The sequence below is a fragment of the Trichomycterus rosablanca genome, chromosome 27, assembly GCF_030014385.1.
Source record: "Trichomycterus rosablanca isolate fTriRos1 chromosome 27, fTriRos1.hap1, whole genome shotgun sequence".
NCBI lineage: Eukaryota > Metazoa > Chordata > Actinopteri > Siluriformes > Trichomycteridae > Trichomycterus > Trichomycterus rosablanca.
Genome location: NC_086014.1, coordinates 8,920,031 through 9,029,505, shown reverse-complemented (window position 1 = coordinate 9,029,505; position 109,475 = coordinate 8,920,031). Strand labels below are relative to the sequence as shown.

The window sequence follows — 109,475 nt, the reverse complement described above, 5'->3', positions numbered from 1 at the left end:
TTACCTCGGTTAGCTAGGGACAGGGATGGTGTCTAAAGCACCTTTACCACAGATAGCTAAGTACAAAGTACAAATAACCAGCTACGGGGTAAGACTCAAAGCACCATAACCTTACCTTAAGAGCAAGTACGGGTGTCTTCCCTACGACATTTTATATTTAATTTTAAAATACAACCTATTTACAATCTGTATAAACTATATTGTTAAAAGTATGTGGACATCCTTCTAATTAATAACAAAGTGTTATAACAAAGTATGACTGAGCTTCATGATTTGATGAGTTCAGTGCATAGATTCCTGGACTGATCCCTATTAAACACAGACCTCAGTGGTACTACAGTCAAGCCGGAAAGTCTGCACTCCCCTTTAACCTTCTCAGAGTTGTCGTCATGTTGGAAGGTCAACCTTCGCCCCAGTTTGAGGTCCAGAGCGCTCTGGAGCAGGTTTTCTTCAAGGATCTCTGTGTACTTATCTGCTGAAAAACATCCTCACATCATGATGCTGCCACCGCCGTGCTTCACTGTAGGGATGGAATTAACCAGGTGATGAGACTGTGGAAACTTCAGACCTGCATGTCTGGCATCTCCTTTCAAGAAGGTGTCTCTGCTTACAGAATTGCTACTCACTGGATGTTTTTATTAAATTAATATTACAAATTTTTCGCCTGATTCTGTGGAAACTTATGAAGAAATCCTAGTCTCTTTTTAAGAAGGAGTTAATCCTCATAGAATTGCTACTCATTGGATGTTTTAATTATTATTTTTAATTATTATTTCGCCTGATCCTGAGAGAAAACAGCTCATAGAATTGCTACTTACTGGATGTTTTTTTTTTTTTTTTTTTTTTTTTTTCCACCTGATTCTGTGGAAGCGTAATGATGGTGGCCACTGTGCTTTCTGGGACCTGTAAAGCTGCTGCAATTTTTGTACCCTTCTCCAGATCTATGCCTTGACACAATCCTGTTTCTGAGGTGTGCAGATAATTCCTTTGACCCCATGGCTTGGAGTTTGCTCAGATATGCACTGTCAACTGTGGGACCTTATACAGGCAGGTGTTGGCAACCCCCAATCATGTCCAATCGATTGAATTCACCACAGGTGGACTCCAATTCAATTGTAGAATCAGTATCAGTGAAAACAAAATGCACCTCAGCTCACTTTCGAGTGTCATATCAAAGGGTGTACATAAATTAGCACAGATCTCTAAAAACCTGCGTTCACTTTGTCATTGTGGGCTATTCTGTGTAGAATTCTGTGACAAAATATGAACTCAATCTATTATAGAATGAATCTGTAATGTAATAAGACATGGAGAAGGTGAGAGGGGTGTGCAGACTTTCCGGCTTGACTGTATTTGGCCTGAACAAACTCTAGTGGAATGCCTTCCCTATATCCCTATAAAGACAGGTTCTTCAGAATGGGCCGTACAACATGCTTATAGTCAAGTGTCCACATACTTTCGGCCATACTGTGTATTTCCTTAATTAGTTTTAAATTCATAGAAGCTACTGAGATTAGCTTATAGCTTATGGGGGGGGGGGACTTATGGGTAACAGGACCTTTATTTAAAGTGTGTAGCCATGTGGAGAAGGGGGCGGCCCTATCGTACCAGGTTTTCGGATGTAGAATAACAATAATTTGAATAAGATTCCCTTTAATAAGGGATTGCACAATAACAGAAGTTGGTACAGGGGGTGAATAACTGGAACCTAAACTTTGAGAGTCTCGAACCTACAGCACCTTCAGCTTAAATTAGCTTAAAAGCAAGGAACAGGTGTTTAGTCTATGGCACCTTTATTTTAGACAGCCCTGCACATACACACAGATCAGGCATAATATTATGACCACCTTCCTAATTGTGTTGCTCCCCCTTTTGCTGCCAAAACAGCCCTGACCCGTCAAGGCATGAACTCCACTAGACCCCTGAAGGTGTGGTGTAGTATCTGGCACCAAGATGTCAGCAGCACATCCTTTAACCCCTCTAAGCTGTGACGTGGGGCCTCCATGGATCGGACTTGTTTGTCCAGCACATCCCACAGATGCTCGATCGGATTGAGATCCGGGGAATTTGAAGGCCAAGTCAACACCTCAAACTCGTTCATCAGACCAGGACACCTTCGTCCATTGCTTCGTGGTCCAGTTCCGATGCTCACGTGCCCAATGTTGGTGCTTTCGGCGGTAGACAGGGGTCAGCACGGGCACCCTGACTGGTCTGCGACTATGCAGCCCCATACGCAACAAACTGTGATGCACTGTGTATTCTGACACCTTTCTATCAGAACCAGCACACGGACCAGCCTTCGCTCTCCACGTGCATCAATGAGCCTTGGCCGCCCATCACCCTGTCGCCGGTTTACCACTATTCCTTCCTTGGAACACTTTGGATAGATACTGACCACTGCAGACCGGGAACACCGCACAAGAGCTGCAGTTTTGGGGATGCTCTGACCCAGTCGTCTATCAACTCTGAGGATAAAATGTTCACTTGGTGCTTAATATATCCCACCCACTAACAGGTGCCGTGATGAAGAGATAATCAGTGTTATTCACTCCACCTCTCAGTGGTCATAATGTTATGCCTGGTCGGTTTGCTAGGTACAGACATGGGCCTACAGCACCTTTAGCTTAATAAGCCTGGTACAGGTACAGGGCTTAGAACACCTTTACATAATGCTGGTATTGGAACAAACCCTACAGGACTATTAGTCCTATTAGGTGCAGTCTTATGATCCTTGACTTTAATTCTCCAGGTACAGGCATGGGGCGCTACAGTTCATGTAGGCATATGGCACATTCACATTCATAATTTCTGTACAGAAGTTGGGCACACAGCACACCTTTAGATAGTCATGTATCAGAGACTATGGCACCATTGATTGATGCTGGTTATGGGGATGGGAGGTCAGGTATTGGTCAGGCTTATAAGCATCAGTTAATTTACTTTAGGATAGAAATGACATGATTCTATTGACCTAAATGTGAGGTACAAAGTTTACATACACTTGTAGGAGATGGCAGTGTTGGAATTTCAGTCATTTCGGCAACTATTCTTAACCACCTCCTTGTTTCTACACTCCATATAGAAGCACTTTGTAGTTCTACAATTACTGACTGTAGTCCATCGGTTTCTCTGCATGCTCTGTTACCCCCTTTCATGCTGTTCTTCAATGGTCAGGACCCTACAGGACCACTACAGAGCAGGTATTATTTCAGTGAGACTGACATGGTGGTGGTGTGTTAGTGTGTGTTGTGCTGGTATGAGTGGAGTCCACTTACTGTCCACTCTATTAGACACTCCTACTTAATTGGTCCACCTTGTAGATGTAAAGTCAGAGACGATCGCTCATCTATTGCTGCTGTTTGACTTGGTCATCTAGTCGACCTTCATCGGTGGTCACAGGGGTGGATTATTTTTTGTTGGTGGACTATTCCCAGTCCAGCAGGGACAGTGAGGTTCTTTGCATTGCTGTGTCTGATCCACTCATACCAGCACAACACACACTAACACACCACCACCATGTAAATCAGTGTCACTGCAGTGCTAAGAATGATCCACCACCTAAATGAAGGACAGCATGGAAGGGGGCTAACAAAGCATGTACAGTCAGTAATTGTAGAACTACAAAGTGCTTCTATATGGTAAGTGGAGCTGATAAAATTAACAGTGAGAGTAGAAACAAGGGGGTGAATTTAATGTTATGGCTGATCAGTGTTAACACATTTGGGCACAAATTCCCACAGAGGTATGGGACCATTTACATATTAATAGCCATAGTATTGGAATAAGATGCTCAGCACGCTCATGATCATTTTTCAATACAGTCCACTTATTGTCCAGTCCAGTTTTAGGTCAGGACTTGAAGTAGACCATTGTAAACTTAATTTTAGCCTGACGTTTTGGGTCAGTAATTCATGGACGATCCGTTTTTGAAGGTTCCTATGAGCATAAAGTGACAGTTTGGATATTTCTTCTGGCCTTGGCACACAGACGTCACTTGCTGTAGTCAATTAAGTAGGACGCCATGCCATGAACGTATGAAAGAAGTCATAGACTCAAAGACTACCATGAAATACAGTCCCTGTAAGTGTATACAAACCTCTGACCTCAATCGTAGCTTCCTCTCGAGCTACAAGGGTGATAAAATCAGCACGAATAATACCGTACGCCCGAAACGTTTAAAATCACGTTTAAAAATCGTGTGTCTTGCAAACGGGAGACCCAAGCAGTCAGCCTGAGTCGTTGTGTCTTACAGGCAAACGTTACAGTAGTGTTTTGCAGGCAGGAACATCCCGAGATTGTTATTTACACCGATTGTTTCATACACTGTTTACAGTAGCTAAACGCTCAGCTTCGTTTGCTTAGCCTATAACGTTTATGTGAATCAGGACTTAACGATGGCACGTAAAAGCAGTAGTACTGGGTTGTTTTCAAAGCACAGGCTTAGCTTCGTGTAAAGGGAGTCTTTTTGGAGGACGAGGGGCGTTTTTAACCCGCTAAAATAGCAACACGCATAGCATTCTGATCAGTTTCCTCCTGCTTGGACTGTGGCTCATTTCAGTGTATGGCACTATCACACAAGAAGTTACTTGTTATCGTATTATGATTATTTTTCCTCGTCAAAAAGTTCTGAAAACGCAGAATCCTGATGCGTCCGCCTTCATAGTAAATCCCCCCAGAGGTCATTTGTAAAGTGCAAATAGTGCTTTTGTTGCCTGCCTTCGAATTCACAGGGGTGGTTTCTGCCGCCGTCCTGCAGGGGGCGATGAAGGTCTGGCTGCTTTCGTTAAAGGGCGGGGCTAGCTCGTCATTCCTCGGTTTCGCAGGCCATCGGTTCGGGCGGCTCGAGTGGTTTCACTATTTCTTCGTTGTACACTCTGAGGATGGCCTCGCAAACAAATCGATACTGGCTCTGTGGAGACACGAACAAAAACGAACAAAACATTAGGACAAAGTGGAGGAGAAGGGTGGCCAATTCCCCAGTGGCGTAACTAGGAGCTCATGGACCCCAGTGAAAATTTCATATTTGTTTAAAATTTCACCTATACTGTATATATACAGTATATTGAGTGACGTCCCATTCTTAATCCATAAAGTTTAATATGATGTCGGCCCACCCTCGCGGAAAGCGGTGGCTTTAAACCAGAGATGTTCACAAGTCACAAAATACGAGTCCGAGTCAAGTCACGAGTCAATATAATATACACAAAACATATACTGGAAATGTAGCATTGAAATAAACAAATAACATGTAAGTTCAGATGAACAGATTAGCAACTGTATTTTGCCGTTTTACTGAGTGCCTTTACTTTCCTGGGAACTAGTTAAAAGCTTAAACTGATACGTTTTGTTTTCATCGCAAAACAAAAGCACACGATAAATCACGGCACAGCAACCAAAATCCAAAACACAGCAAAAAAATCATAACCACTGCTTACCTGAGCTTATGTTCTTCCAGATGTTATTACATTTATAACCGTGTGTTGTTCCATTAGGAATATAATCCGTTATTTTATAAATGTGTACTTATAATTAAAAACCTCCAAACTTTTCCCGGTTGTGAAGTAAAACACTAACTTGTTAGAAAACAAATCGAGCGTTTTATTGACACATCATCTGTGTGGCGCAAACTGAATAAATGCAAATAACAGCATTTCTTACTAAATTAAAATCAGAAGGTCTGATTGGTTCAGAAAGCGCTCTTTCAACTATTAGCGCCAATTCTGTAGGAGCGTTCCATTCACATCAGTTGTTCCTGTGAAGTGCACTACGTAGGGTACTCCACCATTGTAAGTGAGATTCCAATCCAAAGGTAACGAAATTGTTTAAATGAGTGAACTTCAAACTGTATAGGGAGTAGGAAGCAACGCTTCATATAGTATATATATATACGTATATATATAGTTGTCACATGTAACTAATGTTAACACATGCTGACGCTAGGAACTCTAGTTGTTTGCGAGTCATGAGTCGAGTCTGAGTCATCTGAAACGAGTCCGAGTCGACTTTGAAGTCGCTACTTTAAACCAATGAAACAAGTAATTTCCTTTGACACGTTCATAAGCCAATGATTGTTACTAGCAAATGTCCAAAACCGGACGTATGGACACCCTATGGAAGAGTCAGGTTTGTCTACTGTTGATTCATTTTCATAATTCCACAAGGGTTAAGGACACACATGGACACAATCCAAACACCCGAGGTGCTTTACTACTCACCGAAGTCTGAATCATCATGGCACGCTGGTCTCTCATGGTTCGAACGATGTCTAAAGGATACACGTCCTGACTCCGCTCGATCAGACACATCGCCGTCTCCATTGTGATCAGGACACCGGTGCGACCGATCCCAGCGCTGAGAAGAAGCAAAGAGACGTGTCAAACAAAGACTGGTGATGGTCTTATATGTACTGTATTCACATGGCCGAGGTGCACTAGCACTAGCACACACTGATCTCCATTATTCCCCGTCTCACTGTGAAGGCACCATTGTTCAGTGGACAGAGGTTGTAATTGCAGCAGTTAAGAGGAATCCCTTTTGGGATTCAAGCCTCGGACGAGCCAATCATTGTCCGTATAGACAGACAGCCTACTCTGTCAGATCTGGCAGGCTAGCGCAGTGTTTCCCAACCTTTTTTTCAGTCACGGCACCCTTTAAAAGTATTCAAAATCTCGAGTCACCCCAGTCTAAAATGTATTAAAAAACGTACACTCTGCATCCCTCGGACTGCTAACACACAAAAACACTACAGGGAGAGACGTACTGCGGTTGCATTGCATTAAGTTTCAGAAAAATCCTCTCTTGTGCAGAGATGTGCCTGTGTTTGTTTCTGCTTTAAAACATACGCGTCATGAACCAATCAGATTTAACATCAATAAACAAGTTTATAGTTTATTTCTCAATTATTTGTCATTATACCACTGGCACTGCTTATTGTCTGCATGGTTTTTCTGTAGCTCGGTTACGGCTCTCAAACTTAAACTCAAAAGAAGCTTTATTGGCATGACAAATAAGGACATTCGTTTTGCCAAAGCAAGTTAGAGAGAAATAATAAAAATAACAATAAAAAATTTGACAAAATTTGATGTTTGAGGCGGCTAATGGTCTACATTTTCATGATAAGTTGACTTTTTTGTATTTTATTATTTTATTTTTAATTTATTTCATAATATCAGTAACGTGAGAATATTTTTGACGGCACCCCTGACGAAGCCAGACGGCACCCCAGTTGAGAAAGGCTGGGCTAGCGTTCTACCCCTGCGCCACCCAAGCGCCTTCTAAGAGCTTTTTTAAATGTTGTGCAAAATTAATAGCTACTGGGGAGACAACACAAACAGGTATTTCTTTCCAGAGTGTCATTATACCTCAAAAAACTAAATAAAAATAAAACATATTAAATAGGATCTGACCTAGAAAAGCAGAAATAACCACATATTTGATTTAAATATGAATTAGTTTTATTTTTCGTTTCATGTCACTTGTTTTATCCTGGTCAGGGTCGTGACGGGTCCAGTTTATCCACTGGCTGCAAAGGCAGAATGGTAAATGTTAATGGGTAAATGTTACAGTCAGCTTCCGGTGTAGTGATGAAGCGTCGCTCCCTACTCCCTACACAGTTTGAAGTTCACTTCATTTGAACATTTTTGTCACCTCTGGACTGGAATCTCACTTAAAATAGTGGAATACCCTACGTAGTGCACTTCACAGGAACAACTGGGGTTGTGGAATGGAACGCTCCTACAGAATTGGCACTAATGGTTAAAAGACCGCTTTCAGACCTTCTGATTTAAATTATTAGTAAAAAATGCTGTTATTTGCATTTATTCAGTTTGCGTCACACAGATGATGTGTAAATGAAACGCTCGATTGGTTTTCTAACGAGTTCCTGTTTTACTTTACAACCGGGAAAAATTTGGAGGTTTTTTAATTATAAGCACATTTACAAAATAACGGATTCTATTCCTAATGGGACACACGGTTATACACTTAATAGCATCTGGAAGAACATAAGCTCAGGTAAGCAGTGGTTATGATTTTTTTTTGCTGTGTTTTGGATTTTGGCCGCTGTGCCAGGATTTATCGTGCACTTATGTTTTGCGATGAAAACCAAACGTATCAGTTTAAGCTTTTACGGGAAATTACATTCATTTGCACAATGACTAGGAAAGTAAAGGCACTAAGTAAAACGGCAAAATACAGTCGCTAATCTGTTGTTTTTTTATCTAAACTTACATATTATTTGTTTATTTCTACGCTACATTTCCAATATATGTTCTGTGTATATTACATTGACTCATGACTTGACTCGAACTCTAGTCTAAAGACTTGTGACTTGACTCGGACTCGTATTTTGTGACTTGTGGACATCTTTGCCCTGCACAAGTGATGCCTGTAGCTTACAAAGGAGTCAAAATGAGGAATCATTTAAGAGTGATTCATTAGTGAATTACTTTGATAATGTGGATAGGTGTCTGCATACTTTTGGACTGAAAGTGAGACGTGTTAATAGGTGCAGGTGGACTAAACTCTGTGTGGTGTAGTTCTGACCTGCAGTGGACTACAACGGGTTCCAGCGTGTCTCCTCGTTTGCTGCGCACCAAGCTAACGAAGTTCAGGAAATCGGTGGAGTCGTTTGGAACTGCGTGATCGGGCCAGGCCAGGTACTGCATCTGACAGATCTGCCGCTCTTCTTTACTCTGTATGAACACACACACACACACACACACACACACACACACACACACACACACACACACACACAGACACACACAACAGAGTTATATATGGGTACAATCTGTATACATGTATATGGTATAATCACCATACAGTTACTTCATTTATTTCCACATATTTTTCCTGGTCAGGGTTGAGGTGGGTCTGGCACCACCTATAAATTACTTCATTGAGTTTCAAGGTACCACTGTATTAAAATTCTAAATTTGTTAGTTCATCACAGGGCAAACACACACACACACACACACACACACACACACACACACACACACACATCCCTGTTGGGCGGTGCCACTAAACTGCAGAACCTGGAGTCGACCCATTCGGACAGGAAGAACATGCTTAAGCCAGGGTTTGGACCAAGGAATCTGAGACCCATGCCGTTGATGGTTCTTTATAAAGCCAAATGTATGTGGACACCCTGTCAAATTACTACATGCAGGTGTATCAGTCATGCCCATTTTAAACAGGGATATACACCGATCAGCCATAACATTAAAACCACCTCCTTTGTTTCTACACTCACTGTCCATTTTATCAGCTCCACTTACCATATAGAAGCACTTTGTAGTTCTACAATTACTGACTGTAGTCCATCTGTTTCTCTGCATGCTTTGTCAGGACCCCCCCCCCAGGACCACTACAGAGTAGGTATTATTTAGGTGGTGGATCATTTTCAGTACTGCAGTGACACTGACATGGTGGTGGTGTGTTAGTGTGTGTTGTGCTGGTATGAGTGGATCAGACACAGCAGCGCTGCTGGAGTTTTTAAATACCGTGTCCACTCACTGTCCACTCTATTAGACACTCCTACCTAGTTGGTCCACCTTGTAGATGTAAAGTCAGAGACGATCGCTCATCTATTGCTGCTGTTTGAGTTGGTCATCTTCTACACCTTCATCAGCGGTCACAGGACACTGCCCATCGGGTGTTGTTGGCTGGATATTTTTGGTTGGTGGACTATTCTCAGTCCAGCAGTGACAGTGAGGTGTTTAAAAACTCCAGCAGCGCTGCTGTGTCTGATCCACTCATCCCAGCACAACACACACTAACACACCACCACCATGTCAGTGTCACTGCAGTGCTGAGAATGATCCACCACCTAAATAATACCTGCTCTGTAGTGGTCCTGTGGGGGTCCTGACCATTGACGAACAGCAAAAAAAGGGGCTAACAAAGCATGCAGAGAAACAGATGGACTTCAGTCAGTAATTGTAGAACTACAAAGTGCTTCTATATGGTAAGTGGAGCTGATAAAATGGACAGTGAGTGTAGAAACAGGGAGGTGGTAAAAAATGTAGCTCAATGGTTAAGGTACTTGACTAGTAATCGAAAGGTTGCTGGTTCAGGCCTCACCACTGCCAAGTTGCCAAAGTTGCTAGAAAAAACCATAAAAAACATGGCACATGACCAGTTTGGTGTGGAGGAACTCCAGTGGTCTGAACGAAGCCCAAACTTCAACCCAAGTGAACACTTTTAGCATCTCGCCCCCATCAATAAAACTTTGGACAGCCCTGTATTAAGTGGATGCTTGTATCGACTTGTATGATAGGGACCAAATCCAAACTCATGACCATGGTCAAGCTCATATTCATGTGACCCAATGACCCTAATCTAACACAAAAGCTGAAAAAAACTTGACAGATGTTGACATGTCTTACCTCCAGATGTGTAAGCGTCAGAGCTCTGAGCAGGTATGAGTTCCCTGAGTTTCCATCCTCGTTTACACACGATACTTGGAAGTCGCCGTAAGTGCCGGTCGCGGAAACGTTCGGCCAGTACTGGTGACACTTCACCTGGAGTACATACCTCGATTAGTCAAACAACAGAATCTAGCATTATAGCCAAAATAGACTGCTGCATGATAACAGACCGGTGCAAAAATAAATAACATTCGAAATGGGGGCAAATACTTTTTCACAGCACTGTATGTCTGTGTTGATTTGTAATTGATGATGTAGTTTATGTGTACGTGGTAGACTGATAGGTGTTGTTCGTACCCGTCCACGTTCCACCTGTGTAGTTAGCATGACCACCAGGGTGGAGTTTTGCTCCCATACCATCTGCCAGAAATCACCACAGGTGTTGGGTAGTGGACCCTGGCATGCAATGTATCGCCTTACGCCACCTCCACCTGGTATCTCCATCTAATGATACAGAAAATACATACAGGGTTTGTTTACACATACATACACACATATTATGCATGCACACACACATATACATACATACATACACATATACATACATGTACACACACATACAGTGTATCACAAAAGTGAGTACACCCCTGACATTTCTGCAAATATTTTATTATATCTTTTCATGGGACACCACTATAGACATGAAACTTGGATATAAGTTAGAGTAGTCAGTGTACAGCTTGTATAGCAGTGTAGATTTACTGTCTTCTGAAAATAACTCAACACACAGCCATTAATGTCTAAATGGCTGGCAACATAAGTGAGTACACCCCACAGTGAACATGTCCAAATTGTGCCCAAAGTGTTTTGTGTGACCACCATTATTATCCAGCACTGCCTTAACCCTCCTGGGCATGGAATTCACCAGAGCTGCACAGGTTGCTACTGGAATCCTCTTCCACTCCTCCATGATGACATCACGGAGCTGGTGGATGTTAGACACCTTGAACTCCTCCACCTTCCACTTGAGGATGCGCCACAGGTGCTCAATTGGGTTTAGTCCATCACCTTTACCTTCAGCTTCCTCAGCAAGGCAGTTGTCATCTTGGAGGTTGTGTTTGGGGTCGTTATCCTGTTGGAAAACTGCCATGAGGCCCAGTTTTCGAAGGGAGGGGATCATGCTCTGTTTCAGAATGTCACAGTACATGTTGGAATTCATGTTTCCCTCAATGAACCGCAGCTCCCCAGTGCCAGCAACACTCATGCATCCCAAGACCATGATGCTACCACCACCATGCTTGACTGTAGGCAAGATACAGTTGTCTTGGTACTTCTCACCAGGGCGCCGCCACACATGCTGGACACCATCTGAGCCAAACAAGTTTATCTTGGTCTCGTCAGACCACAGGGCATTCCAGTAATCCATGTTCTTGGACTGCTTGTCTTCAGCAAACTGTTTGTGGGCTTTCTTGTGCGTCAGCTTCCTTCTGGGATGACGACCATGCAGACCGAGTTGATACAGTGTGCGGCGTATGGTCTGAACACTGACAGGCTGACCTCCCACGTCTTCAACCTATGCAGCAATGCTGGCAGCACTCATGTGTCTATTTTTTAAAGCCAACCTCTGGATATGACGCCGAACACGTGGACTCAACTTCTTTGGTCGACCCTGGCGAAGCCTGTTCCGAGTGGAACCTGTCCTGGAAAACCGCTGTATGACCTTGGCCACCATGCTGTAGCTCAGTTTCAGGGTGTTAGCAATCTTCTTATAGCCCAGGCCATCTTTGTGGAGAGCAACAATTCTATTTCTCACATCCTCAGAGAGTTCTTTGCCATGAGGTGCCATGTTGAATATCCAGTGGCCAGTATGAGAGAATTGTACCCAAAACACCAAATTTAACAGCCCTGCTCCCCATTTACAACTGGCACCTTGACACATGACACCAGGGAGGGACAACGACACATTTGGGCACAATTTGGACATGTTCACTGTGGGGTGTACTCACTTATGTTGCCAGCTATTTAGACATTAATGGCTGTGTGTTGAGTTATTTTCAGAAGACAGTAAATCTACACTGCTATACAAGCTGTACACTGACTACTCTAAGTTATATCCAAGTTTCATGTCTATAGTGTTGTCCCATGAAAAGATATAATGAAATATTTGCAGAAATGTGAGGGGTGTACTCACTTTTGTGATACACTGTACATATATACAGGGGTTGGACAAAATAACTGAAACACCTGGTTTTAGACCACAATAATTTATTAGTATGGTGTAGGGCCTCCTTTTGCGGCCAATACAGCGTCAATTCGTCTTGGAAATGACATATACAAGTCCTGCACAGTGGTCAGAGGGATTTTAAGCCATTCTTCTTGCAGGATAGTGGCCAGGTCACTACGTGATGCTGGTGGAGAAAAACGTTTCCTGACTCGCTTCTCCAAAACACCCCAAAGTGGCTCAATAATATTTAGATCTGGTGACTGTGCAGGCCATGGGAGATGTTCAACTTCACTTTCATGTTCATCAAACCAATCTTTCACCAGTCTTGCTGTGTGTATTGGTGCATTGTCATCCTGATACACGGCACCGCCATTGGATGCACATGGTCCTCCAGAATGGTTCGGTAGTCCTTGGCAGTGATGCGCCCATCTAGCACAAGTATTGGGCCAAGGGAATGCCATGATATGGCAGCCCAAACCATTACTGATCCACCCCCATGCTTCACTCTGGGCATGCAACAGTCTGGGTGGTACGCTTCTTTGGGGCTTCTCCACACCGTAACTCTCCCGGTTGTGGGGAAAACAGTAAAGGTGGACTCATCAGAGAACAATACATGTTTCACATTGTCCACAGCCCAAGATTTGCGCTCCTTGCACCATTGAAACCGACGTTTGGCATTGGCACGAGTGACCAAAGGTTTGGCTATAGCAGCCCGGCCGTGTATATTGACCCTGTGGAGCTCCCGACGGACAGTTCTGGTGGAAACAGGAGAGTTGAGGTGCACATTTAATTCTGCTGTGATTTGGGCAGCCGTGGTTTTATGTTTTTTGGATACAATCCGGGTTAGCACCCGAACATCCCTTTCAGACAGCTTCCTCTTGCGTCCACAGTTAATCCTGTTGGATGTGGTTTGTCCTTCTTGGTGGTATGCTAACATTACCCTGGATACCGTGGCTCTTGATACATCACAAAGACTTGCTGTCTTGGTCACAGATGCGCCAGCAAGACGTGCACCAACAATTTGTCCTCTTTTGAACTCTGGTATGTCACCCATAATGTTGTGTGCATTGCAATATTTTGAGCAAAACTGTGCTCTTACCCTGCTAATTGAACCTTCACACTCTGCTCTTACTGGTGCAATGTGCAATTAATGAAGATTGGCCACCAGACTGGTCCAATTTAGCCATGAAACCTCCCACACTAAAATGACAGGTGTTTCAGTTATTTTGTCCAACCCCTGTATATATACAGTATATACAGTATATATATATATATATATATATATATATATATATATATATATATATATATACACATACACACACACATACGTGTACACACATATCTATACCTAGATTCATACACCTGCATGTACACACACTTACATGTATACATATTATGCGCACACACACGCATTATACATTATTATAATTATCATTAATATCATTATTATCATGTATATATATATAGTGAGTGGGGAAAATAATTATTTGATCCCCTGCTGATTTTGTAAGTTTACCCCCTTACAAAGACTTGAACAGTCTATCATTTTTATGGAAGGTTTATTTTAACAGAGAGAGACAGAATATCAACAAAAAATCCAGAAAAAAACATTAAATAAAGGTTATACATTAATTTGTATTTAATTAAGTGAAATAAGTATTTGATCCCCTAGCAAAACGTGACTTAGTACTTGGTGGAGAAACCCTTGTTAGCAAGCACAGAGGTCAGATGTTTCTTGTAGTTGGTCACCAGGTTTGTGCACATCTCAGGGGGGGTTTTGGCCCACTCCTCTTTACAGAATCTCTCCAAATCCTGAAGGTTTCGAGGCTGTCGCTTGGAAACTCGAAGTTTGAGCTCCCTCCACAGATTTTCTAGGGGATTAAGGTCTGGAGACTGGCTAGGCCACTCTAGAATCTTAATGTGCTTCTTCTTAAGCCAGACCTTTGTTGCCTTGGCCGTATGTTTTGGGTCATTGTCATGCTGGAAGACCCATCCACGACCCATCTTCAGTGTTCTGTATGAGGCCAGGAGGTTCTCATTCAAGATTCTACGGTACATGGCCCCGTTCATCAGCCCCTCAATGCGATGAAGTCTGCCTGTACCCTTAACAGAGAAACAGCCCCAAAGCAGAATGTTTCCACCTCCATGTTTGACAGTGGGGATGGTGTTCTTGGGGTCATATCCGGCATTTCTCTGCCTCCAAACACGGCGAGTGGAGTTGATGCCAAAGAGCTCAATTTTGGTCAAAAACATGAGCCTTCTTGAGCAAAGGGACTTTGCGGGCACTGCAGGATCTCAATCCATTACGGCGAAGTGTGTTACTAATGGTTTTCTTGGTGACTGTGCTCCCAGCTCCCTTGAGATCATTGACCAGCTCCTCCCGTGTAATTCTGGACTGACCTCACCTTTCTCAGAATCATTCTTACCCCACCAGGTGAGATCTTGCATGGAGCTCCAGAGTGAGGGTGATTGACTGTGATCTTGTATTTCTTCCATTTTCGAATTATCGCACCAACAGTGGTCTCTTTCTCACCAAGCTTCTTGCTGATGGTCTTGTAGCCCATTCCAGCCTTGTGCAGGTCTACAATCTTGTCCCTGACGTCCTTTGATAGCTCTTTGGTCTTGCCCATGGTGGTCGAGAGATTTGAACGGAAGAAACTGATTCTGTGACAGGAGTCTTTTATACAGGGACAGGACTAATTTGTGTGCCTCATGGGCACATAACCGGTCTGTGGGGGTCAGAATTCTTGCTGGTTGGTAGGGGATCAAATACTTATTTCCCTTAATTAAATACAAATTAATTTATAACCTTTATTTAATGTTTTTTTTTTCTGGATTTTTTGTTGATATTCTGCAGGAGATCAAATAATTATTTTCCCCACTGTATATACAGTATACACATACATACGTGTATACATACATTCACTCATCTACATGTACACACACATATACATATACATACATACACACACATGCAAACATACATAGACACATACATACGTGTACACACATACATACATGTACACACATATACTGTATATACACACACATGTACACACACGCAAACATACATACACACACATACCTACGTGTACACATACATACGTGTACACACATACTGTACATGCACACATATAAACACACACATATACATATATGTACACACACAAACATTGTGCAATTTGATGCTTTTAATACACTATAAGTTTGAACAAACACACCCCCAGACGTTTGAACTCATTTTTGCTAAGTGCATTATTCGGGGGAAAAAAAGACTAGGGACATGCAAATTAAATCATAATAATACAAAAATGCAGGTTATTTTACTATGAAATATGAAAAAAAAAATGTTGAAATTCCTTTTTGTCTAACAAAAACATTAAAGACAGAGTGATGGTAGGTGTAGCGATAGATGTGCATCCTTACGTTGATGTAGTTTGCATTGATGTAGTCCTCCGATCCTCTCAGAACGACTCGAGTTGTGTCATCTGTGTAAAGAAAACACTTCAGAACTGTGTAAAAACGTAAAGGCGGAATACCAACACAGGCGTGCGTACTTACATGGAGAAATATCTCGATAGCGATTTTTAGAGACGTTCTTGGGCAACTTTGCACAGGACATGGACATTCCGGGTCTTTTTCGATACAGTTGCTGCACGGGTGAGAAAAACAAGATGTTTAAAATGAGGCAGGGTTCTAGTAAAGATTTTGGGAGAAAAAGGATTCGTGTCTCTTATATCGACCATAAATACCAGCCAGGTCTAGGAGTCCATAATCAATGTCTAGGCAGGTTTATTTATTTTAAATGGATTTTAAAGTGACAGCTATTAAAGCTCAGACACAAACGCCCATGGTTAGGTATCCAGATACTGTTGGCACACACAGCGACTTCAGACTCGACTCGGACTCGTTTCAAATGACTCGGACTCGACTCATGACTTGCAAAAAAATGACTCGTAAACAACAAGAGTCCCCGCAGCGTTTCTGGACGTTCACTGGATATTCTCACATTACTGCTAGTTTTTATTAAAGACGAATGAAACGTCGATCCGACATCATTCTGACCGTGTCGTTTTCTGCGCCGGCCGTCTTACCCGCAACGCACGCAATGGATAAATGTCACAGCAAGCTTCCGGCGTAGTGATACAGTGTCGCTCCCTACTCCCTACACAGTTTGAAGTTCACTTCATTTGAACATTTTCGTTACCTTTTGATTGGAATCTTGCTTAAAATAGTGGAATACCCTACGTAGTGCACTTCACAGGAACAACTGGGGTGAATGGAACGCTCCTACAGAATTGGCGCTAATGGTTGAAAGAGCGCTTCCTGAACCAAGAAATGCTGTTATTTGCATTTATTCAGTTTGCGTCACACAGATGATGTGTCAATGAAACGCTCGATTGGCTTTCTAACGAGTTCGTGTTTTACTTCACAACCGGGAAAAGTTTGGAGGTTTTTCAATTATAAGCACAATTACAAAATAACGGATTATATTCCTAATGGAACAACACACGGTTATAAATGTAATAACATCTGGAAGAACATAAGCTCAGGTAAGCAGTGGTTATGATTTTTTTGCTGTGTTTTGGATTTTGGCCGCTGTGCTTTGCAATGAAAACAAAATGTATCAGTTTAAGCTTTTAACTGGTACCTTCTTGTTACGAAAATTACATTTATTTGCACAATGAATAGGAAAGTAAAGGCACTAAGTAAAACGGCAAAATACAATACTAATCTATTGTTTTTTTATCTGAACTTACATATTATTTGTTTATTTCTTTGCTACATTTCCAATATATGTTTTGTGTATATTAAATTGTGACTTGACTTGGACTCTAGCCCAAAGACTCGTGACTTGACTCGGACTCTAGCCCAAAGACTCGTGACTTGACTCGTGACTTGACTCGTGACTTGACTCGGACCCGTATTTTGTAACTTGTGAACATCTCTGACTCACCTCAAACTGAGTAAGAACCGAGCCGCTGCTGAGTCCGTCTTTCAGCAGCTGGAACGACGACTTGCATTCATCGGACTCTGAGAGGGACCCGTCGACAGAACAACTTCCCGAAATGAACTGGAACTCTGGCTCCAAGTCCAGCTTGTCCTCTTCCTCCTCGTCCACATCGTAGATCGCTGCACGAGGGACGAAGAGCAAAATGTGTAGTCAGGACCAAGCACTACTGGGTGCGAACTTGGGTCTGTCCTGTCTCCATAGGACAGTAGTAGCTTAGTGGTTTAAGGTACTGGACTAGTGATTAAGTGGACACTCAAAACCCACAAGTTGACACTCTTGGACACGTGTGATTGCTGTAAATGTAAATGTAATGGCCGCTGAAAAGCCCCACCGTCCCAGCGGAGAGCCACAGACTGGCACGCACCCCTCCGACATGCACACGGTACCAATTAGCTTCTCACAGAGAGCAGTATAGCGTATGGTCAAGCACTACAATCCATGAACATACCAATTCCTGTGTAGTCACCTCAACCAGCCAACAGAGGGCGCAATTGTAGCAACAATAAAGAACCAGTTTGACCAGTACAAGATAAAAAGCAACTATGCATTCTTACCATTGGGTCTGACTTGCAGAATAAGCTCTCCTGATTGGTTTTCACAGCTGGCCTTAATTAACATCACCACTTCATCATGCGTACAGTCGGAGATGTCTCTCTCATTAATCAGCACCACCTGGTCGCCCTCGTTAAGGCGTGGCACACACAGGTCAGCCTAACAGGAGACGAATGTCACATAGTTGTAAATGCGCCAATTTTATACGTTATATATAACATTGTGACTTGACTGTGACTTGAACCTACCGCAGTTCCAGGAGCAACACGGGACACGATGATTGGCATTCTCTGATCAGCGCCACCCTGTGAAAAAATGACAGAAATTATTACAACTAGTAGGTGTTTGGGTGGCGCAGGGGTAAATTACGCTAGCCCACTACCTTTGGGAACCGGGTTTCGACTCCTTATTGATGCTATTGGCCAGTAGGGCCTTTACATACAGAACTGACTGGAACTGGCAATGGATTGGCAATGTGTGTGTGTGTGTGCGTGTGTGTGTGTGTATATATACTGCATATACAGTATATATATATATATATACAGTGTATCACAAAAGTGAGTACACCCCTCACATTTCTGCAGATATTTAAGTATATCTTTTCATGGGACAACACTGACAAAATGACACTTTGACACAATGAAAAGTAGTCTGTGTGCAGCTTATATAACAGTGTAAATTTATTCTTCCCTCAAAATAACTCAATATACAGCCATTAATGTCTAAACCACCGGCAACAAAAGTGAGTACACCCCTTAGTGAAAGTTCCTAAAGTGTCAATATTTTGTGTGGCCACCATTATTTCCCAGAACTGCCTTAACTCTCCTGGGCATGGAGTTTACCAGAGCTTCACAGGTTGCCACTGGAATGCTTTTCCACTCCTCCATGACGACATCACGGAGCTGGCGGATATTCGAGACTTTGTGCTCCTCCACCTTCCGCTTGAGGATGCCCCAAAGATGTTCTATTGGGTTTAGGTCTGGAGACATGCTTGGCCAGTCCATCACCTTTACCCTCAGCCTCTTCAATAAAGCAGTGGTCGTCTTAGAGGTGTGTTTGGGGTCATTATCATGCTGGAACACTGCCCTGCGACCTAGTTTCCGGAGGGAGGGGATCATGCTCTGCTTCAGTATTTCACAGTACATATTGGAGTTCATGTGTCCCTCAATGAAATGTAACTCCCCAACACCTGCTGCACTCATGCAGCCCCAGACCATGGCATTCCCACCTCCATGCTTGACTGTAGGCATGACACACTTATCTTTGTACTCCTCACCTGATTGCCGCCACACATGCTTGAGACCATCTGAACCAAACAAATTAATCTTGGTCTCATCAGACCATAGGACATGGTTCCAGTAATCCATGTCCTTTGTTGACATGTCTTCAGCAAACTGTTTGCGGGCTTTCTTGTGTAGAGACCTCAGAAGAGGCTTCCTTCTGGGGTGACAGCCATGCAGACCAATTTGATGTAGTGTGCGGCGTATGGTCTGAGCACTGACAGGCTGACCCCCCACCTTTTCAATCTCTGCAGCAATGCTGACAGCACTCCTGCGCCTATCTTTCAGAGACACCAGTTGGATGTGACGCTGAGCACGTGCACTCAGCTTCTTTGGACGACCAACGCGAGGTCTGTTCTGAGTGGACCCTGCTCTTTTAAAACGCTGGATGATCTTGGCCACTGTGCTGCAGCTCAGTTTCAGGGTGTTGGCAATCTTCTTGTAGCCTTGGCCATCTTCATGTAGCGCAACAATTCGTCTTTTAAGATCCTCAGAGAGTTCTTTGCCATGAGGTGTCATGTTGGAACTTTCAGTGACCAGTATGAGAGAGTGTGAGAGCTGTACTACACACCTGCTCCCTATGCACACCTGAGACCTAGTAAAACTAACAAATCACATGACATTTTGGAGGGAAAAGGACAAGCAGTGCTCAATTTGGACATTGAGGGGTGTAGTCTCTTAGGGGTGTACTCACTTTTGTTGCCGGTGGTTTAGACATTAATGGCTGTATATTGAGTTATTTTGAGGGAAGAATAAATTTACACTGTTATATAAGCTGCACACAGACTACTTTTCATTGTGTCAAAGTGTCATTTTGTCAGTGTTGTCCCATGAAAAGATATACTTAAATATCTGCAGAAATGTGAGGGGTGTACTCACTTTTGTGATACACTGTATATATATATATATAAATATATATATATATATATATATATATATATATAAATATATATATATATATATACACACACATATATATATAAATATATATATATATATATATATATACAGTATATATATGTGTGTGTGTGTATAATATATATATACATTTATGTGGATATATATACATATTTATGTGTGTGTGTATACAGTATATATGTTTTTGTGTGTGTATATATATATATATATATATATATATACAGTGTATCACAAAAGTGAGTACACCCCTCACATTTCTGCAGATATTTAAGTATATCTTTTCATGGGACAACACTGACAAAATGACACTTTGACACAATGAAAAGTAGTCTGTGTGCAGCTTATATAACAGTGTAAATTTATTCTTCCCTCAAAATAACTCAATATACAGCCATTAATGTCTAAACCACCGGTAACAAAAGTGAGTACACCCCTAAGAGACTACACCCCTAAATGTCCAAATTGAGCACTGCTTGTCATTTTCCCTCCAAAATGTCATGTGATTTGTTAGTGTTACTAGGTCTCAGGTGTGCATAGGGAGCAGGTGTGTTCAATTTAGTAGTACAGCTCTCACACTCTCTCATACTGGTCACTGAAAGTTCCAACATGGCACCTCATGGCAAAGAACTCTCTGAGGATCTTAAAAGACGAATTGTTGCGCTACATGAAGATGGCCAAGGCTACAAGAAGATTGCCAACACCCTGAAACTGAGCTGCAGCACAGTGGCCAAGATCATCCAGCGTTTTAAAAGAGCAGGGTCCACTCAGAACAGACCTCGCGTTGGTCGTCCAAAGAAGCTGAGTGCACGTGCTCAGCGTCACATCCAACTGCTGTCTTTGAAAAATAGGCGCAGGAGTGCTGTCAGCATTGCTGCAGAGATTGAAAAGGTGGGGGGTCAGCCTGTCAGTGCTCAGACCATACGCCGCATACTACATCAAATTGGTCTGCATGGCTGTCACCCCAGAAGGAAGCCTCTTCTGAAGTCTCTACACAAGAAAGTCCGCAAACAGTTTGCTGAAGACATGTCAACAAAGGACATGGATTACTAAAACCATGTTGTATGGTCTGATGAGACCAAGATTAATTTGTTTGGTTCAGATGGTCTCAAGCATGTGTGGCGGCAATCAGGTGAGGAGTACAAAGATAAGTGTGTCATGCCTACAGTCAAGCATGGTGGTGGGAATGCCATGGTCTGGGGCTGCATGAGTGCAGCAGGTGTTGGGGAGTTACATTTCATTGAGGGACACATGAACTCCAATATGTACTGTGAAATACTGAAGCAGAGCATGATCCCCTCCCTCCGGAAACTGGGTCGCAGGGCAGTGTTCCAGCATGATAATGACCCCAAACACACCTCTAAGACGACCACTGCTTTATTGAAGAGGCTGAGGGTAAAGGTGATGGACTGGCCAAGCATGTCTCCAGACCTAAACCCAATAGAACATCTTTGGGGCATCCTCAAGCGGAAGGTGGAGGAGTGTAAAGTCTCGAATATCCGCCAGCTCCGTGATGTCGTCATGGAGGAGTGGAAAAGCATTCCAGTGGCAACCTGTGAAGCTCTGGTAAACTCCATGCCCAGGAGAGTTAAGGCAGTTCTGGGAAATAATGGTGGCCACACAAAATATTGACACTTCAGGAACTTTCACTAAGGGGTGTACTCACTTTTGTTGCCGGTGGTTTACACATTAATGGCTGTATACTGAGTTATTTTGAGGGAAGAATAAATTTACACTGTTATATAAGCTGCACACAGACTACTTTTCATTGTGTCAAAGTGTAATTTTGTCAGTGTTGTCCCATGAAAAGATATACTTAAATATCTGCAGAAATGTGAGGGGTGTACTCACTTTTGTGATACACTGTATATGTGTGTGTGTGTGTGTATCTATATACAGTATATACAGTATATATACAGTATATATATATATATATATATATATGTATATATATATACACACACACATATATATATACACATATATATATATATTTGTGTGAATATATATTTTTATGTATATATTTACATACACATAAATACACACACACACATATATATATATATATATATATATATACACATTCCACACAAACACAATTGGCTGTGTTTGAGGGACGGATGGTTAAACAGGGTCTCCTCCTGCTGCCACTGCAACATGTGAACTCCGAGACTGCTCCATGTGCTCACGCGAGTAGGAGGGGGAGTCACACGGGGCATAGCGGGGGTCTCCATATGTCATACGGCTCTGTGTGGGAACGCAACACTAGCAGGTGACAAGAAGCAATCGCAGACTGTGCACGTGCTGGAGGGGGCGTGTGGTGATCGCCGATGCTGGTTTCTCGAACCCTAAGTTTAGACCGGCTACAAAGCCACGCGACAAAGCGACCGGCTGTCATTTATTTTTAATTAGAGCCGGCGATTTCCCAGCAACAGGAGGCGGAGCAAACGTTAGTGACAAGAAGTGGGCGGAGTTTAGCTTTATGCAAAATAGGAGCGCAGCTTCGTGGTGATTACCAATAGGAATTGAGCATTGAGCAGAGCGGTACCAGCTTTATTTCCATTCATTAATTGGGGCAAACATACCTTGACGTTGAATCCGAAACGTCCGTGTTCATCCGGTTTTATTTTGATCAGGACAAGGTTGTCATGAGGAACAGCACCATTCTGTCCCAAAAATAAAAAACATACAATCAATTATACAGTATTAATAGTAAACAAGGCAAGTGTCTAATAAACAAATCAACACACTGCGACTTCAGACTCGACTCTTCAGACAGACTCGCCAAAAAAATGACTCGTAAACAACAAGAGTCCTTTTTATTTAAGATGAATGAAACGTCGATCCGACATCATTCTGATCGTGTCATATTCTGCTCTCTAATAACGCTCCGGCCGTCTTAACCCGCAGCGCACGCAATGGGTAAATGTTCCAGCCAGCTTCCGGCGTAGTGATGAAGCGTCGCTCCCTACTCCCTACACAGTTTGAAGCTCACTTCATTTGAACATTTTTGTTACCTTTGGATTGGAATCTCACTTAAAATGACCCTACGTAGTGCACTTCACAGGAACAACTAATGTGAATGGAACGCTCCTACAGAATTGGCACTACTGGTCGAAAGCTGGCTTTCTGAACCATTCAGACCTTCTGATTTTAATTTTTAGTAAGAAATGCTGTTATTTGCATTTATTCAGTTTGCGCCACACAGATGATGTGTCAATGAAACTCTTAATTGGCTTTCTAACGAGTTCGTGTTTTACTTCACAACCGGGAAAAGTTTGGAGGTTTTTAATTATAAGCACATTTACAAAATAACGGATTCTATTCCTAATGGGACACACGGTTATAAATGTAATTGCATCTGGAAGAACATAAGCTCAGGTAAGCAGTGGTTATGATTTTTTTTGTGTGTGTGTGTTTTGGATTTTGGCCGCTGTGCCGTGATTTATCATGCACTTTTGTTTTGCGATGAAAACAAAACGTATCAGTTGAAGCTTTTAACTAGTACCTTCTTGTTAGGGAAATAACATTCATTTGCACAATGACTAGGAAAGTAAAGGCACTAAGTACAACGGCAAAATACAGTCACTAATCTGTTGTTGCTTTTTATCTGAACTTACATATTATTTGTTTATTTCTAGGCTACATTTCCAATATATGTTTTGTGTTTATTATATTGACTCATGACTTGACTCGGACTCTAGCCTAAAGACTCGTGACTTGACTCGGACTCGTATTTTGTGACTTGTGAACATCTCTGGTTATAACACAAAAACTATTTGTGGGGCACCCAGGAGGTGCAGCGGGATATTCCGCTAGCACGCCAGTGCTGGGATTCTGAACTCCCCTGAGTTTCGAAACTCGAGTCTGCCATTTGGGAATAGACTGGACTTAAAAAAAGTGGGTGGGGCCTGTAATGCTGTGCAAGGACCCTGGTTAGCACGGCTGTACAGTAAGTGGAAGAGCCCGGAGATCAGGGCGTGGCTGATCGCGTGCGGATTTTGGCCCCGCATGCAAATTCATCCAGGGTGAGGACGAATAAGAAGGGTTGTGGACTCCTCGGACACGACCGGAGTCTCCAGCAGCGGGAGACGAATTGACCATGCTAAATTGGGATGTGTAACGAGGGGGGGTTAGTGGTCTGGTACCCGAGGAGGAAAGCAGGATTCAAGGTGCAGAGCACTAAGAGAGGGGGAAAAGCCCTAGGTGGGACACTCGACTGTGGCCAGCTAACCAGCTACTCGGTCCACCAATCGACCAACAAATGAGTCGAGATGCTTGTTCCCCAAAATCTAGGAAATAACGGCATTAGAAAGGAATTGACCCGCGGGTCCGATTTAGCTGAAGAATCGATTCACCACATGATTCATTTCAGAATGCCCTTGACAACTCCTGTCCACTAGTGTCCACTTGCAAAAGCACGTACAATGGGCACACGGGCATCGTGACTAGACTTCAAAGCAATGGAGAAAAGTCAAGTGGCGAACATGACACCCGGACATGGCACCAGGATGAAACATGGGATGAGCTACCATGCAACATACAGAGGTTAAAGGACCTGCTGGTAATGTCCTGGTACCAGATACTACAAGCCATGTCACGGCAGGTCAGAACGTTTAGACGGCATATTTAAGCAGGTGGTCCTAATGTTCTGGCTCATCAGTGTAAATACTGAGTAAATTATGTATAAAAGTCAACGATAATAAAGAACGTCTCACCATGCTCTTGTCTGTGGTCACAGGTACATCATATAGTTCGCAGGATTGATCATCCAGCTCTAGCTCGGACGGGGATCTGCCGATATGGGTTTTCCGAGACTGTTTCGGTGGAAGTGCAGGCGGCTCTATAACACCGTCAGGTGACCTGCGGGGGTACAAAGTAGAAACGTGTTTATATTTATGAGCTTGTCGGACATCCCATAGTAAACACGGGAATCGATATGCACTCACGGAGCACTTTATAATAAGCTCCACTTAATATACAGATAAACCGTATGAGTAGTCAATTGCTAACTGTAGCCTGTGTTCCTCTGTCCTACATTTATCAATCAAAAGGGACCCTGTAGTGCCCTGTGATCAAAAAATTTCCACTGATAAAAGTCCAGATCAGCAGAACACACCGTGTCTCTAGTTGTCCACCTATAAAGAGCCAAATCCCACCAACACTGCTGCACCTCCTGTGCTTATACATACACAGAACACGACACACTAGAATGCTCCATCACTTAAATATCAACAAAGTGTACAGAGGAAATGTAAAAATGAGCTACTGAGCTACAGTCAGTAATTGAATACCCACAAATACAGTCAAGTAACAAGTCTTTAGGCTAGAGTCCGAGTGAAGTCACAAGTCTTTGAACTAGAGTCCGAGTCAAGTCACGAGTCTTTAGGCTAGAGTCTAAGTCAAGTCACGAATCTTCAGGCGAGTCTGAATCAAGTCACAAGTCTTCAGGTTAGAGGTTTAGTCAAGTCACGAGTCTTTAGGATAAAGTCCGAGTCAAGTTAAGAGTCTTTAGGCTGGAGTTTGAGTCAATTCTCGAGTCTTTAGGCTAGAGTCCGAGTCAAGTCATGAGTCTTTAGGATAGTCAGAGTCAAGTCACGAGTCTTTAGGATAGAGTCCAAGTCAAGTCACGAGTCTTTAGGCTAGAGTCCGAGTCAAGTCCCGAGTCTTTAGGATAGTCAGAGTCAAGTCACGAGTCTTTAGGATAGAGTTCGAGTCAAGTCACAAGTCTTTAGGCTAGAGTCCGAGTCAAGTCACGAGTCTTTAGGCTAGTGTCCGAGTCAAGTCACGAGATCTTTAGGATAGAGTCCGAGTCAAGTCATAAATCTTCAGGATAGTCAGAGTCCAGTCACGAGTCTTCAGGATAGAGTCTGAGTCAAGTCACGAGTCGAGTCACGAGTCTTTAGGATAGAGTCTGAGTCAAGTCTCGAGTCTTTAGGATAGAGTTCGAGTCAAGTCTCGAGTCTTTAGGATAGTCAGAGTCAAGTCACAAGTCTTTAGGATAGAGTCCGGGTCAAGTCACGAGTCTTTAGAATAGTCAGTCAAGTCACGAGTCTTTAGGATAAAGTTTGAGTCAAGTCTCGAGTCTTTAGGATAGAGTCTGAGTCAAGTCTCGAGTCTTTAGGATAGAGTTCGAGTCAAGTCTCGAGTCTTTTGGATAGTCAGAGTCAAGTCACAAGTCTTTAGGACAGAGTCCGAGTCAAGTCATAAGTCTTTAGAATAGTCAGTCAAGTCACGAGTCTTTAGGATAGAGTTTGAGTCAAGTCTCGAGTCTTTAGGATAGAGTCCGAGTCAAGTCTCGAGTCTTTAGGATAGAGTCCGAGTCAAGTCATGAGTCTTTAGGATAGAGTCCGAGTCAAGTCATGAGTCCTTAGGATAGTCAGAGTCAAGTCACGAGTCTTTAGGATAGAGTCCGAGTCAAGTCACGAGTCTTTAGGCTAGTGTCCGAGTCAAGTCACGAGTCTTTAGGATAGAGTCCCAGTCAAGTCACGAGTCTTTAGGATAGAGTCCGAGTCAAGTCATGAATCTTCAGGATAGTCCGAGTCTAGTCACGAGTCTTCAGGATAGAGTCTGAGTCAAGTCACGAGTCTTTAGGATAGAGTTTGAGTCAAGTCTCGAGTCTTTAGGATAGAGTTTGAGTCAAGTCATGAGTCTTTAGGATAGAGTCCGAGTCAAGTCACGAGCCATAACATTAAAACCACCTATTTTTGGTTGGTGGACTATTCTCAGTCCAGCAGTGACAGTGAGGTGTTTAAAAACTCTGATCCACTCATACCAGCACAACACACACTAACACACCACCACCATGTCAGTGTCACTTTGGTCCTGTGGGGGTCCTGACCATTGAAGAACAGCATGAAAGGGGGCTAACAAAGCATGCAGAGAAAGATGGACTACAGTCAGTAATTGTTGAACTACAAAGTGCTTCTATATGGTAAGTGGAGCTGATAAAATGGACAGTGAGTGTAGAAACAAGAAGGTGGTTTTAATGTTATGGTTGATCGGTGTATATATATAATTGTCACACGTAACTAATGTTAACACATGCTGACTTTTGTCTACAAGTCATTTATTGAGAGTCACGAGTCATTTGAAAGGAGTCAGAGTCGAGTCTGAAGTCGCTGTGTGTCGCACAAACCCCTGGGTTAAAAAAAATGCTTCCACTTTCAGCAAGGATGATAAAAAATACCGTGTTCTTGCTCATGGTAAATTCTAAGAATCCACGATGAATCAAAGTATCTTTTGGATATACTGTGTATGGTTTTTCAAATGACAGTCAAACATGTGTCATCGACACATCTACAATCAATCCTGTGTGTGTGTGTGTGTGTGTGTGTGTGTGTGTGTGTTGGTGGGCACTGGAAAGCTAATCGACTCATCACAGTTTCCACAATGCACACGAAACAGCGTTAGCATTCTGTGCGTGTTCTTATTTTAGCATTACATTTGCCATGGAAACTTCTGCTGGTTATTTTTTCTGCTGATCTCACACTTCACACTTCCTTTTTACTCATGTTCTTGATTAGCTGCTACAGCTGAAAGTATGTGGACGCCACTCCTTATGATCATATGGTTAGGAATTCTAGCCAGAATCACTGCTAACAGGTGTAGTTTTCATTATAAATGATATAATTTTTTATTAGAGATATAGTTTTGCTTTGTTATTGTACATACTAGCGTAGCATTGGGCAAAAAGTATCAGCAAAGATAACTTTACATTTCATAGTAAGAATAGACCCATGGTAGCACACATTCTTAATGTTAAAAGTGACAACACTTATTAGCTCACTTAATAACACTATTTCTATTTAGTATTATATTTTTATATTTTATAAATTTTTAAATATTGTATTTTATATTATATAATTAGTATATAATATAGAATAAATATTTAGAATTATTAGTACATTTATTTATTATTACTATATTTTTACTAATATTATATTTAGTATTATTTTATATAGAAATATTTAAATTATATTTAGTATTATATTTATCTTTGATATACTTTTGTACATTACATTTTACATTGTATAATTAGTGTATAATATAGAATAAATATTTAGAATTATTAGTACATTTATTTATTATTACTATATTTTTACTAACATTATATTTAGTATTATTTTATATAGAAATATATAAATATTTAGTATTATATTTTTATAATTTAAACATTTTTAAATATTGTATTTTATATTATATAAATAGTGTATAATATAGAAAAAATATTTTGAATTATTAGTACATTTATTTATTATTACTATATTTTTACTAACATTATATTTAGTATTATTTTATATAGAAACAAATATTTAGTATTATATTTTTATATTTTAAACATTTTTAAATATTGTATTTTATATTATATAATTAGTATATAATATAGAATAAATAGTTAGAATTATAAGTAAATTTATTTATTATTACTATATTTTTACTAATATTATATTTAGTATTATTTTATTTAGAAACATATAAATTATATTTAGTATTATATTTTTATATTTTATACATTTTTAAATATTGTATTTTATATTATATAATTAGTATATAATATAGAATAAATAGTTAGAATTATTAGCACATTTATTTATTATTACTATATTTTTACTAAGATTATATTTAGTATTATCTTATATAGAAATATATACATTATTTTTATTTATTTATTTATTTTTTTATTTTTTACCCCTTTTCTCCCACTTTAGCGCATCCAATTTCTGCCCGTCAATCATCCTCTCACGAATGTTGGTCCCTGCTCTTGAGTGGGGAGGACGAGGCTGCTCCACGCCCCCCTCCGGCACGTGCGCAGCAATCGAACATCTTATCGCCTACAGCGCTGTGCACGGAGAGCCACACCCTCTACCGCACTCCTTCCCCATCTCCGTGCAGGCACCACCAACCAGCCAGCAGAGGTCGTAATCGCACTAGTCTGAGAGCGAGTCCCCATCCGGCTTTAGTCCCGCCCCTTATCTGTACAACAGGCCAATCGTTGTTCACGTGGCCACTCAGCCTCAGCCGGCAAAGGCAGAGCCGAGATTCGATACGATGTATTCGAGATCTCAGCTCTGGTGAACAGCGTGTGTTTTACATTTTATATTGTATAATTAGTATATAATATAGAATAAATATTTAGAATTATTAGTACCTTTATTTATTATTACTACAATTTTTTTACCAATATTATAATTAGTAGTATATTTTATAGAAATATATAAATTATATTTAGTATTATATTTTATATTCTTTTTATATATTTTATTTTATATCATATCATTAGTACATAACAGATATTTAGAATAAGTAGTGAATGTATTTATTATTACTATATTTTTCATTCATATTTTTAGTAATATTTAGCATTTATACCGTATATTATTTTTTATAACTAAATTACCTCAAAGGTTTTTTTTTTAAGATCTTAGTAAGTTCTGAATAATATCTAACAAAATCTTATCTCTGATTAGAAAGTCTTTAAATTAGTTTACATAAGACTTAATTGTGAAATAAAAAGCATGATGAGGATTTAGCATTTTGCCATTGCAATAACTATTTACACTGTCTGGTCGAGGCACCGGCACAAGTGGTGGAGGATTACATAGAGAACAGTGTGACCTCAGAATGTGTTAGGGTTCACTGTAGGAATCTATTGCAAACTTGTCGAGCAATACTGTATATATATATATATATACTGTCGTTGTTTAATAACAAATACTGAAAACTCATGAACACACTTACGGAGTGGAGTCCAGACTGATGCTGTTAGCCTGGGTGGAGGATGCGGACTTGTGATTAGCGTAAGTCTGGCACACGGAGTCGTCGATCACGTGGTCTACCAGGTGCCCGACGGAGCACGGCCGGATCCGGGTGCCGTCCGGAGCAAACATGGAGCTGCAGGGGACGGAGAGCAATCACATAGCTTTGAGTATGGACATAAAATAGCCAGATGTAGACTGATCAGCCATAACATTAAAACCACCTCTTTTGTAGTTCTACAATTACTGACTGTAGTCCATCTGTTTCTCGGCATGCTTTGTTACCCCCTTTCATGCTGTTCTTTAATGGTCAGGACTCTCGCAGGACCACTACAGAGCAGGTATTATTTGGGTGGTGGGTCATTCTCAGCACTGCAGTGACACTGACATGGTGGTGGTGTGTTAGTGTGTGTTGTACTGGTATGAGTGGATCAGACACAGCAGTGCTGATGGAGTCAAAAGTATGTAGAGAAAGAGATGGACTACAGTCAGTAATTGTAGAACTACAAAGTGCTTTTATATAGTAAGTGGAGCTGATAAAATGGACAGTGAGTGTAGAAACAATTAGTCAATCTTTGACAAACACACATTGAATGGATGCGTGTGAATACGCTTGTGCCAACTCACTGATTGGGTGAGCCGGGGCAGGAGCGATTGGGTAGACTCTGGGTCTCCAGGCGTTCGTCTGATACGGAGTTGTGGCTCACCGTCTCCCAGTCTGTCCTGCTAACCAGCCTCCTGACCAGTGGCTTGCTGGGTGACCTGGGTCATCAACACAAAACTCGGTTCAGTTATTGACATAACGCATAGTTCGGTTGGATTCGCACGTGAGGCCAGTCTCGCCTATGGAGAGTCACGCACTGATCTCTGCATTCCTCCACTCCTGTACAGGCGTCTCAGTTACTAAGACCCCACCCCGCTTTTTTAGTCCGATCTGTTCCCACCCAGCAGACTAGTGGCCAATTCTGTCTTCTGCGGGCACTGCCAATCGTAACTGCTAGGGGGCGCCCAGCCAACCGGAAGCAGAGCTGAGCGACCTTGGTGCCATAGTCATGTGATTTTAATTATTCATTCATTCATGCGTTCATTCATTTTCTTATCCCAGCTTTTCAATGGGCGCAAGGCACACAGTAACACAGCACACATTTAACCTGACTGCATGTTTTTGGACTGTGGGAGGAACCCGGAGCTCCCGGAGGGAACCCACGCAGACACGGGGAGAACATGCAAACTCTGCACAGAAAGGATTCCGGACCGCCCCGCCTGGGGATCGAACCCAGGACCTTCTTGCTGTGAGGCGACAGTGCTACCCACTAAGCCATATTTGGTAGCAACACTGACACCTCTCAGAATTGTTCATTACCTTCTTCAAACCACTGTTATAAAATCGTATAAGACAAATTGTTTAATGACCAATTGCCGACCACTTTTTGAAGTATGCTTTCGGTCATTGTACTGCCGGAAGGCCCATGACCTCTGATGGAGACGAGCTTTCTGACATTGGGGTCCAAAATTCTTTAGTAATCATCAAATTTCATGAAGCAGCAAAGCAACCCCAAAACATCAATGAACCTCCACCACATTTCATTTAGTGGTACTATATGGTGTTGGCGACTGTACTGGTATTATTCTTGCCAACCTATCACTACCAGTAAATTAACAGTAACATTTCTGGAGGTTCAAAGGTCATCATATAAACTATAGAAGTAAAACCCAACTTATACCTTATATAACAGACATAACAGAATAACAGACACTTAGTGGTACTATATGATGTTGGAGGCTGTACTGGTGTAATTCTTGCCAACCTATTAATACCAGTGAATTACCAGCAACTGATCTACCAATACCAGTACAGGTAAGCCCAATTATGACTTACAATTTTAAGAAGGTGCCAATAATATTGGCCAGTCCATTTATGACCTTAAGGGTAGAATAACATGCACTTAGTGGTACTATATGATGTTGGCAGCTGTACTGGTATACTTCCTGCCAACTTATCAATACCAGTAAATTAGCAGTAACTGATCTAGCAATACCAGTACAGGTAAACCCAATTATGACTTACAATTTTGAGAAGATGCCAACAATATTGGCCAGTCTATTGATGAGCTTAAGAGTAGAATAACAGACACTTAGTGGTACTATATGATGTTGGAGGCTGTACTGGTATAATTCTTGCCAACCTATCAATACCAGTTAATTACCAGTACCTGATCTACCAATACCAGTACAGGTAACACCAATTATGACTTACAATTTTAAGAAGGTGCTAATAATATTGGCCAGCCTATGAGCTTAAGAGTAGAATAACATGCACTTAGTGGTGCTATATGCTGTTGTGGGCTGAACTGGTATTCTTCCTGCCAACCTATCAATATTAGTAAATTAGAAGTAACTGATGTACCAATACCAGTACAGGTAAACCCAATTATGACTTACAATTTAAAGAAGGTGCCAATAATACTGACCAGTCTATAAGCTTAAGAGTAGAATAACAGGCACTTAGTGGTACTATATGATGCTGGAGGCTGTACTGGTAGAATTCCTGCCAACTTATTAATACCAGTAAATTAGAAGTAACTGATATACCAATACCAGTACAGGTAAACCCAATTATGACATACAATTTTAAGAAGGTGCCAATAATATTGGCCAGCCTATAAGCTTAAGAGTAGAATAACAGGCACTTAGTGGTACTATATGATGCTGGAGGCTGTACTGGTGTAATTATTGCCAACCTATCAATACCAGTAAATTACCAGTAACTGATCTACTAATACCAGTACAGGTAACCCAGTTATGACTTACAATTTAAAAAAGGTGCCAATAATATTGGCCAGTCTATGAGCTTAAGAGTAGAATATCAGGCACAATACCAAAGCATTGAAAATTGCACCAAATTTTCGGTAGTGGGGGTGCCAATATAGAAATGTATAGTATGTCTAGCAAAATCGCCCAAACACACCCAAAATATAGCATTAGCAATAGAATAGACTAAAAAAGTACCTTCTAAAAGCAAAGTGTGTACGTCTCAGCTTCATCTCCAGTCCCAACATCTTTAAATATTCAAAACTAAACAAAAGCTTCTCTTCACAAACATGGGGGAGTGTTTCGAAGCCACATACACACACACAGACGAATTATGGAAGCTTCCTGTGTCATGCAGGCACGGCTTTCTTAGAATAATCGACCACAAACACACACGGAAAAACTCTCAGTATACTGAAGCCACATCTCACCTACACACACAAAACCCCCTTCATAGGGCATTTTGTTAGGAACACCTGACAAATACTGAATCAGACCGTGTTCCTTACATTTACTTTGAGTTTTATTTTATTTAACCCAAAATATTTCATGGTTTGTCTGCTCAACTTCATTTCATTTGTTAATACACCTCCATTCCTGCATTTCAGGCCTGCAACACATTCCTGAGAGAGTCAGGATGGGGGCACCCCTTAGCTAGTTTTAAAAATCTTGTGAACAGACACTCAACAATAGCTGATATAACCACATGGGTGAGGGATTACTTTGGCAAACCTTTGTCGAGCACTACAATACAGAGTTACATGCACAAATGCCACTTAAAACTTAACTGTACAAAAAAAGAAGCCTTATGTTAATCATGTCCAGAAGCGGCGTCGACTTCTCTGGGCTCTGGGGCATCCAGGATGGACCATCACACAGTGGAAACGTGTACAGTCGACACTTGACTCACGAACTTAATTGGTTCCAAAGGGCTGTTCTTAAGTCAAAATGTTCGTTAGTTAAACCTATTTTTCCCATAAGAAATAATGTAAATAGAATTAATCCTTGCCAGACCTCCCAAACCTCCTCCTTACCTAACCTTTCTAATGTCTTAAATGCTCTTTTTTGTTATAAATACAAGTATATTTTCCTTAAATCTTAAATGATAGAATAGTCATTCCTGTAATAAACAATAATAAACAAAAATACACAGTAGTACTGTATATAAAACACATACATCACGTTTCATACACCATAATACATTTCCTTCTTTTTTTATAAAATGTATCTACCAGAAACAACAATAACTCTCATATTTCTCTATTATTTCCTCCTTTATTCAATTGTATTGTATTTTGTAGGTGTAATTGCACGAAGGAAAGAATACTTTACTCAGCGGTTTCCTTCTTCTCTCTTACTCACTGTCCCCACTGTCTGATACACAGTCACAGCTACTGGCAGGAGTAATTATACAACAACATTTACATTTTCGGCATTTAGCAGACGCCTTTATCCAAAGCGACTTACAGGTATGACTGAACACAATTTTTGAGCAATTGAGGGTTAAGGGCCTTGCTCAGGTCATTATGCACTGAAGCTGGCACGTTCCCTGAGTTTTTCCAGCAAGATGGTGCACCACCACATTATGGGTGTCAGGTCCGAGCATTCCTAGATGAACAGTTTCCTGGAAAGTGGATTGGTCGTCGTGGGCCAGTTGAATGGCCCCCAAGGTCTCCCGATCTGACCCCCTTAGACTTTTATCTTTGGGGTCATCTGAAGGCAATTGTCTATGCTGTGAAGATACGAGATGTGCAGCACCTGAAACTACGGATACTGGAAGCCTGTGCTAGCATTTCTTCTGCGGTGTTGCTATCAGTGTGTGAAGAGTGGGAGAAGAGGGTTGCATTGACAATCCAACACAATGGGCAGCACTTTGAACACATTTTATAAGTGGTCAGAAACTTGTAAATAACTCATGAAAGAATAAAGTTACGTTAAAACCAAGCACACCATTGTTTTTCTTGTGAAATTCTCAATAAGTTTGATGTGTCACATGACCCTCTTCCCATTGAAAAAACTAAAGTTGGATCCAAAACGGCCGACTTCAAAATGGCCACCATGGTCACCACCCATCTTGAAAAGTTTTCCCCCTCCCATATACTAATGTGCCACAAACAGGAAGTTAATATCACCAACCATTCCCATTTTATTTAGGTGTATCCATATAAATGGCCCACCCTGTATATATATATACAGGTCCTTCTCAAAAAATTAGCATATTGTGATAAGGTTCATTATTTTCCATAATGTAATGATAAAAATTAAACTTTCATATATTTTAGATTCATTGCACACCAACTGAAATATTTCAGGTCTTTTATTGTTTTAATACTGATGATTTTGGCATACAGCTCATGAAAACCCAAAATCCCTATCTCAAAAAATTTGCATATCATGAAAAGGTTCTCTAAACGAGCTATTAACCTAATCATCTGAATCAACGAATTAACTCTAAACACCTGCAAAAGATTCCTGAGGCTTTTAAAAACTCCCAGCCTGGTTCATTACTCAAAACTGCAATCATGGGTAAGACTGCCGACCTGACTGCTGTCCAGAAGGCCATCATTGACACCCTCAAGCAAGAGGGTAAGACACAGAAAGAAATTTCTGAACGAATAGGCTGTTCCCAGAGTGCTGCATCAAGGCACCTCAGTGGGAAGTCTGTGGGAAGGAAAAAGTGTGGCAGAAAACGCTGCACAATGAGAAGAGGTGACCGGACCCTGAGGAAGATTGTGGAGAAGGGCCGATTCCAGACCTTGGGGGACCTGCGGAAGCAGTGGACTGAGTCTGGAGTAGAAACATCCAGAGCCACCGTGCACAGGCGTGTGCAGGAAATGGGCTACAGGTGCCGCATTCCCCAGGTCAAGCCACTTTTGAACCAGAAACAGCAGCACTGGACTGTTGCTCAGTGGTCCAAAGTACTGTTTTCGGATGAAAGCAAATTTTGCATGTCATTCGGAAATCAAGGTGCCAGAGTCTGGAGGAAGACTGGGGAAAGGAAATGCCAAAATGCCTGAAGTCCAGTGTCAAGTACCCACAGTCAGTGATGGTCTGGGGTGCCATGTCAGCTGCTGGTGTTGGTCCACTGTGTTTTATCAAGGGCAGCGTCAATGCAGCTAGCTATCAGGAGATTTTGGAGCACTTCATGCTTGCATCTGCTGAAAAGCTTTATGGAGATGAAGATTTCATTTTTCAGCACGACCTGGCACCTGCTCACAGTGCCAAAACCACTGGTGAATGGTTTACTGACCATGGTATTACTGTGCTCAATTGGCCTGCCAACTCTCCTGACCTGAACCCCATAGAGAATCTGTGGGATATTGTGAAGAGAAAGTTGAGAGACACAAGACCCAACACTCTGGATGAGCTTAAGGCCGCTATCGAAGCATCCTGGGCCTCCATAACACCTCAGCAGTGCCACAGGCTGATTGCCTCCATGCCACGCCGCATTGAAGCAGTCATTTCTGCAAAAGGATTCCCGACCAAGTATTGAGTGCATAACTGAACATAATTATTTGAAGGTTGACTTTTTTTGTATTAAAAACACTTTTCTTTTATTGGTCGGATGAAATATGCTAATTTTTTGAGATAGGAATTTTGGGTTTTCATGAGCTGTATGCCAAAATCATCAGTATTAAAACAATAAAAGACCTGAAATATTTCAGTTGGTGTGCAATGAATCTAAAATATATGAAAGTTTAATTTTTATCATTACATTATGGAAAATAATGAACTTTATCACAATATGCTAATTTTTTGAGAAGGACCTGTATATATATATACTGTATATATGGGTTGAAGTATCTCCAACACAACAAATGGTGATCACAAGCATTTGTAGTGAATAGCTTCTACAGTAGTCCAAGGAAAAACAAGCCACCGACAGGTTGCTGGGCAGCCAAGACTCATTGGTGTCAGAGGACATGTGGCTATGATGATAAAGTGAATGTGTCACAAACAGAGCACCAAAGCCCTTAATGTATGGGGCGGTATGATTGCAAGCATGGCAAGTCTATATGTCCATGCTAACTCCTGTCCATCATCAAAAGCACCAACCTAGGCTATAGGAACTGGACAATGGAGCAATGGAAGAAAGTTGACTGGTCTGATGAATCCTGCTTTCTCCAAGGTCATGTGAATAGCCAGGTACACGTGCATCCGGACGCGTAGGGTCATTCACCCCACAATGTACAGACACTGAAGGACCTGCTGGGAATGCTCTGGTACCACATACACACCACACATGCCCCTTACGAGTGTATGTAAACGTTTGACTCTCAAAAGTGTGAAGAACAAGATACAGTCTAGTGTATTAATAATCATTGGCACATGCATAGGTTATGTTTTATGTATTACCTGGCGAACACCCTGTCCTTCACCCCTTGCTCCTTTCCGTACTGAACAGACTGTGCCTCCGTCCTCCCACTAGGAAAAAAGAAACGTTTTAATTCAGAGCTTTTGTTTCGATACTTCAAACTTCAAGGATCTTTTTGTAGGACATTTTAGCACAGCTGAAGGTGTATATTGTAGATTAACTACCTGCTGATCATCTACACATAGCTGCATTGATTGGTACGGGGAGCAGCAATGGCCTATGGATGAATATGTAGGGAGTTCCCCCGACTGGTCAGCCATGCTGACTGAAAGATCGCTTTGACATTTCGGTCCGCGAGAGCAGGGATGATTGTTTGAGAAACTGTCATGCTACCATGATGAACATAGCCACATGGGCTCGGAAATACTTAGGAAAATCATCGTCGGTTAACACAGTTGGCCGCTGCAAACTGTATTAACATTAACCTCAAGCGCCGCTCAGGTGGCACAGCGGTAAAAACACACGTTGGAACCAGAGCCGAGATCTCAAATACATCGTATCGAATGCCAGCTCTGACTGCCGGCTAAGGCTGAGCGGCCACATGAACGACGATTGGCCTGTCGTTCACATACGGGCGGGACTAAGCCGGATGGGATCTCTCTCTCATGACTGGTGCAATTACTGCTGCAATGCTGGCTGATTGATGGCGCCTGCACAGAGATGAGAAAAGAGTGCTGTCAGGGTGTGTCTCTCCGGTACACAACGCTGAGCTGCACTGCACTCATCAAAGTGTAGGTGATGAGATGCATACGGCATGCTGCCCACGTGTCGGACGGGGCGTGGGTTAGCTTCGTTCTCCTCAATCAGAGCGGGGATCGGCATTGGTGGAGAGGAAGCATGACGTAATCGGGAGAAAATGTATAAAGGGGAAGAAAAAAAAAACATTAACCTGAAGCTGTATATTAATTATGCACTAAAACGTCGACAAGTTCTCTAGGCCCAAAGTCATCTAGGATGGACCAAAAGACAGTGGAAATGAGATGCTATGTGCCAAAGATGAAAAAGACCATCCAGACTGTTCCCAACAAAGAGTGCATAAACAGCATCTGTGATGCCACTGGGGTGCATCAGTGCCCACGACACGGGTGATCTGCATACATGTGAGGGTGCCATTGATACAGAGGCTTCTATTGGTATTTTAGAGAGACATATGCTGCCGTCAAGAAACTCTGAGCATGGCTTTGTATAATAGAGTAACAGAGTGCGTGTGCTTGATTTTAATTTGTATTAAGTGTCCCAACTTTTCTGGAAATGTGGTTTGTACTATTAGCATTATCCTCGATCAGGTTAACTAACTGTTAACGTGTTATTAAGATGTATTGATGTTGGGGGCTTTATCATATTTCCCAGTACTCGCTTTCCATTCTGGCACTGTCCCTTTTTGGATATACCTAATTCCCCTGTGCATGTATGCAGGACCGTGCCATGCATACATATTATTCCTTGACTAAACAATAGGTATCGCTGTTGCAGCAACAAATAGGTTATATCCATCTGACCTTCCCTCCCTCAGATACAGCTAACTGTGTATTAAACTGCTGAGTCATTGATGCCCCAGGATGCTTTTTAACAAATTGTAATGTTAATGTTAGGGCACCAACATATCTTCTCCAGCCGGCATGATAACAAACTCTCTCTTACCAGTAGCGAAACTTGGAACCGAGGGTGAAGTAGTGGGTGAAGAAGTTTCTTTGGGGGGGCAGGGGTCGCTCAAGTCGGAAGAAGGTGTGGTGCTCCACGCAGGCCTTCCACACGTTTTTACACGCTCTGTAGTTCATCATGCTGAAGCACAACAGGGACTCCTTGCTTTTGCTCTAAAGGTCAACAAATCAACACAAGTACAAGGATACATCCAAGCTGGCATTTACAAATATACACCATACAGCCAAAAGTATGTGGACACCAGATCATGAGCTTGTTGGAGATCCTATTCAAAAACTAAGAGCATTTTTGTCCTATTATGTACAATATAAAACTATATATATATATATATATATTTTTTTTTTTTTTTTTTTTTTGTTGGTCCCCCTTTTGCTGACATAACAGCCCTGAAGTGTACTGTGGTATCTGGCACTAAGATGTCAGCAGCAGATCCTTTAACTCCTATAAGTTGCGAGGTGGGACCTCCCACAGATGCTCGATTGGATTGAGATCTGGGCAATTTGGGGGCCAAGTCAACACCTCAAACTCGTTGTTGTGCTCCTCAAAACATTCCTGAACCATTTTTACTTTGTGGCAGGGCACATTATCCTGCTGAAAAAGGCCACACCCATCAGGGAATACCACTTCCATGAAAGGGTGTAGATAGATAGATAGATAGATAGATAGATAGATAGATAGATAGATAGATAGATAGATAGATAGATAGATAGATAGATAGATAGATAGATAGCAGACAGACAGATAGACAGACAGACAGGTAGATAGCAGACAGACAGACAGACAGACAGATGATAGATAGACAGACAGATGATAGATAGATAGATAGATAGATAGATAGATAGATAGATAGATAGATAGATAGATAGATGACAGACATACAGATAGATAGCAGACAGATAGATAGCAGACAGATAGCAGACAGACAGACAGACAGACAGACAGACAGACAGATAGACATTAATCCCGAAGGAAATTAAGGCCTCAGTAGCAAGTTACATAAATCAAGGTCAAAAAGTAAGTAATAGTACACACTGGTTTATTACATGGTCTGCAACAAAGCTTAGGTAGGTGGTATGTGTCAAAGTAACATCCACATGGCAGGACCCAAGGTTTCCCGGCAGAACTTTGCCCAAAGCATCACACCGCCTCCGCCGGCTTGCCTTCTTCCCATGTGCTCCCCAGGTAAGCGACGCACACACACCCAGCCATCCACGTGATGTGAAAGAAAACGTGATTCATCAGACCAGCACACCTTCTTCCATTGCCCCATTGTCCAGTGGCCATTGTTGCTGCTTTCGGTGGTGGACAGGGGTCAGCATGGGCACCCTGACTGGGCAACAAATTGTGCTGCACTGTGTATTCTGACACCTTTCTATCAGAACCAGCATTAACTTCTTCAGGAATCTGAGCTACAGTAGCTCGTCTGTTGGATCGGACCACACGAGCATCAATGAGCCTTGGCTGCCCATGACCCTGTTGCCGGTTTACCACCGTTCCTTTTTTGGACCACTTTTGATAGATACTGACCACTGCAGAGCGGGAACACCCCACAAGAGCTGCAGTTTTGGAGATGCTCCGACCCAGTCGTCTAGCCATCACAATTCAGCCCTTGTCCTCCTTGATGTTAAGGAGATTCAGTTGCTGAACACAGATTATCATTTTGGAATCGGATGTCTAATAAGCTCATGATCAGGTGTCCACATATTTTTGGCCATACGGATGATGCCTGTCTTAATAAAGTATGCTTACCGGTTCTTTTCTGAGATGGATAAAAAACTGCTTTGATTTAAAAGAGATTTTGACTATTTTCCCCCTGAGAAAAAAAAGAGAGAAGCATTTACAGTTGTGACAGTAAACCATCTAGGTAATTGAGGGTTAAGGTCCTTGCTCAAGGGCCCAACAGTGACAACCAGGCAGTTACAATGCTTGAACCAGCAACTTGCTGATTACTGGACCAGTACCTTAACCACTAGGCTACAGCTGCCCTGACCCTAACCCTAAACCAAGACTAAGACCTGGGGTCCTGTAAAGGCTAAGATGGATCAAGGATAGCCACTTTGCACTGTTTAGTCTTTTTACTATAGCATTATAAACCATAATAAAACCCCAAAAATATCTGTACATGATGGACAAGACAAAATAATAATAATAATAATAATAATAATAATAATTGAATGTTTATTGAGTGAAGATGTCGAGCTGTGTGAGTACTCACCATGGAAGGTGGCTGCCTCGTATCATGTTCTTATAAATACAAATCCCAGCAGCCATCACTCCAATGTGAACCTCAGTGTTGCTCTGGTCCTGCATGATGAAATAACCAATCATTATTGCTATTTTTGTAGGACTTTCTTACATATTGTATATTTCAAGCAAATTCTGAAACCACATGTATTTACATAGGAAATGTACATTAATTTTTATTGTAAATCTACTTTTGTTTAACTTTACTTTACTTCACATAACAATTAACAAATCTTACTTTACTAATCTAGCTTCTTACATTACTTACTTAAGCAACTTTATTGTAAAACTACTAGGGCTGCCGCGATTGGTCGACCTAGTCAATGATGTCTATATTTTAAGTCGATGCATCGTTTTTATAAACTATGTTTATAAATGATCCTTTTTAATTTCTACAATGTTTTCATTATATAAGCGTTCATATGATTTCCCTCAGCACTACTTGCTGCGTGCATGACCTGAGTCATATTTGGTCCAGTCACTGGTTGGCGGCATTGAGCGCAGTCGCTGAGAAATTGAAGTAAGTTTTGAGTGAATGTGTAGGTTAGAATCTGGGCTCATTCTGTCGTTACTGTACGTTGGACTTGATGAGACGTGCCCACCTCTAACTATTTTATTTCTGCTACAAGTTAAAGCACTTTGCTTTGTGTACGGGATGCCATAAACACATGTTGCACTTTAATATGGAGCACTTGAAAATTTGTTAATATGGACATAAACCCTGTGTACATTTAGTTTTGTGCCACATTATTATGCCGACAGTTTGTTGTTAAAATAAAAGAAGCTTCAATGAGATTCTGAATAATATTTTTAGAGGAAAATTTATCGACTAATCGATTAAATAGTCTATAGATTAATCGATAGAAAAATAGTCGTTAGTGGCAGCCCTAAAAACTACTTTCCTCAACTTGCTATAACCCCAAAACAAAAATTAGTGATTTGTTAATTCCCTTAAACCTTTATTTAGTTGACAAAAGTGCACATACAAGTAAGTTCTCAAGTGTTTTCACTGCCTGGCTTATTTTGTAAATAAAAACAAATTTAAAATGTGATGGCTGCAACTCACAAGAAGTTGTACCACTGTTACATCCCATTTTCTATTTAATTCCCTTTTTACTGGTTTGGGAACTGAAAATACAAATTGTTAGTTTTCCGAGTGCAATTTTTAGCTGTTCTTGCATGATTTAAGACTTCAGCTGCTCAACAGTTGTTGGCTTACTTTTCTTTTCATGGTGCCCAGTTCATTTTTAAGAGGATACAGTTCTGGAGTGCAAACACGCCGTCTTAAAACCATTAAAGGGTTAATCAACCTACTTTACCTACCTAACTTAGTACGGTGGTACCTTGTTACTCAACGTCCCCTAAACTCAAAATCTTTGAAACTCAACGCCCTTTGTCGAAACTATTAAACTCAATGTGTATTTATTTAATTTCATACACAGATCAGCCATAACATTAAAACCATCTCCTGGTTTCTACACTCACTGTTCATTTTATCAGCTCCAATTACCACATAGAAGCACTTTGTAGTTCTACAATTACTGACTGTAGTCCATCTGTTTCTCTACATACTGTTTTAGCCTGCTTTCACGCTGTTCTTCGATGGTCAGGACCCCCACAGGACCACTACAGAGCAGGTATTATTTAGGTGGTGGATCATTCTCAGAACTGCAGAGTGACACTGACCACTGATGGTGGTGGTGTGCTAGTGTGTGTTGTGCTGGTATGAGTGGAGTTTATAAACACCGTGTCCACTCACTGTCCCCGCTATTAGACACTCCTACCTAGTCGGTCCACCTTGTAGATGTAAAGTCAGAGACGATCTCTCATCTATTGCTGCCGTTTGAGTCGGTCATCTTGTAGACCTTCATCAGTGGTCACAGGATGCTGGATATTTTTGGTTGGTGGTATATTCTCAGTCCAGCAGTGACAGTGAACTGATGCACTCATACCAACTGAGAATGATCCACCACCCAAATAATACCTGCTCTGTAGTGGTCCTGTGGGGGTCCTGACCATTGAAGGACAGCATGAACGGGGGCTAACAAAGCATGCAGAGAAACAGACAGACTACAGTCAGTAATTGTAGAACTACAAAGTGCTCCTATATGGTAAGTGGAGCTGATAAAATGGACAGTATGTGTAGGAACAAGGAGGTGGTTTTAATGTTATGGCTGATCAGTGTATTATTCAATTTAATAAACGTTCCTACACTACCCAACTAACTTGACTCGACGTCTCTATAACCCAAACACTAGGTTAATAACTTTTTTTGTGCAAGATGTGAATACACACTTCAATCCAGAGCATATAATGATCTGAAAGAATGAAACAGTGTAACTGAAAAGCGGGTGGGGTTGGTGGGAAGGGTGGGCGAGTTACTCACCCGGGCATAGTGCAGTTCAACTCCGTACAGCTCTAACGAACTGGCAGCGTTCAAGTAGTTAAACTCTGACTGAGCTGGACTTAATCCACTGAGACAACAGATGAGACATTAAAGAGAGAGAGAAATAAAAAAAAAAGCTGGCATTTTAATGATTTGGCAACCTTGTAACAACTGTAATGGTTATGCGAACGAAGCTCTGAGTTAAAAGAGAGATCACTTGTGCAGTCTGTATCAAGACTCAATTTCACATCCTTGAACAATGAGCTTCCTTGTTTCACACTGTGTGTGTGTGTGTGTGTGTGTGTGTGTGTGTGTGTGTGTGTGTGTATGTGTGTGTATTTACATTCAGCTGCTTACTTTATCCCCCCCCACACTTTAATCCACAGTCATTTTACTGTATTAATTCTAGTCGATATTAAATGAATGAAATAAATGTCCATGTGCTTACGTGTGCTGCTGGTGCAGTTTGGCCACCTCCTTCTCGAAATCCTCGGACGGATTTGGGACGAAGCCATATTCTGAAAGATATCCGGGCGAGTGCTCAGACTGGCTGTAGTCCCCCAGTTCGGCTGTAGCACAAAGGGCACAGTGTGACCGAATGAGTGTGTGTGTGTGAGAAAGAGACGGACGACACAATGGGGTCTTTGCCCACTGAAAGGCCTGAACTGAGTTATCCAGTTTACCGTGTCATTAAAGGGGGTAACGCTGGGTTGAAACCAGACCGAACTGGATCGTATACACCGATCAACCATAATCAGCTCCACTTACCATATAGGAGCACTTTGTAGTTCTACAATTACTGACTGTAGTCTGTCTGTTTGTCTGCATGCTTTGTTAGCCCCCTTTCATGCTGTTCTTCAATGGTCAGGACTCCCATGACCACTACAAAGTGGGTATTATTTAGGTGGTGGATAATTCTCAGAACTGCAGTGACACTGACCACTGATGGTGGTGGTGTGTTAGTGTGTGTTGTGCTGGTATGACCGGATCAGACACAGCAGTGCTGCTGGAGTTTTTAAACACCGTGTCCACTCACTGTCCACTCTATTAGACACTCCTACCTAGTTGGTCCACCTTGTACATGTAGGTGTTGGTCATTCGAGTTGGTCATCTTCTAGACCAGGGGTGTCAAACTCACGGCCCGCGGGCCAGATCCGGCCCGCCACGTCATTTTATGTGGCCCGCGAGAGGTTTAACGACTGTATGATTGTTGTGATGGTTCGAGTCGTTACAGAGACGCGCTTATAATTTAACGGGACTCCTGCGCCTTTAAGAGACAACCGTGACATCGTAAGTCATGGCAACTAACTTTAACCTTCGCTAAGAAGCTATGTGACTTTTATGGCAAAGAGAACGCGAAGTAGCGTAGTCAGTAATGTAAACAATAATAATAAATATAAATAATTATCTTTCAGTATAATACCAAAGCATCGTCTGTAAGTAGCGGCGTTTATATTCTCAGTTGTTTGTAAATGTTTAGTGAGTATATCACAGCGTTTTAGTTACAAATTTATCGTAATTAAATACTGTTGTTACGTTACTATAGCAATTAGTATCTTTACACAAAATTTTTACTCGTTAGTGTTATTTTACGTTTGGTTAAATCCAGGGCTGGACTGGGAACAAAATTCAGCCCTGGACTTTTTTCTTGACCAGCCCACTACAAGCACATCATGCCACACATATCACCCCCTAATCAAATGTTAGATGATTGATATTAATAGTTTTCATCTATCTTACCACTAAAGTTAATAACTCACTATAATAAAAATTAAAATAATAAAAAAAATAACAACAAACAAATATATATATTTCCAACACTTTCTTTTGGGATTAATAGTTCTATCCATCTATCACACACATAAAATTTACAATTTCTTAAATGGTTCTATTGGATTTCACCATCCTGTCTCATTAAACCGCAAGAAATAAAATTAAACCTTTCTTTCATTAAACCTTTAACACTGGTAAATATGCTTTTTTCGCACTTTTATTCACACGTGATTCACGTTTGTTCCAAATTAGTGCATGGCTCTGATGAGCAAAGAAATAAATCGCATGTGTAAATACTTTATATGTTGACAAGGGAAATTAACCATGTGAGCTATGCACATAATCACTCTAAAAATGTCCTGAACAACTGCATTTTCCTTTCTGTATTATATAGAGGACAAGATAGTGTTTACTTTTTCTGAAGAGCAGAGACTAATGGTACCATCTCAAATTATATCCACCGCCCTATGTAGTGCACTATGTTGGACATGACATCATATAACTTTTACAAAAATCGTCCTTAAAACGGCTGGTTTAAAGCCCCTGGTATCCAACAGTAGCTTCGATAACTACTTATTAATCATTCAGTGACTGTTCAAAGAAATGTTTTGTACTGTTAGGAAGTACCCTAAGTAGGGCATAGGCGACATTTGAGATGGGCCCACAGTCTCTTCTTAAACGGCGTTACTAACGAAGCAGAGGCGCTGGACTCTAACTACACCTTTTCTGCTCTTTGGCTATGCTGTAGTTCCTCACTGCCAAACAGGTTGTCCAGTTTCCTGCACTTTTCTGCATCTGCTTGCAGCTTTTTCTGTTTTTTATCACGGGCTTTTTCTGCACCTCCTTTACGCTTTTTCGACCATTTCTCCATCTCGCACTCATTCATAGTTTTTGTACTGGTGCTTGTGATTACGGTTTATCCTGGGGGAGGGACATTTCTGTGATTGGCCAATGGACATGCAGTGAGGATACTGTGGTGGGCCAATACACACTTCAGGATTATTATTCAGGAATATTAAAACAGAATTTATTTTTCACTCTCTCAGCGGCCCACATACAGAGCGGCCCACCGGGAAAACTCCCGACCCTCCCGATGGCCAGTCCATCCCTGGTTAAATCTCATATTGTACCAGATGTAACACTTGACTACAGCTGTGTGCTTTTAGTGTATTAAGTTCTTTATTGTTTGTATTTTTACTTCATTTTGATGCACACAGTGTATCACACAGCTGGCGAGCAAATAAACCGACTGTATTCTGAAGGGATCTGTCTGTCTGTCTGTCTGGGAAAGGGGGATAAATTATTAGTGAGGGCAGAATGATTGTCTTAAAAATACACTGTAAAATCCTAAACAAACTGCATCTTTCAAAATGCAGGCTGATTTTGTGACCTGCAAAGTGACACATCCTGCCAGTAGATGATGTTACACATATTTACACATGATCCTAAAATGTACAAGAAGATAAGTAAGAAAATTAAGCATAAGGAGGGAATTTAATGAAAGTGAAAACAAGTTTGTGCTTCAGGAAGAGAAACCGGTGCGTCTCTTGTGTTATGAGGCCGTGTCTGTGGTAAAGTAGGACAATATAAATGCAGAATTCGGCCTCCAAGAAAAACAACAGACTGCAATCACAGCAGGATACGTTACAATCGGCCCTTTGAGGGCCACCATAATGCTGATGTGGCCCTCGGCGAAAATGAGTTTGACACCCCTGTTCTAGACCTTCATCAGTCGTCACAGTACGCTGCCTATGGGGCACTGTTGGCTGGATATTTGTGGTTGGTGGACTATTCTCAGTCCAGCAGTGATAGTGAGAGTCTTATCCACGTATACCAGCACAACACACACTAACACACCACTACAATGTAAATCAGTGTCACTGCAGTGCTGAGAATGACCCACCATCTAAATAATACCTGCTCTGTAGTGGTCCTGTGGGGGTCCTGACCATTGAAGAAGAGCACGAAAGGGGGCTAACAAAGCATGCAGAGAAACAGATGGACTACAGTAAGCTTCTATATGGTAAGTAAGTGGTTTTAATGTTCTGGCTCTAAAATAAAGGTAAAGGGAACAGTGTGTACGCAAAAAGAAAGCATGTACACGTGTAGGTTGTTTTCAGTACTCCAGTTTCCTCCGAGGTGTGGGTGAGAAGGTTAATAATAAGTGTGAGATGCTCCGTGATGAACTGTATTTGTGTCCGAAAGGTCATGCTCCGCTCCCAGAACATACTGTCATTTTCTTTTTAAAGGCTTCCGTCGGAAAAGTGCTGAAAGAACTCACCCTGTAGGGCGTACGAGGCCAGAAGAGCTGCGGCATTCTGGGAACACGGTAACCTAACAGAACGAGACAGAACACATCAGTGAATCGGTGTTAAATAAAAATATCATGGCTGAAAATCTCTACTGATGCTGATCCCCACTCCTGCTTGAGGAGAGCGAGACTGACACACGCCCCCTCCGACGCGCGCAGCATCCGACTGCATCTTTTCACCTGCACGAGGCGAGTATCACACCCTGATATCTGTTATTTCCCTGCAGACAGGATTTCATGTTTTATCTGCTCAACATCCATTCCTGCATTTCAGGCCTGCAACACATTCCAAAAAAAGTTGGGACGGTAAAGCGTTTACCACTTTGTAATGTTGCCGTTCCTTAAAAGACGTTTTGGCACCGAGGATACCAAGCGATATAGTGTTTCGGGTGTTATTTTGTCCCGTTCTTCCTGCAAACACGTCGTAAGATGTGCAACAGTACGGGGTCGTCGTTTCAAAATCCTCCACACATTCTCTATTGGGGGCAGATCAGGACTGCAGGCAGGCCAGTCCAGTACCCGTACCCTCTTCTTCTTCAGCCATGCCTTTGTAATGTGTGCAGCATGTGGTTTTGCATCGTCTTGTTGAAAAATGCATGGACGTCCCTGGAAAAGATGACGTCTTGAAGGCAGCGTATGTTGCTCTAAGATCTCAATGTACTTTTCTGCATTAATGCTGCCATCACAGGAGTGTAAATGACCTTTGCCAAGGGCAATGACACAGCCCCATAACATGACAGACCCTTGCTTTTTGGACTGGAGCACATGCCGTCCATTTTTTCCAAAAAAGACCCGGAATGCTCATTGTTCTGACCACAATACACTTTGTGTAAGTTTCCACTGTGTGATGGTCCATCCTAGATGCCTCCGAGCCCAGAGAAGTCGACGCCGCTTCTGTACATGGTTAACATGAGGCTTTTTTTTTTGCACAGTAAAGTATTAAGTGGCATTTGTGCATGTAACTCTGTATTGTAGTGCTTAACAAAGGTTTGCCAAAGTAATCCCTCACCCATGTGGTTATATCAGCTATTGTTGAGTGGCGGTTCTTGATGCAGTGCCGTCTGAGGGATGGAAGATCACAGGCGTTCAGCTTAAACTTGCGCTCTTGGCCTTTACGCACTGAAATTCCTCCCGATTCCTTGAATGGTTTAATGATATTATGCACTGTAGAGGGAGAATTATGCAAATCGCTTCTAATCTTTCTTTGAGGTACATTGTTTGTACCAAACCATGATTACAATCACCTGTTTGGAATCACATCACCTCATTACTTAGCCTAAATTGCACCCGTGCCAACTTTTGTTTGGAATGTGTTGCAGACCTGAAATGCAGGAATGTAAATATAAGGAACAATATTAATATGTACATTTTTTGTTCTGTAATCCATAGAAATAAATGACTCAATAAATAATAGATGTTATTATTAATGTGTTAGATTAGGAAAATGCGTACCAAACCACACGTCATGAATATTTAATGCACAAATCCAATTACATTTATAGCCGTACTGAGCATTTATAAATATGAATATTATATTCCTACTTACCTTCTAGTCAGAATGTCCTGTTTTAACTGCAGAAAGTACAAGTACCTGAAATCATATACAGATTATTATTGAATCACACACCCCTTTATACAGGGTGAGTCAAAAGTCTCAGGACACTCTTTTATTTCAGAAACGAAAGGAAAAATGACATATCTGAATACCCCACCAAGTAATGGATGAGGGGGCCTATCTTTTAGGCTATGTCCGGAACATAGCCGCCATTTTTGAAAGCCGCCATATTGGATCAGGGGCAAGTTTTTCCAATGGGAAGGTGGTCATGTAGCATATCAAAGAAGACCAGAATTTGCTCAGAAATCAATTGCTGTGATCAGATTTGCAATACCTCTTGTGGTTCAAAAGTTATCAAAACGGAATTTCAAAACTTTTGTTGTTCGTTACAGGTAACCGAAGATGGAATTTCATCAACCAGACAGTTTCCCCTGTTATTTCCAACAGGATGGGGCTCGACCACACTATGGAGCAGGTGTTCGTCAGTGGCTGGATATTTCATCCCCTGGTCATTGGATTGGCCGTCGTGGTCCTGTGGAATGGTTGCCCGGATCACCCGAGCTCACACCACTCGACTTTTATCTCTGGGGTCAACTCAAACAAATCCGCAACAACCACCACCTTCAGTACCGCATCGTGGAAGATGTGACAGCGATTGGATCCAGCGCCTTCAGCTCCGTGTTCAGCACCAGGGACAACACATTGAACACGTCAAATAGCTGTGCATCTGTGTTGATAACTTTTGAACCACAACAGATATTGCAAATCTGATTGCGGCAATCGATTTCTGAGAAAATTCTGGTCTTCTTCGATATGCTACATGACCACCTTCCCATTGGAAAAACTTGCCCTTGATCCAATATGGCGGCTTTCAAGATGGCGGCCATGTTCCGGACATAGCCTAAAAGATAGGCCCCCTCACTCATTACTTGCTGGGGTATTCAGATATGTCATTTTCCTCTTCGTTTCTGAAATTAAAGAGTGTCCTGTGACTTTTGACTCACCCTGTATATAAAACATACAGTAAATTATAAATAAAGTATAATAAACAGGATGTGATGACGCACCTTGTGTATTCCTCTTGTAGTTTGCTTGGATCGCTTACAAAGAACTTCACCCTGAAGCTCAAGTGATTTGGAGTGACCCCTGAAAACACAGCATTCGGTCAGTTTACTGTAGTGACCAATGAAAAGAGAAATCAATGTAAACAAGTAGAAAAACTGAACTAATGCTAAGCAGGCCCAGCTGACTAGGGGTGGGTTTATAAAATCGATTTTTCGATTCGAATCGATCTTTATTTGAACGATCCGATATCGATTCATATAAACGCGAGATCGATCTTTTAAATACGCCCCTTTTTACGGTGCACACGGAAATCTGTTACCCCCTTTAATTTCGCGTGACCAGCCAGTGTTTTTTCATGCAACGAGATCTGACCTGCACATCAGTTTAGCATGGCAGAAGCTCAAGTTATGACCACTACACAACTTTTTGCACTGATTTTCGCTCGGCGACGGGTCGGTGCTGGATTCGGGAGGAACTCGGTGTTCGCTCTGCGATCAAAACTCGGCTCTCAATCAATGTGAGAAACAGCGAGGGGAAACGCAGGGGGGAGGTTGTAAACAGGTGGTGGAGCGCAATATAGTTTCTATCAGAATACATCAGCACACGCGACCTGATCGTTCTCTACAAAACAAAATATTTATTAACCTCCAACTCACTATAGAACAAGCCATGCTGCTCGTGTTGCCAAATCCACTCGGATTCATTTATTTCATCAGCGCACAAACTTTGATCTCTCGCTACTTTTTGATGTGCATGTTTGGACGTGGTATCATTAAACCTTTCATCACTTCTCACGTGTGTTTTCGTGACAAAACGTAGTTTTGGAGACCAGAGAAGCTCGCCTGCGATTCCCCCTGGTGATAGATGGTGTAGTGTAAAACCCCCCATCGCCGATCAGTCGTGTAGTGTAATCTTGGCATAAGCTGTTCAACAGCCAGGTGTATGTTTACATTACATTTACAATGTTGTAGCGTGTCAGACATATAAAATAATAATAAAAAATGAATGTTACTGTTTTCTGTTTTGGATTAATTATTTATGTAAACAAATTACACAAATATTTTTAATCATGAGTGTTCTTTGTACAATTATCACATTCGTTCTCTGAACATCTGTACATATGTAAACAAAACCTGTTAATGTAACTCAAATATGCCTAAATGTGTTGAATCGAAATTCAATCGAAAATCGAAGATCGAATCGAATCGGGACCTTGTGAATCGGAATCGAATCGATCCAGGAAATTAGTGGCGATACCCAGCCCCACAGCTGACCATGTCATACAACGCCAAATCAGAAAAAGTTGGGACAGTATAGAAAATGCAAACGCCTGTGATCTTCCATCCCTCAGACGGCACTGCATCAAGAACCGCCACTCAACAATAGCTGATATGACCACGTGGGTGAGGGATTACTTTGGCAAACCTTTGTCAAGCACTACAATACAGAGTTACATGCACAAACGCCTCTTAATACCTTAATGTGCAGAAAAGAAGCCTTATGTTAACCATGTACAGAAGCGGCGTCGACTTCTCTGGGCTCTGAGGCATCTAGGATGGACCATCACACAGTGGAAACGTGTATTGTGGTCAGATGAATCAGCATTTCAGGTCTTTTTTGGGAAAAAAATTCATTAAAAAAGTCCAAAAGTCAGGGTCTGTCATGGTATGGGGTGTGTCAGTGCCCTTGGCAAAGGTCATTAACACTTCTGTGATGGCAGCATTAATGCAGAAAAGTACATTGGGATCTTAGAGCAACATGTGCTGCCTTCAAGACGACGTCTTTTCCAGGGACGTCCATGCATTTCTCAACAAGACAATGCAAAACCACATGCTGCACACATTACAAAGGCATGGCTGTGGAAGAAGAGGGTACGGGTACTGGACTGGCCTGTTTGCAGTCCTGACCTGTCCCCAATAGAGAATGTGTGGAGAAGACGTGTTTGCAGGAAGAATGGGACAAAATAAAAGCTGAAACACTAAATCACTTGGTATCCTCGGTGGCAACATTACAAAGTGGTAAATGCTTTACCGTCCCAACTTTTTTTGGAATGTGTTGCAGGTCTGCAATGCAGGAATGGATGTTTATTAATAAATGAAATGAAGTTGACCAGACAGAACATGAAATATCTCAGGTTCATCCTGTCTGCAATGAAATAAAAGTCAAAGTAAATGCTGTCCCAACTTTTTCTGATCTGGGGTTGTATATTCATAAGTAAGTCATGTACACCAAGAAAATGGACAACCAACCAAAAGGACACTTGTAAGTCCAGGCACTGATGAGAACGCCAGGCCTGCACTCAACAGTCCAATTACAATCATGTACATGAATATAAAGTTGCCTCGTCCCTATACGGGAGGCTGCAGCTATAACAGGCTCCACTCTTCGGAGCAGGCTTTACAAAGGATTTTAGAGTGTCTGTAGGAATTTGTGCCTATTCCAACCACAAGGACATTTGTAAGTCCAGGCACTGATGAGAACACCAGGTCAGGACTCAACAATCCAATTGATATCTTGTACATGAATATAAAGTTGCCTCGTCCCTATACGGGAGGCTGCAGCTATAACAGGCTCCACTCTTCTGAGCAGGCTTTACAGAGGATTTGTAGCAAGCGTACTTGTAAGTCCAGGCACTTATGAGAACGCCAGGCCTGCACTCAACAGTCCAATTTCAATCATGTACATGAATATAAAGTTGCCTCGTCTCTCTACGGGAGGCTGCAGCAATAACAGGCTCCACTCTTCAGGGCAGGCTTTAAAAGGATTTTGGAGTGTCTGTAGGAATTTGTGCCAATTCAACCAAATGAGGATCTGTAAGTCCAGGTACTGATGAGAACGCCAGGTCAGGACTCAACAATCCAGTTAATACGTTGTACATGAATATAAAGCCGCAGCTATAACAGGCTCCACTCTTCTGAGCAGGCTTTACAGAGGATTTTGGAGTGTCTGCAGGCCAGACGTTCTCATTAGTGCCTGGACTTACGAATACTCTTGTGGTTGGAACTGGCACAAATTCCTACACTCAACAGTCCAATATAAAGTTGCCTTGTCTCTAGACTGCAGTTGAAGCTGCAGCTATAACAGGCTCCACTCTTCTGAGCAGGCTTTACAGAGGATTTTGGAGTGTCTGTAGGAATTTGTGCCAATTCAATCAAGTGTTTGTCCAGTCCATTTACCTTTCAAAAATAGTTTATCAGTTGTACCTACTTTTTAGTTGCTTTCTTATAGGTTTGCTTGGTTCCAGCCACCTCTGCAAATAAAAAAAATGACTTCAGTAAAAGACAGTATTAAACATTTATCTGAATCTAATCATAAAGCTGAGCACTGGACTGTGACCTACAATTTACTCGACCGTAGGTTTCATTTGTATAGATACGCGTCTACCTATTTAACCATCCACCCACACGTGTGTGTATGTGAGCAATGGAAGAAATTGAAGACTTGTTTAAATGTGCAGGACAAAGTTCAGGTTTCAGAAATAACACCCGGCAACTCGGATTATTCATTTAGACCACGTGTCTAAAGCAGGGGTGTGAAACTCATTTTCACCGAGGGCCACTTCTGCATTATGGTGGCCCTCAAAGGGCCAATTGTTACGTATCCTGCTGTGATTGCAGTCTGCCTGCCAGAATTAAGTCTTAATTCTGTGTTTGGTGTCAAAATGTCAAATTTATACTGTATATTTATATTGTATATCTACATTTATATTGTCCTCCTTTACCACAGACACGGCCTCATGACACAAGAGACGTACCGATTTCCCATCTTTCATTAAATTACCTAATTCTGCTTCAATTTTCTCTTTATTTGTAAATATTTCTCAACATCATCCAGTGGCGGGATGCGGTCACTTTGCAGGTCACAAAATCGGCATGCATTGTAGGAGATGCAGTTTATGTACGATTTTACAGTGTATTTTAAGACAGACAATTGTTCTGCCCTCGCTATGAGTTTTTTCCCCATTTCTCAGCTAGACAGACAGACAGACAGCTCCCTCCAAAATACAGTTACGTCGGTTTTATTTGCATCCCAACTGTGTGATACACTGTGTGCATCAGCATGGAGTAAAACTACAAAATACAAACAATAAAAACTTTATACAGTACATGCACGTACAGTAGCTGTAGTTAAGTGTTACATCTGGTACGATATGAAATGTAACCAAACGTAAAATAGCGCTATGCGTACAAATACTAACTGCTACAGTAACGGTAACAACCGTATTTAATTATGGAATTACGGTAAAGTCGTAACTGAAACGCTGTAACATACTCGCTGAGAACTGAGAATATAAACGGAGCATTAACTTCTATTTATTATTGTGTACGCTACTGACTACGCTACCCTGCGTTCTTTTGCCGCTAAAACGTAAAAGTGACATGGCTTCTAAGCGAAGGTCAAAGTTTGTTGCCATGACTACGATGTCAACGGTTGCCACCTCAAGGCGCAGGTGTCGCATTAAATTATAAGTACGTCTCTGTAACTACTCGAACCATCAAAACGATCATACGTCTTTTAAGCTCTCGCAGGCCACATAAAATTACGGGGCTATGAGTTTGACACCCCTGACTTAAAATGTAAAGTCTATGCTGCTTTAAACTACATCTCCCACAATGCATGTCGATTTTGTGACCCGCGAAGTGACTGCATCCCGCATCCCACCATTAGATTGAAGTGTTTTCACATCGGCGTTTAACGAAGGCGGTTTTCACTGATCAGCCATAACATTAAAACCACCTCCTTGTTTCTACACTCACTTCAGTTCATTTTATCAGCTCCACTTACCATATAGAAGCACTTTGTAGTTCTACAATTACTGACTGTACTCCATATATTTCTCAACATACTTTTTTAGCCTGCTTTCACCCTGTTCTTCAATGGTCAGGACCCCCACATGACCACCACAGAGCAGGTATTATTTAGGTGGTGGATTATTCTCAGCACTGCAGTGACACTGATTTACATGGTGGTGGTGTTAGACATTCCTACCTAGTCGGTCCACCTTGTAGATGTAAAGTCAGAGACGATCGCTCATCTATTGCTGCTGTTTGAGTTGGTCATCTTCTAGACCCTCATCAGTGGTCCAGGACGCTTTCCCACGGGGCACTGTTGGCTGGATATTTTAGGTTGGTGGACTATTCTCAGTCCAGCAGTGACAGTGTGGTGTTTAAAAACTCATACCAGCACAACACACACTAACACACCACCACCATGTCAGTATCACTGCAGTGCTGAGAATGATCCAACAGTCAAATAATACCTGCTCTGTAGTGGTCCTGACCATTGAAGGACAGTGAGTGTAGAAACAAGGAGGTGGTTTTAATGTTATGGCTGATCAGTGCATATGTGTGTGTGTGTGTGTTATTATGTGCTCCAGTTATTTATCCACTGATAAAGAACAGCTGCAGGAATAATTAAAATGACATACATTCCTCGTAGGACAATTTACATAACGAGTGTATGAACTGTAGCTTTATCTTACTAAGAGAAGACGCACCTTGTATGTGTGTGTGTGTGTGTGTGTGTGTGTGTGTGTGTGTGTGTGTGTTTGTGTATGTCAGTGTGGCTTGCCTGGGATTCTGAGGAGTCATCAGTGATCTGAAGTCCAAAGTAGTCTCGCTCTGTCAGATCCAGATGTTTAAAGACTGCATCCAACAAGACCTGACCCTGATCCTGTTTCTAGAGAGAGAGAGACATAGAAAGAGAGAGAAATTACACCAACACTAGAGATGTGTGTGTGTGTGTGTGTGTGTGTTTACTTACATTTACTCTGAATTCCTGCACTGTGTTGTCCAGCAGTAAAACGTTACACACCACCTGGGAGCTTGATCTTTCTTGTACCACTTCGGACTCTCCCACATCGGAGCTTCGGCCAGCAGGCAACCGGAAGCGTGCGGTCATTACTGTCCTCACACTATCTGCACAACGCACACACAAGAATAGTCACATTAATTACCAGTCACTCTTCAGGCTAAGAAAGTCACATGATCTATTTATGTCAACACACGGTCACATGGACACATGGTCAGGCTACTCCGTGTATGGCATAAGGTGAAGTGAATAACACTGATTATCTCTTCATCACGGCACCTGTTGATGTGTTAGAGAAAGGAACAGTGGTAAACCGGCGACAGGGTCATGGGCGACCAAGGCTCACTGATGCACATGGGGAGTGAACATACAAGTCCGATCCATGGAGGCCTCACGTCACAACTTAGAGGGGTTAAAGGATCTGCTGCTGACATCTTGGTGCCAGATACCAGAGCACACCTTCAGGGGTCTAGTGGAGTCCATGTCTCAATGGGTCAGGGCTGGTTTGGCAGCAAAAAGTGGGACCAACACAATATTCGGAAGGTGGTTATAATGTTATGCCTGATCATGTTCAACAATAAGAACAAAAATGCTGTTAATGGTTTTGCGTACTAGGAGTTTAACACTGGGATAAGTGTTAAACTCAACACAAGACCATTGGGATTAGTTTCTTTACTTATTAACATTTAAGGCAGTAATAAACAAAAATATTAGACCCACCCAAAAAAATGCACAGTAATGCTTATTTTGTTACAGTTGTGCATGTCACGGTCAGAAACATTAAATGTTGGGACACGTGGCAGCACCAGTGTTGAACGCAGCAGATATGATCAGCCATGAAGGCCTGAGTGACTTTGATAAGAGCCAAATCGTTCTGGCCAGACAACTGGGTCGTAGTATCTCTGAAGGAGCACGGGGGGGGGGGCCTCACACAGGCAGCCGTGGCGAATACCCACCGACACTGGGTATGAGGTGAACGTGTCAAAACACAGTGCATCGAAGTGCACATGCTAACTCATGTTGGCCACCAAAAGCCCAAACAATGGACAGCCCAAACTGGACATCGAAGAAGGTGGTTGACCGGTCAGACAAATACTTTTTTGTTTGTAAGGTGAGTAGACACTCAAAGGCACTCATGGAATTCTTTCCACAAAAGATGTTGCATGGCGGCACAAAATAAACACAATAAAAGTGTCAGCTAGGGGTGGGCGATATGGCCCTAAAATAATATCACGATATTTTAGGGTATTTTTGCGATAACGATATTTTTGGCGATATAACAAAACTAGGGCTGTCGAAGTTAACGCGATAATAACGCATTAACGCAATCTCAATTTAACGCGATTAAAAAAAATAGTGCCGTTAACGCAAATTCTAGTTCATGTTGAGACTTGACTGGTAGAACCAACGTTTTAATGTCGGACTTGCCACCGTTGTTCATTTGCGGTTTGTTAAAATAATATAACTGAGCGTCGTAGGGATGCACTTGCATAATAAAGAAATAAATACACGGTATATTCACAAGTTGTCAGGAGCAAAACACTTTATTAACTTAATCTGTTACGGCACTGAATACCGGAGTCAAGCACGCTAGTCCATGAACTATGGAAGCCCCAAAAGGGTCAAAACACACTCACTTCGTGTAGAAACGTCCACTTTTCACATTTCACTTAAAAAACCTTGTTTTCTATAACATTTACACAGATTTTATTTAATGCGATTAATCGCGATTAACTATATGAAATTCTGCGATTAATCGCGATTAAAATTTTTAATCGTTTGACAGCCCTAAACAAAACACACACAAAAAAAATTTCATTTCAAGAAAACACTATTGCCAAAAAAAAAATTATGTTCAAGTTTTATTTAGAATTAATATATAATAATATATTAATATTAATATATTAATAATAAAGTTTCAAACACTTTGTAGAAATATGTAAGAAGTATGTAGGAATTACGCACACTTTTCTGTATTTTGTCTTCCAATAAAAATAATGTAACATAAATAATGTATCAAAAAATCCTTCAAGAAACGAAAGTGCCGCCGCTCAGGTGGCGCAGCGGTAAAGTACGCTAGCGCACCAGAGTTGGGTTTCTAGATGCATCGTATCGAAACTCAGCTCTGCCTTTCCGACTGGGTTGGGCGGCAGTATGAACAACGTTTGGCTGTTGTTCAGGGGCTTAGGGGTAGAGTCGGAGCATGGGTCCTCATAACTGGTGCGACTGCGGCCCCTGCTGGTTGACTGGCGGCGCCTGCACGGGGCTGAGGAATAACGTTGAGGGGGGTGTGACCCTCCGCGCGCAGTGTCTCTCGGTGTATGAACTCGGCTCGTGCGGGTGAAAAATGCAGGCTGTACTGATTGCGTGCCGGAGGGGGGCGCAAGTCAGTTGAGTGGCGTCCTCAGTCAGCGGTGAAGGGTCGAATCAGTAAAGAGGACACAATCAGGGTAATTGGACATGACTAGAATAGGGATAAAAATTGGGGGAAAAAAGTGGGAAAAAATAGATAATAATAAAAAATAAAAATAAAAACGAAAGTGCCTGTGCATGTTTTTAAATTTTAACAGTAATAATTATACAAAAATACTCAAAAGCTTCACAGTAAACAGAAAAACAAACACAAAGTAGACTGCCTAATATTATCTATTATTATTACGTATCTCCGGTCTAGCTTTTTAATAAGCTGGATAAAGCCTTGCTTCTCAATCGTTTAAATTGGCATCATATCTTTAGCTAAACCAAATGCGATAGCTTCGATCATTTCTTTCCAGCATTTGCTCCTTCTGTCATATTTTTACAAATGATCACTTCTATAGCATTTTTAGGAAATCATTAACAGTCACATTTACAAATCATGTCCCGTTTGTACTTATCACGACCTTTGCAACATTTTAGAACAAATTATGAACTCGGTCCCATGTTTGTACAAATGATCAGTTATGTACGAATTAAAAAAAGCTGCGATGTAGATGGAAGTTTATGTGACATATACTGAAGTGTCTCTCCACATTGCGCCGCTCTGCTGTCGCCCCGCGAATGAGACGTTTTTTAACGTTTAAAAAATTATACCCGTATTATCGTGAACGATACGATATAGCACACCCCTAGCCTCAGCATACTTCACGCGGAGACGGCGTTCGCCTGGCTTCGGCGACCAACGTGATGTAATTGCGGAGAAAGCGAACAACCACGGAGCTACACTCTGCAAAACTGACATTTTACTCTTTAACTGCATCTTCTGTTGTTTTACCCCGAGGTTACAGACTGCACGTCGAGACTGCCGTGCCAACAATGCTGCTCCCGCTAGATGTGACGGGTACCTGGCTTGTTTGCACCAAAAATGTCCAGAACTCACTACGGAAATGAATAACTCCATTTATTTTATACTAGTTAATTAAATTCTGTGTATGTATGATGTGTGTAAATCCTATTTATTCAAATTATCCTTCAGGCCACCCAAAGAGGATGGGGGGTCCCTGCTGAGTCTGGTTCCTCTGAAGGTTTCTTCTTGTATTTTTAAGGGAGATTTTTTACTTGGCACTGTCGCCCTCGGCTTGCTCAACAAGGGTTCTTGGTCTGTTGGTCCTGGAGTCTGTAAAGTTGCTTTGAGACAATGTCCATTGTAAAAAGTGCTATACAAATAAATTTGACTTGACGTCGCGCAGAGGCTTCGATGACACTCCGCGACAACGCCTGTGATTGGTCGGTAAAAAAAAAGAGCGAGGAAGGCCGCTCAGGTGGCGCAGCGGTAAAGTACGCTAGCTCACCAGAGTTGGGGTTTCGAATACATCGTATCGAATCTCAGCTCTGCCTTTCCGACTGGGCTGGGCGGCTGCATGAACAACGATTGGCTGTTCAGGGTTAGAGGGTAAGAAATTCGGATCATAGGTCCTCATAACTGGTGCGACGGCGGCCCCTGCTGGCTGACTGATGGAATAATGCTGATGGGGGTGTGGCCCTCCGTACACAGTGCCCGTCAAGTGTATGAACTCGACTCGTGCAGGTGAAAAATGCAGTCTGTACTGACTGTACGTGCCGGAGGGGGCGTATGTCAACTGAGAGGCGTCCTCAGTCAGCAGTGAAGGCAGGTTGTGCAGCCTCAGACTATTGGTTTGAATAACCTGAGGCTAACTGTGTTAGCTTAGTAAACTAAAACTGAGGTGACGTAATTGCTGTCTAAGTAGTGTGTCTGAATAACCTGCCGTATAAGCTCGACGCCCTATCAGAATCCTCGCTATTCAGGCAGCTCACTAGGTTTTCAGACAGACCCAAACTGTACAAAGCAACACATTGGATGTGGTAAAGTAACTGAATGGCCGACAGGTGTATCTATATGGCTAAAAGTATGTGGACACCCCTACTGACTGAGTTCAGGTGTTTCAGTCACACACATTGCAAACAAGTATGTCAAATAAATTGTTTAAAAGAATTATATGCTCCATTTTTTATAAATCCAAGCTAGAAAAACCATGCAAGTGAGAAAGTTGCACTACAAAAGGTCTTTCTTCTGACAGTCACGCTTTTCGCATTCACAGCACACATATGTTAGTGAAGGTCAGCCCGGGTCATCCACTGTACACGCACTGTGTTAGTGACACATTCACCAACAGCTTACCAAGGACCTAACACTGAGGCAAGGGATTACCTTTATCAAGCACCACAATACAGAGTTACATGCACAAATGCCACTTAAAACTTTACTGTGCAAAAAAGAAGCCTTATGTTAACCATGTCCAGAAGCGGCGTCAACTTCTCTGGGCTCGGAGGCATCTAGGATGGACCAATATCATAAGACGTGTTTGCTGCAAGAATGGGACAACATAAAACCTGAAACACTAAATCCCTTGGAGAAGGAATGGCAACATTACAAAGTGGTAAATGCTTTACTGTCCCAACTTTTTTTGGAACGTGTTGCAGGACTCGTAAATCAGATTAATGGAAACTTTGGTGGAAAGAAAGACAATCTCACACTAATGTACACCGATCAGCCATAACATTAGAACCACCTCCTTGTTTCTAGCTCAACTTACCATATAGAAGCACTTTGTAGTTCTACAATGACTGACTGTAGTCCATCTGTTTCTGCATGCTTTGTTCGCCCCCTTTCATGCTGTTCTTTAATGGTCAGGACCCCCACAGGACCACTACAGAGCAGGTATTATTTAGGTGGTGGATCATTCTCAGCACTGCAGTGCCACTGACATGGTGGTGGTGTGTTAGTGTGCGTTGTGCTGGTATGAGTGGATCAGACACAGGAGTTTTTAAACACCTCACTGTCACTGCTGGACTGAGAATAGTCCACCAACCAAAAATATCCAGCCAACAGCGTCTTGTGACCACTGATGAAGGTCTACATGATGACCAACTCAAACAGCAGCAATAGATGAGCGATCGTCTCTGACTTTACACCTACAAGGTGGACCAACTAGGTGGGAGTGTCTAATAGAGTGGACAGTGAGTGGACACAGTATTTAAAAACTCCACTCATACCAGCACAACACACACTAACACACCACCACCATCAGTGGTCAGTGTCACTGCAGTGCTGAGAATGATCCACCACCTAAATAATACCTACTCTGTGGTGGTCCTGTGGGGGTCCTGACCATTGAAGAACTGCAAAACAGTGAGTGTAGAAACAAGCAGGTGGTCATAATGTTACGCCTAATCAGTGTATGCTGCCAGTAGAAGCAAGGCATCGTTCTCACAAATAGCTCGAACTGATTCTTTGTTAGGTTGAACGATATTCACACTTTTAAATGTTACAGTTACCACATCCTGTTGAGCCCTAAGGTCAGCAATACTGTCAAACAGGAAATGCATCTCGTCTTAACCACTGTGCACATGTTGTCAAACATAATATGAATTAACAGGATGTACTTGCAGCAGACAAATCACTCTATGCTTGCGATACTGATGCTGAGCGTTTTCCTGTTCTAATCTGTACCAGTGAGACTAGCAAACCCGCCGCTGCTGGGTTCAAATCGCAATGCTTACATTTTAACGTAGCCAGTTAGTCTTCCGCAGTTAGGGACCCCGATCGCATTTGAGAAGGGTATATTTGCCTTACACACACTCCCTCGAAAGCGTACGCAGTCTACCGGCCCCCTATTATTTGCCTATACTTCTGTGGATTTACGAGTGAGGCCAGTCTTGCGCATGGAGAGTCATGCAGTGATTTCCACTATTTATATATAATCCAAAGCGACTTACAGTACTGTGACAGTATACAATCCAAGCGATCCAAGGCTACACATTCCCCACCCTCTTTTTAGTCCTGTGGCCAATTTAGTCTGCTGTAGGTACTGCCAATTGTGCCTACTCTATATCTACCTGTTCTAAAATAAAAAAATCTCAATGTTGTAACTGAACAAATGTGAACACAAAAATAATCATCTGAATGTTTTGTGTTCAGACGTACTTAGTTGAAACATTCAGATTTCGATTTTTGTGTTCAGACGTATTTATTTAAAACATTCAGATTTAGATTTTTGCGTTCAGACGTATTTAGTTAAAACATTCAGATTTAGATTTTTGTGTTCACAATTATTTAGTTAAAACATTCAGATTTAGATTTTTTTATTCACACTTATTTAGTTAAAACATTCAGATTTAGATTTTTGTATTCACACTTATTTAGTTAAAACATTCAGATTCTGATTTTTGTGTTCAGACGTATTTAGTTAAAACATTCAGATTCAGATTTTTGTGTTCAGACGTATTTCGTTAAAACATTCAGATTTAGATTTTTGCGTTCAGACGTATTTAGTTAAAACATTCAGATTTAAATTTTTGTGTTCACAATTATTTAGTTAAAACATTCAGATTTAGATTTTTGTGTTCACAATTATTTAGTTAAAACATTCAGATTTAGATTTTTTTATTCACACTTATTTAGTTAAAACATTCAGATTTAGATTTTTGTATTCACACTTATTTAGTTAAAACATTCAGATTCTGATTTTTGTGTTCAGACGTATTTAGTTAAAACATTCAGATTCAGATTTTTGTGTTCAGACGTATTTCGTTAAAACATTCAGATTTAGATTTTTGCGTTCAGACGTATTTAGTTAAAACATTCAGATTTAAATTTTTGTGTTCACAATTATTTAGTTAAAACATTCAGATTTAGATTTTTGTGTTCACAATTATTTAGTTAAAACATTCAGATTTAGATTTTTTTATTCACACTTATTTAGTTAAAACATTCAGATTTAGATTTTTGTATTCACACTTATTTAGTTAAAACATTCAGATTCTGATTTTTGTGTTCAGACGTATTTAGTTAAAACATTCAGATTCTGATTTTTGTGTTCAGACGTATTTCGTTAAAACATTCAGATTTAGATTTTTGTGTTCACAATTATTTAGTTAAAACATTCAGATTTAGATTTTTGTGTTCACAATTATTTAGTTAAAACATTCAGATTTAGATTTTTTTATTCACACTTATTTAGTTAAAACATTCAGATTTAGATTTTTGTATTCACACTTATTTAGTTAAAACATTCAGATTCTGATTTTTGTGTTCAGACGTATTTAGTTAAAACATTCAGATTTAGATTTTTGTGTTCTGACGTATTTAGTCAAAACATTCAGATTTAGATTTTTGTGTTCTGACGTATTTAGTTAAAATCTAAATGTTTCGCGAATATCAAGAAAATGTTTTGTATATATATATGTTTACACTAAATACGTCTGAACATGGAAATCTAAATCTGAATGTTTCAAGAATATCAAGAAAACAAGAATATGTTTTAACAAGATGAGAAAATAATTTATATATATATATATATATATATATATATATATATAAACACAAAACGACAACACCAAAACGACAACAAAAGAATACAAATAAACAGATGTGATCTAAGAAGAAAAATTATATATATTATTAATTGTATTCAAACCAATTTGCTAAAAAAAAAATTATTCACTGACATATTTAAGTTACCAGAAACTGAATTTTATTTTCCATTATTTACTTAATATTAAATGTTTTAAATTAGTCATGATTGTGTAATGAAATGATGTGATTCTTTATTTTGTTTTTTTTTATAATTTTGTCAAATATAAAGTTAATGTCAATTGAATGTAAATTATTTGGATACATTAAAAAAAAATAGTTTGGGGTTGTGTCAGCTTTTTAAAATACAAAACACCCTAAAAAATAAACTGGAGGACTTTTATCCAGTACTTTAATATAATGTATTCAATATGTTCAATACTATCGCCAGCTTTTTTGATTGTATTTGTCATGTTTTGAGATCTGATGATACAAATTGTGGGGTCTTGTTTCAATGCACAATGACGACTAATGTGATCGTACAATATTTAACTAAATAATGGAACTTTATGTGCACTTCAGGCTATATCTGTTTTAAATTGTATCAAGTTAAATCTTTATGTGTATTTTTTGTCTCAAGTGCACTAATGTGTTTGGAGTTCTTTCTAAGATTGTTTTTTTTTTTTTTTTTTTTTTAGCAAATAGTAAATAAGTGTGAACACAAAAATCTAAATCTGAATGTTTTAACTAAATACGTGTTTGACGATGTTGTTCAGCTTGCTTCACACTGATTCAAAACTGAGAATGAACGTAATGGTGAACAGAAGGCCAACTACATCTCAGTCACAGTAGATACAGTCATAGATATCATGCAGATACCCGAGGCACATTTTCCATTCTGATTAAAACGGCAGTAAAAATTATTTTATTTAGAACAGTGAAATGCTAGAAAGACAGCTAGCTTAATCAAGAATCATGTTGACAGCTGCTAAGTCCATGTTACTTAAAACACTATACATAAAAAAATTGGAATAACTCAAAAAGCTTGCAAAAAAAACCTGCAAAATGTTGCCTTCATTTTTTTTCTCCTCGATTTGTTTTTGACGCTTTATTTTTTAGTGTGATTTATTTGCTGATATGCTAAACAAAACCCAAACTTACAGTAAGAGACTAAAAGCCAGAATAATAACAAACACACAACTGAAACACTCGGTCATTTAAAAATTAAAAAGGTCAAAACTGATAAAGTATTCATACCCTTTGTAGTTGGAGGACCAGCTCTGATCCCAAGCGACACATTACCTTGCCAAAGCACATCTCTTAAAAATGACGAAACCATCGCAAAAGACCCTGCACAGCCTCAGAGCTCCATGTAATCCATCATAAAGAAGTAGTACAAATGTAAAACTTCAGCCACGCCCCGTTGTATGACCGTTATGAACTAGGAAATCGCACTGAAAAGAGTTAGAACCCATCAGAGGTCTACAGAATGCTACAACATGAGTATGGAAAATGTTAATAAAATAAAAATGCAGTGTTTCTTACATTTACTTTGACTAATTGCAGACAGGATGAACCTGAGATATTTCACGTTTTATCTGCTCAACTTCATTTCATTTATTAATAAACATCCATTCCTGCATTTTAGGCCTGCAACACATTCCAAAAACTGTAGGGACGGGGGCAATTTAGGGCTAGTAATGAGGTGATTGTAATCATGGTTTGGTACAAAAGCAGCATCCAGGAAAGGCTGAGTCTTTGATGAGCAAAGATGATCAGGGGATCTCCAGGTTGTCAACAAATGTGTGAGAAAATGATTGAAATGTTTAAAAACAATGTCCCTCAGACGGCACTGCATCAAGAATCACCACTCAACAATAGCTGATATAACCACATGGGTGAGGGATTACTTTGGCAAACCTTTGTCAAACACTACAATACAGAGTTACATGCACAAATGCCACTTAATACTTTACTGTGCAAAAAAGAAGCCTTATGTTAACCACTTCCACAAGCGGCGTCGACTTCTCTTGGCTTGGAGGCATCTAGGATGGACGCCGTGTGCGTGAAAATGACTGGCAAAGGTCATTAACACTTCTGTGATGGCAGCATTATTGCAGAAAAGTACATTGAGATCTTAGAGCAACATATGCTGCCTTCAAGACGTCATGTTTTCCAGGGACGTCCATGCATTTTTCAACAAGACAATGCAGAACCACATGCTGCACACATTACAAAGGCACGGCTGCGGAAGAAGAGGGTACAGGTACTGGACTGGCCTGCCTGCAGTCCTGATCTGTGGCCAATAGAGAACGTGTGGAGAATTTTGAAACAACGACGACCCGTACTCGGTGCCAAAGCGTCTTTTAAGTGTGGTGAAAAGGAATGGCAACATTACAAAGTGGTAAATGCTTTACTGTCCCAACTTTTTTTTGGAATGTGTTGCAGGCCTGAAATGCAGGAATGGATGTTTATTAATAAATGAAATGAAGTATCTCAAGTTCATCCTGTCTGCACTGAAATAAAAGTCAAAGTAAATGTAAGAAACTCTGTGTTTTCCATGCTGTCCCAACTTTTTCTGATTTGGGGTTGTATTTATTAGGATTTTAGTGTCACGTTTTACACTTTGGTTACATTCATGACAGGACAGGTATCTTCAGTTCACCTCACTTGCATGTCTTTGGACTGTGGGAGGAAACCGGAGCTCCCGGAGGAAAAACACACAGGCATGGAAAGAACAAGCAGACTCCACACAGTAAGGACACAGACCGCTCTACCTGAGAATCGAACCCAGGACCTTCTCACTGTGATGTGACAGTGCTACCGACTGAGCCACCATTGACATATAGTATACACATGCCAGCAAGTTGTAGCCTAGTGATTAGGGTACCTTGCTGTTGTTGGGCCCTTGAGCAAGGTCCTTAACCCTCAATTGCTCAGACTGTATACTGTACCTGTACTGTAAGTCACTTTGGATAAAGGCGTCTGCTAAATGATGTAAAGAGTGTGGTAGCATCACTGGTGGTCTGGTTACGACTGGTGGTGGAAATTAATGGTCAACCCAACAGCACAGGCATCTCTGCCAAATGGACATGACATACACTGCCTGGCCAAAAAAAGGTCACCACCTGGATTTAACTAAGCAAATAGGTAAAAGCCTCCCATTGGATAATTACTGCATGGGTGATTATGTTTCAGCTGGCAACAAGTTGCAGTGAGTAGCTTCTCATTTGTTAAACAACCATGTCGAAAGACACATCCTGTGGTCGTGGAAAAGATGTTAATCTGTTTCAGAAGGGTCAAATTATTGGCATGCATCAGGCAGAGAAAACATCTAAGGAGAAGCTGAAACGACTAAAATCGGGTTATTTATTTATTTAAGTTTTAACGCCATGTTTAACGAATTGGTTTAAAATCGGGTTAAGAACTGTCCAACGCATTATTAAAAAGTGGAAGGACACTGCATCATCTTCGAGGAAGGAATGTGGTCGGAAAAAAATCTTGAATGTTCGTGATCGGCGATCACTTAAACGTTTATTGAAATCAAATGGTAGAAAAACTCCAGTAGAACTCAGGGATGTTTAATAGTGAAAGTAAGAGCATTTCCACACGCACAATGCGAAGGGAACTCAAGGGTTTGGGACTAAACAGCTGTGTAGCCTTAAGGAAACCACTCGTCGGTGAGGCTAACCGGCAAAAACGGCTTCAATTTGCTAGGGAGCATGAAGATTGCACTCTGGAGCATCGGAAGAAGGCCACGTGGTCCGATGAGTCCTGATTAACCCTGTTCCAGAGCGATGGGCGCATCGGGGTAAGAAGAGAGGCGGCCGACCGTACAAGCCTGTGGGCGCAGTGCTATGATCCGGGGTCGCTGCAGTCGGTCAGGTCTAGGTTCAGCGACGTCATGCGCCCAAAGAATGAGGTCAGCCGACTACCTGAATACACCGAACGACCAGGTTATTCCATGGATGGATTTTTTCTTCCATGATGGCACGGGCACATTCCAAGATGACAATGCCAGGATTCATCGGGGAGCATGAGACATCATTTTCCCCTGAACCCCGTTGAGAATCTTTGGGATGTGCTGGAGAAGACTTTGCGCAGTGGTGCAAATCTCCCATCATCAATACAAGATCTTGGGGAAAAATTAACGTATCTCTGGACTGAAATAAATATTGTGGCATTGCAGACGCTTGTGGAAACGATGCCACAGCGAACGCGTGCCGTAATCAAAGCTAAAGGCGGTCCAACCAAATATTACAGTGTGCGACCTTTTTTTTGGCCAGGCAGTGTATGTATATCTTTTAGTAAGACAACAGACGACATTCTTGAGTGGCAAATCCTGATTCAAACCCCATTAACATCAAACATCACCATACCAAAGTTGTTTAAAACGGGTCTCACCTGTACCATCACTTTCCTGGTATTTTATCTCGATGGCTATACACACGCCTACCTGCTGACAACAAAAAAAGCTCACAGCAACACCGCTCGCCTCCTTCTCGCAGTGATGGAGGACAGAATAACGTACCCATCCATCAGCTGATTCATCGGTTGGTGGAGATACACGCCAGAGCGAGCGTACACCCGGGCGATAAACAGAGCAGGTGCTGCGGAACAGTGCGCACCTAGACCCGCGAGCCGAGCAAAATGATGTCATCCATTCAGCCGTGAGACGCGTGTAACCCGAAAACGCTCACATCGACCCAGCAGGACGCTTATTAACTCCCTGCCATCGATAAAGCCCCGTGCTCATCAAGATACCTCGTACCGGCTCCGCTGGCCCGCGGGAACACACACCAGTGTTACGTAACATACAGACTGGGTAAATACGCTGTTGAACAACAGAGCAGAGACTGGGTATAATTGCTTCAGATGATGTAATGTGGCACACATGCCGGCATGCAGGCGAGGAAGGAGGAAGCAGCCTGGCAGAGGGTACCCCCGTGCAATTTCAGAAGGAACAAAAGCAACTCGAACTTCAGTGAATGAGCGAGCCAGCATGGACGCAGATCGTTCAAAATGAGCAGATGACCAGATTTGAAAGTGCCGAATGAACCCGATTCGTTTAAAGCGTGTCAGAAATAGACCTGATTCATAGATGTTTAAAGAATCAGATTGAGAAATGTTTGGGGATCCTGATTCATTCATGTTGAAAGAATCAGATTCATTCTTTCAACGTTTATGAATTAGGATCTCTGAATTTCTGAATCTGATTCTTTAAACATGTATGAATCAGGATCCCCAAACATATCTGAATCTGATTCTTTAAACATGTATGAATCAGGATCCCCAAACATTTCTGAATCTGATTCTTTAAACATGTATGAATCAGGATCCCCAAACATTTCTGAATCTGATTCTTTAAACATGTATGAATCAGGATCCCCAAACATTTCTGAATCTGATTTTTTAAACATGTATGAATCAGGATCCCCAAACATTTCTGAATCTGATTTTTTAAACATGTATGAATCAGGATCCCCAAACATTTCTCAATCTGATTCTTTAAACATGTATGAATCAGGTTCCTCAAACATTTCTGAATCTGATTCTTAATTCATACACGTTGAAAGAATCTCATTCAGAAATGTTTGGGGGAAAAAGATTCATTCATGTTTAAAGAATCAGATTCATTCTTTCAACGTTTATGAATTAGGATCTCAGAATTTCTGAATCGGATTCTTTAAACATGTATGAATCAGGATCCCCAAACATTTCTGAATCTGATTCTTTAAACATGTATGAATCAGGATCCCCAAACATTTCTGAATCAGATTCTTTAAACATGTATTAATCAGGATCCCAAAAACATTTCTGAATCTGATTCTTAATTTGAAAACGTTGAAAGAATCTGATTCAGAAATGTTTGGGGGAAAAAGATTCATTCATGTTTAAAGAATCTAATTAATTCATGTTTAAAGAATCAGATTCATTCATGTATGGGGGAAAAATATTCATTCATGTTTAAAGAATCTGATTCAGGAATGTTTGAGGATCCTGATTCACACATGTTGAAGGAATCAGATTAAAAAATGTTTGAGTAACCCAATTTATAAATGTTTAAGGAATCAGATTTAGAATGAATTAGGGATTCTAATTCATACAAGTTTAAAGAACCTGATTCATATATGTATAAAAAAATCCGACTTAAATTTTTGGGGGTCCTGACTCATACACGTTTAAAGAATCTGATTCAGAAATGTTTGGGGATCCTTTTTCATACATGTTTAAAGAATCAGATTCAGAAATGTTTGGGGATCCTGATTCATACATGTTTAAAGAATCTGATTCAGAAATGTTTGGGGATCCTGATTCATACATGTTTGAACTAAAGAATCTGATTCAGAAATGTTTGGGGATCCTGATTCATACATGTTTAATGAATCAGATTCAGAAATGTTTGGGGATCCTGATTCATACATGTTTAAAGAATCTGATTCAGAAATATTTGGGGATCCTGATTCATACATGTTCAAAGAATCAGATTGAGAAATGTATAAAAAATCAGATTCAGAAATGATTCATACATATTTAAGGAATCTGATTCAGGAATGTTTGGGGAGCCAGATTCATAAATCTTTGAAGAATCAGATTCAGAAATGTTTGAGGATCTTGATTCATACATGTAAAAAGAATCAGATTCAGAAATTTTGGAATGTATAATTAATCAGATTCAGAAATGTTTGCGAAACCAGATTCATACATGTTCAAAGAATCGGATTCAGAAATGTTTAAAGAATCTGAATCATAAATGTTTGGGGGTGGTTCACACATGTTCAAGAAATCAGATTCAGAAATGTTTGAGTAACCTAATTCATAAATGTTTAAGGAATCAGATTCAGAACGGTTTAGGGATCCTAATTCATACAAGTTTAAAGAACCTGATTCATATATGTATAAAGAATCCGAATTAAAATTTTTGGGGGACCAGATTCATACATGTTTAAAGAATTAGATTCATACATGTTTAAAGAATCAGATTCATAAATGTTTAAAGAATTAGATTCAAAAATGTTCGGGGATTCTGATTCATAAATATTGAAAGAATCTGATTCAGAAATGTTTGTGGGTCCTAATTCATAAATATCTAAAGAATTTGGGGATCCTAATTTCTGAATGTATAATGAATCAGATTCAGAAATGTTTAAGGAATCAGATTCAGAAATGTTTGAGGATCCTGATTCATACATGTATAATGAATCAGATTTAGGAATGTTAGGGAAACCAGATTCATACATGTTTTAAAAAATCAGATTCATAAATGTTTAAAGAATTGTATTTAAAGAATCTGATTTAGAAATGTTTGGGGAACCTGATTCATACATGTTGAAAGAACCTGATTCATAAATGTTTAAAGAATCAGATTCATACATGTTTGGGGATCCTGATTTATAAATATATAAAGAATCAGATTCAAAATGTTGGGGACCCTGATTCATTCATGTTTTAAAAATCTGATTCAGAAATGTTTGAAAATCCTGATTTATACATGTTTAAAGAATCAGATTCATACATATTTAAAGAATCTATAATATTCCCCAATATTTGGGGAATCAGATTCATACTTGTTTAAAGAATCTGATTCAGAAATGTCAAGAGAACCTGAGTCTAATTTATTATGAGACCCAAATGCTCACAGAATTTGATTCCTGCCAATAGAATTAGGTCCAAGATGTACCGAAACCTGATGAATCAATAGTTAATAGTTTAATAAAGCATGAACAATCTATTCTGATTCCTGCAAAATGTGCACAGGAGCAGATTTCTGCACAGGGTTTGGAATGTGTCATGCACAGCAATGAACTTGAATCAAACGAATCGATTTGATTTGTTTAAAAAATAGAGGATTCAAACGCATGTAGACAACTTGATTCATGCAGTGTTCCGAACCCCCTAATTTACAATCGTTAATCCTGACTGATGCACAGCAGAAAGGAAACAATGCTCAGTGCTTACCTTAATACACAGGTCAGTAAGAGTCCAGCTGATACAGATGAAGCTTTTATGAAGGTAACAGGGGAAGCTGGTGGAGGGATGAGACGCTGATCAGCCGCTGCAAGCACGAAAAAGCTCCATTGCTCTGTTAAACAGGGCCAGTAACCCTCACACACATGCAATAAAAACGCAGAGAAGAACCACCCCTGCTGCGGCTAGTCTCTTCTCTTTAGCGGTAATTCACGCAAATATAAGCGCAGTTCTCTGTACATAATGCTCATCTTCTTTCTCTATGTAGCTTCCAGGATCCATACAGATACAGAACTGCTGAGCTGCAGCGCCGCTAACATGGCGCAAACGCTGACAGCGGAGAGGGCGTGGTATAGGGTGGGCGGGGCTTATTATTATAATTATTAATACCACCATCATCATCATCATCATCATCATTATTATTATTATTATTATTATTCTCATTATTATTATTATTATTATTAGTAGTAGTAGTAGTACTAGTACTAGTAGTAGTAGTAGTAGTAATACCATCATCATTATTATTATTATTCTCATTATTATTATTATTATTATTATTATTATTATTATTATTATTCTCATTATTATTATTATTATTATTTTTATTATTATTATTATTATTATTATTATTATTATTATTAATATTAATACCATCATCATTATTATTATTATTCTAAGTATTATTATTATTATTATTATTATTATTATTAATACCATCATCATTATTATTATTATTGTCATTATTCTCATTATTATTATTATTATTATTCTCATTATTATTATTATTGTTATTAATACCATCTTCATTATTATTATTATTATTATTCTCATTATTATTATTATTATTATTATTATTAATACATCATTATTATTATTATTATTATTATTATTATTCTCATTATTATTATTATTAATACATAATTATTATTATTATTATTATTATTATTATTATCATTATTCTCATTATTATTATTATTATTATTCTCATTTTTATAATTATTATTATTATTATTATTATTATTAATACCATCATCATTATTATTATTATTATCATTATTCTCATTATTATTATTATTATTATTATTATTCTCATTATTATTATTATTATTAATACCATCATCATTATTATTATTATTCTCATTATTATTATTATTATAATTATTAATATTATTATTATCATCACTATTATTATTATTATTATTATTAATCTCATTATTATTATTTATTATAATCTCAATATGATCATTATTTTATTATTATTATTGTTGTTGTTTTACAAAATAGTACTAATACTTAAGTAAACAAAAAAACAGCAATAACTATAAACAACAAATATATACAGCGACGAGGCATAACATTATGACCACCGAGAGGTGAAGTGAATAACACTGATTATCTCTTCATCACGGCACCTGTTAGTGGGTGGGATATATCAGGCAGCAAGTGAACATTTTATCCTCAAAGTTGATGTGTTAGAAGCAGGAAAAATGGCCGAGCGTAAGGATCTGAGCGACTTTGACAAGAGCCAAACTGTGATGGCCGGACGACTGGGTCAGAGCATCTCCAAAACTGCAGCTCTTGTGGGGTGTTCCATGGTCCAAGGTCCAAGGTCCAAGGTTCCATGGTCCAAGGAAGGAACAGTGGTAAACCGGCGACAGGGTCATGGGCGGCCAAGGCTCATTGATGCACGTGGGGAGCGAAGGCTGGCCCGTGTGGTCTGATCCAACAGATGAGCTACTGTAGCTCAAATGGCTGAAGAAGTTTATGCTGGTTCTGATAGAAAGGTGGGCACGTGAGCATCGGATCTGGACCACGGAGCAATGGAAGAAGGTGGCCTGATCAGATAAATCACATTTCTTTCGTCAATTAGCTGGGGAACAAATGGCACCAGGATGCACAATGGGAAGAAGGCAACCCGGCAGAGGCAGTGTGATGCTTTGGGCAATGTTCTGCTGGGAAACCTTGGGTCCTGCCATCCATGTGGATGTTACTTTGACACGTAGCACCTACCTAAGCTTGTTACAGACCATGTACACCCTTTCATGGAAACGGTATTCCCTGATGGCTGTGGCCTCTTTCGGCAGGATAATGCGCCCTGCCACAAAGCAAAAATGGTTCACCTCGCAACTTACAGGAGTTAAAGGATCTGCTGCTAACATCTTGGTGCCAGATACCACAGCACACCTTCAGTGGAGTCCATGTCATGTCGGGTCAGGGCTGTTTTGGCAGCAAAAGGGGGACCAACACAATATTAGGAAGGTGGTTATAATGTTATGCCTGATCGGTGTATATTTGTGTGTGTGTGTGTGTGTGTGTGTATATACTAAATTACTGGTGATACGTCAACACAGGCTGCCAGTCTATCACAGGGCAAACACACCACACACACTCATACAGGGCGGCAATTTTGTATCTCCAGTTAACCTGACTGCATGTCTGGGAGGAAACCCACACAGACACAGGGAGAACCCGGACCGCTCCACTTAGGAATCAAACCCAGGATCTTCTTCATGTGAGGTAACAGTGCTACCCACTGTGCCACCACAAATATATATAAAGTAATAATTATAATACTAAAACTACCAATAAAAGAACTAATAACAAAAAACAAACATATAACAGTAAAACTAACACAACTAACATCATTATTATAAACACAACCAAAATAATGCAATTCATTATTCATTATTCAACTACTACTCAAAGAACAATCATGACAACAACAATAAAAACAAAACTAAACATTATTAATAATAAAAGTAATACGACTATTATAAAAACAGAAAAAAACAACAAGTAGGTTTTGTTGGTTGTTGATGGAACCTGGATTTACTCTGGTTCAAGGGTTTCATTTTAAGTCAGAATGATTAAAATCGCATCTTAAGTTTTTTCACCTCATTACTAGCCCTAAATTGCCCCCCTCCCAACTTTTTTTGGAATGTGTTGCAGCCCTGAAATGCAGGAATGGATGTTTATTAATAAATGAAATGAAGTTGAGCAGATAAAAAATGTAAGGAACTGCATTTTTATTTTATAATGTTTGCATGTTCCATACTGTCCCAACTTTTTCTGATTCGGGTTTGTACACCGGAGCTGCGATCTCGAATACATCGTGTCGAATCTCAGCTCTGGCTGCCGGCTGGGCAACGATTGGCCTGTTGTTCATATAGGGATGGGATTAAGCCGGAGAGGGTCTCCTTGTAATTGATGCAACTACGACCTCTGCTGGCTGATTGATGCCGCCTGCACAGTTGGCGGGGAAGGAGTGCGTTGATCAGGGTGTGTCTCTCCGTACACAGTGCTGAAACGCATATGCACTCGTCAAAGTGTAGGTGACAAAATGCATACGGCTGCTGCCCACGAGTCGGAGGGGGCGTGGGTTAGCTTCGTTCTCCTCAATCAGAGAGGGGATCGGCATTAGTGGAGAAGAAGCGTGATGCAATCCGGCAATTGGACGCCCTAAAAAGTCTAATCAAAAGTCATGAAAAATAATAATCTGAGGCGCTTGGGTGGAGCAGTGGGGTTATCTGCCGACCAGACATCTACACAGACATGACTGGCTATGTCTGAAGACTGGGGGGGAGGGGGGGGTTGGAAATGGACTGTTGCCAAGTGTTTGCCAATGGAGCAGAACCCACTGCAGGACTAAACAGTGATGTGTCTATTTTTTCTTTCAGTTTCTGCTACATTCTGTGATTGTATCCCAAATAGCATGTACTACACAAGAGTGCACTACAGAGGGTTTATCTAGGTAGTGCACTTATAGATGGTGTAGGGGGGCATTTATGATTCAGCCCATGTCTTGCTGTGGAGGATGCATTCTTGGAGAAGCCTGCCAGTTACTAGGCAACCCTAAAAAGAGGCATGTGCTGTACGGCCAAAAGTATGTGGACACATGATCATGAGCTTTTGGTCATGTGATTTGGCATTGGCCCCCTTTGCAGCTATAATAGCTGGACAAATATAGGGACAAAATAACCTGGCTTACAATCAGTGTTCCAGTTCATCCCAAAGGCCACTGGAGTCAAATAAAACCAGGTCTTTATAGAGCTCGCTTAATGATGCTTACCATGAGAGACTCATCTGACCACAATACACGTTTCCACTGTGTGATGGTCCATCCTAGATGCCTCCGAGCCCAGAGAAGTCACCTTAAGCTTGCGCCCTTGGCCTTTACGCACTGAAATTCCTCCTGATTCCTTGAATCGTTTAATGATATTATGCACTGTAGAGGGAGAAATATGCGGTTGTCCCAGTCGTCCCGCCCTAGCAGATACGGTGGCCAATTATCTGCTGCAGACACTGTCAATCATGCCCGCCAGATGGTGCCCAGCCGACCGGTGGCAATGCCGATTTTCGAACTGAGGAGTTCAGAATCTCAGCGCCGGTGTGATAGCGGAATGTCCTGCTGCGCCACCTGGATGCCCAATGAGTGAATGAATTTTAAAATATCTGGCAACCGTAATTATTTTTAAAAGCTTATTTAAATTTTATTTAGCTTTTTTCCCAATCTAGTCATATCCATTTACCCAGTTGTATCTCCTCTACCACTGCAGACCCCTACCCCAACTGAGGTGGGCCGTACCTATGAGACACGCCCCCTCCGACACACGTGTAGTAGCCAACCGCTACGTCTCACCTGCACAAGCGGTTTCACACAGGGATCAGTATGTCATATGAAGAGTCTGACTGTGACTGTACACACACAGTACAATATATAACTGTAACTGTATACACACATTGTGCAATATATAACTAAGAGTGTACACACACAGTGTTAAAAATATAACTGTACACTGTGCAATATATAACTGTACACTGCAATGTATAACTGTAACTGTGACTGTACACACACTCTATGCAATATATAACTGTAACTATGACTACTACGGCAGACCCCTACCTCAACCGAGGTGGGCCGTACCTATGAGACACGCCCCCTCCGACACATGTGTAGTAGCCAACCGCTACTTCTCACCTGCACAAGCGGTTTCACACAGGGATCAATATGTCATATGAAGAGTCAGCCAGCAGAGGCCTTAACTGCAGCAGCACCCTCGGACACAGCCATTAATGTTCAACTGTAAGTTTGGACTCAAGAGTTCAAGATCTCAGCAGTGGTGAGCTAGTGTGCTTTATCACACACACTGTCCAATATATAACTGTAACTGTAAACACACACTGTGCAATATATAACTGTAATTGTGCAAAATATAACCGTAACTGTCTACACACTGTGCAATGTATAACTGTAACTGTGCAGTATATAATTGTGACTGTACACACACACACTGTGCAGTATATAACCGTAACTGTGTACACACATACTGCAATATATAACTGTAACTGTGCAGTATATAATTGTGACTGTACACACACACACACTGTGCAATATATAACTGTAACTGTGCAGTATATAAGTGTAACTGTGTACACACACTTCAATATATAACTGTAACTGTATACACACATTGTGCAATATATAACTGTAACTGTATACACACACTGTGCAATATATAACTGTAACTGCAGTATATAACTGTAACTGTGTACACACACACTGTGCAATATATAACTGTAACTGTATACACACACTGTGCAATATATAACTGTAACTGTATACACACACTGTGCAATATATAACTGTAACTGTGCAGTATATAACTGTAACTGTGTACACACACTGTGCAATATATAATTGTAACTGTGCAGTATATAACTGTGACTGTACACACACATTGTGCAATATATAACTGTAACTGTACACACACTGTGCTATATATAACTGTAACTGTGTACACACACACTGTGCAATATATAACTGTAATTGTGCAGTATATAACTGTGACTGTACACACACTGTGCAATATATAACTGTAACTGTGCAGTATACAACTGTAACTGTGTACACACACTGTGCAATATATAATTGTAATTGTGCAGTATATAACTGTAACTGTGTACACACACTGTGCAATATATAATTGTAACTGTGCAGTATATAACTGACTGTACACACATTGTGCAATATATAACTGTAACTGTACACACACACTGTGCTATATATAACTGTAACTGTGCTGTATATAACTGTAACTGTGTAACACACACTGTGCAATATATAACTGTATTTGTGCAGTATATAACTGTGACTGTACACACACACTGTGCAATATATAACTGTAACTGTGCAGTATATAACTGTAACTGTGTACACACACTGCAATATATAATTGTAACTGTGCAGTATATAACTGTGACTGTACACACACATTGTGCAATATATAACTGTAACTGTATACACACACTGTGCTATATATACAGTGTATCACAAAAGTGAGTACACCCCTCACATTTCTGCAGATATTTAAGTATATCTTTTCATGGGACAACACTGACAAAATGACACTTTGACACAATGAAAAGTAGTCTGTGTGCAGCTTATATAACAGTGTAAATTTATTCTTCCCTCAAAATAACTCAATATACAGCCATTAATGTCTAAACCACCGGCAACAAAAGTGAGTACACCCCTTAGTGAAAGTTCCTGAAGTGTCAATATTTTGTGTGGCCACCATTATTTCCCAGAACTGCCTTAACTCTCCTGGGCATGGAGTTTACCAGAGCTTCACAGGTTGCCACTGGAATGCTTTTCCACTCCTCCATGACGACATCACGGAGCTGGCGGATATTCGAGACTTTGTGCTCCTCCACCTTCCGCTTGAGGATGCCCCAAAGATGTTCTATTGGGTTTAGGTCTGGAGACATGCTTGGCCAGTCCATCACCTTTACCCTCAGCCTCTTCAATAAAGCAGTGGTCGTCTTAGAGGTGTGTTTGGGGTCATTATCATGCTGGAACACTGCCCTGCGACCCAGTTTCCGGAGGGAGGGGATCATGCTCTGCTTAGTATTTCACAGTACATATTGGAGTTCATGTGTCCCTCAATGAAATGTAACTCCCCAACACCTGCTGCACTCATGCAGCCCCAGACCATGGCATTCCCACCACCATGCTTGACTGTAGGCATGACACACTTATCTTTGTACTCCTCACCTGATTGCCGCCACACATGCTTGAGACCATCTGAACCAAACAAATTAATCTTGGTCTCATCAGACCATAGGACATGGTTCCAGTAATCCATGTCCTTTGTTGACATGTCTTCAGCAAACTGTTTGCGGGCTTTCTTGTGTAGAGACTTCAGAAGAGGCTTCCTTCTGGGGTGACAGCCATGCAGACCAATTTGATGTAGTGTGCGGCGTATGGTCTGAGCACTGACCGGCTGACCCCCCACCTTTTCAATCTCTGCAGCAATGCTGACAGCACTCCTGCGCCTATCTTTCAAAAACAGCAGTTGGATGTGACGCTGAGCACGTGCACTCTGCTTCTTTGGACGACCAACGCGAGGTCTGTTCTGAGTGGACCCTGCTCTTTTAAAACGCTGGATGATCTTGTCCACTGTGCTGCAGCTCAGTTTCAGGGTGTTGGCAATCTTCTTGTAGCCTTGGCCATCTTCATGTAGCGCAACAATTCGTCTTTTAAGATCCTCAGAGAGTTATTTGCCATGAGGTGCCATGTTGGAACTTTCAGTGACCAGTATGAGAGAGTGTGAGAGCTGTACTACTAAATTGAACACACCTGCTCCCTATGCACACCTGAGACCTAGTAACACTAACAAGTCACATGACATTTTGGAGGGAAAATTACAAGCAGTGCTCAATTTGGACATTTAGGGGTGTAGTCTCTTAGGGGTGTACTCAATTTTGTTGCCGGTGGTTTAGACATTAATGGCTGTATATTGAGTTATTTTGAGGGAAGAATAAATTTACACTGTTATATAAGCTGCACACAGACTACTTTTCATTGTGTCAAAGTGTCATTTTGTCAGTGTTGTCCCATGAAAAGATATACTTAAATATCTGCAGAAATGTGAGGGGTGTACTCACTTTTGTGATACACTGTAACTGTAACTGTGCAGTATATAACGGTAACTGTGTACACACACACTGTGCAATATATAACTGTAATTGTGCAGTATATAACTGTGACTGTACACACACACACACTGTGCAATATATAACTGTAACTGTGTCTGTATACACACACTGCACCACCGAGCTCCCCAAAACAGATTTTTGACATGATAGAAGTGAAAGTAGTGCTTACCTATTTGTACAAATAATAAACAACAAGCCGTTAAGCTTCCGCCACATAAAATATATTGTATATTTTTTATTCAATGTATGTACATGTATTTACTTATAACCGAAGTATTTTGAGCATTTTGAACTGGCCAGCACTTTCTCCGGTCATATGGAGAGGGACGATGATCTTCAGGACAGGTGCATTTGTAGCCACCCTGATAGTTTACGCAGATGTGCAAGCAGCCCCCATTCCTTACCACACATTCATCAATATCTAAAAAAAAAAAGCAAACAAATGTAAACGTTTAAACCATAGAACAGAAATCCCGAGACAAAGTGCGTGTCCAAAAACACAGAAACAAAACTACGTACCCTTGCAGAGGTATTTATTAGGATGCAGAATGAATCCCCGGGGACAGATGCAGTGGTGGGTGCCTGGCAGGTTAACACACCTCCATGCACATCTGTGCTGCTGATCCTGTTTCCTTTCTGTCATTTCCATACATTCATCAATATCTAAAAGAGATGTAACCACTTAAATGCCACATTGACCGCAGTATCGCCTAATTTTAATATGCAATATATAACTGTAACTGTGCAATATATAACTGTAACTGTGACTGTACACACACTGCAATATATAACTATAACTGTGCAATATATAACATTAACTGTGACTGTACAAACAGACAGTGCAATATATAACTTTAACTGTGACTGTACAAACAGACAGTGCAATATATAACTTTAACTGTGACTGTACACACACACATGGTTAACTACATAACTGTACACTGTGCAATATATAACTGTAACTGTGACTGTGCACACATTATGCAATATAACTGTGACTGTACACACACAGTGCAATATATAACTTGAACTGTGACTGCACACACACATTGTGCAATATATAACTGTGACTATGCAATATATAACTGTAACTGTGACTGTACACACACAGTGCAATATATAACTTTATCTGTGACTGCACACACACATTGTGCAATATATAACTGTAACTGTGCAATATATAACTTTAACTGTGTACACACACTGGCAACTGTAACTGTGCAGTATAAAACTGTGACTGTACACACACAGTGCAATATATAACTAACTGTGACTACACACACTGTTAAATATATAACTAAACACTGTGCAATATATAACTGTAACTGTGTCTGTGCACACACACATTGTGCAATAGATAACTTTAACTGTGACTGTACACACACACACTGTTAAATATATAACCGAACACTGTGCAATATACAGTATAACACACACACATTGTGCAATAGATAACTGTAACAGTAACAGTAACAGTATACAGGTGTATTGACAGTGTCCTATGCAAGCTTATTAAATTATAAATACCCACCAACGCAATGCGGTGTAGTTGAATTTCCTTCTGGTGCATCGTACCGTTTGTGGTACCCTGGTGGACACTCTGGAACACAGGCCCTCCCATCGCCACCCAACTGGAACCCATTTGAACAGGTACAGTAAAAAGAGCCTGGTGTGTTCACACACGTGTGCGCACATGGTTCACGCCGCCCATCTTCCATACATTCATCTACGTCTAAAAACACAAAAGAAAAAAAACATTGGGATTATTCCAAGACACCCACAATTGCATTGATATTCAAATCAGCCAACCTGTACAGTGTCCAGTGGTGATGTTGACAGTGTAGCCTGAAGGACAGCGACAGTGGAAACTACCCGGCGTGTTAATGCAGCCAAACGCACAGTGGACGCTGATGGTGGGCAGAAGACACTCATCCACATCTGGAAAAAGAGAAGCAGTTATACACCTTCCAGCTGGTCATATGGCCACAGCCCAAAGTCATAGACGACTGCTCTACAAAGGGGTACACATACGCCCACTAAATCCAGTCAAGCATTGTATGAACCTCTCAGCCGATCTAAGGTTGTTATTAGTGTCCCAATTTACCATCTTATACCAGCTATTTTTGGCATATGATGTGGCATTTCTCTAATCACAGACCATCAAACTGTTTTTTATTATAATTTTTAATTTTATTAGTATTTTAACGTTATGTTTTACACACTTTTGGTTACTTTCATGACAGGACAGGTTTGTTTGTTTGTTTATTAGGATTTTAACGTCATGTTTTACACATTCATGACAGGAACGGTAGTTCAATCCCCAGTTCGATACCCACTTAGCCGCCGTGCCGCCCCCGACAGGACAGGTAGTTACTCGCTCACCAGCGCCGAGATTCTGAACTGGACGGTTAGAAACTCTGCGTTTCCACCGGTTGGCTGGCCGCCATCCAGCGGGCATAATCGGCAGTGCCTGCAGCAGACACGGTTCTGCTAAGGCGGGATGACTGGACTGTGTGGGTGGGGTCTTCAAACGCTATGTAAGAACTAGGGCTGGCTCGATACCACTTTTTTTTATCTCCGATACCACAAATTGAGTATCTGCCGATACCAGTACCATTCCGATACCGTCATTTCTCCTCTCAAACAACTAAGCAGTAATAACACGTCTCAATGCACCCTGGTAAAACTAGCTATCTAAATAACAATGCTCAGACTGTGAGCATTAATGATGTTAATGATGTTATCAAGCTTGAATTACATATATATTGTCTGGCCCTTTAAGAATGTTAAGTGTACAATGCTAGGGCATAGGGAGCGAGTGTGTAGGGAAGAGATTAGAAAATGATAGTCTCCGGCTGTGCTGTGCTGTTCTGTGTTTGCAGTGAGCGTTTGTGACATTAAAGTAGCTTTCACGTGAAACCCCACTTGAATGTTTGGACATCATCAATTATCGGATCGGATTACACGTTTTTTTCATTCCGATATCTGATCCAGTGATTTCGGCCAGTATCGGACCGATACCGGTACAGAGTATCGGATCGGTGCTAGCCCCAGTAAGGATCCCGAGTGGCAGTTTTAAAGGTGCCTGTGCAGAGCGCATGGGTGAAAAAGGGTTCCGCTAAGGGCTGTGCGCGGGTCGGAGGAGGCGTGGTCAGCAATATACCCACCTCGAACGCAATCAGGGATCCCTCAGCAGCAGAGGACAAATTGACTACACTAAATTGGGAGAAATGCATAAATAAAATAGAAAAAAACACAGTCACGGACAATTTTGTATCTCCAATTCACCTCACTTGCATGTCTTTGGACTGTTGCATCTCAAATTGGTTCCATGATAATAATAATAAAGTTTATTGACTTTCAATTGCCTCCCTAGTCATCAGATCTGAAGATTTACGGTATGAATTTGGAGCGGACGAATATGTAGCGACTGTTTGATGATTCCTCCTTGGAATCCATGCCACAAAGAACCAGGATGGGTATGATATGTTTGGTATGGTGTTCCTACTGTTCATTTAAATGTACCCGTCACATGGCATCTACTTTGTATAATAGAAGCAATTTATAATCACAGAATATTTAATGGAATCAATTCATTTATTAGGTTTTACCACCGCTTTGTCCTATTCAGGGTCGCTGTGGGTCCATTTCATTTGGAGAAAAGCAGGAAACACCCCTGACAGGTCACCACTCCATCACAGGGCACACACACACTTGTTGCTGTGAGGTGACAGTGCTACCCATTGAGCCAACTTTTTTTGCCTATCAGTTAGTTACACAGTTCTTACCCACAGTTACAATGATCTAACTTAAATGATGAGTCTTAATTAACTTGAATTTGCACTACAGTCTCAAAGATTGGTACACTCACTTACTTTCTTAACCGCTTATCCAATCAGGGTCGCTGGGGGGTGCTGGAGCCTATCCCAGCTTTTCAATGGGTGCAAGGCACACAATAACACCCTGGACGGGTCGCCAGTCCATCGCAGGGCAGACACACATACACACACACACACTTATACACACACTCATTCACCTATAGGGCAATTCAGTGTCTCCAATTTACCTGACTGCATGTTTTTGGACTTTGAGAGGACGCAGACACGGGGACACACATGCAAACTCCACACAGAAAGGACCCGGACCATCCCGCCTGGGAATCAAACCCAGGACCTTCCCGCTGTGAGATGACGGTGCTACCCACTTAGCCACCGTGCCGCCCAAGATTGGTACAATAACGCAGAAATGTGTTGTAAATAAATACAGTAGTACCCTGAAACTCGACATCAATTGGTTCTGGGAGTGGCGTTGAGTTTCAAGGTATTTTTTTCCCATAAGGATAAATGGGAAACCTGTTAATGCGTTCCATGGTCCCGTGGAACTGCATATATTTTAGGCTAATGCGAAATAATGGGATTGTTGTTGACACTTATACACTGAAAATAACATAAATATAATATCTAGCCTCTGTGTGCTCCCAGACCTCATGTTTACGTGCCCCGCCCCTCTCTCCAGGAGCACATGTTGGAGAAATGTTTGTTTTCAGGGGCAAGATAACGCCCCCTCACTGTGATTGGTCCCCTGCTGATTAGCCACAGCTGAACCTCGTTTGAGGTAATAAGCCCATGGCATTTAAGAGGGGAGTTTGGGATCAGTCAAGGGGGAGACTATTTTGGATTTTGATTAACTATTGAATTTACCTGTGACTCTGTTGGGTCGGGTCCTTGCTCTTTGTTTTAGTCATGTTCTTGTTAGTTAGTGTTAGCTTAGCTTAGGAGCAAATTAGCATTAGCATAACCTAGCACTGTTTGTGAGTTAAGATTAGTGTAGCATTTAGCTTATCATATAAGCTAAATACCCTTGTTAAAACACATCTCTGCGTGTGTGTCCGCCTCTCTTGTCTTGTCACTGACATGGTGGTGGTGGTGTGTCAGTGTGTTTTGTGCTGGTATGAGTGGATCAGACACAGCAGCGCTGCTGGAGTTTTTAAATACCGTGTCCACTCACTGTCCACTCTATTAGACACTCCTACCTAGTTGGTCCACCTTGTAGATGTAAAGTCAGAGACGGTCGCTCATCTATTGCTGCTGTTTGAGTTGGTCATCTTCTAGATGCTGCCCATGGGGCGCTGTTGGCTGGATATTTTTGGTTGGTGGACTATTCTCAGTCCAGCAGTGACAGTGAGGTGTTTAAAAACTCCATCAGAGCTGCTGTGTCTGATCCACTCATCCCAGCACAACACACACTAACACACCACCACCATGTCATTGTCACTGCAGTGCTGAGAATGATCCACCACCTAAATAATACCTGCTCTGTAGTGGTCCTGGGAGAGTCCTGACCATTGAAGAACAGCATGAAAGGGGGCTAACAAAGCATGCAGAGAAATAGACGGACTACATTCAGTAATTGTAGAACTACAAAGTGCTTCTATATGGTAAGTGGAGCTGATAAAATGGACAGTGAGTGTTATAATGTTATGGCTGATCGGTGTTTACTGTAATGAAACAAAGTTAATCTAGAAACCTCTCATCCTGGACCAAACATGCACAGTCCCTGTTTTAACCATCAGACATATTTCACTGGAAACCCCACTCTCACCCACCCCGGACAGGATGTAGCGGATGTGCTGGGAGTAAGAACTCACCAGTACAGGATACGCCATCTGCTGAGAGCTGAAAACCAGGGGTACATCTGCACCTGTATGAACCGAAGGTGTTTTCACAGACCTGCTGGCACCCGTGCAGACCTTCAGCACACTCGTTCAGATCTACACATTCATAAACACATACACAGATATGATATTTCATGTTTTGCCTGGTCAACTTCATTTCATTTATTAATAAACATCCATTCCTGCATTTCAGGCCTGCAAAACACATTCCAAAAAAGTTGGGACTGTAAAGCATTTACCACTTTGTAGTGTTGCTATTCCTGTTCACCACACTTAAAAGACGTTTTGGAACTGAGGATACACATTTTCTATTGGGGACAGGTCAGGACTGCAGGCAGGCCAGTCCAGTACCCGTACCCTCTTCTTCCGCAGCCATGCTTTTGTAATGTGTGCAGCATGAAAAATGCATGGACGTCCCTGGAAAAGATGACGTCTTGAAGGCAGCACATGTTGTTCTAAGATCTCGATGTACTTTTCTGCATTAATGCTGCATCACAGAAGTGAGATTTACCTTTGCCAAGGGCACTGACACAGCCCCATACCATGACAGACTTGTTCCTGATAACAGTCTGGATGGTCCTTTTCGTCTTTGGTCCGGAGCACACGGCGTCCATATTTTAAAAAAAAAAAACACCGGTGTGTGATGGTCCATCCTAGATGCCTCCGAGCCCAGAGAAGTCGACGCCGCTTCTGGACATGGTTAACATCAGGCTTCTTTTTGCACAGTAAAGATTTAAGTGGCATTTGGGCATGTAACTCTGTATTGTAGTGCTTGACGAAGGTTTGCTAAAGTAATCCCTCACCCATGTGGTTATATCAGCTATTGTTGATTGGCGGTTCTTGATGCAGTGCCGTCTGAGGGATCGAAGATCACGGGCGTTGCTCCCTCGAACCTTTATGCACTGAAATTCCTCCAATTCCTTGAAACATTTAATAATATTATGCACTGTAGAGGGAGGGATATGCAAATCCCATTCAATCTTTCTTTGAGGTACATTGTTTTTAAACATTTCTATAGATCCTCTATAGAGCCTTTCCTGGATGCTGCTTTGGTACCAAACCATGATTACAATCACCTGTTTGGAATCACATCATTATTTAGTTTTTTCACCTCATTACTAGCCCTAAATTGCACCCGTCCCAACTTTTTTTGGAATGTGTTGCAGGCCTGAAAGGTTCACACTGTCTGCAATTAATAAAAAGTCAAAGTAAATGTAAGGAACACTGCATTCTTATTTTATTTGCATTGTCCACACTACAACTTTTGGGGTTAGTACATTCATTGGTGTACTACGAAGCTGGTTTGTTTAGAGTCCAACCAAGTCTACTTACTGGTCATGACATGAGTTTCAATGGTTTAAGTGGAAATCTTGGACCTGTAATTTAGTTGACGCTTGTCTTTAAAGCATGTTGCGTACCTGTTGTGGCTTGCCCACGTGTCACGGGTCGTAAGTGCATCAGTTATGAGGCCACCTGAGCGGCGACTCTGTATATTTTTTTAACTGTACGTCTCACCTCGACAGGTCCTCCGGTCCTCTAGCAGCAGGAATCCTGGCTTGCAGAGGCACTCGGCCTGGTCTTGCTCGTTTACCTGGCACACCTGAGAACAGCCACCGTGGTTCAGAGAGCATGGAGTAAGTTCTGCAATTATCAAAACACCCACATCATACCAGTAAAAACACTGCTTTACATGTAAAATCTACTAAATCAGAAAAAGTTGGGACAGTATGGAAAATGCAAATAAATAGTGCCTAATATCATTAAACAATTCAAGGAATCAGGAGGAATTTCAGTGCGTAAAGGCCAAGGGCGCAAGTTTAAGCTAAACGCCCGTGATCTTCGATCCCTCAGACGGCCCTGCATCCAGAACCGCCACTCAACAATAGCTGATATAACCACATGGGTGAGGGATTACTTTGGCAAACCTTTGTCACTTTACTGTGCAAAAAAGAAGCCTTATGTTAACCATGTCCAGAAGCGGCGTCGACTTCTCTGGGCTCGGAGGCATCTAGGATGGACCACCACACAGTGGAAACGTGTATTGTGGTCAGATGAATCGGCATTCCAGGTCTTTTTTGGAAACCGTGTGCTCCGAACCAAAGACAAGTCCAAAAGCCAGGGTCTGTCATGGCATGGGGTGTGTCAGTGCCCTTGGCAAAGGTCATTTACACTTCTGTGATGGCAGCATTAATGCAGAAAAGTACATTGAGATCTTAGAGCAACATGTGCTGCCTTCAAGACGTCATCTTTTCCAGGGACGTCCATGCATTTTTCATGCTGCACACATTACAAAAGCATGGCTGCGGAAGAAGAGGGTACGGGTACTGGACTGGCGTGCCTGCTGTCCTGACCTGTCCCCAATAGAGAATGTGTGCACATCTTAAGACGAGTTTGCAAGAAGAATGGGACAAAGTAAAACCTGAAACACTAAATCACTTGGTATCCTCGGTGCCAAAACGTCTTTTAAGTGTGGTGAAAAGTGGTAAATGCTTTCTTGTCCCAAATTTTTTGGAATGTGTTGCAAGCCTGAAATGCAGGAATGGATGTTTATTAATAAATGAAATGAAGTTGAGCAGACAAAACATGAAATATCTCATGAAACAATCCCGTCAAAGTAAATGTAAGAAACCCTGTGTTTTTTATTATTTGCATTTCCATGCTGTCCCATTTTTTCTGATTTGGGGTTGTACAATGAATCTACCAGACACAAAGAAAGGGTGCACTTACTTTTTTAAATTACTATATTTCTATTTAAAGCAAACAATCCAAGAAAGCAGGAGCATACCGACACACTTGGGCGTGACTCCACTCCATGTCCCATCAAGTAGACAGAAACTGTACAGGTCTCCTTTGGCCAGAGTGTAACCAGCATAACAGGCAAACTGGACGTAGTGCTTATATTGGAACGGAGCTGGGTTGGCTATCGTACGAAAGTAGAACGTTCCATGAGAAGGTACGGGTGGGTAGGGACACACGGTTCTTTGTCTTCTGGTTTGAACCGATGAAGAATGTGAAATCTCGGAAGTGTTGAGAACTTTCGGGGTTTGGTTCAGCACACTTTGGTTGACTGTCTTCAGACCATCGTTGGTAATCAGTGATGTACGGTCGGTCAAACCAGACGTTTGTCTGACTAGAAATTCCGTTTCACCGTTTGCTTGATGCCCCATCCGAGGAGCTTCTGTAGGAACATCTGGAGACGTCATCATACGAAGGGTCAGGATGCTTGATGTTGGAATTTCGGTCCCAGACACGAGGTCTTCATAAGGCCCTGTTGCTAAAAAGTGTCCCTCATCATTAATCTTAGCAGGATCAAACGGAACAATGTCCTCCTCAAAGTCTTCGATGGTGATTGAGGAAGACGTCTTGTTTTTAGATTCTTGGGGGTCTGGAATGCTGGTAGGATAGACAGATGTGCTGATTTTAATTGAGACGTCTGATGGCTGGGATATATCTCCGCTGAAGTTCTCAGATAATCCACCCTCCTTCGGGATTTCAAAAGGTCCAGCAGGTGTATCCATAATTGAAGTATTCTGAGGACTATCGGTGGCTGAACTTGGACTACTTCTTAGTGTGACAGGATCTTCATGAGTCTGTCTTGATGAGGTAGGGTGGTCATTCTTCTTATCTGCAGCCTTGTGTAATGGAGACATCTGAAATAGGGCTGAAACATTTTTTAGATGGTCATTTGTGCTTGAGGTGACCAGGATCGTTGACTCTGAAGGTTTTGCGTATGATGAAAGATTATCTAGAGTCAGCTGCGCTATTGGAAATGTATTTGCTAATTGTTTTTGGTCAATTGGATCTACAGTTTTTGTTGGGTCTCCATTGATTGACCCACTTAAGGTTTCAAGCCTAGTAACTGTCCTGTTTCCATCTTGTGTGGTGTCCATTGGTCTCTGGGGATCCTTCAACAAACGTCCAGTAAACAAAGGTTTCCGAAACATCTCTTCACCACCTGTGCTTGCAAGACCGGGTTTGGACCAGGATGTGTGCTTGAACTGGAACGAGCCCATGATGTCTGACTCTGAAAACGAAATACAGTAATTACACTGGTGTTCCAAAACTAGAACCCAACACCTGCTTTGACTCCTTAATGGAAATTCCACTGTTTACAAGCACTACAATACACTAGATGTTCCATTAGGGTCAAAACAACGGTCTACAATTACTGACTGTAGTCCATCTGTTTCTCTACATGCTTTGTTACCCCCTTTCATGCTGTTCTTCCATGGTCAGGACTCTCCCAGGACCGCTACAGAGCAGGTATTATTTAGGTGGTGGATCATTCTCAGCACTGCAGTGACACTGGTGCTGAGGTGGTGATGGTGGTGGTGTGTTAGTGTGTGTTGTGCTGGTATGAGTGGATAAGACACAGCAGTGCTCACTGTCCCTGCTGGACTAAGAATAGTCCACCAACCAAAAACATCCAGCCAACAACGCCCCATGGGCAGCGTCCTGTGACCACTGGTGAAGATCTAGAAGATGACCAAGTCAAACAGCAGCAATAGATGAGCGATCGTCTTTGACCTTACATCTACAAGGTGGACCAACTAGGTAGGAGTGTCACATTGTAACTACATCGTCTGTTGTTTTACCCCGAGGAAACCTGTTTACCCTCTCGAGGTTAAAGACTGCAGTCGAGACTGCAGTGCCAACAATGCTGCTCCTACTAGATGGGATGGAAACCTGGCATTGTTTGCACCAAAAATGTCCAGAACTTAAAACGAACTTTATCACAGACTGGGATGAACAATAAATTATTTTTTGCTAGTTATAACTTTCAGTTTAATTTAATTTTGTGTTTGTATGATTTGTTTAAATCCTATTTATTGAAATTATTCTCCAGGCCACCCAAGGAGGATGGGGGTGCCTGCTGAGTCTGGTTCCTCTCAAGGTTTCTTCCTGCAATTTTAAGGGAGTTTTTCCCTGCCACTGTCGCCCTCGGCTTGCTCAACAGGGGTTTTTGGTCTGTTGGTCCTGGATTCTGTAAAGTTGCTTCGAGACAATGCCCATTGTAAAAAGCGCTATATAAATAAAGTTGACTTGACTTGACTAATAGAGTGGACAGTGGAATACAGTGGAAAAAAGACCTGGAATACACGTTTCCACTGTGTGATGGTCCATCCTGGATGCCTCAGAGCCCAGAGATGTGGACATGGTTAACATCAGGCTTCGTTTTGCACAGTAAAGGTTTAAGAGGCATTTGTGCATCTAACTCTGTATTGTAGTGCTTGACAAAGGTTTGCCAAAGTAATCCCTCACCCATGTGGTTATATCAGCTATTGTTGAGTGGCGGTTCTTGATGCAGTTCCGTCTGAAAGATCGAAGATCACGGGCGTTCAGCTTAAGCTTGCGCTCTTGACCTTTATGGACTGAAATTCCTTCCGATTCCTTAAATGGTTTAATGATATTATGCACTGTAGAGGGAGAAATATGCAAATCCCATCCAATCTTTCATTGAGGTACAGTGAGTTTCAGTGAGTGGACTGATCCACTCATACCAGCACAGCACACACTAACACACCACCACCATGTCAGTGTCACTACAGTGCTGAGAATGATCCACCACCTAAATAATACCTGCTCTGTAGTGGTCCTGTGGGGTCCTGACAATTGAAGAACAGCATGAAAGGGGGTAACACAGCATGCAGAGGAACAGATGTAATTGTTACATTAAATATTAAATAAATCCTTTTCATTAGTCTAACTGAGATTACAAACCTTTACACACAGGAGTGCTTCCATTCCAGCTTTTGCCTCTGCAATAGAGCATTGGTGAGCCAAAGAGTCTAAATCCACTGTCGCAGGTGAATCTGACCAGTGAACCATCTGGTGACATCGACGCAGTACCGTGCAGTAGTTTTGCAGGTCTGGGGCATCCTGAGGCTAAAGAGTGGGGCCAAAAGATAAAAAGCTGTCAGAGGAGGGATCTGAGAAAAATGACACTATCGGATTTTTTTATTTTTTTCCTTAGCGCGTCCAATTGCCCGATTGCGCCATGCTTCCTCTCCACTAATGCCGATCCCCGCTCTGATTGAGGAGAACGAAGCTAACCCACGCCTTCTCCGACATGTGGGCAGCATGCCGTATGCATCTTATAACCTACACTTTGAAGAGTGCAGTGCAGCTCAGCGTTGTGTACGGAGAGACACACCCTGACAGCACTCTTTTCTCATCTCTGTGCAGGCGCCATCAATCAGCCAGCAGAGGTCGTAATTGCGCCAGTCATGACAGGGAGACCCCATCCGGCTTAGTCCCGCCCATCTGAACAACAGGCCAATCGTCGTCCATGTGGCCGCTCAGACTTAGCCGGCAGGCAGAGCTGCACTATCGGATTCATAACGGAATTTATTCGCTCATCAGTGCAAATCTTGGACGATCGTTCTCTGCTTCCTAAGCCGAAAGAAAATGCCCCGCTCGCCCCCCCACGAGCAATTATTGTCCGGTTCTTAGACTGCCGGATGAAAGATCGCATAATACAGCAAGCGTGGAAGCAAAAGATCGTATAAGCAGGACGGACTGTCTACTTTAATCAAGATTACACAACCAGAGTACAAAAAAAGAGGAAATAGGTGAGGGACTTCAAAAAACTAAAACTACAGCTGAAAGCACTACTGCAATTAGGGACTAAAACCTATGCCACACTAAGACAGGCAGCACCAATGTTGAGGGAAATGTGGATCAGTACAGAAAGGGATGACACAAGAAATTATTTAATTTATTTAATGACTGACCAAGACATAATGGCGGCTCTCTTGCCCACTGCCCAGATACACAGCTGCTGGTACGGTACCCATAGATCTTGAAGCCTGGATTACAGCTGAAAGTGACGTACAGCCCACTGTAACGGAAAAACGTCCGGCCGTTCTCGAGATGCTTCAAGGCGCTGCAGCTGTTGTCGGCTTTACCTTGATAAATACGATAGGGGAACAAATCATGTATGCAAATAGGTTCATTTCTACAACCCCAAATCAGAAAAGTTGGGACAGCATGAGTTTCTTACATTTACTTAACATTTACACACTTAAAAGACGTTTTGGCACCGAGGATACCAAGTGATTTAGTGTTTCAGCTTTTATTTTGTCCCATTCTTCCTGCAAACACGTCTTAAGATGTGCAACAGTACGGAGTCATCGTCACATTTTTCATGTGCAGCATGTAGTTTTGCATCGTCTTGTTGAAAAATGCATGGACGTCCCTGGAAAAGATGACGTCTTGAAGGCAGCACATGTTGCTCTAAGATATCAGTACTTTTCTGCATTAAATGCTGCATCACAGAAGTGTTAATGACCTTTGCCAAGGGCACTGACACACCCCCATACCATGACAGACCCTGGCTTTTGGACTTGTTCCTGATAACAGTCTGGATGGTCCTTTTCGTCTTTGGTCCGTAGCACACGCGTCCATTTTTTCCAAAAAAAAGACCTGGAATACACGTTTCCACTGTGTGATGGTCCATCCTGGATGCCTCAGAGCCCAGAGAAGTCGACGCCGCTTCTGGACATGGTTAACATCAGGCTTCGTTTTGCACAGTAAAGATTTAAGAGGCGTTTGTGCATCTAACTCTGTATTGTAGTGCTTGACAAAGGTTTGCCAAAGTAATCCCTCACCCATGTGGTTATATCAGCTATTGTTGAGTGGCGGTTCTTGATGCAGTGCCGTCTGAAAGATCGAAGATCACGGGCGTTCAGCTTAAGCTTGCGCTCTTGACCTTTAGACCTTTATGGACTGAAATTCCTCCCGATTTCTTGAATGGTTTAATGATATTATGCACTGTAGAGGAAGAAATATGCAAATCCCATCCAATCTTTCATTGAGGTACATTGTTTTTAAACATTTTTATAGTTTTCTCACATATTTGTTGACAAACTGGAGATCCTCAGATCATCTTTGCTCATCAAAGACTTAGCTGTTTGGAATCGCATCATTATTATTATAATTTTTTTTTTACCCCTTTTTCTCCCCTTTTAGCGCATCCAATTGTTCAATTAGCATCGTGCTTCCTCTCTGTCTATGCCGAACCCTGCCCTGACGGAGGTGATTGAAGCTAACCCATATCCCCTCCGAAACACGAGCAGCAGCCAGATGCATCTTTGCCACCCACACATTGACGAGTTTGGCGCCACCCAGCGTTGCATGCGGAGAGACACACCCTAAGGGCACCCTCTCCCATCTCTGTGTAAGCGCCTCCAATCAGCCGGCAGAGAACGCAATCGCATTCTGACATAGAGAGACCCACATCCGGTTCTTTGTCCCACCCCCCATATAAGCAACCGGCCAATCGTTGCTCATATAGCCACTCGGCTTCGAACCGGTAAAGCAAGGCTGGATTCGATACCACGTTCTCAGAATCCAGCCCTGGTTGCAGCGCGTCTCTTTTTACCGCTGCGCCACCTGAGCGGCCGGAATCGCATCATTATTTAGTTTTTTCACCTCATCACTAGCCCTAAATTGCCCCGTCCCAACTTTTTTTGAAATGTGTTGCAGGCCTGAAATGCAGGAATGGAGGTTTATTAACAAATTAAATGAAGTTGACCAGACATAACATGAAATATCTCAGGTTCATCCTGTCTGCAATGAAATAAAAGTCAAAGTAAATGTAAGGAGAACACGTACCTGAAGCCAGGGCCCAATTCAGAATAAGCAGCACAGGCAGCAGCATAGCTCCGGCACCCTGGGTGGACATCCAGAACAGCGCCCCAGTTCCTTAGCTTTCAGACGGACGGATGGGAATGCTGCACAGACAGCAGGTCTGGGGGGAAAAAGCAGGATAGGGGAGGGTGCAAAGTACAGAGTACGTACAAAACACACCTCTTGTGACGGGAAAAAACAGTATAATTAACATTATAATAAGAATCTTCCAAACATCTGTAAAAATACACACTTTTTGAGATATTTTGAGCAGGTCAGCTGACCGTATGTGGGTTTTAACAAATGCAGATGTTTTACAAAACACTGCTTGATTAAGAGGCGGTCCAAAAGGTCACCAAGCAGCTTGATAGTTCCTTTAATGGTCGAACCAGATCCATGTTGGAAAACATAATACTAATCCCTGCTACCGCTTATTAACATCTGGCTTGTCAGTAGTCTACGCCTTGGAGACAGATTAAAGGTGAAAGTAAGGGTAAGCAAGCGTCATTAGCAGTGTTCCACTGACAAGACATGATTAAATGAAGCGCCGTGGCCTTCGCTGACTTGAAAATGTTCTGGAATGCGGAATGTTCTTTGCCCGGGGCTGCCTCCGCGGCGCATCTCCAGGACAAGCACGCACCGTTAAAATGACAGGTCAAAACCTGGCAGAACATGCCAATTATGTACTTTTCATACCCCGCATTAATGTTCTCAAAGGTCTGCGGATGGATAAAGCTCACCTGTTGAACCTAGCTTCAGTAGTGCAAGATTTGATTCATGGTTGTAACACGTTTTATTTTAAATAAGACTTAAGTCCATAAGTATGGTATCTGTGGATGTTTACTGTGCCTGTCAGGATTTGTGAAGGGTGTGGTTTTTATCCCTGTCAGTTCCAATAAAGGACGCATGCCATCTGTTCCAGTCAGTACCAGTCAAACACAAGGTGTGTACACTCGAGATAAAAAAAAAAGTGAAATTAATTACTAAAATTAAATGAAATTAATAAAGTGAAATTAATAAAATAATTAAGGTGAAATTAATTATTAACATAATTCAGTGAAAATAATACATTTCACTTAATTATTGTATTAATTTTATTTTATTAATTGCACTTAATTATTTTAATAATTTATTTCACCTTAATAATTGTATTAATTTCACTTTATTAATTGCACTTAATTATTTTAATAATTAATTTCACCTTGATTATTTTATTAATTTCACTTTTTTAAATTAATTTAATTTTAATAATTTTCACTAAATTAATTTCATAATTTTACTTTAAGAATTTCACTTATTATTTTAATAATTAATTATACTTAATTATTTTATTAATTTCACTAATAATTTTCACTTTATTTTAATAATTAATTTCCCAACTTTACTTAATAATTTTAATAATTAATTTCACCCTAATTATTTTTTAAATTTCACTATTAATTTCACTTAATTTTAATAAATAATTTCACCTTAATTATTTTATTAATTTCATTTTATTATTTCATTTAATTTTAATAATTTGCACTTAATTATTTTAATAATTAATTTCACTTTATTAATTTCATTTAATTTTAATAATTTTCACTTAATTATTTTAATAATTAATTTCACTTAATTATTTTAATTTCACTTTATTAATTTCATTAAATATTTCAATAATTAATTTCACTGAATTATTTTATTAATTTCACTTTATTTATTCCACTAATTATTTTAATAATTAATTTCACTTAATTGTTTTAGTAATGAATTTCACTTAATTATTTGTTATCTCGAGTGTACACACCTTGTGTTTGGCTGGTACTGACTGGAACAGATGGCGCGCCTTCTTTATTAGAACTGACAGGGATAAAAACCACACCCTTCACAAAGCCTGACAGGCACAGTAAACATCCACATACAGCAAAGGTCATTAACACTTCTGTGATGCAGCATTAATGCAGAAAAGTACATCGAGATCTTAGAGCAACATGTGCTGCCTTCAAGACGTCATCTTTTCCAGGAACGTCCATGCATTTTTCAACAAGACGATGCAAAACCACATGCTGAACACTTTACAAAGGCATGTCTGTGGAAGAAGAGGGTACGGGTACCCAATAGAGAACGTGTGGAGAATTTTCAAACGGAAAATGCGACAACGACGACCCCGTACTGTTGCACATCTTAAGACGTGTTTGCAGGAAGAATGGGACAAAATAAAAGCTGAAACACTAAATCGCTTGGTATCCTCGGTGCCAAAACGTCTTTTAAGTGTGGTCCCAACTTTTTTGGAATGTGTTGCAGGCCTTAATAAATGAAATGAAGATGAGCAGATAAAACATGAAATATCTCAGGTTCATCCTGTCTGCAATGAAATAAAAATCAAAGTGAATGTAAGGAACACTTCATTTTTCATACTGTCCCAACTTGTTCTGATTTGGGGTTGTATGCTCCAAAATAAATCACACCACAAATAATTTTATGTTAGATGTAAATGTATTAAACATTCGTATAAATTAAAGTACAAGTGATCATCATTGGTGTATTGCTGTCCCTAGCTTTCCTGACCTAGCTGTAACACATTTGGTCAATCACACTGCACCCCAGTAGTTACCGGACGACACAAGTGCCTACTTAGATAATAAAAATAATTAAAACACTTCCGACGGCGTTCAGTTCTTGGCTTGTTAGCCGTGCTGCTCCTTCATGTCCAGCTTGTGAACGACCCGGAACGCCTCGAGGAACTCGTTAAAGTCGATACTGCCGTCTTTGTTGAAGTCTATGCTGCGTGCCATGTCGTCTATGGCCTGGTCGTCCACGTCCACACCCAGATGAGAGCTGAAGAGCTTCCAGGTCTGTCGGAACTCCTCGATGGAGATCTGACCTGCGAAGACGAAGGAGACGGTAGGGAACTCGTCAAACCAAGGGGAAAGTATTATAAGACACATCCTAGTTATGTGGGCAAGCTGTAGTGTAGGGGTTGAGGTACTAGACTAGTGATCAGAAGGTTGCTGGTTCCAGACCCACCACTGCCAGGTTGCTGCTGTTGGACCCTTGAGCAGGGCCCTTAACTCTCAATAGCGATAGGTCAGTGGTCAAAGTGCTGAACTAGTAATCAAAATGTTCCTGGTTTAAACCTCACCACTGCCAGGTTGCCAAATGTTGATCCATTAACCCTTAATTGCTTGGATATGTGGTCACATTAGGACAGGGGAAGGTCAGTGGTTAAGGTGCTGGACTAGTAATCAGAAGGTTCCTGGTTCAAACCTCACCACTGCCAGGTTAATTGATTAGATATGTGGTCACATTAGCTCAGTAGTTTAGGTGCTGGACTACTAATCAGAAGGTTCCTGGTTTATACCCCAGGTTGCCAACTGTTGATCCATTAACCCTCAATTGCTTGGATATGTGGTCACATTAGCTTAGTGGTTTAGGTGCTGGATTAGTAATCAGAAGGTTCCTGGTTTAAACCTTCACCACTGCCAGGTTGCCAAATGTTGATCCTTTAACCCTCAATTGCTTGGATATGTGGTTACATTAGGACAGTGGTTAAGGTGCTAGACTAGATACTAAAAGGTTCCTGGTTCAAACCTCACCAGTGCCAGGTTGCCAACTGTTGATCCATTAACCCGTCAGTGGTTAAGCTACTGGACTAGTAATAAAAAGGTTGCCAGTTAGGGCGTTCAGGTGCTGCTGCTATAAAAACATGCAAGCACACCAGAGCTGACATCTCAAACTCTCAAAGCTACCGGGAGGCTGGGCGACTACACGGTCAATGATTGGCTCGTTCACAGGGAGGGTGCCAGAGGGGATTCCTCATAACTGATGCAATTACGACCTCTGCTGGCTGATCGATGATGCCTGCACAGAGACGAGGAACAATGTGTGATCAGGGTGTGTCTCTCTGTACACAAAGCTGATCCACGTATGAACTCGCCTCGTGCAGGTGAAAAGATGCAGTCGGCTACAGCACTACTGTTAGTCACGGCTCTCCTCAGTCAGGAGTGGAGGTCCGCATCAGTGGAGGGGAAGTGTAATGCAATCAAGGAATTAGGTACAACTAGATTGAGAGGACAATTGGGAAAAATGTAAAAAAAAAAAAAAAAAAAAAGGTTGCCAGTTCAATTCCCACAAATGTAAATGCATATTGCAGCCCATCATCATTCTGTTGTGTGTAAAACCCCATGTCAGCACTTCCTAAATTACTATAACAATGAACTGCCTGGCACGGACATGCTATGCCAAGCACAAAGTCACTAAGATCCCAGTTTTCCCATATCGATAATTGATAATGTTGAATTAGTGTCTGTATGAATTTAACACACCAGGCTTTAGCAAACCAGAGCCCAAAACATATTATATACAGTGACCATTGTTTTTCTGGTAAAATTCTCTTCCAGTTTGATGTGTCACATGCCTACCTTCCCATCTAAAGCTGAATCCAAGATGGCGGCATTCAAGATGGCCAGGTGGCTCACCATCTATCATACTGTTTTCACTATATATGGGTGTTTTCTCTCTTACGGTGTGTGTGGTGCAATCGGTTAGCACGTTCGGCTGTTAACCAAAAGGTTGGTGGTTTGAGCCCACCCAGGGACGAGTGTATGGGACAATATTGGCCTAGAGGGTGGAGCTTTGAGCTTTCAATTGGTAGATTGTTGATTCCAATCCTGGTTCTGCTCTTGAGCAAGGCCCTAAACCCTGTCTGCTCCAGGGGCGGCATACAATGACTGACCCTGCGGTCTGACCCTTCTAAACAAGCTGGGATGGAGATAAGGATTTTATTGTTCAGTACACATGTGTGTATATATATATATACAGTGTATCACAAAAGTACACCCCTCACATTTCTGCAAATATTTTATTATATATTTTCATGGGACAACACTATAGAAATAAAACTTGGATATAACTTAGAGTAGTCAGTGTACAACTTGTATAGCAGTGTAGATTTACTGTCTTCTGAAAATAACTCAACACACAGCCATTAATGTCTAAATAGTTGGCAACATAAGTGAGTACACCCCACAGTGAACATGTCCAAATTGTGCCCAAAATGTCAATATTTTGTGTGACCACCATTATTATCCAGCACTGCCTTAACCCTCCTGGGCATGGAATTCACCAGAGCTGCACAGGTTGCTACTGGAATCCTCTTCCACTCCTCCATGATGACATCACGGAGCTGGTGGATGTTAGACACCTTGAACTCCTCCACCTTCCACTTGAGGATGCGCCACAGGTGCTCAATTGGGTTTAGTCCATCACCTTTACCTTTAGCTTCCTCAGCAAGGCAGTTGTCATCTTGGAGGTTGTGTTTGGGGTCGTTATCCTGTTGGAAAACTGCCATGAGGCCCAGTTTTCGAAGGGAGGGGGATCATGCTCTGTTTCAGAATGTCACAGTACATGTTGGAATTCATGTTTCCCTCAATGAACTGCAGCTCCCCAGTGCCAGCAACACTCATGCAGCCCAAGACCATGATGCTACCACCACCATGCTTGACTGTAGGCAAGATACAGTTGTCTTGGTACTTCTCACCAGGGCGCCGCCACACATGCTGGACACCATCTGAGCCAAACAAGTTTATCTTGGTCTCGTCAGACCACAGGGCATTCCAGTAATCCATGTTCTTGGACTGCTTGTCTTCAGCAAACTGTTTGCGGGCTTTCTTGTGCGTCAGCTTCCTTCTGGGATGACGACCATGCAGACCGAGTTGATGCAGTGTGCGGCGTATGGTCTGAGCACTGACAGGCTGACCTCCCATGTCTTCAACCTCTGCAGCAATGCTGGCAGCACTCATGTGTCTATTTTTTAAAGCCAACCTCTGGATATGACGCCGAACACGTGGACTCAACTTCTTTGGTCGACCCTGGCGAAGCCTGTTCCGAGTGGAACCTGTCCTGGAAAACCGCTGTATGACCTTGGCCACCATGCTGTAGCTCAGTTTCAGGGTGATAGCAATCTTCTTATAGCCCAGGCCATCTTTGTGGAGAGCAACAATTCTATTTCTCACATCCTCAGAGAGTTCTTTGCCATGAGGTGCCATGTTGAATATCCAGTGGCCAGTATGAGAGAATTGTACCCAAAACACCAAATTTAACAGCCCTGCTCCCCATTTACACCTGGGACCTTGACACATGACACCAGGGAGGGACAACGACACATTTGGGCACAATTTGGACATGTTCACTGTGGGGTGTACTCACTTATGTTGCCAGCTATTTAGACATTAATGGCTGTGTGTTGAGTTATTTTCAGAAGACAGTAAATCTACACTGCTATACAAGCTGTACACTGACTACGCTAAGTTATATCCAAGTTTCATGTCTATAGTGTTGTCCCATGAAAAGATATAATGAAATATTTGCAGAAATGTGAGGGGTGTACTCACTTTTGTGATACACTGTATATATATAGATGATAAATAAAGACTTTCTTCTATATAAAAAATATAACACTTGCCTGAATGGTCTTTGTCAATGATGTTGAAGATGATCTCCAGGTCCCTTCTGTACCGGTACAGGGTTTCTGCCAAGTTTGGCGCCACCTGTAGGTTAAAAACTGATTAAAAACATACATTTTGTTTACTTCTTAATACACTGTTAGCCTGTTTTGACCAATAGAACTCTGGTTCTGCTTCTTAGAACCTTGGTGCTTTTCAGAGTACCGCCCACTTTCACCAGTTTTTGGAAGTCAAGAATGCGCCATCAATGGTGGGCACTGCACAATGCAAGTAAACAGTACTAACAAGATAGTGGAGTGTGTTGATTACCTGAGAGCATTTGTGCTGCTGTTACAGATGTTTGTTTTTATGCAGAAAGCATCAATCAACTACTGATATCAACTACATCGATCATCCCAGCTCTGCCATGCAGCCACTGTTGGGCCCTTGAGCAAAGCCCCTAACCCTGTCTGCTTCAGGGGCGCCTTAGTTGGTGGACATTTTGCGGGCGAGTGGGAGTGGATTGCACAGCCCGTCCCAGCATATCCCAGACATGCTTAATGGTGTTGAAATCAGGCGAGTTTGGGGGCCAAGGCAGTGTAGAGAACTCATTCATATGTTCCTCCTACCATTCCTGAGTGATCTGACCCTAATGACACAGGGTTGTCGGGGAAGACCTCCTGAAGTTACAGGTTCCAAAGCATTCACCATTCAAGGATTGTGGTACGATGACTAACAGTCCTAGGGCGTACCAAGAGAATGCTCCTCAAGCCATCACACCACCACCACCAGCCTGTAGTACTCCAACATTGCAACCAGGAGATGTGGCTTTGAGAGGTTTCCGCCAGATGTGGACTTGTTCATTGACGTGTCCTGACAGGAAACAGGACTCGTCACTCCAGTCGACCATCTTCCATGAGTCCAAGGTCCATTGTCGCCTTTCTTTGGCCCATGCGAGGCGTTGGTTCAGATGATGGTGCAGTTGCCCACTGCTGTTCCACAGAGGCACGTCATTGCTGCGAAACCAGTCTCAACAGGCGACGCTCGCCTCTTGGATCAACCACACATGGCCGGCTGCTGTATGACCTTCGGTTGGATGGTCGTTCATGGTTCTTCCACTATTGGTACAACCTTGATACCGTGGTCTGGGAACAGCCCACAAGTGCAGCTGTTGCTGGAACAGTGGCATCACACCTCCGGGCTCTAATTATCTGTCCACGGTCAAAGTCGCTCCGTTTACCCATAGCTGGTAAATGTTGCCTTCTGCTGTGCAGTGGACAGGTCAACACCAAGTCCTATTTTGAGAGCCGATTTTGACGTAACCACCAGGTGGGGGCACTTGATCAATGATCATGTGCCACCTGGCAGGTGTTCCTAATACGTGTAGCTGAAATACTGGGTGTCCACATACTTTTGACCACATAGTGTGGTCCCATTTTCTCCCAATTTAGCATAGTCAGTTTGTCTTCCGCTGCTGGGGGATCCCTGATTGCAGTCGAGGTGGTCCATGTGCAGCCCTTAGCAGAACCCATTTTCACCCATGCACTCTGCACAGGCGCCTCTATCTGGCAATCAGGGTCCTTACACAGTGTTTGAAGACCCCACCCACATAGTTCGGTAGTCCTGCCCTAGCGGAGATGTGACTGCTGCAGGCACTACCAATTATGCCCGCTAGATGGCGCACAGCCAAACAGTGGCAACGCCGAGTTTCAAACCAAGGAGTTCAGTGCCAGTTGAATATCCCGCTGCGCCACTTGTGCACCTAGCAACTATAGTTTTATGTTAGTTAAATAAAAATACCTGTGGCATCGGCTGTCCTGGACCGATATTTTCGAAGCAGGACTCGTATTCCACGTGTCCATCCAAGTCCAGGCGCACGAGCCGTGGCCTTAAAGTCCGCCACGGAAGATCCAACCTTAGCACTGACTCTACCACCTGTGCCCACTCATTAATAGAGATTCTTCCTATTGAAAATGAGAAAATATGAATAAAAGAACTAACAATTAGTATCAAAATTGGGTTTTCTGGATGATTCCTACCTGTGTCGCTGGTGTCGTATTGCTGAAATGCAGCCATGAGCTCAGAGCGATGGGTGAACAGCTTTTCCTTTAGAGCCTTCAGAGCTGATCCTTCAGCCACGCTAACTCTAAAATCAACGTACAAACATATTATTTTTATTATCCGACTCATTTGAGTCGTGGTGGGTCCGGTTTCAACCAGAATTAGTGGGCGGAAGGCATGAACACACCCTATACAGGGTGGTAATCCATTATACTGTCAATCCGCCAATTGTCTGTCTGTCTAGATGCCCAAAGATTGGAACCCGAGTCTCATTGGTGGTGGGTTAGCGTTATGGGGGGGGGGGGGGATTCACATGGAGCTTAGCATGGCTCTCCGTATGCTATACTGCTCTGTGTGGGAAGCAACACAGCGTGGTGATAAAAACTGGACACAGACTGGAAGTGGGGGTGTGGTGATCTGGCTATCCCTCATCGGGGGCTGTGCAAGCAGCAGCGGATTGACAAAAATTTGACAAGTGCTTAAAGAAGGTACCTCTGTTGTAGCGTGAGCTTCCTGGTGCTGCGGCTAACTTGGTACTGGAAGAAGCGTGGGATCAGTTTTGGACCCAGCTTAATGTACGCGCCGCGATTACTGCCCTCCTCGTAGTAGTTTGAAGCAGAGAAAATTGTAATTACCTTTTAAAAACAAGAGAAATCGATAATAAAAGAGTAAAAAAGCTAGGTGGCGCTATAAACCGCAAGACAATGTTTTGCAAACAACGATTGTCTGTCTGACAGGACATTTAGCATAGTGCGTCTGTGTCCTCCCTCACAGATGTACACAGATCAACCATAACATTAAAACCACCTCCTTGTTTCTACACTCACTGTCCATTTTATCAGCTCCACTTACCATATAGAAGCACTTTGTAGCTCTACAATTACTGACTGTAGTCCATCTATTTCTCTCCATGCTGTACATCAGTGGTCAGGACTCTCCCAGGACCACCACAGAGCAGGTATTATTTGGGTGGTGGATCATTCTCAGCACTGCAGTGACACTGACATGGTGGTGGTGTGTTAGTGTGTGTTGTGCTGGTATGAGTGGATCAGAAACAGCAGCGCTGCTGGAGTTTTTAAACACCTCACTGTCACTGCTGGACTGAAAATAGTCCACCAACCACAAATATCCAGCCAACAGCACCCCGTGGGCAGCGTCCTGTGACCACTGATGAAGGTCTAGAAGATGACCGACTCAAACAGCAGCAATAGATGAGCGATCGTCTCTGACTTTACAGCTACAAGGTGGACCAACTAGGTAGGAGTGTCTAATAGAGTGGACACGCTGCAGTCTGAACCACTCATACCAGCACGACACACACTAACACACCAACACCATGTCAGTGTCACTGCAGTGCTGAGAATGATCCACCACCTAAATAATACCTGCTCTGTGGTGGTCCTGACCATTGAAGAACAGCATGAAAGGGGGCTAACAAAGCATGCAGAGAAACACATGGACTACAGTCAGTAATTGTAGAACTACAAAGTGCTCCTATATGGTAAGTGGAGCTGATAAAATGGACAGTGAGTGTAGAAACAGGAGGTGGTTTTAATGTTATGGTGCAATGCTGTAATGCATACTGGACTGGACGCCAATCTATTATGAGGCCTCGGCCAACCAAAATAAGACACAGCCAATCAAGTCGCTATGAAGATGCTTGACCATTGAATAGCATTGCTGTACAGGGCTAGCGTAATTTGTCGCTGCACCACCTGAGCGCCTGTAGCGTTTTTATATATTTTCTAGTAAAGTAAGATGCTCTGACGTCTAGAAAACCCAGATCCCAGGTTGACCGGTCACACGCATCATAGTATTCAACCCCGAGTGTACGCTAGACGTTTTACCTGTCCGTCGTGACACAGCTCGTAGCCTTCCTGCTTGCACTCATGTGATCTGATGAGGAGCTGCATGCCGTGCTTCTCCAGCAGTCGCTGTGTGACATCTGGCCCGAAGTAGCAGCCTCCGCCACGGAACGTGTTGGGACTGCATCCGCTCTGGCTTTTCGGGTCACTCCAGAGCACGTCTACAATCTACAGTACAGAAATGAAGGTATTTACATGGTAATCATGTTCTGTGTAAAACATTTCAGGCCTGCAACACATTCCAAAAAAGTTGGGACAGTAAAGCATTTACCACTTTGTAATGTTGTTATTCCTTTTCACCACACTTAATAAAACGTTTTGGCACCGAGGATACCAAGTGATTTAGTGTTTTTAGCCTTTATTTTGTCCCATTCTTCCTGCAAACACGTCTTAGGATGTGCAACAGTACGGGGTCGTCGTTGTCACATTTTCCGTTTCAAAATTCTCCACACATTCTCTATTGGGGACAGGTCAGGACTGCAGGCAGGCCGGTCCAGCACCCGTACCCTCAGTATATGTTGCTCTAAGATCTCAATGTACTTTTCTGCATTAATGCTGCCATCACAGAGATGTAAATGACCTTTGCCAAGGGCACTGACACACCCTCATACCATGACAGACCCTGGCTTTTGGACTCTGGATGGTCCTTTCCGTCTTTGGAAACGCCAAAAAAAGGCCCGAGCTGCGTCCGGAATCGCATACTTCCATACTCAATAGTTCGCGAAATGAGTACACGAGAGCGGTTAGTATGTCCGAATACATAGTATACACAAAAATGTACGCGAGAAGACCCGGATGAGCTACTTCTTGGGCAGCCATGTTTGAGTATGCACACTTGTATCCCATAATGCAACTGGAGCTGCGTAGGTGTTCGAAGCGGAATAAGAAACAAGAAAGATAGCAGAAAACGGAGAGTCCTCTGTTTACAAGTTAAGTAAGACAAATAAAATAAAAATTTTTAAGTAAATAATAAATAAATAACAAAAAGACAATAAATATCCAAAATTTTCTGTAACTATGGTGATATTACATCATCAAGTCCTCACGTCATCACTTGACGTTGGTAAGATGGCGGATGTAGTACGTAGCGGTGTTGTGTGCATAACTGCATACTTCTGTACTGAAAGTATGTACTTTTTTACCGGCCGAGTAGTGCATACTTCCTCCAATCTAGTACGTACTCTGTAAGCATGCGATTTCGGACGCAGCTCTGGAATGCTGTTTCATGTGACCACAATGCACGTTTCCACTGTGTGATGGTCCATCCTAGATGCCTCCGAGCCCAGAGAAGTCGATGCCGCTTCTGAACATGGTTAACATAAGGCTTCTTTTTTGCACAGTAAGGTTTTAAGTGGCATTTGTGCATGTAACTCTGTATTGTAGTGCTTGACAAAGGTTTGCCAAAGTAATCCCTCACCCATGTGCTCATATCAGCTATTGTTGAGTGGCGGTTCTTGATGCAGTGCCGTCTGAGGGATCGAAGATCACAGGCGTTCAGCTTAAGCTTGCGCCCTTGGCCTTTACGTACTAAAATTCCTCCCGATTCCTTGAATGGTTTAATGATATTATGCACTGTAGAGGGAGAAATATGCAAATCCTTTCCATTTCAATCATTTTCTCACACATTTGTTGTCAAACTGGAGATCCTCTGATCACCTTTGCACTGCATTTTTATTTTATGTGCATTTTCCATACTGTCCCAACTTTTTCTGATTTTAGAGGTATTAAATAAAGTAAATATACTGCATGTAACTTTCCAGTGCTCAAATATTACGGTATAATGGAAGTAACTCCCTGCAGTCATGTTTCTAAATCCAGAAAAGTGGCACAGGTCAATTATTCTTCTTACCTGCCTCCATTCCAGCTCCTCTCTGGGTGGTTCGGGCAACGTGAGGGACAGCAAGGAGTCTAGGAAGGGAACCTGCAGGACGTCAGCAGGGCTGGGGAGTCTGGGAGAGGTGGGGGCATGGCGAGAATCACGGGGCGAGCAGACGGAGGAAGATGACGAGGACGACGATGAGGAAGAGGAGCTGCTGCTCTGTTTGACGAGCCGATACTTGGCCTTTTGCTTCGTCCTGGGACTGCTGCTGCTGATGACTTGCGCGTGATCCAGGCTGTGTCTGGGTAGCCGCAATGCTGACTTTACCTTGAGGTTAAGAAAGGAACGAGAAGCATGTTTGCTCTTATACTGTAGAATAAATGTTTGCATGGTTCAAGGAACACAGGTACACCTGCTCATTCGTACAACCCCAAATCAGAAAAAGTTGGGACAGCATGGAAAATGCTAATAAAATAAAAACATGTTCCTTACATTTACTTTGACTTTTATTTGATTGCAGACAGGATGAACCTGAGATATTTCATGTTTTGTCTGCTCAATTTCATTTCATTTATTAATAAACATCCATTCCTGCATTTCAGGCCTGCAACACATTCCAAAAAAAGTTGGGACGGGGGCAATTTAGGGCTAGTAATGACGTGAAAAACTAAATAATGACGTGATTCCAAACAGGTGATTGTAAATCATGGTTTGGTACAAAAGCAGCATCCAGGAAAGGCTGAGTCTCTGATGAGCAAAGATGATCAGAGGATCTCCAGTTTGTCAACAAATGCGTGAGAAAATTATTGAAATGTTTAAAAAAACAATGTACCTCAAAGACAGATTAGAAGGGATTTGCATATTTCTCCCTCTACAGTGCATAATATCATTAAACGATACAAGGAATCGGGAGGAATTTCAGTGCGTAAAGGCCAAGGACGCAAGCTTAAGCTGAACGCCCGTGATCTTCAATCCCTCAGACGGCACTGCATCAAGAACCGCCACTCAACAATAGCTGATATGACCACATGGGTGAGGGATTACTTACAGAGCACTACAATACAGAGTTACATGCACAAATGCCACTTAAACCTTTACTGTGCAAAAAAGAAGCCTTATGTTAACCATGTCCAGAAGCGCGTCGACTTCTCTGGGCTCGGCGGCATCTAGGATGGACCATCACACAGTGGAAACGTGTATTGTGGTCAGATGAATCAGCATTCCAGGTCTTCCAGGTCAAAAAAAATGGACGCCGTGTGCTCTGGACCAAAGGCGAAAAGGACTGTTATCAGGAACAAGGGTCTGTCATGGTATGGGGCTGTGTCAGTACCTTGGCAAAGTACACTGAGATCTTAGAGCAACATGTGCTGCCTTCAAGACGTCATCTTTTCCAGGGATGTCCATGCATTTTAACAAGACAATGCAAAGGCATGGCTGTGGAAGAAGAGGGTACGGGTACTGGACTGGCCCGCCTGCAGTCATGACCTGTCCCCAATAGAGAATGTGTGGAGAATTTTGAAACAAAAAATGTGACTAAATAAAAGCTAAAACACAATCACTTGGTATCCTCGGTTCCAAAACGTCTTTTAAGTGTGGTGAAAAACAATGGCAACATTACAAAGTGGTAAATGCTTTACTGTCCCAACTTTTTTTGGAATGTGTTGATCAGGCAAAAGATGAAATATCTCAGACTGCAATTAAATAAATGTCAAAGTAAATGTAAGAAAAGGTTTCTTTTATTATTTGCATTTTCCATGCCGTCCTAACTTTTTCTGATTTGGGGATGTAGCTTATTTAACCACCTGTCCAGAGTGTGTGCTGACCCCGAATGGAATAAAGCGGTGCTAGTGGTGTGACATTCACTTCTCAGACTCACCTTGTGTCTATCAACAGAGCTCAGAAAGTCCAGATCCGTCTCGTCCGAGATGCCGCCATGAACGATGAGCACTTTGTTGTCGATAACTGTGGCGATCGGAAGGAGGCTGAACACGTCTTGCAAGAGATGAAGAATTTCTCTCCCATGTTGCTGTGATAACATGAAAAAACATGAGCTGCATCTCAACTAACATCCAGCAGGTGGCACTGGCACCTCACAAACCCCATTCATGCCATCCATCGACTTACCTTGTACTTCTGCATGACCTCTTTTGTGAAGCCGTATCTGAAAGGAAACCAGTAATAAGTTGTTAAGGCTTGACACTTGAGACCAAATGTATTTGGACCCTGATCATGTTTTGTTCTTAAGACAACATACAAGACATGAGCATTAATGTGAAGTCCCATATTACAGTCAAGCCGGAAAGTCTGCACACCCCTTTCACCTTCACCACCATTAGCGTAATACTTGGTTGATGCACCTTTGGCAGCAATTACAGCTTCAAAGTGTCTTGGGAAAGAAGCTACGAGCTTGACACACTTGTTTCCGGTCATTCTTGCGCATTCCTCTTGGCATATCCTTGCAAGCTCCGTCAGGTTGGATAGGGAGCGTCTGTACACAGCCATTTTCACCTCCTTCCACAGATGTTTGATTGGATTCAGGTCTGGGCTCTGGCTGGGCCACTCACGGACATTCACTAGGGCTGCGACGATTAGTCGACATAATCGATAACGTCGACTATAAAAATTTGTCGGCGTGGAATTTCATTGTCGACGCATCGTTGTTATTGCAGCGCGATAAAAGAACTGCAGGGGGCGCAGCATCGCTTCCAAGCCGCAGCAGGGAGTTTATGAAGACAGAGAGGCAAAGATAGAGAGACCGAAACTTTTTAAAGTATTTTTTAGGCGCATTTCAGGCACAATAACCCAAAGAAACGAGCTGAACGCAGACCCTACAGAGAAGTTATGGTTTCACGCCAGCACTACGGTGAAACGCCAGCACCCTGCAGCCGTGATGACCAACGTTATTCCGGACAGATACGTTTTTACACCGCTTTGTGCTTTAACCAACGTAGTTAATGTTTGTTAATGCTAGAGTACTTGTCGGAAAACTTCCTAAGAGTTCGCTATTTTTCAGGTTTGTTAGCTAGCTAACGCATTAAGTGCAATTCATATGAGTAACGTTATATAACTTAACAATATAGCCTAACGTTACCCTGTCTCGTCTTCCATATTTTTTGCTCTCGTTAATGAGAGC

The 109,475-nt window shown here is 41.6% G+C and overlaps 3 protein-coding genes across 4 annotated transcripts in view; all 3 read right to left on the bottom strand.

Moving 5' to 3' along the window:
• Nucleotides 1-3,689: 3,689 nt before the first annotated feature.
• Nucleotides 3,690-72,076, bottom strand: LOC134304100 (tyrosine-protein phosphatase non-receptor type 4-like). Of its 2 annotated transcripts, none has more exons than XM_062989658.1 (27): nucleotides 71,864-72,076; nucleotides 56,065-56,219; nucleotides 55,873-55,980; nucleotides 53,509-53,551; nucleotides 50,304-50,382; nucleotides 49,228-49,272; nucleotides 47,652-47,704; nucleotides 44,046-44,166; nucleotides 43,598-43,685; nucleotides 41,183-41,271; nucleotides 40,717-40,780; nucleotides 38,947-39,119; nucleotides 37,287-37,355; nucleotides 30,747-30,881; nucleotides 30,103-30,255; nucleotides 25,080-25,224; nucleotides 22,947-23,027; nucleotides 18,415-18,471; nucleotides 18,169-18,325; nucleotides 17,558-17,733; nucleotides 16,162-16,252; nucleotides 16,027-16,088; nucleotides 10,731-10,877; nucleotides 10,392-10,526; nucleotides 8,545-8,693; nucleotides 6,216-6,351; nucleotides 3,690-4,909 (listed from the first exon to the last, which is right to left on the bottom strand). In XM_062989658.1, the coding sequence occupies exons 2-27, from the start codon at nucleotides 56,200-56,202 to the stop codon at nucleotides 4,805-4,807; spliced, it is 2,799 nt and encodes a 932-aa protein (XP_062845728.1). In that variant the 5' UTR covers nucleotides 56,203-56,219; nucleotides 71,864-72,076; the 3' UTR covers nucleotides 3,690-4,804. The 2 variants fall into 2 exon arrangements, with proteins under 2 accessions (XP_062845728.1, XP_062845729.1); XM_062989659.1 differs by lacking the exon at nucleotides 71,864-72,076 and adding an exon at nucleotides 68,309-68,438.
• An 8,032-nt stretch (nucleotides 72,077-80,108) lies between these two features.
• si:dkey-163f14.6 (fibulin-1) lies at nucleotides 80,109-87,080 on the bottom strand. The gene is made up of 6 exons (XM_062989942.1): nucleotides 87,060-87,080; nucleotides 85,518-85,640; nucleotides 81,680-81,808; nucleotides 81,402-81,602; nucleotides 80,390-80,533; nucleotides 80,109-80,291 (listed from the first exon to the last, which is right to left on the bottom strand). Exons 4-6 carry the CDS (start codon nucleotides 81,586-81,588, stop codon nucleotides 80,110-80,112), a joined length of 513 nt encoding a protein of 170 aa, XP_062846012.1. The 5' UTR covers nucleotides 81,589-81,602; nucleotides 81,680-81,808; nucleotides 85,518-85,640; nucleotides 87,060-87,080; the 3' UTR covers nucleotide 80,109.
• Nucleotides 87,081-96,631: 9,551 nt separating this feature from the next.
• Nucleotides 96,632-109,475, bottom strand: part of ppef1 (protein phosphatase, EF-hand calcium binding domain 1) — a 38,922-nt gene continuing 26,078 nt past the window's right edge. Inside the window, exons 9-17 of the mRNA XM_062989610.1 lie at nucleotides 108,467-108,503; nucleotides 108,219-108,368; nucleotides 106,373-106,669; nucleotides 104,506-104,691; nucleotides 103,151-103,293; nucleotides 102,637-102,743; nucleotides 102,398-102,561; nucleotides 100,618-100,702; nucleotides 96,632-97,038 (exon numbers count right to left, since the gene is read on the bottom strand). Coding sequence (XP_062845680.1) covers nucleotides 96,842-97,038; nucleotides 100,618-100,702; nucleotides 102,398-102,561; nucleotides 102,637-102,743; nucleotides 103,151-103,293; nucleotides 104,506-104,691; nucleotides 106,373-106,669; nucleotides 108,219-108,368; nucleotides 108,467-108,503 — 1,366 coding nt within the window. The 3' untranslated portion in view covers nucleotides 96,632-96,841. The remainder of the gene's footprint in view (nucleotides 97,039-100,617; nucleotides 100,703-102,397; nucleotides 102,562-102,636; nucleotides 102,744-103,150; nucleotides 103,294-104,505; nucleotides 104,692-106,372; nucleotides 106,670-108,218; nucleotides 108,369-108,466; nucleotides 108,504-109,475) is intronic.

Bases quoted from the DNA above. Each gene is read 5' to 3' on its own strand.
- LOC134304100 (XM_062989658.1), bottom strand. From the start codon at position 56,202: ATGACCGCACGCTTCCGGTTGCCTGCTGGCCGAAGCTCCGATGTGGGA. The intron at 23,028-25,079 runs GTGAGACGTTCT...TTTTTGGGACAG, and splicing joins TGACCACAGACAAGAGCATG to AATGGTGCTGTTCCTCATGA. The intron at 8,694-10,391 runs GTAAGACATGTC...GTGTTCATACAG, and splicing joins TGACGCTTACACATCTGGAG to AGTAAAGAAGAGCGGCAGAT.
- si:dkey-163f14.6 (XM_062989942.1), bottom strand. From the start codon at position 81,588: ATGGAAGATGGGCGGCGTGAACCATGTGCGCACACGTGTGTGAACACA. The intron at 80,534-81,401 runs GTGGGTATTTAT...CATCTCTTTTAG, and splicing joins AACTACACCGCATTGCGTTG to ATATTGATGAATGTATGGAA. The intron at 80,292-80,389 runs GTACGTAGTTTT...TTTTTTTTTTAG, and splicing joins TAATAAATACCTCTGCAAGG to ATATTGATGAATGTGTGGTA.